This window comes from Lutra lutra, chromosome 3 (genome assembly GCF_902655055.1).
Source record: "Lutra lutra chromosome 3, mLutLut1.2, whole genome shotgun sequence".
NCBI lineage: Eukaryota > Metazoa > Chordata > Mammalia > Carnivora > Mustelidae > Lutra > Lutra lutra.
Genome location: NC_062280.1, coordinates 70,650,355 through 70,794,533, shown reverse-complemented (window position 1 = coordinate 70,794,533; position 144,179 = coordinate 70,650,355). Strand labels below are relative to the sequence as shown.

General features: G+C 40.2%; 1 protein-coding gene and 2 long non-coding RNA genes across 3 annotated transcripts; 2 read left to right on the top strand and 1 right to left on the bottom strand.

The window, feature by feature from the left end:
* Positions 1-25,844: 25,844 nt before the first annotated feature.
* On the top strand, positions 25,845-86,315 carry SP3 (Sp3 transcription factor). Its single transcript, XM_047722191.1, has 7 exons — positions 25,845-25,983; positions 26,616-26,764; positions 27,280-27,402; positions 34,719-36,081; positions 75,389-75,581; positions 81,003-81,199; positions 84,553-86,315. Exons 1-7 carry the CDS (start codon positions 25,977-25,979, stop codon positions 84,867-84,869), a joined length of 2,349 nt encoding a protein of 782 aa, XP_047578147.1. The 5' UTR covers positions 25,845-25,976; the 3' UTR covers positions 84,870-86,315.
* LOC125095742 (uncharacterized) lies at positions 54,489-82,681 on the bottom strand. Its single transcript, XR_007125935.1, has 3 exons — positions 82,570-82,681; positions 55,440-55,443; positions 54,489-54,533 (listed from the first exon to the last, which is right to left on the bottom strand). It is a non-coding gene; the product is annotated as an uncharacterized LOC125095742 (long non-coding RNA).
* A 20,553-nt stretch (positions 86,316-106,868) lies between the features above and the next one.
* LOC125096209 (uncharacterized) lies at positions 106,869-108,475 on the top strand. The gene is made up of 3 exons (XR_007126100.1): positions 106,869-106,954; positions 107,676-107,964; positions 108,063-108,475. It is a non-coding gene; the product is annotated as an uncharacterized LOC125096209 (long non-coding RNA).
* Positions 108,476-144,179: the final 35,704 nt, after the last annotated feature.

Here is a 144,179-nt window from a genome sequence, read left to right as displayed (position 1 = left end):
AGAGAGTGAGAGCATGAGAAGCGAGAGAGTTAGAGGGAGAAGCAGACTCCCGCTGAGCAGGGAGCCCGAGGTTTGGCGGGCTTGATCCCTGGATTCAGCCAAAGGCGAACGCTTAACCAACTGAGCCACCCAGGTGCCCCCACTACACAACCTTTGCAAGCCTTCTGGTTCCTCATCTATCTAGTGGGGATCTAGGGGGGATCATAGTTCGTGGTGGGCATGTTGAGAGAGTGGCAAGGGGGAGCAGTCTGCGGTGGGGTTGCCCTTATTATCTTTGTCTTCTCTCAAGCTTCTGCAACAAGTGGTCCTGGTTAAGAATGAGTGAATATCGCTGGCAGTGCTCTTGTGTGTTTCATGAAACCCCTTCCTCACTCAGCAGCACGCAACAAGTGTGTGTGAATGTATGGAGAGGCAGAGGACACTTGACTGTTCGTTTCTTCTGCTGGATCCCCAACTCCTCAGGGACATTGGCTTTCTGGCTGTCTTTCTATATGACTTCCCCCCCATGATGATGGACAGACTCCTGTGAACTGAAAGCCATCAGGAGAGAGGTGGAAGATTTCTCAGTTGATCTGAGGCTAATGGGAGAGGGAAACTTACAAAGCAGAGGGTGCCTGAAATTTCCAGCTAGTGTTAAGCGGCCATAACAAAGTATAACCCATGGCTTCAATTTGGTCTGTCAAAGATGAAATTAAAAGTGAATTTGAAGTTTCACAACATAGTTCTCTCTATTACGGGTGCCGCTGTGCATTAAAATCGTCTGTGTCAGGCTCATTGGGATGGGCAGAGATTCAATCACTGCTAATGGCTTAAGGAAATGGGGTGGTGAGAATTAGGGTCATCCATCCCAATTGGGGCAAGAAAGAGAATCAGGAAATGTGTTTTTCAATCTTGACATCTTGCCAGCTGGAGCTAGAAGGAAATGTTTTTCTGAACTCATTGAGCAGCCTACTCACAAATCATAGAGATAGCGGCATTCAATGAGAATAGAAACAATTTTTATGTGGTCTAGCTAAAGACTTGCACCACCCACTCAGAGTTGTACAGAGCACGCCTTAGGGACCCTTGAAACTGTACTGGCCCAAGAGGCAGAAGCCCACTTTAGCAAATGCTGTAACTGGCTTTATGCAATGGGGGTATTTACATGTTTCCCAGTAACATTAGTTTATTTTAAGAAATATACAGTATGCCTATTTAACCATCAATAGATGGCTAAGATTTCATTTACTTGGTATAATATTTAGGTGTGGTATCTGGTTTTGCATACCGATGTTAAATAGTCTTAAAAAGAATGAATATTCTGAACAGTTTACAAACCAACTTTGTCATCTTCAAAAAAATTTTTTTTACATGATCTCATCTGGTTCTTATGACAACCCTTGGGACAAGGTTCTGGGTAGATAATCGTCATCATGTAACAGGTGGAGAAAGAGAGAGATAAATTCTCAAGTCACCAAGCCTCTAAGTAGGAGAGCCAGGATTAAGAGTCCTAGTGGCCATTATGTATATTATTATTATCATCATGATCACCATCATCATGATTATTATGTTGACTTTCTGACATACTTCTCTGCTTTTTCTTCCCTTCTGTCCTGTACTCAGAGATTTCTGGAATGTGTGTGCCCCTGAGCTGCTTCTGTCTACCCTGGGCTAGGGAGTATAGGGTCCCTGACTGAGTCCTTGACTTTCATGGTGGCAGGTAGGGGCTGGAAGCCTGGCCTGGCTCTCCTGGCTTGTTTCCTTTGCCTGAGGCCAGGCCTGAGTGGGATGGTTAGAACTGGAACCCTTCCGTGTTTTTCTGGTTTCTAAAAATGAAACAAGGCAAGAAACCCCTGCAGCAGAGAGCCTTAGTTCCAGGAGGGGCATTCCCTGCTGGGCTCCTCCTGGAGAAGAGTCTGCCTTAAGGCATTCCCTGTCCCCAATCTTGGTATGTGATCATTCTGGCAAGTTTTAAAGATATATCACATTCAATGTCCAGATCTAACTATTGGCTTAAAATAAAAATGCAGTAGGTTACATGGTTTCATTTCATTAATAAATAAAAACAAAAAAACCTTTATCTTAAAGTTGGGAGCCACACATGTTTGCTAATTTATGATGAAGCTTTATGAAGGGCCCAGCCCTAGCCCCAGAGGCATCAGGCTGGGTGACTAGAGTCCTTCCGGGAAGGAGCACTGGAGACCAGCCCAGGTAGACATTTGTTGGTTTGGTGGTGGGGTGCCTTTCAGCAGGGGCCAGGACTCTGGCAGTTCATAATCTGAAAGAGAGATCATTCAGTTACTTCTGAACTTTGCCTGAATTTGCTTTCGGGGGGAGGGGGAGGGAAGAAACATACTGTAAATTCTAAGTAATGGAACTTTTTTATGTTGGAATTACCAAGGTTGCGTGAACGGGGGAGGGAGCAGAAAACAGAAAGCCCTCGCTCCCTGGTATCTGGAACTCATCCACATTGCACATCTGCATTAATCCTTCTGCCCGTGCTTTTCATGGTTGTTTCTCAGGGAGAGGACCTGAGTTCTAGATGTTCAGAAATCGGAACCATGGCAGGGGAAACCCAGAAACATTTAGGAGCTCAATCCGGAGCATGCAAAAGAGTCACCCTCTCCCATTCAGCCCACTTGACACACTGCCTGGATACAGGGGATACGCTGGACACCAGAGGCTGTGGGGAAGGCATGACTTAGAAGGTCTCTTTAATAGGCTGTGAGAGTATGCTTTCCCATGTAAACTCGGAGACGTCTGGGGAGAGAGAGAGAGCGATTGGAGGAAAGATGGGTGGAGGCAGGGAGAACCTTCTCTGTTTGGACTAAGCCAAGAGTGCAACATCAGCCATCAGTGTGCCAGAAGAAGGCAGGCGGAGAGCCAAGGAGCTCTGAGCAAAAGCTAAGCATGGGGCAGGCCCCTGGCCCAGCAGAGTCACTGGCCTAGAAGAGCTGGATGGTGCCTGCCAGTTGCCTCAGCAACAGGGGTAAGGGGGGTGGGGGGGGTGGGGGAGGTTGAAACCCCCTGGAGTTTGTGAGAACTCTGGGCTTCAAGGGAGGGACTCCTTATCCTTTCCTAACAGCCTGGTGAGCAGCTGGAGAGTCTGAAGGGACCGTGGTGGTTTGGGCTTCAGGAACCACATTCTTCCCAGCTTTTGTGTGACCAGGAGTGGACTGTGTCACCGCAGCAGCTGAGCGTCTGTCTCTCCAGCTGCAATCTGCATGTGAAATCATTCTTGTCCCTGCATCCTAACCCTTTCAAGATAGCTATGACTTCATTTTTAAGTTGTGTTTTTGCTGACTGGGATGTGCTCCTCTCCCGAGTCTCTGTATCATAGTTTCTGAGTCTCCAGTTGTCCTCCACGACTTTGCTTTTCCTCTCTCCCACGCAGGCAAGCAAGAAACTGAGCATCACGGTGCTTGAAGTGTCTCATCTGCCAAGTTCTAGGAGTTTCAGGCCCCAGGGAGAGGAGGTGGCCTCATGTACACCAGCTGTGTGCCGCTGCAGCCCGGGGGGTGAGGGGGAGGAGGGTGGGCATGGACAGGGGGACCTCCAGGACCAGCCTCCTCCAGTCCTGGCACCACCCTCTCTCTTCAGCCCTCTTATTTTCTAAAACTAAACTGCATTCCCGCGGCTGCCATACTCGATTTCCTGGCTCCCAGAAATCTCTGGTGTGAGAGCAGGCAGAGGAATCTCCTGGGGTGTATTTGGAAGGAAGGGAGAAAGCTCAGGCTTGGATAACTTCCACAAGCGGACTCTAAATCAGTGGTTTTTAATCCTGCTGCACAATAGAATCATCTGGGAGCTGTTAAAAAATTGCAACGCGCAGGCCCAGGCCAGAGATTCAGTTCAACGGGGCCTGGACAAAGGTTTTTTTTTTTTCTTTTTTTGACAAAGGTATTTTTGGGAACAATTCCCAGGCGCTTCTGAGATGCGACTAGGGTTGAGAACCACTGATGTAAAGGTCCCTGTGTGCTACATAACGAGTCCAAACCTTATTTGTCTGCAGGAAACCCCCAAGTCTGGGCCAGTCAGGCAGCTGGGCTTGGTGGTGGAGACCTCCTTCTTCTCTCAGTCTACCAGATACGCCCTCTACAGAGTTCTAAACTTAAGGGAGGCGGCGCTGGGTAAGAAGAACCCAGTAATGGCACCATTATAGTAAGGGAGCTTTTGGAAAATCAGCAGAGGAGAGATACAACCTCAGAGCACAGGGCAGGGGGCGGGGGTAGGCGGGGGGCAGGGAGAAGGAGAGATGAGTTGATTTTTTTCTTTACATCTAAAATAAAACCCAGAGAAGGGTGGGCGGCAGACAAGAGGAGGGAAGAAAGGGAAGTGAAACTGCAGACGGAGTCATGAACGAAAACGAGAGAATCCAGGAGACAGCACTCACCCCCCCATGTCACCCCCCCACCTCCCCCCCCCCCCCGCCACCACCCTGCCTCGCACACCTGTTCTTTGAGAATCTCAGAAGGTGGAGCTTTTGACTCAAGCAATTCAAGTTGCAAGAGGCCTTCCTTGGAAATCTGTCCCAAATCTCTGAATAGCTATGGCTCTGGTAGCTGCTTTGGGACAGTTATTTCAGTGTCCCAGAGGAAAGATATTTTGGGGTTTAGTCCTTGCCAGAAATAAGAAGCCAAGGGAAAAGGAGAAACATTACAGAATTTCCAAAAATATTTTGATAGCAATGCAAAACTTTGTGGAGGCTTAAGGAAAAATTAGAGTACACTCTTCATTTAAAAACCCCTAGTGGACTGGCTTTGTATCTTGGCTAGTTGATGAGTCCTGTTATCCTGTGTGGTCATCCACAGAAGGGCTGTAAGTTCAGTTGTAGACGTGGGAGTGTATGTGTGTACCTGTGTGTATGCGTGTGTACATTTATATATTTATAGTCAGTGTTGTGATTTGTATGTATGGAATAGATAGGGTCTATTTAAGTTTTAAAATAATATAGAGCTTTTCCTATTTGGGAAAATGAAGAAAATGACATCAGATCTAAGTCTAGCAGGAAAGCAAAGCACTGAAGTCTTCAGTTAGTTATTTAAAGTTGGACCATGCGTCTCGAGAAACCAAACCTGACTCTATGGGCATCAGGGCATCGTCAGCCCTTTACTGTAACTCAGGGACTTTTCATGGTCCAGTCAGGAAACCGTGCGCTCTGAATGAAGCTCGTGGCTTTCCTCTTCTAGTCCTTCTTCCCTCCACCAACTCCAGTTTCTCTTGCTTGAAGGAAGGAAAAGTCTTAAAGCATCTAATGGTCTTAGTGGTTAAAGGACTTGGTCCTCCCCTGTGGCCTGGCAATAGGACTATTTTAAGGGTTCTTATTTTTAATTCGCTGAAGCTATTATTCTATAATATTATATTTGTTATAATGTGCTCATTTTCTCTAGAAGCACCTGAGGGCTGTGTTGTACAGGGAGCAATTTTAAAAATAAAATAAAATAATGTTAATTATGCCCTGGAGGTTGGCAGATGTGGACTTAAGAATTATTGCATTGTAAGGGTATCCCTCAGTTATGTGCTTACTCATAAATATCTGACCATCAGTCAGCCTATCTGGGCAGCCAAATCTGTAGAATCGTTTGGGGTTCAAGGATACCGAAAGTGCCAAAGCTTTGCTTATCCCAGCAAAAAGGGTTTTATGCACTTTGGGACCAAGTAACCAATATTTCCATGGTGGAAAATCAAAGTAGAGGATCTGAGAGAACAAGATTTTCTTAACAGTCAAACATGGGAGCCCTTTGGAAGGATGGGCAGCAAATACTGATTCTTTTTTTTTTTTTTTTTAAGATTTCATTTATTTGACAGAGAGAGACACAGGAGAGAGGGAACACAAGCAGGGGAAGTGGGAAAAGGAGAAGCAGGCAACCCACCCAGCAGGGAGCCTGATGCGGGGCTCAATCCCAGGACCCTAGGATCATGACCTGAGCCAAATGCAGACACTTAATGACTGAGCCACCCAGGCACCCCAGCTAATACTGATTCTTATTTTGCTTTAGCACTTAGCAGTTCAGCAAATAATATCTGCTCCATAAAGGGTGTATTAAGAAATTGGCCCCAGTGGCTATTTTTTCTCTAATTTTTCCTCAGTAAGGGAAAGAAATGGTATTTTTTATTTAAAAAAAGAAAGCAAGAAGTAAAAAAGAAAGTAAAAATATTTTTATTCATAGGATTATACCTCTAGGAATTTGTTTCATTTCTTTGAATTTTAAAATAAACATGTAAGCCACCCCAAGCAGAGCTTTAAGTTCATCTTGTTACTAAATTTAAGATTGAGCTTAATTAAGAAAGTCTTCAAGTTGAATTGTTAATTGGTAATGATAATTAAAATTTTACACTTCTTTTCAGTTTATAAAAAGCATTCACATGCTTGCTCACTTAACTTTCACAATGTGGAGAGGAAGATGAGGCAGGTTTTATTATCTCTACTTTACAGATGGGGTGGCCAAGGCTTAGAAAAGTTAAGGATCTTTCCCCAAGTCGTAAACTGGTACATGAAGCGGGTGCCTGGGTGGCTCAGTCGGTTAAGCATCCAACTCTTGATCTGGGCGCAGGTCATAATCTCAGGCCCTGGGATGGAGCTCAGGGTATCCTTGGGCTCTATGCACAGCAAGGAGAGAATCACAGGATTCTCTCTCCCTCCTCTTCCTTCCCCTCCCCACTCAAGCATGTTCTCTCTCTCAAATATATAAATCAATCTTAAGGAAAAAAACTTGGTATGTGAAGAATGTAAGTTTTCTGATTCCAAATCCATGCTTTACATAAGCGCTAATTAATTAGCTGGTAAGGACTTAGAAGCCAAATAATTACGAACATATGTCTTGGATCGTATGGTTTCTTACTAAGTTTGACATTTTGCTGGGGCTCCTTAAGAGAAAATCTCAAATGCTAAGCAGGCTCACACTCCCCAGGGTTTGGACTCTCTCTGTCCCATATTCCTGAGCCTTGTTGGCTCAGACAGCTGTTGTTCCCAATTCTGATGCTGAATGAGATCTAGAAAAAATTCTCTTTTCCTGGTAGTGTAGTCTAGCCCAGCTGTGACAACACTGGACACTTTCAGAACTGGCTCATCCTAGTAAACTGAGGAAGTGATTATAAAAAACATATACATGGATTAGTTTATGGAACACAGATTTTTAAAAAAAATTCTAACTTAATGACACGCAAAGACCCTGCTCCTCCAAAGACTTAGCTGAAAACAAACTCATTTGGGGCTCAGAGGTGCAAATAATAGAAACAAGCAAAATAATGACCTCCAAGAGTTAAGATCTAGAGAAGATGCAAAATTACCACAAGGACTGACGGCTGATGCCAGGATCTTTGTTCTAGTTAATGGTGGATCCCATGCATAGGCACTTGGGGTGTGCTGTTGAATGATGAATACCTTAAACTTGAGATAAACTAAATCTGCAATGGGAAATTATGTAATTCACCCTAAAATTACTCTTATGACCTAGGACTGTCATCTGAACAGTAGAGGTTCATTTAGAATCACTAGCTCAACTGTTGTCCACGGAGCCACTCATTGGCCTGGTCTTTTTTTACTCTTACTTGTACTTTTTTGACTTTTGCCCATGGATTGGTCAACATTTATGACTCTGCCCACCATAAGTAGGCATCCCCAGAATAATCTTACTGTAGCAGTTCAGTCATTACGCTAAAATGGTCAGCAAGAATCATGGAGTCTTCAAGAGACGTTGATTGTATAGAGAATTAAGGCTGTATTAATGTGGGGGGTGGCTATGGAAGTAAGTAAACATTCAACTTAGAAGAAAAGGAGAAAAAGAGAATGCTGCCGTGTTTCTGTGTATCCCTCTCCCTGATAATCAGGGATGTGCTCAGATCCTTTTGAAAATACTCTGCTGGTGTTCTACTCTGAAAACAGACTTAGCACATGAAATGATTCACTGACATCATTTTATATGTGATGGCAGCCAGGGTTCTTGAAACACAAGAGAAGCCTGACACAAATAGGAAACAAATCAAATAGGGTAGCTAGAAAAAACCTGGCAGCCCTTCCAGAATGTGGGGGATTCCAATGCGGGCAGCTTGGAACTGCGGTCCAGCCACACCCCCTCTGCACTGGGGCAGGCATCTTGTCGGGGCTCTCCTTCTCGCAGGTCCAGGCTGCTCTCTCCCTGGTTTATCTCCTCTGTAGTTATTTTTTATTTTAAAGATTTTATTTATTTATTTGACAGAGAAAGACACAGCGAGAGAAGGAACACAAGGAAAGGGAGTGGGAGAGAGAGAAACAGGCTTCCCGCTGAGCAGGGAGCCTGATGTGGGGCTGGATCCCGGGACTCTAGAATCATGACCTGAGCCGAAGGCAAACATTTAACAACTGAGCCACCCAGGCGCCCTTCTCTCCTCTTTAGAATTCAGTTCCACAGCCTGATGATTTTGCGCTTTTGCTTAGTGCCTATCAGCATTTGCTTTTTTGCTTTTCTACCAAACCCTGTTCTGTCCAGGCCTGTGTCTTCTCCAGAAAGATGTCCTGGTGAGTGAGCTGTTCGGGACACTGAACACACAAATTAGCCCTGGGCATTCCTCTCCAGAGGCCCGTGGTTTTCCACAGTTTGGGTGACCCTTGCCCTCCAAGAAGTTTACAGCCAACCCAACAGATAAGGCATGGAATTCATGCATCATGCATAAAGAAGTAAACCAATTGGCTGGCAATATAAAGTATAAGGAATATATTTTAAATGCAGAATTTACAAGGAAATAAGACTAGTTGCTTTTAGTAAAGAGGATAAAAAGTTCTGGCAGAGAGGATGGATCTGCAAATTTGTTCATTCCTTCATCCAGTGGTAAGTAAGTCAACATGCTGTATGTTGGACACCATAAGAGAGAAAATGGGGAAGATGTGATTCTTACTCTCAAAGGTTATGGTTTGTAGAAGAAACGTGCTACATGGGCACAGAGCTAAAACACAAGGTAAAAAGTGTTAAGGGTCACGAGAGGTACACAAGTGGGAGACAAGGGAGCAGTGACTTTTGGCTGGGGAGGAGGTGGGGGCCTTTGAGGTGGGCTCAAAGCACAGGTGGGATTTCATGTTTCCATGTAAACCGACTTTCGCCAGGTCACGGATCCCTCAAGGTAAAAATAAGTCACAGTCACTGAAAAAATTGTGTTTTCCTGGCCTTGCCCACACCTGTCATTATTAGGCATTCTCAAAATCTTATAAAATCTGCTTGCTCGGGGTTTTCTTGGCAGCTGACAATTCTTAGCCTTTTGAGGATCCTACCCTCTTTCCAAAATCTGACAAACTTACAGAACATTTACCAGAAAAACACGTATGCCCAGGAAGTTGCACACCATTTTCGGAAGTTTGTGGGACCCCCTCTAGCCTATTCTAGGATTCCTAGGAAGCCATGGTCTCCAGTTTAAGAATGTCAGATGCAGGTGGTCACTGAAGTGCTGTTAGCCATGGGTGTTCAGAGCTCTGGGAACTCGCAAGTACAAAAGCTGCCCTGTGTTCTCTGGAGTCCTCGGTGCCCCAGGTGCAAGCTGATCTGCGTTTATCTCAGGGCCAGGTTTGGGGCCAAAGCAGTGCTCCTTGCTAGTGCGAACCCAAACGTGTACGTGGATAGACAGACACCCCCACACACCCACACATACACACACAACCAGAATGAGTGATGCATTTGTGCGGGGTATACATATTTTTTAGTTTCCCTGGTGACTCTGATACCTGTGATGTATTCCCCCATACCCACTGCCTTAGGATGTTGTTTTCTATGAGCTTCCTCCAACGCTCATGCTGAGAGACTCCTGGCAAGCCCGTCAGACATGCCCAGACGAATCTGAATCCTGGCTCAGAGCCCAGCTTGGGCTCAGGCTGGGACATCCCTCCACTCCCCTTCCATGCTGAATTAATATTGAATCTGGATAGCAAAATAAGGTCACTGACAAGGAAACTCTAGAAAGCAGGCAGTTTATAAGTCTTAAAGAAAATAATTCCTTTTTTTTTTTTAAAGATTTTATTTATTTATTTGAGAGAGAGAAGGGGAGAGAGAGAGAGAGCATGGATGGGGGCAGGGAGGTGAGGGAGAGAGAGCAGGAGAGGTAGACTCTCGGCTGAGCAGGGAGCCCGATTCAGGGCTCAATTCTAGGACCCTGGGATCGTGACCTGGGCCGAAGGCAGATGCTTAACCAGCTGAGCCACCCAGGTGCCCCAAGAAAATATTTCTATAATACAGCTTCACTGAGCAGGAGCTGGGCTGGAGCCTTTTACAATCAGGGATGTGAGCTGGGTTTGCTGGTTGAATATTGAGTTGTTCTGACCGTATGGCTTCAGAATTAGACAAGCTTCTGGGAGTAGTGTGTACATTGGGGGTGAACACCACATCCCATTTCCTGTTTTTTATACTATTTAACATCTTTGTTATCTCCCTCACGACGGATGACCTGATGGGCAGAGTAAGCACATGCTTACAGCACTGTCCTCCCAGTTCCTGCTTCCACCTTCATCAAGGCCATAAGGACTCTCATCTCTGTCAAGGGCTTCTCAGCTGGAATGGGCAAATCAGGCAGAACCATAAGCACCCCTCTATTTCTGGAGGGCAGTCTGCATCTCTGAAGCCTGGGGGCAAACACCTTCTTCATAGACCCCAGCACTTCCCGAGAAGGACCACATTTCTCACGTTATTCACACATACCTGCTCTCTCTGGGTATTGAATCAGGCACTTCGGAAAGGTACCATTTATGGTGAGTTTGTGGCAGGGAGACATTCTGGGGAATGTGTGAGGAGGAGGCCTTCCCCAGGCCCTTGGATTTGCGACATAAAAGTGACAATGTTTACTGTCTGTGAATCCTGCCTTAAGTTTTTCTTCTTTATTTATGTGTCTTTCCTTGGCTTAAATTTAATGTAAAACTTGAGCCATCTTACAAGTTTTCATTAAAAAAAGAGAGAGAGAGAGAAGACTTTTAAATCTTTCTGGTTCTTTTAAATAACTTTCAGACCTGGCATTTGCCTTAAAATTGCCATGACTTTAGATGTCCTAAAATGGAGGCAAGGAGAAGGGGAACTAGGAAGAGAACTCCTGGCCTCCCTATGCCAGGCTCTCATCCCTGTTCAGAGGGAGTAGGGACCCGCAGGGAAGAGCTTAGGACTTGAAGGACATGGTGTGCTGGGGATCCCCATGGTGTACAGCCCTAAAGCTATTAAAACAGACAAGTTTTGAGGTTTGGGAGCTGAAGTGTCTTAAAAGACTGTTTTTTTTTTTTTTTTTTTTTAAACTGAGTTTTTACTATCTTTGGAATTTATTTCCTAGGAAGCCAGTGGCAGCCCAATTTTGGCAGCATTCAGGGCTGTGGGCTTTTGAATTTGTTTTATTTCTTTTTTCTCTCCTAAAACTTGGTCCTGTGAGGACTCAGGTTATTGCCTCCATGCTGGAAGTGCCATGGGGCAGTATTCCTAGACTCACATGAGCTGCCCCGAACAGGAACAACCAGGATGCAGGACTGAGTGCATAAAAGCATAAAACGTAAAAACAAACCCAAACGAACAAAAAAACCCAAAAACACCTACCGTAGGCAGAAAACACATGAGAACACGTCCTACCTCTGAAAATCAAAGCATCATTAAAGGCAAGTGAAAAACAAGGGAAAATAAATATTTGAAGGTCATAGGAGAGAAGTTTGATTAATGCATACTTTAATTTATTTTTTTAAAGATTTTTATTTATTTATTTGACAGAAAGAGAGAGATCACAAGTAGGCAGAGAGGCAGGCAGGGGAAGGGAAGCAGGCTCCCTTCCGAGCAGAGAGTCCAATGCGGGGCTCAATGCCAGGACCCCGAGACCATGACCTGAGCCTAAGGCAGAGGTTTAACCCTCTGAGCCACCCAGGCGCCCCTAATGCACACTTTTAAATCAAGATAATGATGAATGCTTGAGAGGAAGTTGGATTTTAAAGAATACAAACAGGGACTCCTGGGTGGCTTAGTCAGTTAGGTGGCTGCCTTCAGCTCGGGTCATAATCCCAGGGTCCTGGGATTGAGTGCCTCCTCTTGTTCTTGCTCAGCGGGGAGCCTGCTTCTCCTTTTGCCTGCTGCTCCCCCTGCTTGTGTGCTCTCTCTTTCTCTCTCTCAATCTCTCTCTCTTTGACAAATAAATAATATAAAATCTTTAAAAAAAAAAGGATACAAACAAGTAGTGCACAGTATAAGAAGTATACAAATGGCACTAAGCACATAAAAATGTTCACCCTAGCAGAAACAGAGCTAGAAACACAGAACAAACTGGTGGTTGCCAGAGGGAAGGGAGGACAGTTGGGCAAAGTGGGCCACGGGAAGTGGGAGGTACAGCTACCAATTACAGGATGAATAAGTCATGGGGATGAGAGACACAGCATAAGGAATATAGTCAACGGTATTGTAATGGCCTTATAAGTTGACAGATGGTGGCTACTCTTGTGGTGAGCGTAGCAGAACTTCTAATAAAGATGTTGAATCACTATGGTGTACACCTGAAACTAATGTAATGTTGCACGTTCAACTACACTTAAGTAATAATATTAAAAGATGGTCATCCTCACTAGTAATCAAAAAAATGTAACTTTAAAAAATGCCCTATTTTTTTGTTATCAAATTAGCAAAGATGAAATATATAAATAAAAGCTGAGTTGGCGAGGGGCACCTGGAAGCTCAGTTGATTAAGCATCTGCCTTCAGCTGGGGTAATGATCTCAGGTCAGGGTCCTGGGATCAAGCCCCTTGTTGGGCTCCCTGCTTAGCGGGGAATTTGCTTCTCCCTCGCCCTCCCTTTCTCTCTCTCAAATAAATAAATAAAATCTTTTAAAAGATTGAGTTGGCAAGGGGCACCCAGCTGGTTCAGTCAGTAGGGTATGCAACTCTTAATCTTGGGGTCATGAGTTTGAGTCCCACTTGGGGGCTAGTGTTTACTTAAAAAAAATACTGAGTAAGTATGCAGAGAAATGGGTACTTAATTTGATGAGTTGCTAGTGTGTGCATAAATTGGTAAAATCATTCTGGAGGGCAGTTTGGCAGTGCATATAAGAAGCCTTTAAACTGGGGAGCCTGGGTGGCTCAGTAGGTTAAGCATCTGCCTTTTTGGCTCAGATCATGATCTCAGGGTCCTGGGGCCATGCCCTGAGTTGGGCTCAGCAGGAAGCCTGCTTCTCCCTCTTCCTCTGCCTGCCTCTCTGCCTACTTGTGATCTTTCTCTCTCTGTCAAATAAATAAATAAAATCTTTCAAAAAAAAAAAAAGAAGCCTTCAAATAGTGTATATCCTTTGGTGCAGCGAGTCTACATAAATAAATTTGATCTTAGGAAATGATTATGGCTCTGTGTAAATATTGCACCACAAGGACGTTAAGTAATATACCAATACTATATTTTGCAGGTATTAAAAATGATGTCATGGGTGTTTCATTGTATAAAAGAGTATTCATGATATCTCAAATTTTAAGTTAATTAAAATGAGCATGTAACGGTATAATCCAGTTTCTATAAAAGAAGATGCAGGGGATAGAAAAAAGACTAACAACATGTACAAAAAAGCTAATAGTCGTAACCAATGGTTTTCCTAGGGTGGTGGGATGATGGGAGATTTGATTTTCTTCCTTTCCATTTTTTCTCTTTTCTAAATTCTCTACAAAGATACATTTGCTTTTTATAACTAGGACAAATAAACCTTCCAAGCTTCGTTTAGTCAAATGGTGGTTTGTTACCCTCTGAGGACAGTATCAGTGGAGGAGCTTCATGACTTCGCAGGTAACTTAGGCGATGAGCTCAACTTCTCTGTCATTTTCAAAGTTTAAATAAGAATTTTTTGAATTTAAAGCAATTTGACTTTGTCCCTTGTGGAATAATAATGTGAGAACTGTATCTGGAATAGAAAAATTCACTCCAACTCTGGGACAAGTGATTTCATCTTCTTTTCAAAATTAAAATGATGTTCTGAGGAATTTAAAGTCCACCGTGGCTGATGTAACCAAGAAAAAGAGCACTGACATTTGCAGAATTTAAAAATAAATTAGGGCCCCAAAGCTCCCGACAGTCTAAACATGAAAAGAAACATCACACAAATCCAAATTGACATTCTACAAAATACTTTACCACTACTCGTCAAAAGACTTGCAGTCATGAGAAATGAGGAAAGAGAGAGAAACTGTCACAGGCCAGAGGACACCAAGACACGACAGCTGAACACAGCGTGGTATCCTGAATCAGATTCTGGAACAGGAAAGAAGGACATGAGTGGAAAAAACTGGTGAAATCCAAATAAAGTTTGGAGTTCGGTTAGTGGTAACTTCGCAGTGTTGTTTTCTTAGTGTTGATGGATATACCATGGTTAAAAGATGTTGACATAGTAGGGTAATGAACAATCCTGGTTTGCCTGGGAGAGTGATTTCCTGGGATATCAGACTTTCAGTGCTGGCACCAGGGCAGTCCCAAGAAAACTGGAATGATTGCTCAGTCGCAACCCCCATTAGGAGTAACTGGGTTAGAGGTAGATGGGAACTCTCTATTTTCTTTGTAACTTTTTTTTATAAGGCTGAAAGGATTCAATAAATAAAAAGTTTGCTTAAAAAGAACAAAAGAAATTAAAACCAAAACAGAAACAAACTAGGAACAACTGACTAATAATGGGGTAATAGGCTAAAGAAGTTAGGTAGCCATCTATTCAATGCATGTATTGAAGCCCTACTCTGTGCTAAGTTTTCTGCTTTTCCCTGCTTTCAAGTGGACAAAGCAGATATATCCAAATATAGACTGTTCTTCTTTTACTATCTTGCTGTGTTCGGAGATATGTGTTTGTGGGGAGATTCTGTGGGTCTATTCATTTGCATTTTTATGCATTTACTTTTAGTATACATTAAATAAGCTTTAAATAGTTTGTACTTCTTTCCATCCCACTGCTTCATCCATAGACTTTATTCGCTTTCAAAATATTCATTGCTTGGCCTTTATTCATATGTTCTCATCTCCTCCTCAAAAAAGTTTTCATGATGGCGGTGCCTAGGTGGCTCAGTTGGCTAAGAGTCTGCTTTCAGCTCAGGTTAAGATTCCAGAATCCTCAGATTCCGAAATCCTGGGATCCAGGTGCTTCTCCCTCTCCCTCTGCCCCTCCCCACTCACACTTTCTCTCTCGTACGAGCTTTCTCTCAGATACATAAAATAAAATAAAATAAAATAAAATAAAATAAAATAAAATATCTCCATGATGAGGTGCAGGAATGGGTCGTTATGCTCTTCTTATAGACTTTTATTTTCAGTATTCTACTAGATTTTTTAAAGTGAAGATTTTCTGTTTCCTTTTTTCCATTAAAAAATTAAGCTATAATTTATATTCACTAAAACTCACTCATTTTGGGCAGAATTCTATGAATTTTTGACTACTAGATTTTGACTATTATAACTCAAGTATTTTCTTCTTGATTCTTAATAGTTTCTTGAATTCACCAACAAAGGTGATTTGAAATACTTACAGACTATGTCTGTATCAGCTATAATAAATAAAACCCTCATCAAATTATTGATCATTCCCTAAACATCCCTTTTCTCCTGAATATAAAATTCAGAATTTTTGAATTTTAATAACTGTTTTATTTATCTTTTAAGTAATCTCTACACCCAACGTGGGGCTTAAACCCACAACCCCGAGATCAAGAGTCACCTGCTCTACCGACTGAGCCAGCCAGGTGCCCCTAAAATTCAGAATTAGTAAGTATAATTTACATGGAGGATAAGACCTCAGTAAACTTTGTAGAAAATCAATGGCTGGAAGTATCAGAAAGTTATGATTTAATTTAAAGAGTCAGCATGGATTCACATCTTACCTGCCTCAGTGATGTGAAATAACTTCTGGGTCTAAGGACAAACACCAGCTGAGGGAAGCCATGAACCAATTACTTGGGATAAAGCACCATGAAAAGAGTAGTGCACAAATAACTAATCTAGAAGTTAGAGAAGTATGGTGTAGGGATGAACTACTTAAGTAGATTAAGCATTGACTTTGATATCAACGTGTGGAAGGAAGAGTTTGGAGCAGATGGATTACAAAGCTCCGGGGATCAATATTAGGACCAATTTTATTCATTTTATATGTCAGTGACTTAGAAGAGGAAACATGCAGTAAGCTTGTTGCACAAAACCAGAGGGAGGGACAGTCAATACAAAGAAGGAACGAAATAAGTTGACTAGACTAGGAACATAAGCAGATAAGTGGCTTATTCAATTCAGTGTGGAGGAAATATGAAGTAGAAAGATCATCTCACAGTAATGTGAAATCAGAATGTTTAAAATAGAGTAAAAACTCTTGAGATGTGTAAATGAGCATGCTAGAACTAAATGAAAATCATTCAAATGCTATGAGTGAGATAGCAATATTGACTACAGAATTTCAATATTCATGTAAATGTTAGTACTTTAAATAAAGATATTAGGTATATTTTAAATATGCTAGACTAAGAAAATAACTCACTGGAATATATATAATTAGAGCAAAAATAATGACACTTGCCGACAATGTGATAGGACCCTTAAATTATGGCTGGTCTATCAGTACCAGAAACAAATTAGTTGACAGGGTCACCTAATTTATTATTTATTATGATTTATAATTTACATTTATGTTGCACTATATATATATATATATATATGAGGAAATCTTACATAGATATTCATATATATGTATATATATATAAAATGGTAGATAACAAAAATATTTGAAGATTTCCTTATAGGTTTTTTGATTATTTGTTCAACTGGCAAATATTAGCTTTGTGGCTCCTTTACAATCAGCAGGTTATTAGCAGTCTCTCCATTAAAATAAGAAGTCTGAAACCTTAATCCTAATAGAATACAAATCTGTGGCTTATTGAAATCAATGAATTCAACAGATTTTGTTGGTTATCTTCTATTTGTTCACCACTGTAGATGTGTTTCTTGATCTCTTTTATTAACAAGATATCTCTTTTGATAAAGCAAACAATTGAACGTTTTTCTTTAATATTTGAAATTCAAATAAGTTAATGTCGTAGCTTTTAAAAAAAGGTCCCAGTGGGACAAATGAAAAACTGCTTATACCTCTCTCCTTCCTTGAATAATCACTGCGGAGGAGCTGCGGAAGGTGAGACATCGTGCTTGTGCACAGAATGCGTATGATTTAAACAGAGCTGGTAACACGGTCTTGAGTGAAGGGTACATCCTCTAAGTGTAATGGAAAGTTGAAAGGGAGGGAATTTAGCATTAAATTAGGAAGGCAGTAGGTAAAAAAGCATTGGCTTTTGGGAAGTGGTTAAGACTTGAATGGAAACTTCAAGACCTGTTGGAATTTGCATGAGAACAGAGGAGGAGGAAGGACAGTCTTGGTACTAAGGGTGATTAAATATAGGGCAGTGGAGGGTTTTTTTTGTTTTTTTGTTTTTTTTTTTTAATGTAAGTACTTTTTTTTTTTTAAGATTTATTTATTTATTTATTTGTCAGAGACAGAGAGAGAGGGAGAAAGAGCACAAGCATGGAGAGCAGCAGGCAGAGGGAGAAGCCTGTTTCCCACGGAGTAGGGAGCCCATGTGGGACTCGATCCCAGGACTCCGGGATCACAACTAGAGCAGAAGGCAGACGCTTAATGACTGAGCCACTCAGGCCTCCCAGCAGTGAAGGGTTTTTGAGAGAGACTCTGTGTACGTTACATCTTGGGAATCACTAACGTGTTAAAGCAAGGTAGAGGAAGATGAATTTGGTGGCAGATACAGAACAGAAAGGAGCAGGAAAGTCTGGAGTACTGTCCAGTGCTTCAGAAGTCCAGCCAGACCCAGGTATGCTTGGATCTCTTTCAGAAGGAGCTGACCGCCCCTCCGTGATTCCTGAATTCAGAGGGCTCTCCTTTGGCAATGCATCTTTGTTATTTCTGTTCTTTTTATTATTATTTTTTATTTCTGTTGTGTTCTGTTCTGTTCTGTTTATTATCTGAATTTATGTATGTTTGTATCTTGTCTCTTAATTGTATTATCTACTTCTTGAGGGTAGGGCCCATGCAATATCTGGAAGGGTAGGGTTCAATTAATTTTGAGGGCTCGATGAATAGATAGATAGCTGAGAGAGATTCTGCAGGAAAGCTTGTTAGCGCCTGGTAGCCGGCTGCCAGTGGGAGAACAAGGAGATGTGTCAAAGGTAATTTCATGTATGGTTGTCTGAGAGGATGTTGAGGACATTGCTGTCACAGATAGGAATGTCGTAAGGGATCGGGTACTGATTTTGTAGAGAGAGTTATGGGTTCAGCTTTGAACATTCGGAGTTTGAGGTAAATTTTGAGACATTAAGAACATTTTTAGTGCTTGAGGCATTCAGGTAACCAGAGACAAAGATAAGATTTGGGATTGAATTTAGAGACAGGGTTGAAGTTCCAGGAATGGTGCTCCTTCCAGGGGATGAAAGGTAAGTTCAGGGAATCAAAAACTGAGTCTGAAGTAATGTTTGTATTTAGGACTGGAAGGAGGAAAAGAAACTGTCCAATATGGTAGTCACTAGCCACACACGACCATTTAAATTTAAATGAATGAATGTTAAAAAGAATGAAAAAATCCATTGTGTGGTCACATTAGCTATATTCCACGTGCTCAGTAGCCATATGTAGTTAGTAGCTACTGTAATGGACAGGATAAACAGAATGCTTCCATCATCACAGATAACATTATTGGACAGCACTGAGAAGATATAGAGAAATACTCATTTGAGAGAGAACCAGAGAGCAGATGATCTTTTTCAATGGAAGAGAGAGTTTTAAGGACTAAATGTTTACACCGTCAAATGCTGAAAAAGAATGAAAATTGGTGGTGGGGGGAATCAGTGGTTTTGCAATAAGGAGGTCATTACAACCTTTCAGACAGTAATTTTGAGTAGCATGGTAGGCACAGAAATTGAGTATAGCATTAAATTAGGAAGGCAGTGGGTAAAGAGCAGGTTGTTGATATCATGGACAAGGAAAGGCTAGAAAGAAAGAAGACAATAATTAGAACTTCAGAGTCACAATTTACAGATGGGGAGACTATTGCTGTTTGAAGTTACGAAGGCCTATGAAGATGCTAAGGGCTCCATTTAGGAAAAAAATTCTCTGTTTCTCTCTTTATTCTCCCATTTACAATACTCAGAACATTTCCCTTCCAGTCACCAAATATGTGTGTTTGTTCCCATACCAACCAATGCCAGCTGAGTGTCCTACAAATTCAATTCAGTTCTGGCACCATCTACCTGGAGTTAGCATCAGCTCTCAGAGGTTAAGGGCTCAATGTCGTAAGACTGTTCCCATTTTAGACACCAACTGCAAGTATTTCTGACTAACAGGCTATAAAACGGGGTTCCCACAACTCCCTCCTAGGGTTACATAATTTGCTGGACTGTCTCACAGAACGCAGGGAAAAACTTGCTTACCTTTACCAGTTTACCACAAAGAATACAGATAATCAGCTAAACTAAGAGTGGGGGTGTTTATCTTCTGTACCCACTCTGGGTATGCCACCTTTCTAGCACCTTCATGACTTCAGCAACCTGGAAGCTTTCAAACTCTGTACTTAAAGGATTTTTATGGAGCCTTCATCACCTAGGCATGTCTAATTATTAACTCATTTTCTAGTACCTTTCTGGAGGATGGGGGTGGGGCTGAAAGCTCCAAGCTTCTAGTTATGGCTTGGTCTTTCTAGGGACCAGCCCCCATCCAGGAGCCCACCCCACGTCACTTCATTAGAACAAAAGATGCTCCTATCATTTAGGACATTCCAAGGGATTTAGGAGCACTTGATTCAGGGTCAAGATTCAGGGTCAAAGACCAAGTATTTGAATGTGATGTACCTAGTGCTCTTACCCCATAGGAAATCATGAGAGTTTTAGGAGCTCTGTGCCAGGAGCAAGGGGCAGAGGTCAATGTATATATTTTCTATTATTTCATAGGCTTCCAAATCCATAGCTTGCACTTGCTTCTCTTTTTAGCTCTGGGTTCAGATTAACAAGAGTCTCTTGGATATCTCATGGATATCCTCCTAGGTCCTTGTACCCAACACATCTAAAACTAAACTCATGGTTGTCCATCCCATACACATTCCCATTTTTTATATTCCTTATTCCGGCTCGTCTTTCCAGTTACTAAAGCAGGAAAACTTAGTCATATGTGAATCATTCTGTCCTTCCCCTCCACTCCTTCAGTCAATCAGTTGCCTGGGCATGCTTATTTTACTACCTCTGCCATAGACTGATTTATTAATTTATTCTCCTTGTTAAGATAATGATTATGAAGTATTTCAGGCAAACAGTAATAATAGAGGACAGCATCACAATAGCAACATATTCAACATAACTCAAGTAAACTTGCAAATTCAAACAAAGCCCCCCTGAGAAACCCATTCAAATCTCATTCTCCTCTCCATGCCAAGGGTTATCGCCATTTAAAATTTAGCATTTGTCATTGCCATGCAAGATGTCATAGTTGTACTCCCCATCTAGAATATAAGTTGGTGGGTTTTTAAACTTTATGTAAGTGATATTATACTGTTTATCCTGCTGTAACTAGCTTTTTTCACTCAATATCATTGAGATTTATCTGTGATGAATCATCTTTTTTCATTTATTTTAAATGTGGCTTAATGACTACACCATAATTTATTAATCATTATGGACTATACTATATTATTACATATGTATAATACAAATATATGTATGTGTGGGTATAATTGCATTTATTTTTTACTCCACCTCTTGAGATGAGATGGAATGATGACATACATGGTGCGGCATTTCAACTACTTTAGTGGTAATTGGAAAAATTCTATTCCTTCAAGCAGGTAAAAACTATTTTCAATATTTTATACAGTTCTATCCAACTTTTTCCCTGCCACCTGATTCTTTATTTTTTCCCCTTTCTCTTACTTTCTCTAACTAGGCCTTGGGTATAGTTGGCTTTTTTGGGACTACAGTTCACCCTCGAACAACATGGAGTTTAGGGGTGCTGACCCCTCGCACGGTTGAAAAATCTTTATACAACTTTGAATCCTGTACAACCTAACTACTAATAGCCTCATGTTGACTGGGAGCCTTCCTGATAACATCTACAGTTGATTAATTCATGTCTTATATAGGTATTATATACAGTATCCTTACAATAGAGTACGCCAGAGAAAAGGAATGATATTGAGAAAATCATAAGGAAGAGAAAACACATTTACAGTACTGTTCTGTATTTACTGAAAAAAATAATCTGTGTAAAGTGGATCCACATAGTTCAAACCCGTGTTGTTCAAGGGTCAACTGTATGTAGTTGATGTATGTCTGGATTACAGGATTAAAGGGTAGAAAAAAATTCCATTATAAGATAGTGAATCATGAAATAATGTATGAATATACTTCATGCTGAAGGTTGTTGCTCATCATTTAATGACACCACACCTTAATGGAATCAGGTAATTAGTATCATTTGTCAAGTAAAGCTATCTCATAAGTTTGCTAATTTACAACCAAGCAATTTCTAGCATTCTACATTATTCTAAGAAAGGTAGTTAAGAAAACACTTTCTAGCACTCAATATTCTTTGTAGATTAACAAGGTAGAAATACATAAACCATCCTTTTTCAGAAAATTGTACTCAGAAATCTGTCAGTGCATACTAAGCTTCCTGGACTGACATGAAGATAGTTTCATAAGTGTCATGGATAATTAGAAAATGTAGAATACCCAGGGATGTCAATAACCTAGATCAAAAGAATGGGATTCCTTGAATTATGAAAAGATGAGTCCTTTTGTATCATGATCATATCATTGGTGTGGAGTCTGAATGAAAATGAGGGTCTAACTCATTTGGGAAAAGTGATCTCAAGAGAGGTGAACTATTATAAGTTTGAAGAAATTTTATCACATGGTATTTATTGGTTAATCATAGTTTTTTATTCATCATTTTCCCACAAGATAATAGTCTTGACAATCTGCTTAATATTAACCATCAACAATGTGTTACATATTGGTGAGAGCATTCAAACTATGATCCCTAACACAAGGAGCTCACATCCTAAGACTTGCTTTAAAAAATGATCTTCCTTATACATATGGACCTATTTTATCTACTTTATTGTGTGTGTGTGTGTGTGTTTAAATCACTACACCGAATGTGGGGCTCAAACTCACCACGCCGAAGTCAGGGGTCAGAATGTTCTACCGCCAGCCGGGCGCCCCTATTGTTTTTATCCTCTCTTTTTTCTTTTATAGCTATGTGCATCTCTTAAACTGGTCATTTAAGTAAACTTGGTATGTTGATGGTGAAACTGCCAACATATGAGTTTGAATCCTGACTTTGCCACTTACTTGAAAAATGACCCTGAACAAGTCCCATAATCTTGCTGAACCCGTTTCCTCATCTATAAAGTGATAAACCTATATTTATCTCCTAAGGCTGTGAGGATTAAAAATGTGAAGTAGATGGTACACAGTATAAGCCCCCAAATGTTCTTTTTGTACATTAAGAAAAAATAAATTGGTTTTTGAGGTGTATTTTTTTTACAAAGTAGGGAAGATGAAGTATGAATGGGGTTAAATATGCCATATGTCAATGTCAACCACAATGTTTCTGAAATATGATAGAGATTATGTAAATAGAACAAACTTGAAGATTTTGAAATCCAGTGTGAACAGGTTAAAGAGATCCGGGGGCTCGGTAAGAGGAGGGTCACAATCATAGCAACTAAGGTTATGTCAAAGAGACATTGATTTAGGTCTAACTATAAAAAATCACCACCTTTTTAGGTGAAAATGGCAGAGTACTGGCAATTTCATATGGTCCACTTAACAGATACTCAGAGGGGGTAAGAAAGGCAGAAAGGGCATGGCGCAGTTAACCAGGGCTGTCGCTATTTTTAATACAGAATGGCTAGGCTCTTGCAGATGTGAATCAAGCATTTAGTAGCATCTACTCTTTGAAGGGAAAAAGGGAATTGAAGAAGGGTCAAAATTCATGTCATTGGGTGTAGAACTGTTAGGCCCTTTGACATTCATGTTTCCAAAGGATTTAAGAAAACTTTACAAAAACACATTGAAGATTAAAAAAAAAAAAAAAAGTAAGTTAGGAAAACTGAGGATAAAGGAAAATACAGTAACACCCAGATCTCCTATTGTGATATAAACAGTGGCCAGCACAGAGCCTCCTTCGTGAAATCCTCTTTGGAAAGGAGAAAGTATACATGATACGAGCTTGGTGCTTCCCTTCCTGAGAGGCAGCTGCAGGTCTGGATTCTTAGGTAATGTGGCGGTAGTTGCCACTGAGTCTGCCTTGGACTGAGAAAATGGCTATCTTTTCACTAACACAAGCTGTACTTCAAGATTTGACTACAGTACTGGACTAACTAAAAAAGGTGTTCTGTCCAGAGACTATCTTCATTTTCAGCATTAATACTCTCTAGTGTGGTCTGAGAGGGTCTTCTGAATCTGATTCTGTAGTAGTAGTACTTTTGGTATATGTATCTCTTAACAGCATTGCATTAGAAGCAGGTTAGCGGTGGTAGATTCTTTTCTTTCTTTTTTTTTTTTTTTAAGATTTTATTTATTTATTTGACAGAGAGAGAGAGATCACAAGTATGCAGAGAGGCAGCAGAGAGAGGGGGGAAGCAGGCTCCCCACTGAGCAGAGAGCCCCATGTGGGGCTGGATCCCAGGACGCTGAGATCATGACCTGAGCCGAAGGCAGAGGCTTAACCCACTGAGACACCCAGGCTTCCTGGTAGATTATTTTCTTTTCAGAAAAATTAGATGAAGTGTTTTTGCATCTTGTCAGAATAGTTTATGGGACCAAAAAAGTTTGAAAAGGACTTCTTCATTCCATTTGTGAAGTGGTATCAATGAGGAAATAAATTCCTGTGGCCAAATACTTTGCTCTCTATGGGTGGCTGGACTAAGACTTTTTAAGAGAGGCATGGAGATAGTATTTTAAGGCCCATAAAACACATCGCCATTCCTGGAAAAACAGCTGATGAAAATGCCTGAAAGCTCTCTTGTAGGGACAGAGCGATCCTCCATCCAACATATCCATGCCAGAATAAGTGATAACACTGTGACTTCCCTTTCTCTCCCACTCATTTTCACTTCTGTCCTCTTCAAGCCTCCCATTCCTCAACTCTCCAAATCAGCTTTTTCTATGATGCTTTAATTTTCCTTTAAAATTTAATTGTAAAATTATACAGCATTTATGCTACTTACCTTTTATTCTATTTAAATATGAGATCAAAGTTCTTACTATTAGGCAAGATCAACCCCATTCTTGGAATCCAGAATTTCAAGCCTTGTTTGTTTGTTTGTTTGTTTTGCATGTTTACGGTTTTTATTTCCTGGGGGAAGTTCTGTCTTTTGTACAATTAAATGCCAAGTAACCACACAACATTTTTGATCCTATGTACATGGATCACAAGAACTGAGATGCAAATTTACTTAGTGTCTCACAAATGGGCTAAGAATTCTTTTTAGTTAGCACACACAAAATCTGGTTCAGTTGCTTGGACTTTACAACGCAATTCCCCAGCACAACTTTATCACACAAAATACAATAATCACAATAATTGAAACGCAAATTCTTGAGTCAGCTTTCTAATAAACAGGGTTATTGTGGACAATATTTTAGCTTCTTGAATTTAACCTCTCTTGGCAATTGAAAAGGATTGGGCAATTAGATCTAAAGGTAATAGGCAGAAATGTCTCAGTTAGCAAAACACACACACACATAAAGCCTGAGCATTCCTCCCGGACAACAGCAAGGTATCAAGGATGAAAAGGGCAAAGGAGTGTTAAAGTAATCCAATATGTGAAACGAGCTTTTAAAGAATAACTAAAATGTTCCAAGAAAAAAAATAACTTCTCTGAGAATCACTAATTTAAAAAACGTTGGCAATTGTTGATGGGCTTTCTCAGATGTCGACTTGTTACCAAGGCGATCAAGAAGCAGGGAATAATATATGTTTGGGCAGCAAAATGATTGTGAATGGATTTTAAAAAAAGGATTCTGCCTCTTTGAATATATATACTTGCCACGTATTAAGTGAAATGTAAGTGCCCGCTTTGGTGCCACTGGCCAGAATGAAAGCTCTCCTCCAGTAAGTGAGGTGAACTGAGATTTTTGTTTTAAATGCCTGCCTCCAGGGTACGTACAAGTGGGAGACGGGTTGGAAACCTAGGGCTAAGGGGGATGGGAACGAGATGGCTCTGCCTGTGAATCTAAGAGCTGTTATGTGTGAGAGAAAATCCTCCTCCAGCCTCGGAGGGGGTGTCTCCCCCAATACCAGCTCCCTCCCCCCGGGCTAGTGGGGCGGGTCTGGTCTGCTCAGTAGCTGCAGCGGCCGTAGCGGCAGCCCCGGGGCTGAGCGGCAGCGGCCTCCTGTTAGCTCAGGAAAGCGGCGGCTCCGAGAGTGCGAGGCCCTGGGGAGATCCGGCGGAGGCTGCCACCGGGATGGAGGAAGCGTCGAGTGGAACGGGAGCCGCCGGGGATGGATTTCCGCCCCAGCCCCGTTCCCTACAGCTTGGCTGGGCCTGCTCCAAGCACCTGCGAGGTGGAAGAGGCCTGCGTCTCGGGCCTGACAGCAGCAGCCGGCGAACGAGGCGGGCACAGCGGGGTAACAGTTGAGCCGTAGCCGCTCTCGGGAACCTACGCCGCCACGGCCGCTTATTGTCTCTCCCCTTCCACCCGGGGGCAAACAGGAAGCGCGCCGGCTGGCCGAGCGACGGACGGGTATCCGGGCCAATGAGCACTGGCGACCGAGAGCGTGGTGGCGAATGAGCGCGGAGAAGAGAGGCGGGACTTCCGGGCGGGCTGTCACCCTCTTCCCCCCTTTTGGGCTGGAGGCTCCACCTTTTGTGTTTCCCGCACAGTCAATCAAAATAGGAAAAAAAAATCCCCGGACCGCTCCGGCCGTGTCCGCCGCCGCTTCCCGCATCCTCTCCCGCCGCCGCCGCCTTCGCTCCTCACCATGTGTAAGGCGGCGGGGAGCCCCGCCTGAGGTGCCCTAAACACACTATGACCGGTACGTAAAGCCGAGAGAGAGCAACCCTTGCTGCTGCCGCCGCCGCTGCCGCCGCCGCCGACCACAGCCAGCCCGGGGCCGCCGCCACCGCTGCCGGCTCCCGGCCCCGTGTGTGCGACCGAGTGTCTGTGAGAGGCAGAAAGCCGCACTCCCCTCCGCCTTCCTCCCCTCCCGGCCAGCCACCATCCACCCCTTAAGCCCCAGCAACGCCGTGTCCCTGCCGGGCCCTGGGGCGGGCGGCCCGGTCCGCCGGGAGCGCATCCCCCCGTGTGCGGGCGCGGGCGGCGGGCGGGCGTGTGTGAGTGACTGACGGTGCGAGAGGAGCGAGCGCGAGTGAGAGCGAGCGGCGCGAAGGGAAAGGGGAGGAGAGGAGAGGAGAGGGGGCAGGGGCAGCGCGGGGAGGAGGAGGAGGAGGGAAAGAGGAGGAGGAGGAGGGTTACAGGCAGCGGCGGGCGGGGGCAGCAGCAGGAGGGGAGGAGGGATCCGCCGCCGCCGCCGCCGGGGGGCGGGTGGGGGAGGGGAAGGGGACTCGGTCCGGGCTTTCGGAGTAATTTCGCCTCGGCCCGCGGGCCCCCTCCCTCTCCTCCACCCGCCTTCCTCCCCACCCCCACCCCCCCGCGCTGTGCCTGCAGCTCCCGAAAAGCCCGTGAAACAAGAGGAAATGGCTGCCTTGGACGTGGACAGTGGCGGCGGCGGCGGCGGCAGCGGCGGCGGCCACGGCGAATATCTGCAGCAGCAGCAGCAGCACGGAAACGGCGCGGTGGCGGCGGCGGCGGCCCAGGTGAGGAGCGGCTGAGCCCCGGCCCGGCTCCCCCCTAGCGCCGCTTTCTCCTCCCCTCGCCTCTCCCCTCCCTCCGCGCCTCTCTCCTCCCCTCCCCCCGCCCCGGGAGCTGCCCGCCCGAGGCGCCAACGCTCCGACCCCGCCCGCGCTGCCCCTCCCGCCGCCTTTTTGTGAGGGTGTGTGTGTGTGTGTGTGTGTGTGTGTGAGAGTGAGTGTGTGTGAGTGTGAGCGAGCCAGCGTGTGCGCCCTCCCGGGGGTGGGTTCCGGGCGGAAGGTGGAGGCCCGGCGCTCAGCCCGCCGCCCGCCTTCCCGCGGACGGTGGAGTTGGTGTGCGTGCGAGCGGGAGGACGCGAGCCGGAGTCGAGAAGGAGGAGGAGGAGGAGGAGAGCGCGGGCTGGCGCTCGCTTGGGCTCAGCCTGCGGGGACCGAGGCGCACTTCCTGTGCGAGCGGCGGCCCGGCCCTAACCGCCACCCCTCCCCCTGTCTCCCTCTCTGAACCCGCCCATCGGGGGTAGGACACTCAGCCGTCACCGCTCGCCCTGCTGGCCGCTACCTGCAGCAAGATAGGGCCGCCATCGCCGGGCGACGACGAGGAGGAGGCGGCTGCCGCAGCCGGGGCCCCCGCCGCCGCCGGAGCGGTAAGTCTCGCGCGCTCGGCCCGCCCCCGCCAAGGCCCTGCGCCCGCCATCCCGGGCCTGCGGCGCGCCCGCCAGCCTGAAAGGCCACCCCGGCGCCCGCGCCTTCCGCGATCTGGACGGATCGCACTGCCGGGGCGCCCTTTTGGGCTCCTTCGCATGCCTGTGTGGATCAGAGACCAGCCCAGGCTTTCTCTAAATTGTCACTGCGGCGCCTCGATCCAAATGCACTACAAAATGAAGTCAGAGAGGGCGGGGGTAGAGGACTCCAAAATGGATGTTTGAGCAATTCATATCAGTGCTGAAAACTCCTTCGCTGAACACTACAAAATTTTCAAGCACAGCCTATCGGCCATAGATAGTATCAACTACAGAGGCAGTGTCTTTAGTTTCTAGTATCTTTGAACCTGGAGCTTTTTCTGCTGGAACTTACTAGGTCTTACTGATTTAAAGCGTAAATTGCTAAAAGAAACCAAAAAAGGAATGAAGGTTTACTCTTTGAATTACCCTTTTGTATGCAGGAGTGAACACTTTGTGAGTGCTTTTTTAGAGGCCATTCTAAATTGTTGTATTTTAGTTTTTGCAGACGACTTAAATTTGCAGGAGTTCTTCATAAGTGGAATAAGTGAAACATTCGATTAGCGATCGTTGAAATTGGCGAAGTTACTTAAATGATGCATTGGCTTTTGAAATTGAGTATTAAATGTCAGTGTTAGAAACAAAAGTACGTGTAAGGAATTGTATTTACATGCATGCTAACGTATACTGTACTTACAGTTCAGTTTGGTTGGCAGAGCTGTATTTTCATCTTATTGCGATTACTGGTCTGATAAGGTTTGGAGGGATTCTGTTTGTAGGGTTTTTAGTTTGGGGGCGAGGGGGGAGGAGCTGGTCAGTGTGTTGTATGAGGGCGTAACACAAATTGATAGACAAAATTTTTAAGACCGTTAATTGTGATTTGTATCTGTGTGAATCATCGGTGTTGTGTTAAATATGTAGATGTGTTTACTTATTAAAATACTAAAAAGCTCTCCCAGTCATTTTTGGTTTCTTTTGAGGTGGATTATAGGAATTGATTTGTGTAGTGGTATTTTGGTTGGTCACTATGGACAGAAAAGTATGATATTTGTTATACTTTGCAGGAAATTATAGGTATGTCTAGGCACTAAAAGTGAAGCTGATGTTTGGACTGTTAAATATTTGTAATTTTAGTGCTTCAAATTATACTGTAGAGGGATATGAATAGCTTTAATGTCTTAAAAGTATTCTTCAAAAGTATTGTGCTTTTGTAAGCTGATTAAGATGTAAAAGTGTAAAATCATGTTTGTGAGAGGCATTGTTACTTCTAAACAAAACTTACGGATTGGCAAGCCTTTTTTATGAATTATCCCTCTAGCCCCACAGTGCCAAAACAAATTGTTTATTTTAAAAACACTGCTCAAGTAAAAGTGCAAAGCAGATTGCTTCTACTTGTCTTTTACAATATTTTCAGTTAGGATGAAAAACTTCTTGTGACTGCAACTTACCAAGTTTATATAGCTCACTGATGGGGGCGGGGAGAAGTGAAGGAGGAAGTTATGGGTGAAAAATATGTATATGTACTTGTATATGTGAATCTCAGCCCTGGCAATAGAAAATACTGTCTCTGGTCTTATGCTACTGTGGTTATATACTTGTAGGGAGGTTGTTTCCATCCTCTTCAACTCCTCTCAGTTACCAAATCTCTACTGACATCACATTTCCCTCCAGATGAACATGAACTAGAGTCAGTAGGAGCACTTTTTTTCTTTGTACGTTTGGTATGCATGCATAAAATTTTTCACTGAGTAGAATTAGTAAGACTGGCTCGAATATGTTTGCCTTAGCCACTGGGAAAATTAGTTTTCCATTTTAATAGTGAATTTCAGACATGTACATCTTAAAAAATGAAAGAGAATCTAAGTGATTTTTATGGGCATTTTTTTCTATTTAAAAATGTGCTTAGATAATCTTACTGTAATCACTCAAAATTACTGGGAATCATGAGAGGTCTGGAGAGAAAGAGCTTTTTTGTAGTTGTGATTTATTTTATTTTACTTTGCAATTTTTATTTATAAAAAAGTTGAAGAGATAAAACTGAGTTACCTTCTGCCCTTCACCCAGCTTCCCCTAATGTCAGTGTAACTATAGTGCATTTGTCTAAACTAGGAAACTAACAGCAATACAGTATTATTAACTATGCTACAGACTTCATTCTTGTTTCACTTTTTTCCCCCACTAATGCCCATTTTCTGTTCCAGGATCTAATCCAGGGCACCGCACTGCATATAGTGTCGTTGTGTTTAAAATCAAATAGAAATATGCATATACATTCAACTTTGTGCTAGCTTAGTTTGGTATTTTAAGATTACAAGGGCATTGAAAAGCCAGTCAGCTGCACTGGAGATTTAAGTGTCTTGAATTTAGAATTAGCTATAATATGATACGGGTTCTTTCTGGATCCTGGCCAAGAATGGTTAGCTCCAGTACTGTGCTAAATAGGTCTAATCATAAACCATTCTCACCTATAATGTCCCACAGCATGGACTCCCAAAGTTGGTTTGATGGCAGGGCTCTTTTTTGTACTTTATTATTAAAAGTTGTATAGTTAATTTTAGTAATCAGGAAATATAAGATGTAGCGTTTCATGCAATATTAGTTTGCCTAATCTATATTGATGTGAATTTCTGAGTTATTAATTTGCTTATTTCATTTGTACCTTAAATTGTAATCAGTTAATTGGATAATTGTTTTTATTTGAAATTGGTTTTGAGTTCTTCATTGTTTCTTGAAGACTTTAAGAAACTTGAGTAATTGCCTGAGATTGGTTCTTAGTTTGTTTCCACCTTAGCTTCATACTTGTTTTTGTTTCCAGTAACACTCTGCCCTTGCCTTTTTCTGGCTTTCAAAAAGCCACTTGTGGGAACTGAGAAGTTAATAATCCTTTCTGAATGCTATGCAATAAATGGTATGAATTTTTATTTTTTCCTTTCCACAGGTATTATCTAAGAAGATAGCCTCTTTTTTTTGTTTTTGTTTTTTTTTTTTTTTCCATTCAACTGCCCCTCCCTCCCTCCATTTTTATGCCTGGTTGCACGGGAGAATGCCCTTGTAATGAATTGCTATAGCAACGTCCCAGGGCTACTCTTGGTTTTGGTCCTTTTTACCCTGTTATCATGTGTTTATGTACAGAGGGAGACTTAAGAGTACCTTCAGTTTCAGCTTTTTACAATAATGCCAACTTCCTTGTCAAATGGTGTTTTGTTAGTTGTCTGGTAAGAATATTAGAATTCCTGAAAGAAACACTGGTTGATTTTTCTTGAGGGTTATCTTGAACTGAACCAAATACTAGTTCTTGCCTGGGTTATATGTTTTTATGTCTCTCTTTTATTTCTATAGTGTTTCCATAGCCTAACATCAAACATTTTTATAAGTGTTCTTTGGTCTCAGATGATTTTCTGAGTCATCTCCTTTAGTTGTGTGCTGCTGATAAAATTTCTCTTACAAATGAAAGGGGATTGATCTGTCATTTTCTTTGCAATGATTTTAAAGTAAATACTTTTAAGTATTCATTCAATAAATATTTACTGGTCTTTATGCCAGAAGTTGTACTAGGCATTCAGATCATTCTCTATTCTCATAATCTTACTAATCATAATGTTATCTTAGGATTGTATAGTGCTTTATAGTTTGTAAAGCATAACGCTTTCTTTTGGTTCTTATGACGCCACTAGGTAATAATTTTCCCATTTTTAACATAAAAATGAGTCCTGCTCTAGATCACACACAATTCCACAGTTCTAGCTAGGACTAGAAGTCAGTTCTGAGTTTTTTCCTTTCTAGTGTAATGCATGCCCCTTCCCCAAGCATAATGGTAAAAATCATGAAGGTCTAGTAGTTTTCTGACTTGGTGTTTTCTCTCCAATTCCATTAAAAAATTTAATACTTAGTAAATTTTTTAAAACAGTAAATTTATTTCATTTAAAGATCCTTTTTGTTGCCTTTTTTGCTTTAAATTGTTTGTTGCTGTTTTTCCTCCCCTGGGTTTGTGCTTCATAAATATTTCTTGTATATGCATTTCACCTTAGGTTTATTCAAAGAAGTTCAAATACATCATGCTGTCTTAGGTTTGAGGATTTACCTTCAATTACTGGCCTGCATTGTTGGGAAAAGTGGTACCACAGTTTATTTTTATTTAACTTCTGGAGAGGGGTTCTTGGGTAGTACTTAGTCAGATTTGTCATTTGAGTAGCTATATTTTCACAGAATTTCTTGACTAAAAACCTGTTCACTGATGGTTCAATATCTGCCCTTACTACGATTTTGCAAGAAAGTATTACTTTAGATGCCACAAATTTGGCCTTTTTTTTTAAGGATGAAAAAGGACAAAATGCCAGTATTGTAAAATGATTTATACCTGAGATACTGTATCCTTTGGTATAAGTTGAGTAATTGTAAATTTTAGTGCTGGTCAAAAAAAAAAAGTTCAACAGTCAGTTCTTCAGAGGTAAACAGCAACCTTAGGAAAATTAAGATTGGATTTTTAGACATTATACTTTAGATTTCAGTATAAAGTATAGATATAAATATCTTTAAAATGCCAAGAGACTGAAGTGAAATATGAATTACTGTTCTGATATTGGGAAAGATGACTTAGGCTTGTAATTCCTGAACCAAATAGAAGTTGAAGAATGACATGGAACTTTAATGACTGGTCTTTTCTTTAGTAATTTAAGTTTGATAAGTTTAAATGTTTGTATTTAAAAGATGACTATTTTAGTTCAAGCCTACACATTTGTACAGAGTTCCACATTTTATCTGTCTTTAGTCTCTTCCGCCTTTCTTTCAGTCTCCTTCACAGGGCCTTAGTTTATAAAACACAGACCTGATTGCACCACTCACTTGCTTAAAAACCTTTTACAGCTTTCATTTACTATCTGTAGGATGAAGTCCAAACTCCTTAGCACAATCTTCAAAGCCATTAACTACAGGCGTTGATAAAATATCTAGTCTTGTTCCCCCTTACTTTATTCTATGAATATGAGTCTTTTCTGGATCTTCTCAAACTCCCAACTACACATTCTTTAGTTTCCTTTTGTCTGTGGCTATTGTTTTTATACCTTCATTAATGCCTCTCTCTCTCTCTTTCCTAGCTGTCTACGGTGAAGTCATAAATTTTATTCTAAGATTATTTTATCTCGTGTGAAACTTTTTTTTTTTTCCCATCTCTATGTTCCTAAAAAGCATTTTGATCATATGGCTAGTGCACACCACTATTCACATAGTCACAGCATGTATGTGTGTATCTGTTTGGATGAATTGGGAACCATTTGAAATAGAAATTGCTTATTTCGTGAGCTTGCTCATATGTTCATTTCTACTTGGCAGATATGCACAGATCTCTTGAATCATTAAACTGTGGTTCATCCATTGAAATACATGCTTTTCAACCATGCATCTGCATGAAAATTAGGTAGTTTCTTTAAGAAACTCTTCAAGTATTGTAGGACCAGAAGATTTTTATTGAATTTTGTGGAATGGTTCCTACGTAGAGAACAGTGTATGTCTTAGCCATTTTGTGTGGTGATACACCTACTTTGAGAATGTGATGAACTCCTAGATTATCCCTCTGTCCCCCAATTCCACTTTCTCAGAAAGTTGATACGTTTATTTAGAGGATTCAGAGGTCCTTTGAAGCCTAGATGTGGGTTCTAGGTTGAGAATGCTGGACTGGATATGCTTAAGTTTTCATTGTGTAGTGATACGCAGAATCACAGGAAGTTGCCTATAGATCTAGAAGGAAGTGGCATAGGAATGGCTTTACTTTGAGGGTGAGTAATTCATATAGGATCTCATTCCCTGTATCTTTACCCTTGGTCTTAGTGGGAGACAAGCTTAGTATAGAATTAAAAGCCTGGCTTCTGGAGTTAGACTTGGCCTAGTTTTAAATCCTGTCTTGGCCATTTGAGACCTGTGTGATTTTGTTTCTCAGTTATTTTGTTTGTGAAATGAAGATAGTAATAACACCTACCTTACGGGATTGTTGTAAGGAGTAAATGATATAAATCACTATCCTGGTTCTTGGCATTGAAAGAATGGCTCTGGTGTGAGACATTACTTTATTCCCTTAAAAAATTTCACTCTTTGACATTGTTGTATTAGATTTTATTGCTTTCTACTTTCCTTTGTTGGTATTTTTCCAGTGTTGCCTAATCCATAAAATATGGGCATGATAACTTAGAATTCTATCACATCACAGAATGCATAATGTATATGTCTATCATTGTACTGCAAATTTAAATAGAGTAGTAGGTAAAACCATCGTCTATATCCTCCAGCTTTTAGAGTCTAGAAAAACCTTTCAGATGGAGTGACTTTGCCATGTGGTCATAGCTCAATAATCTTGCCTCATTAAAATTTTTTAAGGTCTCTCTCTCTCTCTCTCTTTTTTTTTGTAGTTCATGGGAAAAGTAAAGAATTTGATGGCTTGCTAATGGAATAGACTTAGCCAGGAGTTTACTCTGGAGGACATTAATGCATGCCATAAAAGAGTAGCTTTTTTTTTTTTTTAAAGATTTTATTTATTTATTTGACAGACAGATATCACAAGTAGGCAGAGAGGCAGGCAGAGAGGAAGAGAGGAGGAAGCAGGCTCCCCACTGAGCAGAGAGCCCGATGTGGGGCTCAATCCCAGGACCCCGAGATCATGACCCGAGCCAAAGGCAGAGACTTGAACCCACTGAGCCACCCAGGCGCCCAAAGAGTAGCTTTTGACTTAAGGTTTACAGCAATAATACAAATACTGACTTTTCTAACTCAGATGACTTGATAACACTGTACTAGTCATGTTTCTTTTTTTATACAAATATAATGTACCTAATTAGTGATACGTATTTTAGTTGGTTGTATATATATATTTTTAACTCTTCAGTGTTTGAGATAATACTTGATTTGAGCTGTCCATATCTTTTCTAGCCACTTACACGTCTGTTGATTTAACCGTATGGATTAGAAATCATAGATGAGGAATTAGAAGACCAGTTGGTAAAACAAAGATTACTCTGAAATTTTTTTCCTGCTCAAATAGCATGGGTTATCTTTGCAGTAACTAACAAAATTGGAAATAATGATTATTGTAGTTCAGGTAGTACTGCTTCAGTATTTGAAGTCTGCTGTGTAATTAAGAGAATTTTTAACTTCAGGTAGTAGAATTTTTGTCAGTTTTTATATTTTTTTTGAGGACTGGTTTAAATATGCCACAAAAAATATATCATGTAACATTTTTTGTTTTCTTTATCCAGACAGGTGATTTGGCCTCTGCGCAGTTAGGAGGAGCACCAAACCGATGGGAGGTTTTGTCAGCCACACCTACAACTATAAAAGATGAAGCTGGTAATCTAGTACAGATTCCAGGTGCTGCTACTTCGAGTGGGCAGTATGTCCTTCCCCTTCAGAATTTGCAGAATCAACAAATATTTTCAGTTGCACCAGGATCAGATTCATCAAATGGTACAGTGTCCAATGTTCAATATCAAGTAATACCACAGATTCAGTCAACAGATGGTCAGCAGGTTCAAATTGGCTTCACAGGCTCTTCAGATAATGGGGGTATAAATCAAGAAAGTGGCCAAATTCAGATCATTCCTGGCTCTAATCAGACCTTGCTTGCCTCTGGAACACCTCCTGCTAATATCCAGAATCTCATACCACAGACTGGTCAAGTCCAGGTTCAGGGAGTTGCAATTGGTGGTTCATCTTTTCCTGGCCAAACCCAAGTAGTTGCTAATGTGCCTCTTGGTCTGCCAGGAAATATTACCTTTGTACCAATCAATAGTGTCGATCTAGATTCTTTGGGACTCTCGGGCAGTTCTCAGACAATGACTGCAGGCATTAATGCCGATGGACATTTGATAAACACAGGACAAGCTATGGATAGTTCAGACAATTCAGAAAGGACTGGTGAGCGGGTTTCTCCTGATATTAATGAAACTAATACTGATACAGATTTATTTGTGCCAACATCATCTTCATCACAGTTGCCTGTTACTATAGATAGTACAGGTATATTACAACAAAACACAAATAGCTTGACTACTTCTAGTGGGCAAGTCCATTCTTCAGATCTTCAGGGAAATTATATCCAGTCGCCTGTTTCTGAAGAGACACAGGCTCAGAATATTCAGGTTTCTACAGCACAGCCTGTTGTACAACATCTACAACTTCCAGAGTCTCAGCAGCCAACCAGTCAAGCCCAAATTGTGCAAGGTATTACACCACAGACAATCCATGGTGTGCAAGCCAGTGGTCAGAATATATCACAACAACAGGCTTTGCAAAATCTTCAGTTGCAGCTGAATCCTGGAACCTTTTTAATTCAGGCACAGACAGTGACCCCTTCTGGACAGATAACTTGGCAAACATTTCAAGTACAAGGGGTCCAGAACTTGCAGAATTTGCAAATACAGAATACTGCTGCCCAACAAATAACTTTGACGCCTGTTCAGACACTCACGCTTGGTCAAGTTGCAGCAGGTGGAGCCTTGACTTCAACTCCAGTTAGTCTAAGCACTGGTCAGTTGCCAAATCTACAGACAGTTACAGTAAACTCTATAGATTCTACTGGTATACAGCTCCACCCAGGAGAGAATGCTGACAGTCCTGCAGGTGAGTCTTAAGTCATGTCATGCCATAGATAAGTGATTTGTTGACATGTAGGGATAATTTTTGGTTTAAGGAATTTTCAGTACATCTGGCTATCTTTACAGGTGATGCTACATTTCCCCATGTTTGTATGAAAAGTAGACATTAAGATGTCTTCCAGATTGTTCTTGGAAGTTTTAAAGTCAAGGATTCATTTCTCCATTTTGCCATAAATTACGTTTGTAGTTTTTCCTTAATTTTATATGTTTTCATATCTGATTGGTATTGTCAAGCATTACGAAATTTTTATTTGGCAGGTTAAGTATCTTGGTTTTGCTTCTTGTGATGTCAATTAAGTACTTTTGCATTATATTTGGTTGGGGAGTCAGATTGGCATGGTGAAAACATGGCACTGGGAGCCAAGACTATGTTGTCTCACCCACTAGCTAGCTGTGTGATTGTGGCCAGATTCCTTTTTTCTTGCAAACTTGGTTTTCTCATTATATAAAATGGGATTATTGGACTAGGTAACTGTATCCTAGGGTACTTTCCAGACCTAAAATTCTTTGATTCTGTGAGAGTTTATTTTTGTAAGTATATAGTGAATATTAAATTTAACTGTGCTAGATATATTGTTACTGATAGTATGGGTAGAAATTTCAGAAGTCTACTCTTTGAATGTTGGCAGAAATTAAATAATATAGTTTAAAAGAGATGGTATCATCATTACCTTAATGTTCATTTAGATAACATGTTATGAATGTTTTGTTGTGCACTAAATTCTTAGTTTTATCCTTCTTTGTATTTGGGTTCTTGTGGTGACTGTGTTATTATTATAATCTTCCATTGAGTCCAAGATTCCAAGCTCTTATATTAGGACCCTCGAATTTGATTTATTGAAGTAATTCCTATCACAGTAGAGATTACGTTTTTCTTTGGAGAAATTTGTTACCTATCCTTAGAAAATTGGCATTGTTCTAAAGTCTCAGATCTGTACTTGGCAAGCCTTTAATTGAATTTGAGCCTTCTGAAGCAATGGTTTAGAGCACCCATTTTCAAAGCATGGTCTGTGGACTCCTCGTGGATCCCTGAGACCCTCTCAGAGATCCTTGATGTCAGATTACTTTTAATACTAAAGTTATTTGCCTTTTTCATTGTGTTGATGTTTACACAAAATGGCTTGTTCCTTAGCAAAAATGAGATTAGTGGCACCAAACTATTTTGCTAGTTGTTGTAGTCTTCATGATCATGTATTTGCAGTTAAAAAAGAAAAATATCGTTTTCACTTAAGAATGACTTTGATGAACTAGTCAAAATAGTTATTTTTACTAAATCTTGACCCTTGAGTGCTGCATTTCCTTTTCTAAAAATTAGCTTTACTGAAATATATTCACATACCATAAAATTCATGCTTTGAAGTACATAATTCAGTGGGTTTTTTTGTTTTGTTTTGTTTTTTTGCAGTGGGTTTTTTTTTATATAGTTATAGACTTGTACAGCCATCACCACTATCAAATTTTAGAGTTTTCTCACAAAAAAACTCAAGCCCACCAGCAGTCACTCCTCATTACCTCCTTCCCCTTAATCCCTGGTAACCACTAACCTGTTTTCTGTCTCTTTAGATTTGCCTATTCTGGACTTGCCTATTATTTCGTATCAGTGGAATAATACATTTTGTGGCTTTTTGTGTCTGACTTCCTTCATTTAGTATAATATTTTCAAGGTTTATCTGTATGGTAGCCCATGTCAGTATTTCATTCCTTTTTTTGTAGCTGAGTAATACTCCACAGTGAGGTAAATGAATAAAACGCAGTATATATATCCAGTTGAGGAACAGTGTTTCTACTTTTTGGCTATTACGAAGAATGCTGTGAACATTTGTGGACAGTTTTTGTGTGGGCATGATTTTGTTTCTTTTGAGTATATACTAAGGAGTGGAATTGCTGGGTTGTATGGTAACTGTTGACATTTTGAGGGACTGCCAGACTTTTTCAAAAGGGACTACACCATTGAGTGTTCCAATTTCTCTATATTCTTACCAACATTTACAATTGTCTTTCTTTTTGATTATAGCCATCCTCATGGGTATGAAGGGGTATCTCACTGTATTTTTGATATGCTGTTCTCGCTACTTGTCTTTGCAATATTCTTTGTGATAAAATGGGAAGTATGCTTTAACAAAGCATTTCTGCTGTATGCCAAAGTAAGATGATTGTCTTAAGAAAAAATTTTTTTGATTGTACAGTTGTAGGAGTTACAAGGTGAATTATATGCTGTTTTCATGAAAGGCTGTTTTTAACTTGAAAGAACAACTGACAAACTGGTTATTGAGAGATTTGTGTATTTAAGAGCAAATATTTTCTCAAAAAAAAAAATTAAGTGAGCTGGTTACTTAAAGGAAAAAGCCTTTTTAAATTTGCTACCAATGATAAGATTTCGGTTTTCCAGTAAAAATTAGAATTTTGGAAAACTCAAAACTACTACTATGAATTTGACAGCTTTTACTAATAAAATATTTTTCTGATGAGATGGATAGTGATATTAATAAATGGGATTTTTTGGGGGTGTACTGTATTATAAAGAAATGTACCAACATTTGGAAGATCTATATAACTCAGTGAACCAGTAGTTGTCAAATATCAATTCATATTACAAAATCATGCAGGGGTAAAAAGATCCATTCAGAGTTTGAGATAGATCAATAGCAAGCATGTGGAAAGTTTATCAATATGGTTTCAGGTTTTACGTTGCAACTGACCTATAAAGAAACTGCCACTTGTCAAGTTTGGTATATAATATCAAAGAATGCTGGAAGGCAATAAAATTACCTCTTTTCCAACCATGTATATTTGTAAGACTAGATATTCTTTCTCTGCTTTACCCCAAACCCCATGCTGCAAACAGAATGTAGAGGCAAAATATGAGACTCTAGTTGTGTTCTTTTAATCTAGACATTTTATGAGAGTTCTGCAAAAATGCAAAACATGGTCTTTCTTCTCATTAAGCTTTTGTTTTATATTTTTGGAAAATAGTAGTTTTTCATAAAACGTTAATTGATGTTAACATGCAATGGATTTATTATTCTTAAAACAGAAAATTATAATTTTTAATTAAAATTAAATTAAATTAATAAAATTAATTTAATTAAAAATTAAATTAAAAATCATAATTTTTAATATGGTAGATACTAAATATATAATCTATATGAACAAAAGCCTCTGGAGACCTCAGTAATATTTAAGAGTTTAGAAAGAGTTCTGAAACCAAAAAGTTGGAGAATACTGATAGAATGACATATTTCTGAAGATATAGCTGGTAGCTTTTTAAGCTTGGACAAAATTAATGTTATGGAGATCTATACATGTTAAAAAAAATCCTAGGAGATTTGTGATTTTTGTGGATTTATGAATTAGATTGTTATTAGCACCAAATCTTCACTACAGTGGTTTATTTCTAAAATACTATCAAAATAGCAACATTGTATGAATTAGATACAAAATGGACTTTAAATTTTTTTTGAATTTTACTTTACAAATTTAACATAGTTTTGTTTTGTGTTTTAGAGAGGGAGAGAGCAAGCGGGCTTGGGGCAGAGGGGGCGAGAGAGAATCTTAAGTAGGTGCCACATCCAGTGCAGAGCCAAGGTGGGGCTTGATCTCATGACCCTGAGATCATGACCTGAGTTGAAATCAAGAGTCAGATGCTTAACCAACTGAACCACCCAGGTGCCCTTAAGATGGACTTTTTAAAGTGGTAATTTAGTATTGAATGGTGATAAGGAAGGATAAAATAAGGATGTGCTCTGGGAGACCATTAAATGTGAATTTCGTCCCAGTTTTAAAGGACTAGGGAAAAAAATAGAGAAAAACAAAAGTTAAAGAGAATGAGAACAAATGCTGCAAAGTACACAACAGCATGTTTAATAATGAAACCCAGGAAATTTTAATTTTGGGAAGATTTGGTAATAGGAAGACAGCTCTTTGTGCACTGTCTTTTTAAATTGGCAAGAAGCAAGATAAATTACTTTAAGATGTATCTCACCTGAAAATAAGAATAAAAATTTTTTGTCTGTGTTAGAGCATAGTATGCCCAGAGAAAAGGCTTAACACTTTTACATCATTGGTTTGAATTTTATATTTGATAAGCATGGAAATAATGTAGTACTTTTCATAATAAATGAGAAGACACAGATTTTTTACTGGGACTCTGGAATTTCTTTGACTTTTTGTTTTTCTTAAGCTCCCCTTCAACAAAAATGACCTCTGCTTCAGCTTGTTTAAGGCAGTGAGTCTGACTCTGGACCCCTCCTCGTGTTGGGTATGTTTAGGGCCTCTGACCCCTTAGAAACCAGATCCCCATTTTCCTTGGGAGGTAGAGCAGCTCATCATGCCCCAAGCATGTCCCACTCACTGCTAATATTTGTTTTTTTTTGTTTTGTTTTGTTTGGTTTTGTTTTTTTTCACTGAGAAGATGCATGTAGATTTAGAGAATTTCTGTTTTTGAAGTTTTACTTTGTCTACCATTGCTGTGTGGTGGGAAGAGACAAAGTATGGATTTGTCTCTTTCCAAAGCTTTTTCTAGTCAGAAAATTTCCCCAAAGTTCAAACCAAGACTTATTCAGTCTTTCAGATTTTAGTCCTTTACAACTTTTTGTTTTATATGAGTACAAGTTTTAAGACTAGGAATATTTAAAATTGAGTCAGGTGTTTGAGGTAGGAAGAAAGATTTATGGAAATCATTACTTTTTTAGAGCAAAAAACCTGATGTTTGGTTGTGGACTAATTGGTAGCTGTGCTTTTTAAAATTAACAGTGAATGGAAGCATTTACAAAAAGTTGGATTTTGGGGGTGCCTGGGTGGCTCAGTCATTAAGCGTCTGCCTTCAGCTCAGGTCATGATCCTAGGGTCCTGGCATCCAGCCCAGCATCAGGTTCCCTGCTCAATGGGAAGCTTGCTTCTCCCTCTCTCACTCCCCCTGCTGGTGTTCCCTCTTGCTGTGTCTGTCAAATAAAATCTTTTTAAAAAAAGTTGGATTTTTAAAACTTTAATAGTTAATTTAAGTATTCAAGAGCAAAAGGGAGAGAGATATATGTCAGCTACTATATAGGTGTTTTTAGATATATCATCTGATGTAATTCTTTCTTGCAGTAATCCTGTTACCATTCTAACATTTGGGTAGGGAAGGAAACTGGCCCAGAGCTTTTCACAACAGTCTTTGGGGTTTTGGTTGGTTGGGTCTTTTTTTGTTATTGTTGTTTGTTTTTTGGTTTTTCTGGTTGTTGTTTTTCTATACTACACTGACTTGATATTCTGCAATTTAATTTATATCAGGTTTTTGGCTTTTTTTTTCCCTTCATTTTCTGGAGAAAGATACTAACTAGCCTTATGTATTTTTTTCATGGTAAGTGAAGAGAATGTCTTCTGGAACATCTTTATTGGCGATTCTAACAAAATAAATGTATTGGTTTTTGGTTTTGTCTAAGGAATCACATGTCAGAACTGGCCGATGATAGGAATGTACAAATACTGATAAAAGGCCAAACCTAATGGTTAAAAAGCAGAGTGTATGGTGAAAATGCAGTATTTTTAGAGCTAAAGAAAGAATGGGAAAAAATGAATGCCATCCATGATGATTTAAAGTGATTGGTAGATCTTTTAGCCTTCTTAGACAAATAGGGGACCAGTCTAGCTATTGTTTTATGTAGACCTCAATGTTTTATTATTAAATACAACCTGAGAACCTTTTAGTTAGGTATTGTATAGTATGTCCTGATTTGTTCTAATGCTTAGTTCTTTGTTTGGGAATCTGTATACTGTATATGCATGCCATGTTCTTTCACTAAATTAAAAAAAATTTTTTTCTAAAAAAATTTCTAAAATTGTTATTTCCGAGCTTGAGAAAATCATTCATATTCTGATTTTCTCAACAGTATTTTTTTGTTCATTGAATTTTAGTGTTATAATTGTGTATTTTCTGTACTTCATTAAAGTTTGCTTTATCTGGTTATAAAGTAAAAGATGTTTGTTATGGAAAATAAAAACATGAAAATTTTAATGTAGAAAGTTGGAAATCTCTATAATCTCTCAGGAATCAAACTTGGTGTCATATGTTTTTAATATTGTAATTAATTATATTGCCTCTGCAGTTCTTTTATCCTGTTACTTTTTACTTTTTACTTTTTTTTTAATAGGTGAACATACCTGCTAAGTATTTAGGTCAGGAATTATAGCCTATTTAATAATCTGTTAATATAGATAAAAGTAACCCAACATGAGGAAGAGCCAAGGATCAGTCAGGTTCACTGTTTAAAACCAAGCTGGAGTAGTGCTCCCTTGTGTTAAAGGGGAGCTTAAAAAAAAAAATGGTGCTGCTTTATGTTACTCAAAGGTATGGCTTAAATGAGGCTTACACTTACAGATGAGAGAGGACGCAAGGAAGTAGGACAGGAACACAACCTGTGATCGGCATGTGAATCGGTCTGAAGCATTGAATTGTTAGCTCAGTGTCTGGATTTGTGATATCTCCAGTATTTTCTCTAAAGCCAGTATAAAACCTGGGTCTGCACTGGGGCTAGAGAGACTTGATAGAAGAAGTACTTGTAAAAATTCCAGACATGGAGCTGTAATACAGAGGAAAATTTTACTCAAGATAAGTCTGAAAACCAAAATTCCAAAATACATGATAAACATAAAACCTATGAAAGATAGCCAATAAAATCAACAATTTGGAAATGAATTCATGTTGTATTAAAGAACAATGTATTGAAGGGTTTAATCATTATGTTTTTGATTGTCAATCAGATAAAGCTGTAGCATTTTTAGAAAAGAAGTTGTAAAGCAAGGGTAGATATGTAAAAGAAACAATCAGAAATCCTAGAAATGAGAAACATGTTTGGAAAACACACATCGGTGAACATATTGATATTTCTGAAATCGGGAGTACATGTTACAATCCATGGCATGTCAATGTTTAATTGACAGTGCTTTTTCTTTTTTTACTGGTAATTGTGTGTCTTGTTAGCATTGTTTTAGAGGAAATAGAGAAATTTGTGGAGGGGTGAGAGGAAGGAGGAAACAGGACAACTTTTAGGCTAGACCTAGAAAAAGAGTGAGTCAATAGTAATATACTAAGGAATTTGCCCAAAATACAGCATAGAGATAATGAATGAGTAGTTAAGAGACTTGAAAGATAGATTGAGAGCCACCAACGTAGAAATTTTAGAAAAAGAGACTAGAGTGAATGGCATGACAAGTAGTATTTGTTGAGATAATGTATGAGAATTTTGTGTTGAAGAAATATAGTTTGCTGATGAAAATCTTACTTCGAAGTATTAAGTAAGATGAGCGGAAATAAATTCACCCCTCAAATTATGGAGAAAGGTAATCTTAAATTTAGCAGAAAGAAAAGACAGATTATTTACAAAGAGATTACAGACCTACAAATCTGTCATCAGCCACACACGCAGATCCCAAAAGATGGTTTAGTAATATCTTCACAGTACCAGCAGAAAATAACCAGCAGCCAAGAATTCATTATGCAATTAAACTTCTACTCAAGGGTTAGGATGTAGTGAAGACATTTTAATTCAAGGCCTGAGAGTTTACTATTTCAAAGACCCTTACTAAACTAACTACTGAAGGATTAAGTGGAAAAATGTTTCCATGGGAAATGAGGAAATAATAATGATCACAGAAGTGGCTAAAAAATTAAGTTTATTTTTTAATTTTTAAAAAGATTTTATTTATTAGAGCGTGAGCAGGGCGGGGAGGGCAGAGGAAGAGGGAGAAACAGACTCCCTGCTCAGCAGGGAGCTGAATGGGAAAGGACCCTGAGATCCCGAGCTGAGCCAAAGGCAAGACACTTAACTGACTGAGCCACCCAGGCACTCAGAATTACCCATTTCACTGACAATAAAATACTTGTAACTTTAAAAGTTGTAGGAAATTTCAAAAATACATAAAAGTAGAAAAATGTATAATGAACCTTAATGTAACTACCTCCAGCTTCAACATTTATTAGTATTCTGTCATTCTTGTTTCCTCTGTTTCTGCCATTTAAAATTTTATTCTTGGTGGAGTATTTTATTTATTTATTTTTGATGATTGTATTTGTTAGAGGGTGTGTGTGCATGTGGGGAGAGAGGAGGCGGGTAGAGGGGAAGGGAAAAGGAGAAGGAAAGGGAGAGAATCTCGAGCAGACTCCTTGCCAAGCACTGCCCTCCATGGGGTTCAATCCCACGACCCTGAGATTGTGTGACTGAGCCACACAGGGGTCCCTCTTGCTGGAGCATTTTAAAGTAGAATTTCAGAATTGTATAATTTTACCCAGAAATACTGATGGAATGTTCAGTGTGTGGTTTGGGAGCCCCTGGGGCCCTTTTTTTGTGAGGTCAGAGCTGTTTTCATAATACTACTAAGGTATTATTTGCCTTTTTTACTGTTGTGTTTTCCTGAGGCTACACAAGGTGTGATAACACAACAGATTGAACAAAGCAGCTGATAGGAGGATCTAGTTGTTTATTAATAAGCTAGATATTAAAAGAGATTTGCAAAAACTTCCTATTGTTTTTACTTTTTGAAAATCTATTTTCCATTAAAATGTTACTTATGATACTATTTGAATTTGTTATCTTTTTTTAAATTTTTTTTTAAGATTTTATTTATTTATTTGACAGAGAGGGAAAGATCACAAGTAGGCAGAGCGGCAGGCAGAGAGAGAGAGAGAGAGAGAGAGAGGAGGAAGCAGGCTCCCTGCTGAGCAGAGAGCCCAATGATCCTGACCTGAGCTGAAGGTAGAGGCTTAACCCACTGAGCCACCCAGGCGCCCCTTGAATTTGTTATTTTAAATTTAGTAAATACATCTTTAAAATTTTCTGTTTTGATTCCTAATATGGTAATATGTATATATATATCTACTTACGTAAACAAATCCCTTTGAAGTGTTCAAATATTTAAACAAGTTTTCCCATTTTTTATAAAGACATAATTACATGCAATAAAATTCATCGTTTTTAATGCATAATTCTCTACATTTTTACAACCACGTGCAGTTATATAATCACCACCATACTCAGGATACAGTATCATTTCATCATTCCTTCCAGTTCCCATGAGCCACTTCATAGTTTGCCACTCTCCCTTACCCTGTCCTCTGGCAAATAGGTATAATCACGCAACAAAAATTACTTGACATCCTCAGCAATTTTTAAGTTAAAGTGATCATGAGTTTTGAAGAGTTAAATGTTTGAGACCTGCTCTGATGAATAAGGATTTTTAAAAATATAAACACAGTACCATTATTTACTATACCCTGTATTTCTAGTAATCTTTTAATACTACCCAATATCCTCTCAATGTTTAGTTTTCCCCAGTTGATTAAAAAAAGTCTTAATAGTTGAAGGGGATTAAGAGGTACAGACTTCCAGTTGCAAAATAAGTTAAGTCCTAGAGATGAAAGTACAGCATAGGGAGTAAAAAATAGTAATACTGTAATAACGTATGGTGTCAGATGGTACTAATTGTGGTGAGCATTGAGTAATGTATAGAATTGTCAGATCAATATGTTGTATACCTAAAACTAATATAACACTGTCAATTATACTTCAGTTACAAATTTTAAAAAACCTTAAAGGCCTTTTTAGAATTAGTTTGTTCAAATTAGGATTTAAAGGGACTGTGTATTTTATTGGTTGCTGTGCCTCTAGCTCTCTGCTTTTCAACTAATGTTTTACCAGCTTTTCATTGTCATTTGGATTCATTATTTCATTTAGGTTTGTAAAATGGTGGTTTTTCTAAATTCTGAATCCTTTTGTGTTACAGCTTTGAATCTTCCAGCAAAAACTTTACCTCATTAGCTATTTGGTTACCCAAAAGTACAGTTTGTACAAGAAAGGCAGGATAAACTATTAAATTCATTCCTTTTATTTATGTTTTTGGAATGAGTTGTTATCCTGGCTTCTATCAGAGAGTCTCCTTATTTTTTTGGAATATCATTATGAACTCATCAATTGTGTTTTAATATATAGCATTTATTCTTGGTAGTTAATGTTTATATTGTTGAAGAAGAAATGGAATGCTAAAGATGAAAACAGAGGAATCTAGGTGTGGGTTAAAGTCCTTGTCATTTTTAGTCTTTATAGTGAAACAGTTTGTATTTTGTTTTTTGTTTGTTTTTTTGGCAGAAATTTAAATTTTGATGTAAGTATCAAGAGAATAAAAATGCAATTTTTTTTTTAAATTTTTTATTTTTTTCAGCATAACAGTATTCATTATTTTTGCACCACACCCAGTGCTCCATGCAATCCGTGCCCTCCACAATACCCACCACCTGGTGCCCCCAACCTCCCACCCCCCACCCCTTCAAAATTCTCAGATCGTTTTTCAGAGTCCATAGTCTCTCATGGTTCACCTCCCCTTCCAATTTCCCTCAACTCCCTTCTCCTCTCCATCTCCCCTTGTCCTCCATGCTATTTGTTATGCTCCACAAATAAGTGAAACCATATGATAATTGACTCTCTCTGCTTGACTTATTTCACTCAGCATAATCTCTTCCAGTCCCGTCCATGTTGCTACAAAACTTGGGGATTCATCCTTTCTTTCTTTTTTTTTTTTTTTTTACAGCTTTATAAACATATATTTTTATCCCCAGGGGTACAGGTCTGCGAATCGCCAGGTTTACACACTTCACAACACTCACCATAGCACATACCCTCCCCAATATCCATAACCCCACCCCCTCTCCCAACCCCCTCCCCCGATCAACCCTCAGTTTGTTTTGTGAGATTAAGAGTCACTTATGGTTTGTCTCCCTCCCAATCCCATCTTGTTTCATTTACTCTTCTCCTACCCCCTCGACCCCCCATGTTGCATCTCCTCTCCCTCATATCAGGGAGATCATATGATAGTTGTCTTTCTCCGATTGACTTATTTCGCTAAGCATGATACCCTCTAGTTCCATCCACGTCGTCGCAAATGGCAAGATTTCATTTCTTTTGATGGCTGCATAGTATTCCATTGTGTATATACCACCTCTTCTTTATCCATTCGTCTGTAGATGGACATCTAGGTTCTTTCCATAGTTTGGCTATTGTAGACATTGCTGCTATAAACATTCGGGTGCACGTGCCCCTTCGGATCACTATGTTTGTATCTTTAGGGTAAATACCCAGCAGTGCAATTGCAGGGTCATAGGGTAGTTCTATTTTCAACATTTTGAGGAACCTCCATGCTGTTTTCCAGAGTGGTTGCACCAGCTTGCATTCCCACCAACAGTGTAGGAGGGTTCCCCTTTCTCCGCATCCTCGCCAGCATCTGTCATTTCCTGACTTGTTAATTTTAGCCATTCTGACTGGTGTGAGGTGATATCTCATGGTGGTTTTGATTTGTATTTCCCTGATGCCGAGTGATATGGAGCACTTTTTCATGTGTCTGTTGGCCATCTGGATGTCTTCTTTGCAGAAATGTCTGTTCATGTCCTCTGCCCATTTCTTGATTGGATTATTTGTTCTTTGGGTGTTGAGTTTGCTAAGTTCTTTATAGATTTTGGACACTAGCCCTTTATCTGATATGTCATTTGCAAATATCTTCTCCCATTCTTTCAGTTGTCTTTTGGTTTTTTTAACTGTTTCCTTTGCTGTGCAAAAGCTTTTGATCTTGATAAAATCCCAAAAGTTCATTTTTGCCCTTGCTTCCCTTGCCTTTGGTGATGTTCCTAGGAAGATGTTGCTGCGGCTGACGTCGAAGAGGTTGCTGCCTGTGTTCTCCTCGAGGATTTTGATGGATTCCTTTCTCACATTGCGATCCTTCATCCATTTTGAGTCTATTTTCGTGTGTGGTGTAAGGAAATGATCCAATTTCATTTTTCTGCATGTGGCTGTCCAATTTTCCCAACACCATTTATTGAAGAGGCTGTCTTTGTTCCATTGGACATTCTTTCCTGCTTTGTCGAAGATGAGTTGACCATAGAGTTGAGGGTCCATTTCTGGGCTCTCTATTCTGTTCCATTGATCTATGTGTCTGTTTTTGTGCCAGTACCATGCTGTCTTGATGATGACAGCTTTGTAATAGAGCTTGAAGTCCGGAATTGTGATGCCACCAACTTTGGCTTTCTTTTTCAATATTCCTTTGGCTATTCGAGGTCTTTTCTGGTTCCATATAAATTTTAGGATTATTTGTTCCATTTCTTTGAAAAAAATGGATGGTACTTTGATAGGAATTGCATTAAATGTGTAGATTGCTTTAGGTAGCATAGACATTTTCACAATATTTATTCTTCCAATCCAGGAGCATGGAACATTTTTCCATTTCTTTGTGTCTTCCTCAATTTCAAAAATGCAATTTTTAACTTGTAAATTGGGGGCAGGAGGTAGAAAATTATCAGTGCAATAGAAAATAGAAAAGGAGAAGAAATGTGGCAAGGAAAAAAAATCATAGATACAGAAATTCAGGACAGTTCTGAAAAGGAAACAGGAAAAAGGTACTAGTAATACCACAGCCAGTTAAATTGGTAAATTATTTGCTAGTATTCTGCTATATAATCTTCCAGTCTTTTTTCTCTGTATATTATATACTATTAAATGTCTTGATAAAATTGAGGTTATATACATAATAACTATGTAGCTTTTTTCCAAACAATGTATTGTGTGTATTTTCCCACAGTAATTTTCTACATGATTATTTGGTTTCATTACTAAGTATTTTTGTATGGATGTTTCATGATTTAACTAATCCTCTATTGTCAGGTGTTTAGGTTCTCATTTTTTCTGTTACATAGAAATCTTTGCTCACATTTCTAATTACTTCTTATGCAGAAACACTAGAAGTGGAATTGTTATTAGGTGAAAGAATGTTAACTGTTTAAGGCTTTTCTGTATTTTGCATAGATGCTCTTCCACCAGAGTTGTAGGAGTATCAGGTTTTCCATACTTTATTCATACTGGTATATCATTTTATCAAATGGGCAAAGTTTTGGAGAGTATAAATGGAATCTAATGCGTTCATTTATTATTGGTGAACTTGAACATTTTTGCCTTTTTATTGGCTGTTTCTGTTTTGTCATGTGATTTCATGGGTTTTTATATGTTTTGCCCCCACTAATTTGTAACTTTTTTTTTTTTAAGACATTTTTATATGTTAAGGACATTAATCTTTTGTTACCACAAATATTTTCTCCATTTGTTTGCCTTAAGTTTGGGCATGCTGAGTTTTGGGTACATGTAAGTTCTTACTAAATTTTTTTTTTTTTTTTAAGATTTATTTGTTTGAGAGCAAACAAGCTCAAGCACGGGAGGGAGATGGGGAGCGGGAGAGAGAATCTTTTTTTTTTTTTTTTTTTTTTTTTTTTGATAGAGATCACAAGTAGGCAGAGAGGCAGGCAGAGAGAGGGGGAAGAAGCAGGCTCCCTGCTGAGCAGAGAGCCCCATGCGGGGCTCCATCCCAGGACCCTGAGATCATGACCTGAGCCCAAGGCAGAGGCTTTAACCCACTGAGCCACCCAGGTGCCCTGGGAGAGAGAGAATCTTAAGCAGATTCCCTGTTGATCGGGCAGCTCAACACAGGGCTTGATCTCATGACCCTGAGATCATGACCCAAACTAAAACCAAGAGCCAGATGGTTAACTAACTGAGCCACCCAGGCCCCCCTTACTAGATTTTTTTTGAGCAAAAAATTTAGTTTTTGAGGTTGTCTGTATTGATATATGGTCATCTGATAGAATTCAAGAGTTTCTGCAAGACATTGGGAATTCAGATTTATAATTTTTGTATCTAGAAAAATACCTAGAATATATTGTATACCTTTCAAATAAAATCACCTTTAATGTATGTTTTTGGTAACACTTTTTATTTTCTTAGTATTCTATGGAAATACAGCGCTCACACATCCATGAGTAATTCTTTGAGGATGATACTTAAAGCAATCTCCTATATCTTTAACATTGATAAATATAATAGCAGTATTGTTCTGATGTAATTATACAGTTTAAATCATGTATTATAGAGGTCAACTAATTGAACTCATTAGATATATTTTGTTTTGTTTTTTTTTGAGAGCACACATGTACATGCACACAGACAGGGATAGGTTTCACACTTGGGGGGGCTGGATGTGGGGCTTGATCTCATAACACTGAGATTATGACCTGAGCCAAAATCAAAAGTCAGAAGCCTAATGGACTGAGCTACGCAGATGCTCCCCATGAGATGCATCTTTAACAAATGGCTGCTCATGTCTGTTTTTAAATATTTATTTTTTAAATAGTATAGCCAGTCTTAGTAACTGAAATTATTCCATAACATAGCCAGCAATAATAATGCAAGTTAGAATTCTGGATATAACAGAATGGAAATCACCTAATTTGTGTTTTTGTTAGTATGCTTTCATCGATACCTTGATCTATAGTGTCATATTTTAATCTAAGAGAATAACTTTATTAAAGCCAGCCTCTAAAATACTTGGTCATTTTAGTGGTTCTTGGAATGGTTGTTGTATTCAGCTTTATTTTATGAGGGTATTTGACTTGTGGTGCTTTTCATAAATCTCAGAAATTCTCATCTGATAAGTAGTAATGTTATCCTCCCAGCAACCTAGATAAGAGCAGTAGAGCAGTCTGTCATCATTCATTCAGTCAACAGATGCTTGAGGGTGTGCTGAAGTATTCCAAGTAATGTTTTTTAGGTTCTTGCAGTAGTAAAGAGATAGTCTTCACACTCTTGAATTTTGTATTTTAGTGGATGAAGACAAATAGCAAACAGTAATTTTAGATAATTAGTGTTGTGAAAAAAATGAAGTAGCATTACAGAGTTGTAGGGAACATGGAAGAACTATGGAGGATGGTGGTTATCTTAGGTAGGATGCTTAAGAAATAACTCCTTATAAGGAAATGGAATTGAAGTACAGATCTGAACATTAAAAAAGGAGTCTGTTACTGAGATCTAGTGGAAAGAGTATTCCTGGAAGAGGGAATGAGTTAAGGTAGTTGGAGCTTAGTGAATGAGAGGTGTTGGAAGATGAGATTGGAAGTAGGCAGGGGCCGGATGATATAGGCCATGGTAAGGTATTTGGATTTTTATTTATTTTAAGATATTCTTTATTTAGTTAAGATTATTTATTCCAGAGAGAGAGAGCTCTGTGGGGAGGGTTGGAGGGAGAGAGAGTCCCAAGCTGACTCCACGCTAAACATGGACCCCACAGATGTGGGTCTTGATCTCATGACCCTGAGATCATGACCTGAGCCAGAAGCAAGAGTCAGATGCTCAACCGACTATGCCACCGAGGTGTCCCTTAAAGATTTTATTTTTAAGTAATCTCAGGATGGTCTCAAACTCACTACTTCCAAGATCAAGAGTCCTATGCTCTATAAACTGAGCCAGCCAGACACCCCTATTTATCTTTTTAATAGGAAAACACTGGAGGATGTTGAGTATAGAAATGATGCCATTTTATTTATGTTTTAAAAGATCACTCTGGCGGATCCTTGTGGCAGGTGGGGTGGGTGGGAGTTGGAATGGCAGAAGTCAGCACAAGGTTCGTGTAATAATTAGGCAAAAGAGGATACTGAATTTGGCTAGGCTTGTAATAAGGAAAGTCTGGGAGAGGGTAGGGTAAAGGGAGAATTAGGACTTCTGTTTTGGCTTTGTTAAATATGAAATGCTTATTAGATATTCAAATGGATGGCCTAGGTAAACAGTTGGATACTCTATTAGGCTAGAGATGAAATTTTGGGAGTCGTTGATGTATAGATGTGACAGGATGAAATCTTATTTGGTGGCTGCATGATAAACTCTGAAGGGAGCTTTAAAAAAATGCCAACAACTTGTGTTCACCTTCCTCCCAGTTCTAATTTAATTGCCATGCATGAGGTTGAGGAAAGATCTATTTTAAAAGTCCCGAAGTGATTTTGAGGTGCAGCTGGCTTGGAAATTAATAATGTAGTAGAGAAAGAATATAGCTAGGGAAGGGATTGGAAAATAGTGTCATTCTGAACGTCCAATTATTTTCCTAGATTTTTCTAATGTAATGTTGAGCACAGAATCAAAGGTAACAGGGCATATGAGAAGATCAAACAGCATGAGTGAGAACTGGCAGACAACAGAAATAAGATTTTTTGAAACTCTAGATACTAGAATTCTCCATAGACCAAAACAAACTGTTTATTGTGGTCTAGGTCTATAGACAATCTTCAGCACTTTTTAACAGAGTTAGAGACTATAACAATAATGACATGGAAGGTTTGTAAAAGAACCAAATAAAAATTCAGTAACTGAAACTTAAAACAGCCAAAATTGAGGGAAATCCTTGGAGCTGAATCCCATATATTTTAGCATTTAGGGGGTGAGAATTAGAGGAGGTGCCAGCAAAGGAAATAGAATTAACTTCCAGGAGAGAGTGATACCCAGGAAGCCAAGAGAATAAACTGCTTAAGAATGGAGCAGAGAGTTCTTAACTTTTCAGATATTGTAGAGGGTATAGAAAGTGCAGAGAAATGGGATTCTGATTGTTGGTAACAGGTGGTTTCAATGGAGTGGTGGTGAGAAAGGCCTGAATAGAGTGGCTAAAAAGGAGATTAAGGGAAGAGGAAGTACCGATAGTAATTACAGACTAATATTTTAAGGTTTTTTTCTGTTAAGAGGAATTTTGAAATAGGAGATGGTAACTGGAGGTAGACTTGAGGTCGAGACATTCTTGAGAATGTCTTAATAAAGAGTGAACAATTGATGATGCAGAAAGAAGGTATAATAAAGGAAAAATTTTAAGAGGGCAAGTAAGATGAAATATAGGACCCAAGTATAGGGGCTGGCCACTGATGAAAGTAGGGATAATCATGTTTTAACACAAAGGGTGTAAGATAGAGCTTTGGAGATGAAGATGTGTTGGTAGGAAGATAAATTAATTTTTGTTATATTCTAGTTTCCTTTTGTAGTAAGAAACAAGCTTAGATGGGTGAGGAGGTCAGGTGATAGAAATTTAAGAAGTAAGAAGATATGAAATGATTATCTGAGAGAATTAGAAAGTGAAATTACTGATGAAATGAAGAATTGCAGGGTTTACTGGGTGCCCACTTGAGTAATTAGCACAATTGTATTTTTTTTCTCCAGTACTTTTAGCAGCTTGGTTGCTGGTGCAGGGTTAACTCTTCTCTGTTTCCCTATAGAAAGTTCTGAGTTCTTTTGGTTTTATCTCTGCCATATTTTTGTGATCTATTCTTCGCCATTCTCATATTGTTAGTCAGGCTTTTACTGTTCTAGGCTATGGTTTATAACATTTAATCCTTTTCCGTACCTCAGTCTTTCTCCAGTGCATTTAAAGTCCTTTTAAAAAAATGTGTTTCTTGAATAAGCAGTACCGGCATCAGGCACAAATTCAGAAAGTGTAAAAGGATAATTATTGAAAAGTTCTTTTCCTTCCCTCCTTATTTTAACCCCCTAGTTCCTACCTTAGAGGTAGCCATCATTACCAGGTTTTGTTTTGTTTTGTTTTAAGTTTATTATTGAAGTATTGATGATACCTTTTCTTCCCCGCAGTGTATGGAATATCTGTAGTGGAATGATACATGTACAAACATTAACATATATATATTCTCTACCATTCTTGGAATTATACCATGCTATCCCCATTCTTCTGCATTTGAAATTTTTATGTTGGATCTCCTCATACCACAAATATAAAGCTCTCACATTCTTAGCAATAGCAACAACAGTATTCTGTTGAACAAACATCCTTGTCATTCATTTAGTAAGATCCTTATTGATGGGTATTTATTTTCAGTCATACTTTAAGTAATATTTTGTGAATATCCATATATATATGTATTCTTTTTTCTCTTAGAGAAAGTATGTATATCTGAAAGATATATATCTAGAAGCAAAATTCTGGAGTAGAGATTATAGTATATGGATGTTAAGTTTTGGAAGATACTGAAAATGGTTCCAATATATTCTTTATTTACATAAGTTCTCTTCCCGAAACACAGGTCATGCTGTTGATTTTCTTAAAGTCTTCACTGTCTTCTCTATTACCTTTATTTTTTTATTTCAGCAGTATTGTGATATAATTGATAATGTAAAATTGTATTCCATTGCCTTTAAATTGAAGTCAGTTGAGTTCACAGATACTTAAGAGAGTTCGTGCTGGGCCAGATGTTGGGGATACAAAGATGCACTAAACTTTCGTAATCTAATAGGTTAGACGAGTTTCTCAGTATCCACATCACTGATATTTTGGGCCTGATGATTGATTGTTGTAGGGGTCTCCTGGGCATTTAATTTTTTTTTTTTTTTTTTTTAAAGATTTTATTTATTTGATAGAGATCACAAGTAGTCAGAGAGGCAGGCAGAGAGAGAGAGAGAGAGAGAGAGAGAGGAGGAGGAAGCAGGCTCCCCGCTGAGCAGAAAGCCCGATGCGGGGCTCGATCCCAGGACCCCGAGATCATGACCTGAGCTGAAGGCAGAGGCTTTAACCCACTGAGCCACCCAGGCGCCCCTGGGCATTTAATTTTTAATTTAAAAAATTTTTTTATATGTTGAAAAGATATTATTTATTTACTTGTCAGAGAGAGCACAAGCAGGGCGAGTGGAGAAGCAGGCTCCTCACTGAACAAGAATTCCCATGTGGGACTCATCCCCAGACCCTGGGATGATGACCTGAGCTGAAGGCAGACGCTTAACCAGCTGAGCCACCCAGGCACCCCTCTCTTGTGCATTTTAGGATGTTAAGTAGCATCCCTCACGTCTATTTACTAGATATCAGTTAGCACTCCCTTCCTTATAGTCATGACAATAAAAAATGGCTTCCGACATTGTCAAAGGTCCCCAGGAGGGCAAAACTCCTTCCTTTTCCCTTTGAGAACCATTGGGTTAGCAGACGTGTAGAAGACTGTAATACTACATGGTAATGGTATACTAATACTAAACTACAGTACTTTAGGAGCAGAGAGGAGTAAACCTGGTTAACATCTTTGAAGACTTTGCTTAGGTGCTACCTTGTCCCATAGCCTTTTGTGACTCCTGCCTCCTTTAAATTATTGCTTGTTTACTAGCATCTATAACATGTTTATCTTCTTTTGGAATTCAGCAGTCATTTCTTAATCATTTTTTTTCCCCCAGTGTAGAATGCATCTTTATTTTTTTTTTTTAATTTCGAATTCCTACTCATTTCTATCTGCTTTTATTGAGGATGAATAAATGAAGAAATATCAGTAGTAGATACAGAATAAACAGATTTCTGTGGTAATATATAAGGTAAATTTTACCTGTTTGCTTCTGAAATAATTTTTGTTCAGATATTTGGGATGCAAGATACTTGTTCATTTCATATACTCTGAGTTGTGTAATTTTGTTAAACTTGTAGCTTTTCAGAGATTCGACATTTAGAATACGTTTCAGAAACCAACCTATAAACCTGTGGCGGGGGCGGGGGCGGGAAGCCAAGAGAAGCAAGGAATTTTAGACTTAGTTGTGACTGAGTGTAAGGGAGTTTAGAAGAATTAAGTGACTGTCTGAAGCTGAAGTCCTTTTTTTTTTTTTTTAATAAACACTATAGGTTTTGTGTATTTTAAGAATAACACAATGAAAGATTTTAAAAATATAAGTTCTCTATCTTTGAGCAATACTTACTGAAGTATTTGTGGATGAAATGTTATACCTGGGATTTGTTTCAAAATAATATGGAGGCAGTGTAGATAGAGAAAAACCGAATTGTCCCAGAGTTGATTGTTGAAATTGGGTGATGGGTACATTGGGGTTTATTACCTTGTTCTAATTCTGTATATATGTGAGTATTCTTTACTAAAAAGCTTTGGGAAATGTAGGTCTTGTTTTCTCCTGTTTTTATTTAGGGAACGTTTTAGATGGCTAAGTTGTTTTTTGGTAGTTTGTTTTTGGATTGCTAAGTTTCTAAAAAAGAAATTTAATATGTAACATGGGACTTAATTTTGGTGTCAGAAATCCTGTGATGTTTGGATTACTGAACCTTGTTCATAGTAACAGCTTGGACAGGGTGTGAGAAATACTTAGTTGTTTCATAAGTGTCACATTATTTCAGTTATACAGGAATAAAATGCTAGACATTTCAAGAAGCATATCCACAAGATTTGGTGATTAGCTATTGGAAATAAAGGATTAGTCCTTTGTTTTAAAAAAAAGTCATGTTGTTGGCAAGAGTTGGGAAGGGAAACTGATCTGGGGGAAGCAAAGTTTTTGTTTTTTTGTTTTTTTGGTTTTTTTAAATTTTTGTTTTTTGAAGATTTTATTTGAGAGACAGAGAACAAGTCAGGGGGAGAGGCAGAAGAGAGGGAGGAGCAGACTCCCTGCTGAGCAAGGAGCTCTGTGGTGGGGGGGTCTCTAACCCAGCACTCCAGGATCATGACCTGAAAAGGCAGACACTGTTAAAACCAGCTGAGCCACCCAGGCACAGTGGGAAAGCAGTTTTAATGGATTGAATTTGTAATTCTAGGTTGAAATGACTCTTGCTAGTAGAGATGAAGGACTGGAATTCTGTAGAGGTGATGGACATGAAGTCATGAGAGTAGATAAAACTGACCAAGAGAGTTATTTAAAAAAAAAAAAAAAAGGTGTTTGGGAGATTTTTAGGGTGGGGAGTATAAATTAGCTGCTTGTTAGCATCAATAAAACATGTAGAAAACCATGTGTATTTTCTACCATTTCTAGGACATTCTTGTAGGATTATAAAATTTTAGTGGGTGAGGGGCGCCTGGGTGGCTCAGTGGGTTAAAAGTCTGCCTTTGGCTCAGATCATGATCCTGGGGTCCTGGGATTGAGCCCCCACGTTCTGCTTTCTGCTTGGCGGGGTGGGTGGGAGGGAGCCTGCTTCTCCCTCCCCCTCTGCCGCTTCTCTCTCTCTCTCAAATAAATTAAAAAAAAAAAAATTAGTGGGTGATAATTTCTTTGGTTAGCAGAAAGACAAACATTTATCTGTCTCCTGATTTCTGGAATCAGATAATTTAGTTTGGATTCCATAGACTTGATTTGAGATGTTTTGTTGGTTTGGGATTTAGCATTGTTTGATTATTTTCCCTCAGAAAAGCATCCATGTAGATTGCTTATCAGTTCTGTTATCCCCTTTGCTTTACTTTAAGAGAGTTTATTTTATTCTACACTCTTAATAAGAACACTAGACTTCAAAGATTTTTGTAAAGAGGAACTAAATTCTATATGAAATCAGTCCACATATATACGAGTACATTTATTTCCTAAGCAAAATTTGCTGTCTTACTTACATAAGCCCCTCCTTGTGATGGTTTTTTATAGCCTACCACATATAACTAACTCACTGTGATACTCTTTAGTTCCCACTATTTCATCTAATCCAGCCATTATCTTGGGTCCTCAAATACGCTAAAACTCCTTCTTTGGATGCTTATGTGAAGTTAGAATAGAATTTAGTAAGCGTTTATCTGTTGGAAGAAGAGGGTTTTAGCCTTAAACCTGTGAAAATAAAACGTTGGGCTTGAAATAGTAATACCTTATATTTTGGTTAAATAAATAGACACTTGATTTTTACGTTACAGTGTTAATGGCAGCAAGTTAACTCACAAAGATGATAAGGAAATCTTTTTGGAAAATGGTAAAAATATCCCGAGTTTCAAATAATATTATTTGTCTCCTTATTTTTCTTTCACCCCATTTTTGAGGAATTTAGCATTTCCTCTCCCATTTAATTTTTTTTCAGTCTGTACTTGTTTGAGCAGCCATAATCACTTAGGCTTGGTACAAGAAGTTAAAGAAGATTTGAAGTACTTGTTTGCCAAAATGAAGTAAAGGGAATAGTATTTGAGTTCTAGTCATATCTTTTCAGTTGCTTTTACCAGGTTCAGAAACCTTGTTGAAGAAAAAGTTATGTTCCATAACTATATGTATGATACATAACTATATATATCCTATTTAGGGTTCAAGTTTTAACTAGCTAGTAGTAGAAGTAGTTTACTACTTTATTTTTTTGCATTTTGAAGTAGGTCTATATTGGCAAAAAAGAAAAAATTAAAATTCTGATTCCTTACAGATGTAATTTGGAAATGTTTAAAATTTGATTTAAAAAAAAAATGGATATGGGGCCAAGGGGGTGGCCCAGTTGGTTGAACGACTGCCTTTGGCTCAGGTCACAATCCTGGAGTCCGGGGATTGAGTCCTGCATTGTGCTCCCTGCTCAGTGGGGAGTCTGCTTCTCCTTCTGACCTTTCCCCTCTCTTGTTCTCTCTTTCTTTTTCTCTCTCTCTGAAATAAATAAATAAAAATAAAAATAAATACAATAAAAAAAATGGATATGGTAGTCATTAGTGCTACCTACCTAATATTTCTGATTTTCTTTCTGGGTACACCCAAGTTGGGTATAGCCATTTGGCTTACTTTGGCTGATGAAATATACCAAAGTGACTACTCTACTAGACTTAAACCCAAAGTGAGGAAAGCATGCACTATAACCTCAGCTGACTTATGTTGGACGTGAATAAAAAGATAGACCACTGAAATTTCAGGGCTTGTTTGCTTGCTACTACAACTTAATTTTGCCCTGTATTTCTAATATAATATTTCTAGTTCCCTGATGCAGTTAAACACTTAAATTGTGGCTAGACTGAATTCATACGTGAATAAGTGTAAAATACAAAGTGGATTTGAAGATTTAATATGGAAGAAAACTAAGAATGTAAAATACCTCAATTTCTCTACTGCTTACAGGTTGAAATGTAATTTTGGGGGTATATTGAAATATTAAAATTAATTCCACTGTTGTAAGTATTTTATGTGGCTTTCAGAAAATTTAGAATTATATCTGTGATTTGTATTATGTTTCTGTTGGGCAGCACCTATGTAGCCTGTCCTGACTAAAATCAAAATTGAGAAGTAGGGTATGCAATAGCATGCCCTAACAGAAAATCCTCAAATATGGTTGTCTTGGTTTGGGGATCAGGCAGCAATTAGATATTAGAGACTGGAAAGATGCAATGCAGGGATGCATCTGGTAAAACTTGCCTGCAGTAACTTGCATTTAGGGGATAGAGTTGGACAATGATTGTATTTTAACTGCTCTTGGCTACATTTGACGAGATACACATGGATGAAGTGAGGTAGAAGATGTTTGGCTGGTTTGCAAATAGGAATGAGAATCTATATAGAGGCCAGAAATTTGGGGATTTGTAGGACTGGAAGAAGCAATTACTTTTCACCTTCAATCAGTAAGAGATGAACTGAGAAGCCTTTGAGAAGATAATTGAAACTGTCTAATGGCAAGGATCCAAACAAAGTTATGACCATCATTCGATTGTTAAAATATCCGAATGGATTAAGGTGACTCAGAGTGATGGTCTACTAATTCATTTTGTGCAGGGTAAAGAGACTTAAAGGTATGGATTCCTTACTAAAGCCAGGTAAAGGTAAGCCCAAGGTACTCACACTTAAGTAGAGAGAAGAGACGTAGACACAGTCTCATGTGACAGGAGAGCAAAGAAATCTAGTCAGTCTGAGAGATGTATTTAGGAAAAAAAGCTGTAGTCTCTATATTGGCACTTGGAAATGGCTAAAATCAAATAGATAAGAACTATCTTAAGTTTTTCAGGGAGTTGTGTAGCCAAAGAAACCACAAGAATGAAGGTGTGAAAAAAAATGGTAACTAATTGAGATGTAATGTTCTTGGTCCCTGCCCTCTAACCTGGCAGCAGGCTGAGAATTCTGCTTAGCTGAGGAGGCACACTCTGTCTACTTTACTTGTGAGGAGGATAGGATAACAGACAAGGGAAAACCTCCTGGAGGGCAGAGCTTAAGAAGCACAGAGAACACTGTCTGAGAAACTCCTCCCAGTGAGCAATCAGAGTGTACCTGGTCCTCTGTTCAGCAGGGTTTATGAATTACCATGAACCACTGTTGTGTGTCTTCTGTTCCTCTTTTGAACAGGAGTGTTTTTTAATATTTATACTCACCTCATTCTTACCTCATTTTTTATGGTTACTGTTACCATATATATATATATATATATATATATATATATATATATATATATATATCTCATTGTGTATTTTGTGTGTGGGCAGACATCTGGACGTGATAGAGAGGTTATTTCCCTATCATCTACAGATCCTGATCTTTGAGCTTGATGCTTACTACATGGGAGGTTTGGGTTATCTTCTGCAGGGAGGGTACAGGTGTATTCCACTTGCAGGAAGGAGAATAAATTGATTGACCAGCAAGGGATCTTGGGAGTCCGGATTCTTCATGAATAGTCCAATTCTTTTCTCTTGCCTTTGCCTGTCATTTTGTAGTCAGTCATGGCCATGTGATCTATTATGGCCAGTAAAATGTGAATGGAAGTTTAAAAGCAGGATGTGAGGGGCGCCTGGGTGGCTCAGTGGGTTAAGCCTCTGCCTTTGGCTCAGGTCATGATCCCAGGGTCCTGGGATTGAGCCCCACATTGCGCTCTCTGCTCAGCAGGGAGCCTGCTTCCTCCTCTCTCTCTGCCAGCCTCTCTGCCTACTTGTGATCTCTCTCTGTCAAATAAATAAATAAAATCTTTAAAAAAAAAAAAGCAGGATGTGATTTACTACATTCCCTTTTATACTTCCATGTCAAGGCAGTCTTGGAAGCATGTATTGGCTAGAGTTTAGGTTCCTAAAGGACTGATGAGCAGATCCCCCTCTGCCAACCTGAACTGGACATGTAAACTTAGTGAGAAATAAGTAATTTTGTTGTGTTAAGCCATTGAGATTTTGGGATTCTTTGTTACTATAGCACAGCCTTACTAGTCATGCTTGATGTGTTAGGTTATAATTTTAGTCACAGTAGGTGCTCATTAAATGTTTGAATTGAAGACATTGGAATTTGAGGGAATTACACAAAGGAAAGTGTACAAAGTATAAAACTGCTGAGATGTAGCTTTTTGGTTTTTATTTATTATAATAGCCAAGCCCACGCAGTTGACTAAGTGCCCTCTTACATAGGTGATATGGCAAAGAGATTATGTAGGTAGAAGACAAAGGAAAACATAGAAAAAAATGAAACTTGTAATATACAACTAAAAATAACTGTTCAAAGTTATGCATATGTGGTATGATTTCCTATTTCTGATGATAGCAACTCAAATTAAGATAGTTGAAAATACACAGAAAGTATTGTAAATAATCCTTGGGGGAAAATAGGCATTTCTTTCTTTCTTTCTTTCTGGTTTTTTTTTTTTTTTAATCCTTAAGGATTTATTTATTTTTAGCGAGAGTGCACGAATGGGTGGGTGCAGAGGGAGAGGATCCCCAAGCAGATTCCCCGCTAAGCATGGAGCTTGATCCCATGATACATGAGATCATGACCTAAGCTGAAACCAAGGTTGGATGCTTATCCAACTGAGCCACCCTGGTACCCCAAAACAAGGATTTCTAAAACAGTTGAGGGAAGGGAATCTTTTGTTTAAATGGAGTTTTTTTCTTTTTCTTTTGTTTTCTTTCTTTCTTTCTTTCTTTCTTTCTTTCTTTCTCTTTAATGAGTGGGGTGGGGGGAAAAAACCCTAAACCATTCGTTTTTCTGCCCATGTAGTGATAGCCACATTAGGTTTAGACCAGTGGTGAGAAGACATCCTTAAATGAAGTCTCAGTAGAACCCCAGTATATAAAATTGACTTTATGGGGCTGCTCTGATTTATATATCTTCAATGCCAATGAACTTAAAGTTTATAGTGTGCTTTAAGGATAGTTTGAAAGCCCCTGTGCTGTAGTAGGTATAGGCACTGTGGTGTATTTTGGGGGGTTTGGGTTTCTTAGGAGAAGCCTCAGATTCTTTAGGCTTAATTTTTCCAGTATTCATACACAATTTTTAACAATCCTGGCTGATTTCCAGGTTTCAAACTGGCTTAGAACATAAACACTAGAAAGGATGGTCAGTATGTGGCTTGGGAGACGGAGAGAGTTGATATAGCTAGAGTTGGGAAGGAGACAAAAAACCTGAATAGATACAAAAAAAACCCAAAATTGGAATTCTGGACTTACTTTAGTGCAGTGTTCCAGAGGTTGTCTAATACCATAAATTATTTTTAATAATGAATTGGAGTCATTAAACAAAGATTAAATTACATTTTCAGGTACCTGCTAAAGAAAGTAGGTAAGTGTGTAATTAATTCTGGAGAGATTTCCATTCAAAGTATGGTAGGTATCCTGTAGTTACCTCATAAACTACCATTCTAAACAGCTCATGCCCTGAAGGTTTTGAATTTTATAAGTTTTTGATGTTATTTTTAAAATGGTGTGCAAATAATTAAACATTGAAGTAATAATAATACTCTTTTCCAATGTTTAATTTAATTAAAACTTAATGAAAAGAGCCTCCAGGGTATTTAAATTTGAGAAAATGAATTTATATTATGCTATATGCCATTGCTGTTGTATTTAAAGAAGTTATGGTAATAATATGTAGTATTTAAAAAGCATAACTGAAATCTGTTCTGTGATGGCCTTTTTTTTTTTTTTTTTTTTTTTTTTGAGAGGAGAGGTGGGGGCAAAGGGAGAAGGAGAGAGAGAATCTTAAGCAGGCTCAGGGCTCAATGTCATGACCTGAGCTGAAATCAAGAGTCCAACACCAAACTGACTGATGCCCCCGTAATGATTGTTTTTTTAAGAAAAGGAATATTTTAAGAGATAATTGCAAACCATGTAATTTGGAAGAGTTTTCTTGCAACGTGAAATGAGATTGGGTTAGTAATAAAACCAATACAGAGCTTTTTTTTTTTTTTTTACATTCTTTTTAAGATTTTATTTATTTATTTGACAGAGAGAGCATGTGTGCACAAGCAGAGGGAGCAGTAGGGAGAGGGAGAGGGAGAAGCAGGCTCTCTGCTGAGCAGAGAGCCCGATGTGGGACTCAATCCCAGGATCCTGGAATCATGACCTGAGCCGAAGGCAGACACTTAACCATCTGAGCCGCCCAGTGCCCCTGTTTTTTTTGCATTCTTGATGAGTAATGTAAAAACAAAAAACAAAACAAAACAAAAATATTTGTGAGTGTGTGTGTGTGTGTGTGTGTGTGTATGAACATGGAAGAAGATACGTTTATTGGGTAGGTGGCATGAAAACTGAGAATAGGATTTGTTAGGTGAGCTTAAAAAATACATACATAACTTACTGTTCGCTGTTTTTATATATACCCCCCCTTTTACTAGACTGAAGAAAAAGATTAAAAAAAAAAGATTTATTTATTTAAGAGTGAGAGCACGAGTGGAGGAGGGGCAAAGGGAGGAATCTCAAGCAGGCTTCCCACTGGGCATTGGGCATGGAGCCCCATGGGGCTTAATCTTACCCCTCCCATCCCCGACAAGATAATGACTTGAGCTGAAATCACAAGTTGGATGCTTAACCGACTGAGCCACCCAGGTGCCCAGAAAAAGATATTTTTTAAAGTGTAATTTTGTCCTTAACTATTTAGACTAGGAAGGTGTTCCCTTATATCAGGGATAGAGTATTTAGATTAGGTGGTAAGGAGGTAAACTTCTGTAGGATCTAGTTTGTTATGGTCAGTTTGTTTTGAATGGAGAGCAGTGTTATATCTCCCAGTTTAATTAATATTATTCATAATATGTGATTTCAGTTCATCTTTAGTTGTATCCAAAAACCGAATCTACTTTTAGGATGAATGTTTTGGTACTCTTGAGATTTGAATAGTGAGAGTTGTGACAACTCCTCGTAACAAATCGCTTTCTTGTTGTTTCTTATTAGTCAAGGATTATTGGGAAGTATTATCCTTTTTGGTATTTTAACCTGGGGAAGTGGTGGAGAACAACTTTTTTTTAAACTTTGGAGTAACTTTAAAGTAGTCTTTTCTTAACCTGAAGGACAGAGGAAAACTAGTTCTTAAAACTTACAGGGGAAGGGATGAGCTTTAGGAAGGAATACTGTCTGCAGTAATATACGATTTGTTCCTTTATGGTCATTCTCAACTTCTTATCTGTGACATTGAAGATTTTATCTGTGAGGTTCTTAAAATGAAGTCCTCTATGGTGGGAAGCAACAGGGAGATTTTTCCAGATTTTTTTTTATTATGGTAAAAAGCACATAACATTAAATTTACCATCTTGACATATTTAAGGGTACAGTTCTCTAGTGTTTAAGTATACTCACACTGTTACGCAACAAATGTCTAGAACTTTTCATCTTACAAAACTGAAATTCTATATCCATTTCCCCTTTCCACTTCCCAGCTCTTACAACCACCTTTCTACTTTGTTTCTGTAATTTTGACTACTTTGGATACTTCATATTAGAAGAATCATACAACACTTGTTCTTTTGTGAATGACTTATTTAACTTAGCATATAATGTTTTCAAATTTCATCCATGTTGTAGCATGTAACGGGATTTCCTTCTTTTTTTAAGGCTGTACAATATTCCACAATGTTATATATACACAGCATTTTCTTTATCCTACCCAGATTTTAAGTCACATTAATTTGATTTAATCAAACTGCGGTTAAAGTTACATATTCATATGTTGGGAGGCTAACTTAAGCTGCTGTTCCTGGGAACTAACCCTGGTAGAGAACCGATTTTTAGCAGTATTTGCAGTATGTTTCGCATAATTCTTTGTCTTATGTCCTGGCTCTATCCATCTTTTAATTATGTGCCTTCTAACTTCTTCAAACTATTAACCTTGTTTTCTTATGTAGAAGGTAAGAATATATATTAAGTGCTTACAAGTAAATTTAAAAAAAATTTTTAAATTAACGTATAATGTATTATTTGCCCTAGGGGTACAGGACTGTGAATCGTCAGGCTTACACACTTCACAGCACTCACCATAGCACATACCCTCCCCAACATGCATAACCCAGCCACCCTCTCCATACCCCTTTCCCCCTGGCAACCCTCGGTTTGTTTTGTGAGATTAAGAGTCTCTTATGGTTTGTCTCCCTCCTGATCTCATCTTGTTTCATTTTTTCCTTCCCTACCCCCTAAGCCCCCGACTTTGCCTCTCAGATTCCTCATATCAGGGAGATCATATGATAATTGTCTTTCTCTTATTGACTTATTTTGTTCAGCATAGTATCCTCTAGTTCCATCCATGTCATTGCAAATTGCTAGATTTTAGCTGATGACTGCATAGTATTCCATTATATATATATATATATACCACATCTTCTTTATCCATTCGTCTGTTTTTTTTTTTTTTAAAGATTTTATTTATTTGACAGAGATCACAGATAGGCAGAGAAGCAGGCAGAGAGAGAGGGAGAGAGAGAGAGGAGGAAGCAGGCTTCCTGCTGAGCAGAGATGTGGGGCTCCATCCCAGGACCCTGGGATCATGACCTGAGCTGAAGGCAGAGGCTTTAACCCACTGGGCCACCCAGGCGCCCCTATCCATTCATGTGTTGATGGACATCTAAGTTCTTTCCATAGTTCTGACGAGTAAATCTTAAGTGCTGGTTGTTATCATTATCATCTGATAGAACACTACTCCCTTAACAGAGACTTAAAATTAATATTTTATTACAGAGTATTAATTTTAAGTCATGTGACCTTTTTCTTATAAATTTGTGGTATGGCTGTAAAATGAGGTCTTCTATAAGGTATATTAGAAAAATCAGTTATTTCTAGTTGTGTTTACATCCATGTGTGTATATTCTGTAAAAGGTTGTATTTTCTAGATTTACTAGGATGAATAATCCTGTTGTATAATCTCCAATTGGGTAGAAAAGCTTTGAAGATAATTTGGAAAACTGCTATAAAAAAGTAGAAGGGAGACTTTAAAAAAGATCAGTTGAGATGAAATTAAAGATTAATTTTAAATAGGGGGAAGGGAGCAGTCATAGAAGAATAACAATCCAAATCTGGGGAGATACGGTTTGTGGGAAAGAGATTGTTTCCTGTACATATACTTTGTTTAAAATAGGTAAAGGAATAAAATTTGGTTTTATAACTATCCCCTAAAGTGTTAACTTCTTTTGATTATGCTAACGAAGTTGTATTTATAAGAATGCATGTCTATAATTGAAAACTATCTCCTTGAAAGAAAAATAGGAAAAAAAAGGCTTGGTAGCTCTGACATGTCCTTAGGAATTTGAATAGTTATGAATGTGAAAATCTATTTAAAAGTAATATATGAGATCTTGTAGGATTATCCTGTAATTCTGTTTAGGTGATTTTTTTTTTAATGGCAGGTGAAACTGATTAAAGGGAAAATGTAAAATAAACTTTAGAATCAAATGAAGTAATTTCATCAGGGCTTAAAAAATTGAAGGCAGAGAATATGAAAGCCTTTGATAAGACCAACAAAATCCTAATGATATGCTATTGATAAAGGAGAATATCTCATTTTATCAACAGTACTATAATTCATATTTACCTAGTGTTAGTTATTTAAATTAAATATGCATATTCCAGACTTGATAAGCCAGTTAAGAATGTATTTTAAATATTCTATTAGCTCTATTGATAAAAAATTAGCCACTTAGTCTCAGGAGGAAGCATTTAGCGTTTTCTGGTAATATTTTTAATAGAAATCTAGGCATGCCCTGAGTTATTAATGCTTAACTAATATTGATTATACAGATTACTGTTGGTGCCTTCATTAATTCCACGTCAGCTGTGTTTGTGTTACATATGCTAAGCCTGCTCATTCCCTCACTTTTTACATGCTTTTAGCACGCTGCTGCATATTGCTGTTTATATATGCTTGAGTTAGATGGATTTAATATTCTGGTTTTAACTGAGTAACCTTCATAGTGGACTTTAATATCCATGTAAAGAAACCATGGATTGACTAGAAAAAAAAAATGGAAGTATCACCAAACAACAAGAAAATGGCAGAGTAATCACTTTCTGTCTGGTTTTGATAACATTGAATCTTGCCCTAAATACTTTGTTGTGGCATATTACCTAATATTCATCTATTGTAATTTATAATCAATTAAAATTGTTTATCTTCTATTGTATTTGTGTTTCACAATATTTTATAATCAGAGTGTACATGCTTAATTAATATTAGTGGGATACATGTTCACAGCTTTACTAATAGTGCTGTACAGTCAGAAAGATTTGGAGACCACTGGCTGGCTTTATCTTCCTAATACACAAAAGCAGCCAGACTCTTTAAAGTTAACAGTGTTATTTAGTGGTGGCTGTGGGAAGTTAGTTTCATCTAAACCCTTGTTATACTTCTGTACCCCAGGAGATTTTGCTTCTATCACATTCTTTCTCCTTTTTTGGTATTTCTGTACTTAAAGTGTATTAATAACATTTTCATCTGTATCATTCTTTCACTTTTGTGTTTGTCAATAGGGTATGCAAGAAAATTAGTCTGTGTAACCATATCACGTGTGTGTGTATCTGTGTTGTGTGTATTTCATCGTTTAAAGTCCCGTTTTCTCTCTTTTCCTTCAAGTCTTGCCCAGATACATAGGTAATTTTTTTTCATTTCTGTATCCCTTTGTTTTATTAGGGTAGGCCTTGAAAACAACCATAATCATGAGATAGTACTGTCATATACCAGGCCAGATGAAAAGGAAATTTAAACATTTTGAGGTAGAGAGTAAATATAATTAAAAAATACTGTTTATAAAAGTTCTTAAATGTGTATGCAAATCTATTCTATATGCATTGCTTAAATTTTTTTGCATTTAAACTTGGCTTTCCTTATGTACCCAAAGTCATATTTAAATAAGCATACTCATTTTTTGTATTGCTGGTGTACTTATACATGTATTGCCGCTAGACGTGTTAAATCTGCCTTTGTTGGCTAGCTTAGGAATTTCAGTGACATTTTTATAATGCTTGCTTTCCCAAAATAACTCTTAGGAAGTGTTGTATATACGTGTTTCCAATTCACCTTCCTTTTTTTTTTTTTTTTTTTTTTTAAAGATTTTATTTATTTGAGAGAGACAATGAGGGAGAGCATGAGAGGGGGAAGGGCAGAGGGAGAAGCAGACCCCCTGCTGAGCAGGGAGGCCCATTGCGGGGCTTGATCCTAGAACTCCAGGATCATGACCTGAGCTGAAGGCTCACTCAACCAACTGAGCGACCCAGGCGCCCCTCATCTTCCATTCTTTTGGATCTACTCTAGGCAGGGCTGTGTCCTAACTTCTTTGCTGCAACAGCTTTTGTCAAGGTCACTTGTGATTACTACATTTTTATACCCAAAGTCATTTCTTAGTCTTCATTTTACTTGACTTTTTCAAGCATTGACACCTCTGATTATGTTATTTCTTGAAATGATTGCATCCCTTGCTTTTGAACACTAATTTCCTCCTGTCTCACTGGCTGGTTCTTCTTAATCTCTTCTACTTCTTAACTTTGAAGTACCCTAGAGTTTCCTCCTATCTGTACTCTATTCCAGGTCACTCTCAATAACCAAGTATATATGCTGATGATGTCCAAATTTATAATTCTGGGCCATACTTTTACCTGAACTTCAGATCCATCAACTGCCTGAGTAGTATCATCATTTGGTTATGTCTTCGGCACCTCATAACTTTTGTATTAAAAAATGGGACCCTGATTGGCACTCCTCTCCCACAATCTTTTCTACTTCTAGTCTACCCTGTTTCAGTGAATGACACAGGAAAAAACCCTTAGAATCGTCTTTAATTCCTTTCTTGTTGTCACACCTCACAAAAAACCCTGTTACTAAACCTGTTAGCAATGTCTTTGGCTCTGCCTACAAAATACATACTTTCTCTGACCAGTCCTTACTACTTCCTCATTAATGCCTTAGTTTTAAGCCACTATCATTTTTTGCTTTGGTAATTATATAGTAGCTTCCTAATTTAATTAGTCTCTCTACTTCTGCCTTTGCCTCCCAAAAGTTTCTTCAGTGCAGTAGCTAGAGTGATCATGAATTTATTTTAATAAAAATATAATTTAAAATATATTACCTTTCAACTCTTAATCCCTTGGTGGCTTCCCTCACTCTAAATGAAATGTAAAGTCCTTATAACAGCCTGTGAGGTAATATACAATATGTAACATCATATATAATCTTATCTCCCCCGTATTTTTACCTTTGTGATCTTACCACTTAAATTGTACTTTATCCATAGTCATTTCATTCTAGGCACACAAGCTTCTTTGCTTTTCCCTGAATATACCAAGCATACATCCAGCTTGCTTTTCCTTCTACCCAGAATACTTTCCTCCACCTTGATCCTTTGCCTCTAGGCAGTTTTCTCTGACTACTCTAAAATAGCTAGTACCTCACTCCTTTTACTTCCTGCCTCTCTCTACCATTTTTTCCGTAACACTATCACCTAAAATACTGTGTCTTTGTTCTGTCTTCTTCCAGCTTAAAAAGGAAACTTGATAAAGGTATGAACATTCTTGGTAACTGTTTTATCCTTAGAACCTACAGTAGTAACTGGTACATTGTCATCATTCACATACTTACTGAGTGAATAACATTATATTCTAAATTTCAATTTATGGACTTTTTGGAGCACACTTTTTTTTTTTTTTAATTAAAAAAATTTTTTTTTCTCACCATTGCACATAACCTTTCCAAATGTCCATCACCCAGCCACTCCATCCCTCCCATCCCCCTCCCCTCCAGCAATCCTCGGTTTGTTTACTGAAATTAAAAGAGTCTCTTATGGTTTTTCTCCCTCTCTGGTTTCATCTTGTTTCATTTTTTCCCCTTCCTTCCACTATGATCCTCTCTTGTTTCTCAAGTTCCTCATATCGGTGAGATCATATGATAATTTTCCTTCTCTGATTGACTGATTTTGCTTAGCATAGTACCCTCTAGTTCCATCCACATCGTTGCAAATGGCAAGATTCCATTTTTTTTTGATGGCTGCATAGTACTCTTTTGTGTGTGTGTGTGTGTGTGTGTGTGTCTGTCTGTCTCTGCGTGCGCACATGCGCACGCACACGCGCACGCACACTCCATCATCTTTATCCATTCATCTGTTGATGGACATCTAGGCTCTTTCCATAATTTGGCTATTGTGGACATTGCTGCTATAAACATTTGGGTGCATGTGTCCCTTTGGATCACTATATTTGTGTCTTTAGGGTAAATACTCAGTATGGAGCACACTCATCTTAAGGGTTTTGTTTTGTTTTAAATTCCTATGTTGGGGGAAGGTGTTAAAATTGATTATATAGGAGCTAAAGATGAAGCCACAACAAAAGAAGTTGACTGATCCAGAATTCCTAAGTAATCTCTTATAGATCACGTTAAAAAATTATTTAGGGGGCGCCTGGGTGGCTCAGTGGGTTAAGCTGCTGCCTTCGGCTCGGGTCATGATCTCAGGGTCCTGGGATCGAGCCCTGCATTGGGCTCTCTGCTCAGCAGGGAGCCTGCTTCTTCCTCTCTGCTCAGCAGGGAGCCTGCTTCCTCCTCTCTCTCTGCCTGCCTCTCTGCCTGCTTGTGATCTCTCTGTCAAATAAATAAATAAAATCTTAAAAAAAAAATTATTTAGAATGGGGGCTCCTGGGTGGCTCAATGGGTTAAACTAAAGCCTCTGCCTTCAGCTCAGGTCATGATCCCAGGGTCCTGGGATCGAGCCCTGCATTGGGCTCTCTGCTCAGCAGGGAGCCTGCTTCTTCCTCTCTGCTCAGCAGGGAGCCTGCTTCCTCCTCCTCTCTCTCTCTCTCTGCCTGCCTCTCTGTCTACTTGTGATCTCTTTCTGTCAAATAAATAAATCTTTAAAAAAATATTTAGAAAGTACTTATTGATGTGTAATTGAATATGCGTATATTGAGTATGTAAAATCATATGTGTATAAGTTGATGAATTTCCATGAAATGAACACTTAGGAACAATTACCACCCAAATCAAGAGAATACGATACTACCAACAACCCAGCAGTCTCCCTGTACCCAGTCATTACCCCTTTTGAAAGGTAGGCAGTCACCATACAATAGTTTTACCTGTTGTTTTGAGCTTTATATAAATGGAATTTTGAGAGAGAAAGCATGTGCATGTGAGCCTTTTGTTTAAAATTATATTTGTGACATTCATTTCTGTTGCATATAGGTTATTAATTTTCATTGTTTTAACATTTTGTTGTATGAATGAATATATTATTTATTTTCCATTCCAATACTAGGGGATATTGGAATTGTTTCATTTTAGGGTGAATTTTACTTTTGGTGTCATGTGTACGTTTTTGTTGGAGTAAAATTGCTTGAGAATCAGAGTATAGATAGATTTAGAAAATATGGTCAAAAGATTTTCCAAAGTTATACTGATTTACACACCCACCACTAGTGTGGGAGAGTTTCAGTTCCACTGCTTTTCCAGCATTTGGCCTGGACTGTTTTGAATTTTAGGTGTCTTGGTGGTATGTAGGATATCTCATTGTGATATTTTTTATTTTCCTGATACCTAATAATAATAGGAACCATTTCATATTTGTGTGGGCCCTTTTAATGGATTATTATTTCCCCTTCCTCTGAGTCTTTATAAATTGTTGATTTCTAAGAAAAGTAGGTACCACATGTAGGACATTAGTAGAGCACAGTAAAAAATATATTCCTAACATTTACACTAAGATATTGAGGAAGATGTAACCTTGACCACCTAGTACTAGAGACTTATTTTTAAGGTGTCTGTAATTCACCTGGTATGCAGTTGGCAAAGGGGAATTATTTTGGATTTATCGGATTAATTAATATTATCATTAAGATTCTAAAATACCCCAGATTGTGTATGAGCAAGTGAAGTGATTAAAAATTGGTGTAACGGTTCTTGGGCAATTAATCTACTATTTTTAGTGAGCACTTTGTGGTCTTGTCCCCATGAAATGACTCTTAATCTTATAAAAATCTTCTCTTTATGTATTATTTGCAGATAGAAGGAACATAGAAAAGTAGAGGGCAAAGTCTTTCCAAGTAGATTATTACCTATATTGGAAGTTCCAGGTAGATTATTACCTATATTGGAAGTTCCTCCTTAGAGAAGATTTATTTATTTAGTTAGATTGTATTTTCTGAGCACCTTGGAGTGAAGCATTCATTATCTAAAGGGATGTATATATGAGCCAATAAATATAACTCTACATATATAAGGGAGATGGTATTTGAACTAGCCTTGAAGAATAAATGGAGGTTAGTTAGGGAAAAAAAAAGGAAAGAACTAGAAAACAGTCTAGGCAAGACACACACACTTAAGAGTGACATTGAGAAAGGGCATATATTTTGAAAATGATGAGAATTTTATTGTTTTTAATACTGAAGTTGGAAGAGCTGGTTGAAGCCAGATTGAGAACATTCTTAAATACCAAGTTAATGAGTTTGGTCTTTATACTGTAGAAAATAGAGAATTAGTATAAATATGGTTATTAGGGAAGTGATGCCATTAGATTTTTATTTAGGAAGAAAATTCTAGAAATTGTGGAGAAGATGAATTGACAAAAGAGGGAGACCAGAGGCTGGGAATGGACTGACAGGAGTCCCCTAGAGTTGACTGAGCAATTAGGTGGCTTGTAATGCTGTAAAACTAAGGGGATGCAAGGAGAAAGTTTGTTGGGTGCATCAGATGTGTTCAATTTGTATGTTAAGTTTTATGTGCCTAGGTTGTATTTGGAGTCAGTAGAAAGAAAACTAAACTGTGAATATTCATGTCCATGACACATTGTTTAAATATATTTTGTAGATTCTAGTAAGAGAATTAGCAAAAGGAAAGGAATCAGTCAAGTTGTATTTCATTCTTGCCCTCTCTTATCAGTTGCTTTTTTTGTTTTCTTTAGGTCTGTAAATCTTTTCTTCTCTCTAGACTCCTTTATCCCTTCTTGATATTAATATTTTATCCTCCTTTACCTGCTGTCTTGTCACAATAATGTCAGACAAGCAGCTTTAAAAACATCTGAAGGGCACCTGGGTGGCTCAGTGGGTTAAAGCCTCTGCCTTGGCTCAGGTCATGATCCCAGGGTCCTGGGATCAAGCCCCGAATCGGGCTCTCTGCTCAGCAGGAAGCCTGCTTCCCTCTTTCTCTCTGCCTGCCTCTCTGCCTACTTATGACCTCTCTTTGTCAAATAAATCTTTAAAAAAAAAAAAATCTGATAAAATTCCTCATTTTTATGGACTTCATACTTACGCAACTTTGGATATGTGATATCCGTATACTATGTCTTTTTATTTAACTCATAAAGCTAGTGTACTATGCAGTATTTATGCAAGTACTTAACTATTTTGTCATAGTGATGCAAATGGATACCTGATTTTAAAGGAACAGATGCCGGTACTCATTTATTTTGTGTATTTGGAGGAATTTTATACATAGTCAAATTCTTCATCCTTTCACTGAGGAAAGAGAAACCAGTTTTCCCCTAATTTCCAGTTGTCGAAATCTGTCTGGGTCTGGAGTCTAACACAGTTCATGGCACATAGTAGCTAATTATTTACTGGACGAATGAATGTGCTTGTATCTTACCTCATGTAATAGAGGAAATTGTGGCTGTGCTCCATCAGTTAAACCTGTAAGTGCTGTGGCTTATCATCCCCCTCCTCACATTTTAGGGACTTCAGTCCCGTATGTTCGACCTGTTTGTCGTCTGTAATGGATCTTTCTTATAAGCATTTAAACATGGTCAGGTTTTTCCTGTCTTTAAAAACAAAACACTCCTCCCCATAACTCTCCTTTTTGGTCCCATTAAGCTACTGCCATGTTTTTGTCTCTCAAATCAGACTTCTTGAAAAACTTATCTATACTTATTATTAAACACTTTCTCACTTCTTGCCCATGTTCTTAGTTTAGTTTCTTCATTTATCTGCAGTATTTTATGTTGACTACTTTCTTCCTTGAAATACATTCTTTCCTTTCTTTGATGTAGCACATTTTCCTGGATACTAATTTCCTTTTTGCAGGTTCTTCCTCTTCTACCTGTTCCTTAAATGTTTGTCTTCCTCATAAGCTACTTTCTTTTCTCATCCTATTAATAGTAGTGGAGTGATCTCACCTACTTCTTTGGATGGACTCCATCATAGTATCTATACTGAGAAATTTTTTTTTAAGATTTTTGTTTATTTTAGAGAGAGCAAGTGTGTACAAGTAGGGGAAGGGCAGAGAGAGAAGGGGAAAGAGAATCTCCAGCAGACTCCCCACTGAGCGGGGAATCTGATGCAGGACTGTCTCTTGATCCTAAGATCATGACCTGAGCCAGAACTATAAGGACTGAGCCACCCAGTGTCCCTATACTGATAATTTTTATATCTCTAGCCCTTGCCTCTTTTTTTGAGCTCCAGAGTTGTAGGTCCAACTTCTTTACTTGTATGTCTCATAAACAGTTCAGACTCCATGGACTTGAACCTTGAACTCATTAATTTTCCTTTACCTTTACTTGGACCTTCTCCAGTATTCCTGTCTTAGTGAATGGTACCACTATTTACCCTGTTGCCCAGGCCAGACTCCCCTTTCTTCCTACTTTTCTCCCTGATTCTTAGTTGTGGTTATTCTGATAAACTAGTTTTAAACTGTTTGAGGCATTTTCCTGATTGTTGAATATATATTCAGTTTTCATTAGTTTAAATTCAGAAATTTCTAGGCACATTTGGTTTTTTAAGGCTATTTTTGCCCCAATTATTAGTGACTGATACAGATCTAAAATAATAAGTTTTGTTAAGATTTTTAGTTTACAAAAATCAAGATAATCTATAAGAATTTTTTACCAAAGATGGTTATATTCAGTATTTGTTCTAAATCCTGTATTATTTCTTTAAAAAAGTTTTCTGAGATGAAAAAGCTCTAATGTTATCTATCATTATCAATATAAATAAGATGATTGGGTCTGCCGAGAAAATGACGTAACTTGATGCCATGTCCTCTCTTCCTTACCATTGCATCCTCATTTTGTTTCCCAGTCTGGTTTGTAATAAAACTTGAAAATGGAAACCATCTCTCATATTTCTGTCCCCTCTTCACAGTGATATTATGACCATTTTAGATATTTTAGTAATGATTGACTTAATTTAAACCGACTCAAATGAATGACCCCTGCTTTTGCATTCACATAGTATCTATATAGATAGGGATAATTAATTAATACAGGTTATGAAAAAGAGGTTTAAGGCATTAGAATCTGTTCTAATCTGAATTGACTGTTGGATTTATTGACTAGTTGATTTATTATTGAAGTTTCAGAATTGATTCAGCTTCCTCAAAAAAAAGTTACTCGTTTTTCTTACTCTTTTAAGAAGCAAGCTCACATGCTGGCTTTATTCCCTTTTTTGGCTGAATTATTTGATATTTAGAATAAAATAGAAATAGTTTTAAAAGAATAAGTCACAATAAGGACCAATGGTTATATTCCACAACGGGAGTTTTGACTTTTTACCTAGTATTCACTTTACCTTTGAGAAGCTCAGATCTCATGGTTTTTGGGCCAGTGGGCTGCTTCTCATCTGTATTTGCTTTTTTCTTTAGATATTAGGATCAAGGAAGAAGAACCTGATCCTGAAGAGTGGCAGCTCAGTGGCGATTCTACATTGAATACCAATGATCTAACACACTTAAGAGTACAGGTGGTAGATGAAGAAGGGGACCAACAACATCAAGAAGGAAAAAGACTTCGGAGGGTAGCTTGCACCTGTCCCAACTGTAAAGAAGGTGGTGGGAGGTATGCACACATGAAACATACCTTTTTTTTTTTTTTTTTTTTTTTAAGTCTGCTAATAACATCACCCTAATTTTTGAAATACTGCATGCTATATCACTTAATTATGGGAAATTACTCATTACACGATCATTTTGTGTGTATGTCTGTATGAGTGTGGCAGAGTTAGGACAAATATATGATAGAATTATCAGATCTAAATGCCTTTTTAAAAACTTAAGTTATTTAATTTGCCTTAAAAAAAAGTAGCAGATGCCATTTAATAGGCCCATATCAGAAATTAGCCAGTTTGCAAAACAGTAATGAGATTTGCCTAAATACAGATAAAGTTGATTTTTAGCTTGAGAATAGCAGTTATGTAAAAATAAGAAGTTCAGAAATAGTTGATAAGCATAAACATTTTCTATTTTCAACAGAAATGAATAATAAGCCTAATGATGGAATTTTTTTAAAAAGTGGCACTGTAGTATTTCAATTCAGTGCTTTAAAAAAAATGAACGTTAAGACAGAATAACATGATGGGAAAAACTAAAAATAGATCACTGATTATATTAAATGTAGATGGATTAAGCTTAATAATTAAGAACGTGAAACTCAGATCATATCTAAAAAAACAAAATCCAGCTTTAATGTTGATTATAAGGAACATCTCAAATAAATTGGCACAGGAATGTTGAAGATAAAGGGATGGAAAAAGCTATATTAGGCAAATGTTAACAAGAAAACTTGGATAGCACTGTTACTATTAGGCAATGAAGGATTAAGGTGAAAATAGTCAAATGAATAAATAAGGGTAGGCTTCTTAATAATAACAAAGTTTTCACCATAACTTTGAAATACATAAAGCAGAAACTTACAAACTGTTGTAAAGACATGGAGATCAAATCCCTAGTCATAGTGAAAAACCTTAATATCTCTCTCTCAGAAGCACTGCTTAAATAGACTATACTATTAATTCAGTTAATGAACTTGATCTATTAGAAATAGCCTTTCTATTTGTCTTTGAGTTGTTGCTATTTGTTGATTTGCACATTGGCCAGTCCATTCGCAGTGATGGTAATAATGACTAATAACTGCTAACATTGGGAGTATTAGAAAGTCTCATAATTGAGGCACAGAGAGATTAAATGACTTTTAAGAGCAACATGCAAGTGGGCTTTGGACCCAGTGTCTTACTCCAGAACCTTAACCACTATACTTATTGCCTCACAAGTGGATTTGCTTCTCTGCATCTGATCCTTAGGTATTTGTATGTACTGGTAATTATTTTAATTGTTTGAAATATTATTTATTCTTTGAAATGTTTTGGTCAGTTTAAATAAGTAAATGTGGAATTTTGGTTAGATGATAACTTTTCTGAAATTTACTCTCATATTTAGAATAATTTTCAAGATAAATAGTTCATGAAAGTCACATCTAATTGAGGGTCAAAGTCTGGCCGGTGTTTTACTTTATTCATTTTATTAAAAATGAAAATCCTTTAGATTGGTTTTTATTAAACTAAAACATGCTCATAAAACTTGAGAAACACAAAATTTTATATTAAAAGAATACCAGATTTCTATCCCACATCAAGAAAACCATTATAACATTTTTTTATATATCTTTCCACACTTTACATATCTTTTAAAGTAGAATCATCTTATTCTTTCTGTTTTACATGTCCGCTCTTGTTTTGAAAATCTTTGTGACCATATTTCCAAGACTGTATAGAGTCTACATCAATTTTTTAATGGCTGTTCTGTTACTGTATGGATGCATAAGAATTAAACATCTTTTTTGAGAGTTTGTTATTGTCATGCCAATCCTGACACGTACATTTTTGCACATTTGCCTGATTACTACATCATTGTAAGTTGGCAGAAATGAAATTGTTGGATCAGAGGGAATTGTCTGCTTTCTATCTGTATCAACTTACACTCCTGCCAGTGGTGTATGAAAGTATCTGCTTTCCCACACCCTTGCCAATAATGGATTTCACATTTTTTAAAACCTTTTAAAGTCTGACAGATGAAAAATAATTCCTCATTATTGTTTCATTTAGTATATTTTTTGTTGCATTGTGAGATTCATTTTTTGGTATGTTATTTTAACATTTTAAAATTTCTTTTGTGAATTATTTGTCTTTTGTTAGTCTGTTAACCAACTTGTGTGTTTAACTGTCATATATGCAGATATTTTTTTCCTAGTTTTACACTGTCTTTCAACTTTGTCAGTGGTTTGCATAATGCATTGTTAACACAAGTAAGAGAAGAGTTTCATCACTTAAATTTTGCAAACTTTGTTTTATGCACAAAATTTTTAGTTGGTCAGTTTTTATGAAATACCTTATAAGGAGACTTAACTTTTTTCTCCCCTAGAACTTTTGTGAGTTTGTTTTTTTTAAAAACTTACTTATTCTAAGCAATCAAAGATGAAGTTCTTAAGAAAAAACTATATTGTTTCTTAGAGCTCATTTGAACAGACTTCAGCTAGCATACATGACAGGCACAATTGTATCATTGGCAGTTGCTGCTTCAAATTAATAGGTGCATAGCATATAGTAAATCTAGCACATTCGAGAGTGTTCTGCAAAGGGGAAATAGGCAGTACTTTAAAAATTTTAGAATATTGGCCTTTTCCCCTCAGCCATATTCTTTATATGTATATATACACATATATATGTGTATGTCTAAATGTATATATGTGTATATATGTATCTGTATGTATGTATAAAGTGGCATCTCCAGAGGACAAAATTTTGTTTACCTTTTTGAGCAAGGTGTAAAATATAATTAGTATATTTTATATTTATGTTATAAAATATTTAAAAATTATATTCGTCTGGTCATTTAACCAATATTTATTAAGCAGAACCAGCCTTCAGAAACCTTTTACTCTAGTGGGAGAGACAATTTTAATAAAGTAAAGTCTAAAGGCATTATTGTTATGTGGGTTTTGTGTGGATTAAACATCAATCCATATTTTAAAAATTTTCTTCTTTGTCAGCATTTCAGTTGATGTCTCATTTCTCCCATCCCAAGCAAAAGAAAGTACTTGATGTACTTACCTTTTCTTAATTCCCATACTGAGAATTAGCTTTATTTATTCTGTGTCACTCTGTCTTGGCATTGTTAAATTACTGAGAACAAGTTTAGGCAGTCAGGAATAGAAACTTAAAATTGTTTTTTCTAGATTGTATGGTAGGTTTTAGTGGTCTGATTATGCAAATCAAGAAGAAAACTTAACAGCCAAATCTTTTATTATCTTTTTATTTGTTGAGAAAATCAGTTCTCTTCCTTTGTATCATATGGCATAAATCCATATCTAGCATACTTAGATTTTCTTGAATAAAATTTCCTTTTTAAATAGAAACTTGGACCTGGGTATTGGGCTTTTCCTTTACATTACATATATTTGTGTGCGTCCCTGTCCCCATTTTTTTTTTCCTTAGATGCCGATCCCATTTTCAAATAGTATTTCTGTTTTCTTATGATTCAATTGAAAATAACTTTCCTGGGAGTTTTGGTTCTTCGAGAACCCAGATTCATTACTGTAATTTGTTATAATCTTGTGCTTTATTAGTGCTCTTAAGCTAAATTTTGCTAAGTTAGTAAAATAGCACTTTTGAGTTTATAAAAGCACATCAATTCACTGAAGTGGTATGCTTAGCATTGAGGCAAGAAGCCATGGGTACAAGAGTGAAGTGAATTGGGTTCTCTGTGAAATTGCTATGGTGAACACAATATGTAAAATTGTTTTGTACACCAATAATCACAAACATTGCTCTTTTTCTTAGGGCTGTTTGAGAATAAAATAAATTTTAAAAGCTAAATTAAATGGAAATACTGGCTTTGGTTAATACTTTGGCAGGTGAGCCAGAAAAACCTGTTTCACTCAACTCAGCTCTTGGAAGAGAGTTGTAGAAATTGGGGGTGGACTGGAGCAGAAACTAGAATTGTGTTAGATTATGACATCCTTGCCCTTAAGACAACAGCATGACTCCTCCTTGTCTTTACTTATGCTATTCCTCTGCCTGGAATGCCTTCCCTCCTTTCTATCTAAATCCTACCCACCTCTTCCACGAAGCCTTCTCTAACTACTGGAGCCCACATTGATGTCTCCCTGTTCAGAACACCTATGGCATCTAACAGCCAGCACTGCACCGTTTAGCACTGTTTGTCCTATGGCAATTTCACATGCTACTGAGTGTGAGTACATTAAAATATAAATGTGGGGAAATATGCATTTTTCCAGTAAAATTTGAAAAACGATAGGTATAATATATAAAGGAGGATTTGCAGGCTTATGGAAAGTTTATAGGCTATACCTAGACTGTGAGGTTGGGGGAGGAGGGGAAGTCGGGGGTCTTAAATGAACCTTTTTTTAATCTCAGAGAAATATTGCAAAGTGTATATGATTTTGACAGTCAGTCTAAAATGCCGTGTTTTATAAACTCATTTATTTTTATTCGGTAAATAGCCTAATTTGTCTTGTTTCGTTTTAGAGCTTGAGTAACGACATTTTCTGTACTTTTTAATACTTACTTGAATATCAGTTCTGGACTCAAAAAAGTTTTCTTCTTGCTTAGGCCAAAATACTTGTGTTCATTCATCTAATAAGCACATATCCCCCAAACCTTGTTCTTGGTATCAAATACTAAAATGTAACAAATGTCAAATTTTGCACTGTGGAGAACTGTATTTTTATTATATCACTGATGTGGAATAAGGGGTATCTTTGCATGGTTAATATGGAGGGAATTTTAATTGTAAAGATAATTTTGATTTATATTTATTTCATACAGTGCTAAGGGAGTTGAGACAATAGCTTTGTCTAGATTTTTTCCTTTGATTTTCCCCCAAGTCAGTGTATACTCAGGGTGTGGCTATACAAATATATGAATAAATATGCTTAAGTCATGTTAAAGTCTGTTTAGGTGCCTATTGTTTTTTTAATTGTACCTGTGATTAGTTATGCAGTCATTTCTTGGTTTTAATTTAATTTAATTTTTTTTAATTTAATTTTGAATTAGCTGACATCATGACTTTGAATAGACCATTTAGTTTCTTCAATCCACATTAATTTAATGTGGATTGGGCCTATGCATCAAGTTTGTGAATGGTTCTGACAGAATAATAGCTTTATTTATAAATTCTTTATGAAATGTCCCTTTAAATTATGTAATTCTTGAGCATATTTACATTTGGACAGCAATCACATTAATTCTGAAGTAAAATTAATATGTAATACTTACATGTTTGAGACATATAAGTTTTTATTAAATTGATTTTTAATAGTCTTGGTTTCTGATTGACCTCATGGTGATGTCTTCTATTTGAAATTCAACACAGGAATATATGATATGGTAATGTTTGTTTGTTATGGTAATGTTTATTTGAATATTTTCATATAAAGATATATTATTCTTTGTGTGTTTTTTAGAGGTACCAATCTTGGGAAAAAGAAGCAACACATTTGTCATATACCAGGATGTGGTAAAGTCTATGGGAAGACCTCACATCTGAGAGCTCATCTGCGTTGGCATTCTGGGGAGCGCCCTTTTGTTTGTAACTGGATGTTCTGTGGTAAAAGATTTACTCGAAGTGATGAATTACAGAGGCACAGAAGAACACACACAGGTTACTAACATTTACTTTTAACAGACAAAAATGGCTATATGCTTATGGCTACATACTGCCTTGAAGGTTTTTTTTAAAAGAGCCTACCTTACTGATCTGGATTTTTTTTTTTTTTTTTTAATAAAGATTTTATATATTTATTTGACAGACTGAGATCACAGGCAGGCAGAGGGGGAAGCAGGCTCCCTGCTGAGCAGAGAGCCCGATGCGGGGCTTGATCCCAGGACCCTGGGATCATGACCTGAGCTGAAGGCAGAGGCTTTAACCCACTGATCCACCCAGGCACCCCATGATCTGGATCTTTTAAAATACGATGAGTTACATCCAGTTTTTATCTTCAGCAACACCAATTTAAAAACAATAATTCCCGGCTCCTGTGTGGCTAATTTGTTAAGCGTCTGCCTTTGTTTGGCTCAGGTCATGATCCCAGGGGTTCTGGCACCAAGCCCCACATCGGGCTCTCTGCTCAGTGTGGAGCCTTCTTTTCCCCCTTCCTCTGCCTGCCACTCCCCTTGCTTGTGCGCTTGCTCTCTCTCTGTATGTCAAATAAATAAAATCTTCTTAAAAAAAAAAAAGAAAGAAGAAAAGAAAAGAAAAAGAAACAGTAATTCCAAATAAGCCAACATGGGGCTTACCTTGTAAAATAACATTTTATTTTATGTGGACTCTGGCTAGCTTTTTCCCCCTTTCTTAGTTCACTTTTTTTGTTTTGCTTTAACATCGTTGAATGTCTTAAGCCACATTTATGTTATTCTTGTTTATTATGTTAACAATTTAAAGATTTATTTATTTCTTTTAGAGAGTAGGAAGGGATAGAGGGAGACAGAGAGAGGGTCTTAAGCAGACTCCTCACTGAGCACAGAGCCAGACTTGGGCTCAATGCAGAGTCAGCTCTAGGGCGGATCTCATGACCCTGAAGTCATGACCTGACCCGAAACCAAGAGTTGTCCACTTAACTGGCTGCACCACTCAGGCGCCCCTCTGCTTTTACTCAACCTTTCTTAAATTCTTCTTCAGCACTACAATAAAGAATAAATCTTTTTTTTTTCTGACAAACTCAGTCATTTCACCTTTTCTCATTTTAATATCTGTGAATTAAGCAAAAAATATTGCATTGAGGAATAACCAAGGTGTTACTGATGGAAAGACTCTCTTTGATTTGTTTTATAAGATATGTGTGTTTATATGAAATGAGCCTAGGGATGACCCAAACTAAACCCCGAGTTAATATATCTTAGAGATAGTTTTCTCCTTCTACCTTGTAATGGTGAAGGTGTTTATCAGTCTATGCTCAACACTGAAGGATTGAAAAATATATACTTACAGTCACTAGAGAGCTTAGAAGGAAGAAGCGTGGTAAAAAGGAAGACAGTATTGGTTTTGAAGTCACCTAGATCTGGATTCAAATCTAGATTCTCTGTTAGATTAGGCAAATACGCTGTCTCTGACTCAGCTTTCACACCTCCTATGTTGTCTTTAAATATATAAAACAACCTGTCAAGTATGTAGTAGTATATATATTACATGTTCTACTTGTTTTATTTTCTGTCTCACTTGTTAGGTAGGTAGATGAGTTTATTAAACTGTTTGAAACTGCAACAAATAATGTAAGAAAGTAGATAAAGTATGCTCAGAGGCAGAGATCATTATTGCTTGGGATAGTAAGGCATTGTTGGGCAGTGGGCTGGGATAGTAGACTTTAAGATGGCCTGATAACAGAATTTTCCTGTGTGGAATTTGATCAGCAGGTTATAGAAAGGAATAATGTAAAAGGAAAAAAAGTCTGATCAAATAAATGTGGGAAACACTTGGTTAAACAGGGTCACTACACGTACCTTCGAGGTAGCACCTCTTAGGACCTTTAATTGAACATTAACAAGACTGGATCTCTAAGTGGGGAGAGATGTAGTGTGCCTAGCATTTCCCAGCCTCCTCTGATTGTTGTGCCATTTTCCATGGAGCATCTTTCAGGATTGATTCCAAGAGAAACTTTGGGAAATACTTTCGCAGAAGAATAGAATAGTATGTGAATAGAAGAGGTAAAAGACCATTTGCCATAAGTGAAAATGAGATTCTATATAGCACATTTCTGTTAATAAGTGGATTGAGCCATATAGAGGGCCTTTTAAGTTAGGCAATAGAGAATTTAAACTATTTAGTTATCTGCAAATTATTGCCATACCACTTAGTATAATGGTGGAATTTTACACCGTAATACAAGTTGGCATTTAAAGATTTGTCTGGCATTGATTTATTGGATTGGAGAGGGAATGACTTAAGGTGTCGTCAGAGCATAGATCAGACATGAAGTCTGGTGAGGACCTACTTAGGGTGGAGGTGCTAGAGCAAGATAGGTAAGAATTTTGAAATAAATTAAGAAAATTTTAAGACTTGTTTATTGAATGATTTCTCTCTGGATTCCCTTTAGATTGGCCTTTTGGTTTCTGTCTTTCAGTAATTCTCTTATGCAGTAGGTCTTTGACTTTTTAATTTAACTTTCAGGCTGTCTTTTGTATTTAAAAAACCTATTTTATTCATGCTGGGGAGTAAATTTAGGCATCAGGGTCCTAAATTAACTTTACTGTCATGATATGTTAGGCTTGCTCTTGACTATTCCAGCTAAAGTCAAGTCATCTAGCCATCTCCATTATTCCTGGGATTACTCATTCTTAATGGACCTCAAGTTTGTGTTTTTGCTTTAATCTATAAGTACTCTGTGTAGTTACTTGAATTCACATTTAAGAGTTGAAGGTTTAGTATCATGGATTTGACATGTTAATATCTTAAATATAGCTTAAAACAGTATACCCTTGGAATGCCTGGGTGGCTGCCTTCACCTCAGGTCATGATCCCAGGTTCTGGGGATCGAGTACTGCAATCAGCCATCCTTGCTCATTAGGAAGCTTACTTCTCCGTCTGCCTGCTCTGCCTGCCCTGCCCCCTGCTTGCATTCTCTCTCTCTGATAAATAAATAAAATCTTAAAAACAAGAACAAAAACAAAAAAATAGTCTACTCTTTAAAGAAGTATGTTACAGATGGTCATTTTTTAGCTGTATGGTATCTTGTAACAGATGTTTCAAAACAAACTATTGGCATATTTGAAATATTAAAGTCTAATCTGAGTATCAGTTTATAATGTTTGAAGATTGCTTTTCATTGAAAAGACAGATTTATTTTGAGGAAAAATAATCTAGGAGAGAAATGTTGAAAAGGCAGCTAACGAAACTAATGCAGTTTTAATTACTCTTCTTCCTGTCCCTAGCTGTCAAGTTAGGTTGGCTTGCTTTCTCAGCAGATGATCAGTCTGTTACCTTTGAATTTAAAAAATTGAGTAACAATTTTTTTTTAACAGGTGAGAAGAAATTTGTTTGTCCAGAATGTTCAAAACGCTTTATGAGAAGTGACCACCTTGCCAAACATATTAAAACACATCAGAATAAAAAAGGTATTCACTCTAGCAGTACAGTGCTGGCATCTGTGGAAGCTGCACGGGATGATACTTTGATTACTGCAGGAGGAACAACACTTATCCTTGCAAATATTCAACAAGGTTCTGTTTCAGGGATAGGAACTGTTAATACTTCCACCACCAGCAATCAAGATATCCTTACCAACACTGAAATACCTTTACAGCTTGTCACAGTTTCTGGAAATGAGACAATGGAGTAAATATTACACAAATACTTATTCATTGTGGTTATTTTTATACAGTAGTGAGAAGAATATTGTTCCTAAGTTCTTAGATATCTTTTTATTGATGTGCAAAAATTTTTGGATTGACAGTAACTTGGTTATACATGACACTGAAATGCCTTACTTTGTATGATATTCCATAGTATATTAAAAATGGTAAAATTGCATGGGTTTTGTAGGTACTTTTGGAATCTAGAAGAAATGAAATTTTACCAAGTTATATAAAGAGAAAATTGAATTTAACAATGCGAATGGTAGTCTAACCAAATGCATCAATCCTGTGTGGTTTAGTGTAAAAATGAGAACATGTTGGTATTTATCTATTGTAAGATAAAAAAAGTTGGTGGGTGAAAGAAATCATGTTATGATAAAAAAAATTTTTGTAATTTTCTTGATGACTGGAATTTTTATTATGCATAACTGACAAATCAAGTTTCCAAGCAAATGTTACATAGTGTAGGCTTTACTTAGCTTATCAATTTGTCATTTTGAAGCTAATTATTTTAATTAGGTTAACTATGTACAATATTTTAAGCATTACTCTTGTAAGATTTTGAAAACTACATTTTAACATGGAACTCTAGGGATAGTCACCTTTTAAATCCTGTTGAAAAGCCATGTTTAAGATTTAATTTGCCAAAATAATGTCTTGTTAATATTCTTTCAATAACGAAGTTGGGCAATATAACCAATGTTTAAAAAAAAAAGTTTAAAATGTATAGGTTGAGGCATTTGGGTGGTAAGAAAATGTTACAGTGAATTATCCCTTTTCTTGAATATTGGAGGACCAAAAAAATAAGGTGTATTGCGTCTTAGCAGTGATTTTTTTATCCAATCTTGTTTCCAAAAACCATATGTCTGCCAGGGCCTTAAAAGCCATCATGTAAATTACCAGTAAAGTATAACATATGCAAACATAACAAAATCACTTCCATAGTGACGATACTCCAACCATATGGATATTAGTCATAGAAAACTAGAGGTTTATGATATTTTTTTAAGTCTCTCTCTCTGTCTCTTTTTTTTTTTTTTTTTTTTGTCTAGGTAGTCAGTCTGCACTTAAATATCAACCATTTTCCTTTTTTGCTTCTTCCCTTTAAATTTATATGTATCCAGTACATTTAATTGAGAAATGTATGTTTTTTATTATGCTGTATTTTCTTTTTATTTTTTAATTATTGTTTATATTTTCAATTATTAAAAAAATGTACAAAATAAAGTTTCATTGCTGGTCTTGTAAGAGCTATACAATTTTCCTAAATGTATACCTATAACTGCAGCAGTTCACCTATTTCAAAAATTTGGAATTCTGTTCATTTGTTATTCTTAAGACCACCTCAAATTTAAAGGCTACCTTATTGTACGTTTAAAGTGTATTATAACAGTGTGGTAGTTAATAAAACACTATTTTTTTTCTTTTGAGTTTGTTGTATTCCTATGCATTTAAAATATTTGCAGTGGTATGGGGTAAGAAAAATCTGGTTTATTTTCTTCATCTTAGCCTTTTGTTCACAGATTCTTGATTTCAAACACTAAAATTATTGTGAGCAGGTATATTTACTTGGAAAGGTAAGAGTAGAGGCACTAGCAAATCACTAATTTTTCACCTGAGAATGATTTAATTATTAAATAAAACTTTCAAAAAGCATCTTTTAACTCAAGTTCACATTGATTCATGTTAATTGTAATAGTGTCATTTTGCAAACCTTGATTTTTGTTTCCCCTTTTAAAGCAGTGCAGAATATTTTGATTTATTAAAAACTTGAATTTACATGACGATTCTTGAAAATGGTAACATGTTTTGGTAAACCATGGCAAGAGCTATTTGAAGGTTATGTTTTGGGTTTGTGTATGTCTAATGATAAAGCAGAGTAAGGGGAAGGGAGAAGTTAACAATAACTATATCTTAGATATTTTAAAATTAAAAGTCCAGTTACTTTGCACATGTGTACAGTGAGGGTAGAGATTAAGATTTCCATTGTCTGTTTTCCAAGCCCAATCTGACACTGTCAGTTATATCTTTGAATGCATGGGACAACTCTAGATACACATAAAAACACAGGCGAAGTTTTCCTAAATATGAGACTTTAGCTTGTGATGTGCAATAGGAAGTATTACTTGAATTATAGAAATTAATGGAATGTACAATTATTTTGAAGTTACAAGGATTCGAATTTGAATCTTTAAACTCCAGATAATATTTAGAACTTTTTCATTATTGAGGATGTGTGAAGAAGATTATGTGAAAGGGTTGCTCACTTGAGCAAAATATCCATTAAGTCAGGAGATTAAAAATCTTTTTAGAGTGTGATAGAAGAGATGTTTTAAAATAATATTGAAATTTTACAGTATATTTATAGAGTGTTTTTGATCCATGAGCTTCCATGCATATTTTATCAGCTCTTAGAGCATGAATACATTGAAGAAAGTAAGTAGTTCTGAAAATTATTTAAGTAAGTTTTTGGATTTTAGAGTGCCCACTAGAAATATGTCAGTGAACTTTGAATCTTTGCCTGAGCAAAAAAACAGTATTCAGCCTCAGCCTAGGTGATTTCAAATATTTCTATTTTTGTAAATAAAGATGCTGAATATATTGATACATTGATTTTTTTCTAGTTACAGAATCCTAGTATTGAGTATATTAATGCAAGGATACACTTTAGTAGGTGCTTCATCAGTTGCTTTGCTTTCATGAAGGCTAGAGTGCATATGCAGTGTACTCACATAAAATTCCTGTTTATCAGAACATACTCATCTAGTAAACTAGATGTCTATACTCTGAATACCTTAAAGAAAATATCACTTAAGATTTCTGTATCTTGAGACTTGATGACTTTGAGAAGTAATTCAGTTAACCAAAGAGCACATAAAACTTTAAAGGAATACACACACCTATTGCAAAAAGTCAGGTGCCCTGTAAGTGACTGGGCAAAACAGTGGAAAAAATGCTTAAGATATTTCAAAGTAGTGAAATGCTTAAATAGTAAAAATATGTGTATGCATAAATTGAAGGCATGTCAAACATAATTCATAGAAAATAATGCTTAGCCAATATTGTTCATGAGAAAATGCTGGGAGCATTGAAAAACATCCACAGGTCTCCCTGCATTCTTGACCTACTAAACTCTGCATTTCTGGGGATGGAGAATATATATGTGTTTTGTAATCACTCGTTAAGTGGTTCTGATAAACACTCCTGAATTAGAATCACTTAAAAAGAGCAAGCATCTTGGTATTTTAATAGTTCAAATCCTAATACTACTCTCATGATCCCAAAGTTTTTGTTTTATTAAATCTTGTATTCAATATTTTTTTTCAAAATTTGTGATTATTATTACTAATAACATTAGGTTTTAAAATATGTAAGTTGATGTGTTGGTTGTGCTACCCTATCAGAAAATGTGGTTTTTAGTTTTAATTAAGTTAAGAATTGTTTTCAGTGTAAAAGAACTATTTGTTTCACTAAATAGTATGTTTAAAACTTTTTGTCATAAATGAGTAGTAAGTCTTTTTGTTGTCTGATAATGAGCACAAAACAAGTTGGTTGATATCTTGGGAACAAGATTTGGTATTTTAGTGAAATCACCTCCCCTAGTGTTGGAGACACAAAGATACTGATTTGGTCCTTTGTTTGGACAGATTTGTATATAATCAAATACATTGTGGTAAATATATACTAGCAGCAGATGCAAAGTGCTCTAGAAATGTAGAGGAGGGAAATTCTGCATGGAGAAATCTGGGAAAGTCGGGCAGAGAAATGGCATCTGCAAAGGTACAGTGTGGTTTGTTATGGATGGTAGGGGAATTTGTGAGAGTTGGAGGAGGGTGGTCAAATTGCAAAGGAGTTCAGAATTTAATCTTTACCTAAAACTCTTCAGAATCCTAGGTCTTAGAAAAATGCACATTAACTCTCATTCAAATCCAGGTTGTTCAAACACTACATGGGGATGTTTGATCTAAAGTCTGAACCTTGGAACACGCTTGTCCTTACGGAACTGGGGGAGAAAGAGGAGTCATCAAGGAGGCTGTGAGAAACCATAGAAGGTGTCACGGCGGTGATGAACATTAGGTGCAATGGAGAGGTTAAGTCAGATGAAAAGCAAGAAAAGGCTATTGGTTTTGCCTGCTGATCTTTGTAAGCAGTTGATGAGAGTATTTGGGTAAAAGACTGGTTGAGGGCACAGGAGAAGAGGCTTTGGGGACAAGAAGTATAGCATATTCTGTTAACATTTGGTGGTAAAGACCAGAAGGGGGCAGATGCTGAGTCAGGAAAGAAAACTGTTCAAGTTTCTCATTATAAAAGTACATTTTTACATAGATAAATATTAAAATAAGAGTAAAAATTTAAGTGGCCTCAAAGCTGGAGTTGGAATTTTTGAACAGCTATATATGCTGTCATATATTCTTACCATTTTATCACTATATTCAAAGGCAGTTTTTTGGTGTTAAAACTGCTGAGTGGGAGGTCTGTTTCCTTCAGCCTTTCCCCACTCCCCAGCTTTTAAATCCCTTGCTTTCTCTTCTAAATCCATATTAAGCTGCATGTGAAAACAGATGGGTTTCTTACCTTCTTTTCATCCTCCATAAAAAGGGGATAACTAACCGTGGTATCCCTCATAGGATTGTTGAGAGGATTAAAATGTAAGTATTTAACATAGTGTCTCTGGCTTACAGAAGCAACTCATTTTTTTTTTTCCTCCTCCACATCTGTTACTAACTCTGAAGAATTCGTTTTTTTGTAGTAAGGGGGCCAGTGTTTGGGGGTTTCCATTGTTTGACTATAGCTCATGCATTGATTTCCTCCTTCAGAAGGGGGGGGGTTAAGTGAAAAAAAATGTGAAAAGAAAACTACAGAATCTAAATTGTTGGTAGACAATGCGTGATGTGATGCGGCAACAGAAAGGGTGGAAATAAGCAAAGAATGAAGCACAGAAAAGTGTCCTCTTAAACTACACCCTGATGTAGAATTCTATCCCTATTTTAACATTTCTTTGCCAAAGAATCTTTGGTTCATTTTGATAGAATTAAGCATTCAGTGGTTCCAACCTTAAGAAATGCCGCTTATTTCTCCAAGAAAAGTGTGAGCCTCCAGTAGACAACAGAAACAAAGGAAATGTTACAGTAGATAACCTTTGGGATATCTGCCCAACTTTTGTGCCATTTTCTGAGGATTACTTCCGCCACCTTCAGGAAGGAGCTATTCAGAGGATTGGACAAGGGTTGGACATCTGGTCAAATGTGAGCCAAATAAGTGATTTCTTCTGAGAATTTGGAATTGGAAAACAGATGTCCTGGGAAGCTGCATTTGGAACATGGAAAAAGCAAAGATGAGAGACCATACAACTAGAAGGAAAAGATGATGAGAATAGCTTCCTTGATTGCGGATCACTTACGTTTTTATTCCAATGTTTTGTGTCTGTCTGCATTGCCTGCTCCTGGGTTCCATGTTACCCTTAAAACCTTACAGGGAGACTCCCCCACTTCCACCTTTAGTCCTTAAGTTTGGGAGACAGTTACTTGCTACAAAATGCCAACTAAAACATCTGTGATACAATTCCTTCTTGCATAAAATACAGTGGTCTGAAATAGTTGATGACTTGGTCCTGTAAAAATACCACAAAAAATCACCTTAGTGCCAGATGAATCAGGTTTCGATGAGGGAGAACTTAGTTCAGAGCCTGAGTGAGTCAGAAAGGGTGAGCCTTGAAGGGCCAGTAAAATGGACCCAAGGGGACTGATGAAAGGGCCTGAAAGTCCACCTGCAGTCTGAGAACTCTTCCTGTGGAAGGGCTGTGTATTGGGGGCTAAGGGATACTGGTTTTCTTGCCAATGCCAGCTTTGTTGTTAATGTCCCACACTGTATGTTCTTCCCTGTATATTTGCATTATGCAGATTCAGATTCAGTCTGGGCCTCACTTTTAATTGTGTGTCCCCACCTACCGAGTCTTCCTTACACCTTGATCCCTTAAAAATCTTCAGTTAGTTGCATCTGTCCTATTTTTACTCTTGGTAAATTCCTGTGGCTTTTTCATCTTGAATCATTTAATAAAAGTGAAACTTTTCACATTGTAACACAGTGCACAGATTTTGGACTTAGACATTCCCGGGTTTATGTCCTGGCTCTGCTGCTTACTAGCTGTGTGATCTCGGACTCTAGCATTCCACTCGCAGCCTCGGCTTTCCAATCCATAAAATGATCGTAGCATTATCTTCATAAGGGTGATGGAGGAGATGAAACAAATGAGCGCATGTAAACCACTTTTCACTGTGCCTGACACATAGCTAAGTATTAAGTAAATGTAAGCCCTGGAGGAATCAATACTCTTCCTACACTTGGAAGTAATTATCGGCGTCTCGTATTAATGTGTTTATCCACTTTGATCCAGTTAGTTGCCTGTGAGTTGTCTGTCATTATTCGTATTGTGCCTTTTTATTATGAAGCATTTCAAACATACAGAAATATGGAAAACAATATAAATGAATCCCCGTGTATCCACCATCCTGCTTTTATAGTCTTAGTATTTTACACACTTTTGCTTGTTTCTTTTAAAAAGTTATAGCTACAGTGAAATCTAAAGAGCCTTATCTCATTCCATGTCTTTCCCTTTACCCACAAGGTAATCGCTGCTCTCAGTTTTTCTGTTTATCAGAATGATACCATGAATGGTTTTATATGCTTGTATATATGCATATCTAGGATTATCTTCATGTTTTTGAAGCTTTATATAAATGGTATTATACTGTAGATTATTATGAGATCTGTTTTTTTACTCATGTTGAGATGTACCCATGTGAACACCTGTTTCTCTATTCATTGAAAATGTTATAGTTCATTGAATAAGTGTATCACAGTTTCTCCTTTTTTGTGTTGATGCATGTTTCAGTTATTTAAGAATTTTCCCTATAAACAATGCTGCAATGAAATACTCGATATGTTTCCTTATGCACTTGTGTGAGTGTTTGAGGTATGTATCATGAACTTCAATCACTGGTCAATAGAATATTCTTCAAGTGATCAGTATTGCCAAATGATCCGTACAGTGTACCTACCAAATTGAGCCCCACCAGCAGTGTGTAGGAGTTCACGTTTTCCCGTGCCCTCTCTAACCGCTGGCCTAGGCAGGTATTTGTCCGATGAAGAACCACACAATTTTATTTTGAACTTTGGCAACATGATTTTTGGGAAAAAAGTAAGTGTAAGAAGTTAAAAAGGAACTGGAAAACTGAAGCCAGATATATATAAAGAAATTGATACCAGTAGGCATAAGCAGACATTTGTCAAGTGTAGCAGAAACAATGTGAGGTTTTCTTATGGGTTCCACCTTTTAAACTCTCATTCAGCTCCTGCCCTGTATGCTACTCCCCACAGCCTCTTACTGCAGAGGTCTCTACACAGTAGACCACCCTCTTGGATCGAATATTGTGAAGAATATTGTGGTGTTCCCGTCATCTGGGGCTGGGAGTATAAACTGTTACCGCACTGGGGCCTCCTGACTGCCCTGTTCTCTCCAGTTCTTCCCCTGCATCCTTACCCCCACTCCCGATAGAGTGGCCTTAGTTGATTGGCCTGTCAGCTGCATAAGCCAACTTCAAATTGGGGAAACCCTTTCTTGCAGACCCCCGGTATTGCCATATATTCCACATGATTGGTGTGAAGTAACTCATGATTTTGATTCTCATTTCCCTGTATTCTGATGAGGTTAAGCCTATTTTCACTAAGTTTACAATCCATGTTCCCTCTAAAGGGAATTACCTATTTGAGTCCTTTATCCTTTTGCCTTTCTGGTTATTTACATTTTTGCATTGATTTTTAAACATTTTTAGCGAATTCCTGGTATGTATTATTTTAGAGATACAGGGGCTAATAAGATCTTTTCCCAATATGGGGATTGTCTTTTAGCTTTATGGTGTTTTGTGTGTAAGTTGTTGCTTTGTAAGAGTTTTATTTACTAAAAATTTTAGGATTTTGTTTTTCAGTTTAGCTTATTAATCCAGTTTAAAGGTATTTCTCATTATGGTGTGACGTCGAATATTTTCCTACGAATGTCTTGGCACATTAGTGAATAGTCCAACCTTTCCCCCACTAATTGTAATGCTACTTCTGTCATTTATCAAGTTTCCATTTGTGTGTGGATCTACTCCTTCAGTCCTTTCTTCCCTGTACTGGGATCGTACCATCCGTACCGAGCCTTTCACATCTCCATATCTGGTAGGGCAAGTCTCTGCTCACCCCTAAGCTGTCCCTTCAGATAGTCTTGACTATTCATGAGCCCTGGCTTTTCGTGTGAGCTTAGGATTAAATTGTCAAGTCTTGTTGAAAAATCATGTTAGGATTTTTATTGGAATCATGTTTAATGTATATATTAATTTGGAGGAAGAATGTTATGTTCCTCTCCACGGAGAGTCTGTATCTTCACTTTAATGCTCTTTTTATGAATTTTTCTCTTTGAAAGGTCTTAAACATCTTTCTACATTTTTTTTTCTCAGCAGCTTCGTTTTTGTTTGTTGTTGTTGTTTTGTTTTTAGTTGTTGCTGTGGGGACAGGTTTTTTCTTTTTAAGTTTAATATGTGAATTGGTTAATACTGGTCCATATGCATGCTATTGAATTTTGTAAACTGATTCGAACAATCCTACATAATTCTCTGGCTAGTTCTAATAGTTGGCCTGTGGATTCTGTAAGAATTTTTTATGGTGATAGTCATATTGACCTCAAATAAGAAAAGTTTTGTCTCTTCATTTCCAATTCTGACACCTCCACTTTTTAAAAATATTGCATTGCATTGGTAGCTTAGTGTTAACTAGACATCTCTGCCCTGTTTCAGACTATCATTTACTTTTCTTTTCCACGTGTAATCTTATTTGATCCTTGTGCTATGTGCTTGGCACTTGGGATAAAAAGATGATAGTTTCTGTCCTAAAGGATAATAGAGAGGCTGATGACATTCTGACTGCAATGGCCTTTCTGACTTTTAAAAAAATTCTATCATTAATCTTATTTTCTGTACTTTTCCCATTATAACAACATATTCCCTTTATTTCAAAGTTAGGGGAAGACTTTTATTTTTCTCCTTAAACTTTATCCTCCAAGAGCTCCAGCATAACCCTGCTAAGTGTCCACAGATGTGACATCTGGAACATCATACCCCAAGTATGTAAGAGCCTGAGTATAGGCCCTCTGCCTGCTTGGCACAGAGTTATGTGCACGAGGGCACCTAATAAACCTTTTATGACATTCAAAGAAAGAATATAGGGGCTTATGTGCTCAGGCTCTAGCGTTAAGCTCAAGACTTGATTGATATGCCAAATTTGGGATGGAGGAAAAAAACAGAAGTTTGCTTTTGAGGGTCCGTCTTTCTGGCTCAAGTCTCCTCAAGTTGACCCTAATCCTGGAGACAATGAGTCAACCCTGAAACAGAAAAACTAGAAACCACGAGGCAGCAACATACACATGCAAACAACTTTCTAGTCACAGTTCTGGAGAAAGGAAAAACTAATATTCTGCCCCTAAAATCATTGTATGGCTGATGACATACACTGGAAGGAGCAGTAGGTATAAACAGCACCCAGAACCAGGGGGCTCGTATTATCTGGGCTCCTTTCTGCTGGACTATTCCTTCTTCGTTTGGCAAAGGATAAAGGGACGGTTGTTGGTATTTCTTGAGTCCCAGAATTTGAACTGAGGACATGGGGAGGAGAGGCTTGGAGGAAGGAGGTGAATAGTGAAGAGGAGTGTGCAGGAAAATTATGGGGTGGGGCTCAGCCTTCAGTGTTGACGCTGGGTGTCCTCTGCCATTGCTCACAGAAGCCATTGGCTTGCTGTTTCTCTAGAGTCTTAATCTTATTCGAAGATGGCATTCTGGATTCTGATCCATTGTGATCAGACCTTCTGTGTCCTTGAGGCTTTCCCCCACAACTTGAAAGCTGCTGGGAAGAAAGCTGCAAACTTAAGTTTCTCCTCGGTTTTGCTCTGCAAGGGTGGAGAACATTGTCCCTTTGCAAACAGTCATAAAATTAGCAGGGTTGTGCTGTGGCTCTTGTCAAGCTGCTGGACAGTCAGACCTCCAGCTGCAGAAGGACCTCAGCCTGCTCGTCCCTGATCCCTAAACATTAGCAGCACCATGTTGCTAATTTCCTTGTTTTTGCCAGATGGGCAGCGAGGGTGAGTGATGTCGGGGCATGGCTTATCTCATGATCACTGATCACCGGCTGCACACCTTCACGGTCAGCTTCTTGAAAAAGCTGTCCACATTTTCTCCACCTCCTCTTCTCCGTTCACTCTCATCTGCTTTCTGCCCCATCACTCCTCTGACAAGCTTTGGAAAAGGTTGATATTGACCTCCACGTCATAACCACGCAACACTGAAACATTCACGTCCCACTTGACCTCCAGAGTGTTGAGCATCTTTTTCCTTGAAATCCATGGCCCTCCTGAGTTTCCTTCTACCTCTTTCTACTTCTCTTCCCCTTTGCTAGCTTTTCTTCTTCTACCTGACTCTCAAATATTGGGTTTTCTCAAGGCCTGATCGAGCTGAATTCTCTCCCCATTTTGCACTCTTACTGGATGATCTTGTTCACGCTGGTGATCTCCTTCTGCTCCAGGCATGGACAGCAACCAAGTTTTCTATCCCTGCTCTGCTCCTCACTTGAATTGCAGCCAAGATATTGAACTCCCCATTTGCCGCCTCTGTTGGAAGTTTCACAGGTACCTCAAAATGTTTATGCTCAAAGCTCCTTTTCTGAATGTCTGTCCCTAATCGTGGACCGTCAGTGTCTGTCTTAATGAAGAGCGTCCTCCTATGTGCCCAGATGCTCATTCCAGAAAAGGGAAAGCTAGCCTTGACCGCCCCATCCTTCTCACCCCATATCCAGCCTGTAGACCTCCCGCGCGTTTCGGAACCACGCATCCCTCCACACGGCCTCTGCCCACATCCCAGCCAGCAGCCATCATTTTCTGCTTTATTCTACATTAGAGCAAACCCTCTGATTTGGGTTCCCCATAGCCACTCTTCTTGATCCCTCACTAGTCCACTCTCCAAAACCGCAGCCCAGAGTGACTTTTCAAAAAATGCCAGTCTCCTTAAGACTCTATACTGGCACTTCAGATGGCATCTTGAGTCTTTGCCGTGACTGCTGCCGACTTCACCGGCCTCCTCAGCAGGTCTGTCCCTCATCCGCCACCTTCCGGCCACTGTGCCTTCTCTACCTTCCCCAGGTATCTCAGGCTCCTTCTGGCCCGGCTCTGGCTTTGCGGAGTCCGTCAAGGCTGCATGACACCTCTGGGCCGCTCTAGGGGCTTTTTCCTCAGGGACCCCTTCATAAATTTTCTGAAGAATTATATCTCATAATAATACTGGAACACAGATAAATATAATCCAGGTTGGATTTGTTTCTTTTTTTCTCTCAAGATAAAATTCACATAAATTCACCATTTAAAAATGTGCAATTCAGTGACATTTAATATGGTCCCAAAGTTGTGCAGTCACCACCTCTATCTGGTTCCAAAACACTGTCTGAAAAAGTAACCCTGTACCTAGTGAGCACGTACTCTCCATAACACCCAGTCCTTCGAGAACCATCCATCTGCTTTCTGTCCCCATGGATCTCTCTCTTCTGGATACTTCAGGTAAGAGGAATCATACAGTAGGTGGCCTCTGGGTCTGGCTTCTTTCCCTTAAAACAACGTCTTGGAGGTTCACCGGGGAATATTATCAGGACTTCATTCCTTCTCACGACCGAATAATGTTACATTGTATGGACGTAACGCTTCTTGTTTATCCATTCGTCCACTGGTGAGCACTGGGTGGTTTCACCGTTTTGCTCTTGTGAACAGTACGGCTCTGAAGGGTCATGTGTAAGTACTGATTCGAATGCCTGATTCAGTTTTGGGGGTAGACACTGAAGAGCATAATCGCTGGGTTCCTTATTCACCTGATTTGAAAATGAATTAAAAACATTTGCATGGACCCCTAAATGTATTGTGAGCCTAGGCGCTGCACTGGGGGTCCTGTGCCTGATAAGACTAAGTGGACCTTGCCTTCTGTTCCTTCCATCGGAGATGCTTCTCTTGCGTCTTTGCTGCACCACGGGAGGGTACAAAATGTCCACTGGGAAGAACTAGTGTGCCTTGCAAAGGAGACGGGGCCCACTGAGTAAGATGGTGAGTGGATTATTCTCAATTTCCATCCCAGGGAGAAAGAAATTGATGGTGATAGTCATTCCGCACTCAGAGTGAAGAGCTGCTCTGCACATCTGTGTAATCAACTCACTCTCTGCCTCCCTCAGCTGGAGCCTGTCCCATCTCCCTGGCTCCTGGCACCAGGGTCCTCTTGCTTCTCACGCTCTCACCCCAGCTCCCAGTTTCCCCTTGGGAAGCCTGACTTGAACAGAAGAAAACTAACTGATGCCTCCAGTCTTGGCTATGGCTCTGGTGGTGTCACTATAGATAGTAACATACAACAAATTTACTCTGACCTAATTATTCTTTTCAAGACACTGGGCTACTGGGGGCGCCTGGGTGGCTCAGTCGGTTACGAGTCTGTCTTCGACTCAGGTCATGATTCCAGGGTCCTGGGATGGAGCCCTGCATTGGGCTCCCTGCTCAGCGGGAAGCCTGCATCTCCCCACCCACTCCCCTTGCTTGTGTTCCCTCTCTTGCTGTCTCTCTCTGTCAAATAAATCAATAAAAATCTTAAAAAAAAAGATATTGGGCTATTGGAAAGTCTCTAGTAAAATGTGAACTTTCTGAAGAAAGAAATTCCAAGAAGAATAAGGTGTAAATAAATAAAGTCTAATAGGGAGCGCGGTGAGCTCCCTCGCACTCTATCATAGATCCCCAGGCTACTTTTGCAGGAACCTGGTGGTGGTAGCAGGGGAGGACAGACATGTTTTGTTTGAGCATGGTTTTCTCTCTCTCTTTTTTTTTAATTTATTTGACAGATCACAAGCAGGCAGAGAGGCAGGTAGAGAGAGAGGAGGAGGCAGGCTCCCTGCTGAGCAGAGAGCCCCACGTGAGGCTCCATCCTAGGACCCCAGGACCATTACCTGAGCCGAAGACAGAGGCTTTAACCACTGAACCACCCAGGCACCCCTGGTTTTCTCTTTTTATATTAACCTCAAGTTTCTTTATTTTCCTCCTCTTTGCTTCTTTTCTCTTGCATGCTAATTCAGCTAAAGACTAAAGGGGACTAGTACAGGGTTTTAATCAAAGCGGATGAAGTATCTAAATCTACCAGCCTTCCCACCTAGACTCTCTTTGTCTTTCTCGCTGTCTGCATACCAGGTGGTTAAGAGGAAGAGCCAGGACAGATCTGCCATTGCTTCATCAATACTTCCTTATGCTGACATTTGTAACAAGAGAAGATTATAGTCAGAAAAAGTCCCTACCCAATTTTCTTAGGCAAACCCACAATATTTTCCATTCCCCCTTTTAATTACATCTGCTCTGTGGTTTGGGTAAGCAGACCACATTGCTTGCTGCCTAAATTATTTTCCAACTACCAAATCGCTCCGTCCCTGCACACATCCCCAAATCATCTCCTACATGTTTTCAGGCAAGCTGTCTTTTAGGACATTGAATTATATCCTCTGTTATGATATATAATCACAGTATCAATGTCTATACACCTTTTGTTACAAATATATGCTAATTATTTTTGCCTGTTTCAAGATTATTAAAGCAGTTCTTAGGCATTAAAGGATCCTGTCAAGAGAGTCAATATTGAACAGAAGATTGGTTGGGGAGAGAACAGAAGTTTCCATAGATTAGCCTTACAACTTTACACTTGCCATGATGCTTCTTAATATGTTTTTGACAGTTAGTAATTGGTGGATTCTCTCTACTTCCCTTTGAATTATTTTGTGAAGTCAAATGGGTCATTATGAAACCTAGATACTCAGTAATCTTATTTTATTTTATCATGTCAAAATTAACTCCATTTGGAGATGGGCAAATTGTATTTGTCAGTACTCAGCAAATGTTTCACTGTGATGGAAAATTGCCTCTACTTTTGTCAAGAGCTCAAGATTATAATAAACACCACGATACAGAATGGCTAATGGGTCTGGAAAACCTGAAGAAATGGGCCAAGACTATCATGGATTTAAGGGAAAAAAATGCAAAGAGGAGAAAGAGTAAAAAGGCTTCCTGAATCCAAAATTCTGTGAATTTCCCCAAGACTCCCTATTTTATGAGAGAAGCTAGGCATAAAAGGTTTTCTTAGCCTGTTTGAGATTTTTTCCTCTTCTTCTTTAGTTTTCCTTTGGTTCTCCATCTTTCGCTATGAATTATAGGTCTTGTTTCAATTTCAAATTTTGAACCTAGGATCTTAACAGTTTTAATTCTCAATTATAGGATCTATTTACCAAAATCATTCTGATGTCCCAGGAATGGGGAGGAAGACCTGAGAAGGTACCCTGTTCAACTAAAAAATAAAATCTAGGCTAGAAGTCTCCTGGCAGGAAGAGCTCTGGCCCTTTGCCTGGTGATTCTTGGAAACTTGGATGACTAAGGCACTTGTCCGTGGGAGCAGGTGTTCATGGGGGCACCTAATGAAGATAACAAAGCAGAGCCTCTCAGGCCTTTGCCAGGGTTAATCAGCATTCCCCATTGCCTGATGTTTTATTACCTTTTAAAGTTTCTTCTGGAAAGTCTCGCAAGAGGTGTTTTATGAACAAGTTGTAACTATTTTTATGGATTTTAGTGATTTAGACCAGATTCATGATCCACAACCACATTTGCCATTAGGAGCGATATAGACTTTATTTTTTCCAGATTTTGTGCCATGAATATCAATTTTTCCCTCCTTTGAGGAGCACTTAGGGATGACGTTTTAGGAGTTATTTTATGTGGTCCTTTACAACTGAAATGAAAATGAAAAGAGATGTTGAGATGTAAACTGACCTTTGGCCCTATTTGAAATCCTGGGAACTGGGAGTTCCCTTTGAGTGTTAAGTGCCGTAGGGGTGTGACAGAATGTTATGGGAGACTAGGAGAAGGTCATTGAGACTGGGATTGGGGCTTATGGAAGGAAGGCTTCCCAGCGGAGTGACAAAAGCTGGAGGTGGAAAGGGGCTGGAGAGGTAAGAAGGGCGAAGAGGACAGGACTCTGCCTGGGTCTGTCTTGGTCATCACTGTTTCCCCAGGGCTTAGCAGAAGACCTGATTAAGTATAAAAGGTAGTCAACAAAAAATTGATCTGTGATTGAGCAAAGGGATTTTAAGGTGCTGTCAGGCTTGCATGTAGGGAGAACTTAGCCCGATGCAAACATTCTGGGCAGCGGCGGACTCCTGGGAGGAAGAGCTCCCAGGCAGACGGTGCCTCCAATGGAAAGTTCTTAGGGGGCTGCCCCCTCTCCCTTCAGCATCTGCATAATGTCACTGATGAGGAATATGGAAAGGAAAAACGGAAGAAGTGGGCTCTCATTGGGGGTCTCCAAAGGGGAGTGGTGCTCCACAGAAGTGGCCCAGTCCTGGCGGGAGAGCAGATGAGCCTTGGCTGCAACTACTGGCCTGAGAAAAAGCGGCCGAGAGAGTTTGGGCAAAACGAAAATGAGCATTTGCGGATTGTCCTCATAAGCTAGGGTACTCTAAGGCCGGGGATACCTGGGGGTCTCAGTCGCTGAAGCATCTGACTCTTGGTTCCAACTCGGGTCATGATCTCAGGGTCGTGAGATCGGGCACTACGTCCGGCTCTGTGCTCCGTGCAGAGTCTACTTGGAGAGAATCTCTCTCTCTCTCTCTCTCTCTCCACCCATCTGTCCTCCTCCACCCCCATCTCACTCTCTCATATAAATAAAAGTCTTAAGAAAAGAAAGAAAGAAAGAAAGATAGATAGTCTAAGCCCAGGTGGGGTTTTCTCTGAGCCTCTCTGCTCTGCTCTAAAGGGATAATGGGCTAATTTGCCACTTTCTCCCTGTCAAAATATATTAGAAGCAGCCCTGCAGATTAACACTGTCCTGAAAGCAAGAGGGAGAAAGAATCCCCAGGACACAGTGGTTTCCCTAACTTGGGCGAGTGTTTTTTTCTTTGTTGTTGTTTTTTGTTTTGGTTTTTGTTTTGCTTTTTTTGCAGTCAATAATGTGGCAGGGAAAAAAACAAGGGGGATAAAGATGTTTCATTCTTGACTTTTGTTGAGGATACTAGTAGAAGAGAAGCTTTCTCCATTGTCCCTCTCCGGTGACCGCCCGGAAGGATAAATTGCATATAAAATGTTTCCAGCACAGTCTTTTCTCTGGTAGTTGTGTCACTGAAAATAATTTGATAACTGCTGCTTTCTTTCCAGAACTAGAGCCCCTGTTCTGCCCTCTGTCAGCTCCCAAACAATCCTGAGCATTAGGAGGGTAACTGGGTGACAGTGGCCTGGGAGCCTGGTTGATGTGGAAGCCAAGAGGATCTCTTGTCCCACTCCCCAAAGTGGAAGGAGATGGTGCCACCAGAGAGTCTTAACACGCTCTTGTCCCTCCAGAAAAAAGGCTTGAAAATTGTTTTGATGCAAGGCTGCCACTGCAAAATATTTGGATCAATTGTTGCAAGGTGTCCCCCTTGGCAGATGCAGCCCCCTCCTGGACTCACAGCTTGAGAAGAGCCACTTGGGCTGGATTTGTGCCCCTGTCTGGGAGCAACCAGCACAACTGTACATGGCGACCATGATCCAATGTACCCCTTAAACAATGCTTCTGTTCGTACTGTGAATGTGGCTGCAGACAGGAACCCCGGGCACGTTTGTTCTTGGCACTGAGCCGTTCTTCTTTCCCATTCCTTTTCTCTGTGCTCCTCTCCCTTCTCTCCACCTGGGACCTTCAGGCTGGACCCCCAACGTCTCAGCACATGATCCAAGTGTCCCCTCTTACACTTCCGATTCTTCCCCCGGCTTGGTTCCTTCATTTCAAATTACGGATCCTCTGCCTCATTCCTCTGAGATCGGCTGAGGGGGCGGAACTTAATCTGGTTCATAAATTGTGGCTAAATTGTTAATGATTGATAATGTATTACTCTTCCAGATAGAACCTGGATGAGTCTTTATAGACGCGCCACAGGATTTACATTTTAGTAGAGATCTTCAGGGCCTTAACCCCAAAGGAGATGGATGCTGTGAATTTCATGAACTAAGGCATGGCCAATGGGAAGATGCTTTAGGGTTGAGTTTTCTTGCCTTTCTCAGGCACACTACTAGGTAGTATCACTAAATAAAACATGAATTCAGCTGATATCCTGACGTGGTATTCAGAAGTGTGGGGCAAACTGGAGAAGCATACTTGCAAACATTTTTTTTTTTTTAAATACTAATGATACTATTTTAACATTTGGTAGAATGCAACTGTTATCTTCTTTCTTTGCTCTGGGTTTTTCTTCTTTCTTCTCAATGGCCTGGATATTCGCTGTACTTATTTAAATGTATTGTTTGGTAGAGTTCATTTATTTGCACCTTTGTCCAGGAACAACCAAAAAAGTCCCAGAGTAAATTAGCTTCAGTCATAGTTTTGTCCAGGAGCTCCTATCTCATGGCCCTGGCTGCTCTTGCCTCCTGCCCCATTGCCCTGTAATCTTCAACGACTCTTGACTCATTGTATTTAAACAACAACAACAACAAAATTTGTTAATTAAAAAAAAATTTAAAACTTTTAAAAACTTATTTTAATTTTTGAAAAATTTAACTGAGATATAATTGACATATAACATATTCATGTCAGGTGTACAATGTAATGATTTGATATTTGTATATATTGCACAATGACCATCACCTTAAGTCTAGTTAACTTTTGTCACTATTTATAGTTACAAATGTTTTTTTCTCATGATGAGATCTTTCAAGATCTACTCTCTTAGCGACATTCAAGTAGGCAATACAGTATCGTTAACTATAGTCCCCATGCTGTACAAAATAGCACAAAAACTCTTTTGAAATGATCTTAAATTTGTGGAGGAGTTTCAAAAACCATTCAGAAAGTTCTCAAATACCCTTTATCCAGCTTCCACTAATGCTAACTTCTTATGTGACAAAAGTACAGTGATCGAAACTAAGAACTGAACACTGATCCAACATAAAGACTTTGAGTTTTGCTAGTTTTTCCTGGAAAATCTGCTTCAGCATCCAACTGGGGATCTCACATCTTATTTCCATGTCCCATCTCCTTAGGCTCCTCCATTCTGGGACATCTCCTCAACCATTTTTGTGTCTCAGGACCTTGATACTTTTAAAGAGTACTGACTGGTTATTTTGTAAAACATCACTCCGCTTGAGTCTGTGTGATGTTTTCCTCTGATTAGACTGAGATGATGCATTTGTGTTAAGAATATCTCAGAAATGAGAGGCTCTTCTCAGTCTGTTGCATTGTGGGTACACGAGGTCAGGGTGTCATAATTCTGGCGATGTTAATCTAACATGGTGTGATTTACATTTCTTCAGTGAAAAATTCACAATATCTCCCTTCGTATTTAATAAAAATCTTGGGGGAGATACTTTGAGGCTATATGAATACCTTATTTTTCCTCAAACCTTTGCCTACTAATTTTAGAAATCATCAGTTGATCTTGCCTGCAACGAGTATGATTATATTATTCTAATAGTAATTTCCTAGTTGCTTCATTCCATTTATATTTATTCGTTGAAATTTTTCTGTAAAAAGAGCTGTCCTTCTCCATCGACTTACTCAATTATGTATTGGTATCATTTTGGACTCACGGATACTCATTACAATCCAATACTCTCATTATTTATTTTGTCATTCAAATTGTTCCTCTTTCGATATTGGAAGCCCTTTCAAGTCCTTTGATAGGCCTCCCTCATTATTTTGGAGCACTTCCCTATTTTCTGGCACCTTGAGATGTTACAGACTCATATTTTGTTTTCTCTATCGTAGTCCTGGGATTGGTCATATCTCCTGGAAGCCCTGGTTCCTTTTACTGGAGAATGGTATTTGCAACCCGAGATCTGGGTGCTTAGGTGTACGTATCACCCCGGGGATGTCGTCTCAGAAGACCAAGCTAGGAAATAGGCCAATGCACGCATACACACTCCTATATTTATCTCCTACTATATCAGAAATCCATCCACCTTTTTGGGTACATATTTAAAAACCACGAATTTTTACCAGTACCTCCAATTCAACCCAAAATCTTGGGGTTCATTTAGACTCTCTTCTTTCCTGATACTTTTAACATTTTTCTCTGACAGCGAGAAAACTGGCTCTCATTTATCTACAATATATTTGCCTATTTCCTCAAGCCTGGCATAAAAATAGGAAGTTGTCACCAAACTGCTTCTTTCTCTTTCCTAGGAGTTTCCAGAAGTTCTAGGACGGGTTCTTACTAGGCTGGTAATATGCTCAGCCTTGACCCATTTACCGTGGCGCAAGGAATGGAATGACCTGACGAGTCTGGCCTGAGCTACATGGCCACTCCTGAGCGTGGGCGGGGGTGACTGTCCATCTAAACCATGAGGGTGAGTGTGGATGAGGGGTGGTTCTCAGAAAATTAGAGTCCAGTTATCAGAAGTTATCCGTTATCCACATTGGTTAAAACCACCAATGTCTGCTGCTTCCTCAAGTGGGACAACAGTGCAGTGATGTCAATACTGCGGGGTATCAGGGGCGGGGGGGTGAAGTGTAGGCACCCTGCAGACATGCAAATGCCTGTCAAAAGGTGAGGGGTTTTTGTTTTTGTTTTTAATTATGTACAGTTGATATGAACAGGAATATTGCTCTAGTTTAGTAAGAATTATTACCAGGCTTGTTGGTTTGACCTAATTTAAGAAGAAACGAGAGAAACTTGATTAACATGATGCTTTTTGTCCAATTTCATGCAGAAATTCCATGACATGGCCTCGAGATTCTGCTTGCTTCCAACAGGCTGCTCTACCCAGGACCTGAGAGGCTGCCACAAGGACGCCCCATGAGATAGGAGGGGCCAGTCGAGCCCTCTGGATCTGCTGCCTGCAGATTTCGAGATCACTTTTTTATGTTCCTGTTCAACAGCTGTAACTTAAAGCTTCTAGACAGTAGAAAAACTTCAAAATTCGATCTGTTTTTGCAAAATTGGAAAGCCACAGGAAACTTATAAGTAAGATGGAGAGTTCTTTTGTTTCGTTTTGTTTTGTTTTAAAGGTACAGGGTTAATGACTGCCCTTTAATCTTGGGCTGTGAATTTGTTCTAAGTCTTTCCTTCAGGCCGGGCCTCTTCGGGTGTTACTTGCTCTGGTATCCAGCTCTGAAAAGAAACCAGTGGTTGTCCTGAGTTTGAGAGAGAGCCAGTGTTCCAGGGTCAAACGTGGGGCTGTTAGCCTCGTTCTAGGCAGCGCTGACATTTTCCTCGGTGAGCTTGGTAGCCAGGCTGCTCCCTCTTTTACTGCCTTTTGTCTTATTTATACTTCATTTGCGTAGAAACTTCTTTAATGAAACATTGCACTTCATTAATGGAACATGCTGTTAAAAATCACATTTTAACAAGCCTATCTTCCAGCCTCTCTCTGAAAGTCAACTGTCTCTTTAAAGGAGCTTGGCCCTTTTTCTCTTCTGAGTTGTTAGACTGTTCTTACCCTAGAATACAAGTTTTTATGCAGCTACCCCGTGGCTTAGTCACAGTGCAAAAACAACATTGCTAATCTGAACAATCTACATGGATGACAACTCATTGAAATAACTATCAATTAACAGCGTAATTGTCATTTGTATGCTGCCAACATTAAAATAGGCAATTGTTACTTCTATGGGGCTTTTGTGTTTTTTCCCCCCTTCTCTTCACAGGGTGTGGATATAGGGCAGGGAGCTGGGTTGAAAACTTCAAACGGGGCGGCTGGGTGGCTCAGTCATTAAGTGTCTGCCTTCGGCTCAGGTCATGATCCCAGGGTGCTGGGATTGAGACCCGCATAGGGCTCCCTGCTTGGTGGGGAGCCTGCTTCTTCCTCTCTTACGCCCCCTGCTTGTGTTCCTGCTCTTGCTATGTCTCTGTCAAATAAATGAATAAAATCTTCAAAAAAAAAAAAAAAGGAAAAAAGAAAACTTTAAACTGATGTCCAAGTTGCTTGTTGTTTGAATCATTGGATCATCTATCATTTTTTTAAAAAGATTTTATTTATTTATATGACGAGAGAGAGAGAGAGAGAGATCACAAGTAGGCAGAGAGGCAGGCAGAGAGAGAGATGGGGAAGCAGGCTCCCTGCTGAGCAGAGAGCCCAGTGCCGGGCTTGCCGGGCTTGATCCCAGGACACTGGGATCATGACCTGAGCCGAAGGCAGAGGCTCAACTCTCTGAGCCACCCAGACACCCCTGGATCATCTTTCTTACAGTTGTTCTGAAGTAAAACAGTGGTGCTAGTCATAAAATTTTATGCCAAGCTTGACAGGTCTACCTTGCTTTGGTTCTGAAATCTCTATGGCATCCAATGTGTTGCCAGGGCTATATTCCCTCTAATCAGGGGCGACTGTAGACAGGGCATGACATGTGAGTTTTCTCCCATTTTGTTCCAACAAGTTCATGCCCAAGAAAACCCGGCCTCTGTATGAAGACAGAGTCTGCTCTTGCTAATGCAGCTGATAAGAATTTAGCCGAGCATCCTCAGGATAATGACCTCCGTGTTTTCCTATCTACGCTATTGCCACCTAGAGACCCGAGCCTCTATAAGTGAGTGGGCAAAAGTAGCAGAAGGAAAAGAATCAGGATGTGGTGGAGGCAGGACACTGTGTGCATCAAAAGTGCCACGACCACCTTCCATGGGTGACTTCTGTCTCTTGTCAGAAAACTGGTGTCAGGGTGCAACCAGGTTCCCGGTCACGCAGAAACACCGTCAGGAAGGACTGCCCAAAAGTAAGACTCCAGCTTGTGTTTGGGCGCAAATTGCCCAAACGTTTGGGAAGCGTTTTCTAGCAAAGCCCTGCAACTAGCTGAAATTGAAATTAGGAACATCCATCCAACGGCTCTTTTGCACTGGGCCGATTGATCTGCACTTCATCACCTGGTACGTCTCTATTTGCAGACCAAAGTTTGACTGGAACTTGCAACAAGTACTCAGTCCCTCTGTGGGAGCACCATAGAAGGGCAGAGACCTCGGCTTCCAAGCCAGATCCCAGGTATTGGAACAGCAGAACTTTCAGCTCCTGCTAGGGGATAACCAGGTTCCTTTCTTGGGTCGCTAACTTCTTACCACTGACTCGCTGAGACTCCTTCTACTTTGCAGGGTTGTTTCCTCGCTTAGGGACACTGATGGTGCTTATAACGGCCGGTTGCCATTAAAGAGACGGTGACAGAGACGCTTTTACTGACCTAAAAATAATTTAAGTTAACGAAGTAGCTTTGCTACTTTGATCTTAATGGAAGGGAATTTAAATTCTTAAATTTCTAAAAAGAATCATCAATGAGTGTTTGCATTGTAGCACCCACTTCTGAAATTCAGTGGGGTCTTACTGTTACTACTATGCATAATCACTTCATTAGTCATCCACTTCTGAACTAAGCCTTTCTGCGCAGCTGGATAGGTGCTGTTTTAAGGGAGCCAATTCTGCAAATCGGCTGTGCAGGGTACAGATGGCATTGAGTAACGTTATAGCAAATATCCTTTGTCTTTCCCTCCTGGTTACATCATTTGATTGTTTGTAGTATATTTAGCATTCCAAAGACAGCAAGAACTCTTTATCACCCTAATTTAACAATCACATCTTGGAGAAGACAGAGCTCTGCTTTTTCTGCCCATTGGCTTACGATGGGGGTGGGGGGGGGCGGGGAGGGCACTTTCTAGGTGCCAAAGAACAAGGTTTCCATTTATTTAATAGTTTGTGTATTTTTCTTCTCTAGATGCTTCCCCTGCCCCAGCTGGTTGTTGTGCTTGTCACTGACTACTTGGGTGATTCCTGCCGCTTGTATGCTTCTCCGGCTGTGTGGGAGACACACTTCACCTTATGGCTCCGCCCTACAAAGGTTACGTTTGCCGTCTGGAAGAGCAGTCGACTGTGCCGATCGGGAACGTCTCATCGCACCCCTTTTCCACGCCATCTGTCTGACCTGGACCCATTCCAAACACTATGGCTTTGCTGGCAGAATGGTCTTCCTGCTACAGAAGTTTTGTAATCTGCTAATTGACAGGGTAAGGAAAATTTGTATTTGGGTTACAGCTGAAAAGTTGAATGTTTCTTTGATGGGGCATTAAATACTGACATATGCTGCATTGGTTTTTGATTTTAGGCATCCCGTTTGTGCGCGATCACGCACTCTCCCCTGTGTTCTCTGCCTCATTGAGAATATGGCATCCTTTGGAGAAGAACACCGATATGATCTACCAGAGAATTATCCTCTACTTAGTTTACTCATTAAGCAATGATTTTATTATTATTATCTCTTTGTAGCATGAGACAGATGGCAAAGAAGGAGTTTGCTTTTCTGAGCAAGACGCAGTGTTGGGCATAGCAAATCTCCCGAATGGTTAGTATCTTGGGTCATTATTCTGCCTAATGAATGTCTTTGCTTTTGTACAAGGAGTGGTCCTACATTTCCCTTTTAATTTAAGTGCAAAGTTGTTATCAATCCTTCTTTTGCGCACAGAGGCTAAGGGGAGAAGAAGCTGAGAGAAGGCAATACCATTAAAATCGTGCTGTTCAAGTTCACGTTTGTGGTTGTACTGATCTTGAAATCTTGGTGTGAGCAAACCCTGCGTCGACAAAGGTTCGTGCGCAGTGATCAGACCCATGTCCCTAAAGCACTATCCTCTCTACGCAAGAGCTAAAGGCCCATGTTAGGGGCAGTGCACGAATGTGGGATGATCCTGAGACTCTGGCCTCCCCAAGCTTCTCTCTCATATACCCCTCCACCTGCACTAAGCAACTCTCGACTTGGGGAAAGATGAGAACGAAAGAGGATTTCTTCCCTACCTTTGAAAACTTCAAAGAAATTGTTCCCAGTCTGGTTCTGATGATCCCCGTCTCAGTGCAAAGCATGCAGGAAGATCTGAAATCTGCGGACTGATCAGAAATTGTTTTTTGGAAATTCGGATTTAATCCCATGAGCCAAATGATCACTACCAACAGCGATCCAGGAAAACCCAAGTCCACAGCAAATTTTAATTTGGCAAATGCATAAAATGTTCAAAAGAGCAGAGGTCTCATTTACATTCCTCCTGCTCATATGGGATTTTCTTCCCTATTAGTAATTAAAGGGTGCATGTTCTAGAGTGCAACTATATCACATAATAGCCACCAGGGACACACTAACAACTTCCTTGAAGTAACGCACACTAGGGTGTTTATGGTTCAATGTCACATAGACTCTCTTTGATCTAAATTAGGATTCATTGGCAAACTCGCAATAGGCTCCACATGTACCCCTCTCAACCTCTTTCTTTTAATCATGGAAATTAGAGATGGAAAATACCCATTAAGTCACTTAGTCCACTTTCCTGCCAGGGTGAAATTGTTGCCTGGGTAGGGCTTGGTGCAGCTTCAATTTAAAGGTCTCAGGGGATAGGCAGGCTCCTGATTTTATATTTTTCCCTTTTCACTTAAAATTCAGAGAGAGGCAAAAACATAAAACAGAGGAAGGGATTTCCTCCCCTCCCCCACCCCACGCACTTGGAGGTAATGTTGGTGTGTGAGTGAAGGCTCTCATGGGGTGTCCAGCTTTCTGGAAACCACACCTTTTGCTGTGGCAATTTCATTACTCATAAGCTACAGTTAAATTCAGTCGCCGTCCCCAACATGTTTTACTCCAGCTCGATGGAGCTATGCAGATTCCTGGACTTTTTCTGTCAACTCGAGCAAACAAGCACCCCTGGTTCGGTGGGGGCGGTGAGGCCCCGGGAAGGAGAACCTACCTGTTTTCGGGTTTCTGGTGGATTCGTTACAAAGCGCCCGGGCCCTCCTGGTTAGAGTGTGATGTCACTGGCGCAGCGTGAGCTCATGAATGGAACACTGCCTGTGTTATTCTGGTGAGTGACCCGTGGAGGTATTTTTATACTTTGAGCATTTGGCATCCGAAAGATGAGAAATGTGCGCTGTTGCACAATGAATTCTGTCCCTGCCTTGTGGTCAGCAACAGAAGACGGGTGCTCGGCGTCTGCTCCCAGCTCTGGCTGTTGAAGTCAATTCCATGGGAAAGCAGCAAAATCGTGGGGACCACCGCTCCCAGCATCTCTCTCTGAGTCACAGGGAGGTGGCTGAAACTTCCAGAAGGAGCCGAGGCCCATGAGGATGTTAGCATTTGGGGTTTGTTTCAAAGACCCGTCGTAATCCGCCACCATCACCAGCGAGCTTGCGTTAAACTCGGGAAAGTCTGATAAGTGAATCTTTCAAATCTGGAGGCAGAATATTCACATAAGGTGGAAGTCTCTCCCATCCAAATTCACTGCAAGTTTCATGAAGTACTTAACTCTCCTAATGCGTTTGAAGGAGGATCAGGTTTGTAAAACCCGATGTACAACCGTGTCTTAGGAAGACCCCTATTGTGGTTTCTATTAGGCAGAAAATGTTTGCCTTTTGGGAGGACTGTATTAACTACACATTCACAGAGATATTTTCCAGGGCTTCTACGAAGGACAATGTATTCCTGGGATGATTCTTACCTCTGAGGGGTAATTGATAATGAGTCTTTGAATGGGGAAAAAAAAAAAAAAAAAAGAACAGAATTAGTTACAAGTTGATGGTCTAGAATGACAATTCTCCTAAATGCAGTGCTAATTCTGAATCCTGCTTTGCTAATGAAATTTGCAAATTTTAAAGCGGATTGTGGCAAAGGCTGCTTGCTGTACTCCCAAACTCCATATTCCCAGACATTTAATGCCCCCAGGAAAGGTGGTGAGAGGGGGGAATGACATGGAGCCCTCTGCTGTGTGTGCCTAAGGGACGCCACCCCTCCACAGTGTCCTGTACCATCAGCCTGGAGAATGGACATGGTGCTGCAGATCACAGAGACGAAGACCCCTCCTGGGAGTGACTGAAGGTGGCCGAGTCCCAGAGAATTTCGTGGAGCTGCCTCTGGACTTCCAGACTCTAGAACCTCCCTCTAGACTTCTTTTAGAGGAAAGAATCAAACGTGGTGTTTGTTTGTTTGTTTGTTTTAAAAGATTAGTCTTTTTTTTTTAAGATTTTATTTATTTATTTGAGAGAGAGAGAGTGTGAGAGAGTGCATGAGAGGGAGAGATCAAAGGGAGAGTGCACTCCCCGCAGAGCTGGGACCCCCCCCCCCCCCAATGCAGGGCTCAATCCCAGGACTCTGGGATCATGACCTGAGCAGAAGGCAATCGTTCAACCAAATGAACCACCCAGGCACCCAAAAACCTAGTGTTTAAAGTTACTGTTTTCTGGGGCTCCTGGGTGGCTCAGTTGGCTGCCTTTGGCTCAGGTCATGATCCCAGGGTACTAGGATCGAGCCCCGAATCAGGCTCCCTGCTCAGAGAGGAGTCTGCTTCTCTTTCTTCCTCTGTCCCTCCTCCTGCTTGTGCAAGCATTCTCTCTCTCTCAAATAAATAAATAAACTCTTTTTTTTTAAATATAAAGTCACTGTTTTCTGAGGATTTCTGTCACCAAACATAATTCTGATTGGTAAATACTTAATGTCTTGTCAAAGTCTAAGTATTTCAATTTTAATTGATAGTGAATGCCAGCAGACCATGACCTTGAAATGTCTGGAGACATAGGTATATGGAAGAATCCAAAGGTTATTTCCAAATCTATAGATCCCCCAAGGCATGATTAGCTAAAGTAACAGAATGGACATTGAGAAATGTTCTCGCACCATTCCTTGTAGCCATCTTGTTCATGACATGTAGGAAGGCACACTCTAGTTCCATAAAGAATTTAAGGGACCAGAAATAACGGTTAGTAGAAATAAAAATAGAGTGACTGAGAGGAAAACACATGAGTCAGGACCAGGATAAGAGAAAATGGGATGGAGGGGAGAGATAGACCCGATTCCAGAGGGATGCATCAGATCAATTGTGGAACTGAAAGAGCACACATTAGAATGTTCGGTTAGAGACACTTTTCATCTTAAAATGAGAAGCTTTAAGGTTTAGTAATAGCTAACATGCGCGCATCATGTGGGTCCCTCGGCCGACCCATGGCACTTCTGGAAAGTGTCCTGAGGCACGTTATGGGCACACGTCCCACCCCCAGAGGCCACAGAGCCCCCTCACTGGCCGGGTTGCTTCTGGAAGACTGTGGCATCGTGCCGTGCATATGGATTCTGGTTTAAATTACCCGTGTTTAAGTTAAGTCACTGAAGGAGGAGAGTAACTTAAAAATATTCCTGCAAAGAAACTGCTGGGTTGGCCTGTCCTGCTAGTATAACCTTCAAGCCAAGAAGAAAATAGCCCAGCTGATGCTTCTCCTAGTGGCTGGCCAAGCTCTTTGTCGACCTTGTTAACTATCAATATAATGACAGTCCAGTCTCGTCAGGGCTCGAGTTAGCCTCCTCTTCCAGAAGAGGCTAAGGCAATTTCAAAATCATTAGAAGACACTTTGAAATATGGATTTATATCCTCAGGCATTAACAATGTACTTTGGCCCCTGTATGTATTGTGCTTTAAAATATCAGGTCATATAAAACATTTTTAAAAAAATCAGATAATACTATATAATCAGATACATGCATATAATTTATAAATAAGGAAATAAATATACATCTACCAAGGGATTGTCCTTAAAATTTTCCCTAAGGTGATTGTGAGATGACAAAAGTTTTACAGCCCCTTGTGTAAAATAAAAAGGCCCATACCTTCAATTTCAAGTTTGACTCTGAGCTTCCTAGAAGCTTTAAAAAGTGAGAGGGAGGGTGCCTGGGTGGCTCAGTTGGTTAAAGCCTCTGCTTTCGGCTCAGGTCATGATCTCAGGGTCCTGGGATCGAGGCCCACATCAGGCTCTCTGCTCAGCAGGGAGTCTGCTTCCCTCTCTCTCTCTCTGCCTGCCTCTCTGCCTACTTGTGATCTCTCTCTCTGTCAAATAAATAAATAAAATCTTAAAAAAAAAGTGAGAGGGAGATAGGAAAACAGATGGAGGGATAGAACATAAATTTTATGCTCAGAAATGACAAAACATACTATTTCCTCAAGATAAGTAAAATTTATTTGAGCTTAAAAAAAAAAGGAAGTTTTTTATGGGTTTTTTCCTATGGGGGCTAGGTGATCCAGTGGACAATATCATCCGATTTTTTTTCCTACAGCAGAGGCTGTAAGAGTTTCATTTAACTGCTTCACAAAAGATTTTTGCTAAATGTCGGCAGCAAAATATCTAAATGCAACTTAATGGAAGGAATTCTGCGAGGGAGGAGAATGACATAGCACGGGTATTTGGCTTTCTAGTGGTCCGTCTAAATGCAAGAATGGAACCTAGCATAAGTCTATCTTTCCACAAATGTGACTCCATCCCTTGGGAGTTTGGGTTGGAGCAGGCTGGCAGTCAGGCTGACCTTGGGTTCACTGATGAAGGCTGGAGTGCCAGTTACGCATGGGACTAGTTGGGGAGGATAAGCACACTTGGGAAATTATGTAGATAGGGCTATCTTTTTGAGAAAACAGAGTTCACGGGGGTGCCTGACTTGCTGGAGAACCAGCCTACCTGTGCCAAGAGGGTGGTACCAAGGGCAAAGCCATGTTTGTTAAACTGGGCCCTAGCTCGCACGGCATTAACACCCACGGGTATGTTTTTCATCTGTTCCCATGATTCTTGAGTCCCCTGTGTGGGCAGCCAGATGGAAAATTTCCCCACCCATGACCTTGATCAGATTTCAGGCAGCGGGACTCTTTAACGCTTTTAAGATCTCAGTGAATGCTTTCCCTCCCCTCTGACCTGGGTGTTTCTTAAACAATTATCAGCAGGCCAGAAGCAGGAGTCCCAGGACCAGGCTACAGAATTCTGAACTCCTGGCTTTACCCCATACTCTGAGATCTGGGGCAATTTAGATCAGTTCTATGTGCCTCAGGTTTTTCATTTCAAAAACAAACAAACCAGCAAACAAAGGATGAGAAGACCATCTCATCACAATGAGAATTGAGTGAATACATGTAAACCACTTAGGACAGTGCCTTGGACATACCAAGGGCCCAGTAAACATTAGTGCTCACTATGATGAGCAAAGCGGACATAAATACAAAGAAATGATGGGTCCTGGAGTCAGGCTGCCTGGAGTCAAGCCTGGACTCTTGCACGTACTGGTGTAACTTAGCTCCCCCTTAGCTCCTCCTTTGTGGCCCCCTGCACTTGGGGTTGCTGTATGGGGCACAGCCACCAGCAAGAGGACAGGTGCCCGCCCACGGTAGGCACTCCTTGAGTGTCACCACTGTGAATGCTGAGCCCACAGGTGGGATCTTTGCAGTGCAAATATTTAACTTTTAGGTGAATTTTGCATCCAAATAGCCCAGTTCTCACTGTTACCCTGTCACTACTGACTAAGGGTTTGATGTTTTGGCTTAAAATTCAAACCGGGGTCCCTTACACTTTTGCTTGGCGTCTGTACGGGTGATGGAGCCCCCTCTCGTTGGGCTACGATTTCTTCACATCTGTGCCAGGGTACGGCATAAATGACATGTACATATCAGTCCGTGTTTTCCTTGACAATATCCCATAATTCGGTTGTCTCCGAAGCAGCAAAATTGTGATTTGTTTTCACCGTATTCTCCTGAGACTCCCAGCTCCGTTGCAATCCTCAGAGCTTCCTGTGGACCTCCTCCTCCCTCCCCCTCCCTCCTTTCTCCTCCCTTTCCCCTTCTCCCTCCTCACCTCCCTCCCCTCTCCCTCGCTCCCTGGAGGAAGACATTTTCTCCGAAGTTGCCCAAACTGTGAGGCTCTCCCCTGGCCGAAGGAAAACTTGGAACACTGAAAGAATGAGCTACTCCCCTTGGTTATGTTTTGGGTGTGTTTTTCCCAGCACAAATGTGAAAGTTGAGATACATTCAGGCAATGTTTTAGGAATCTCTCCTCCTCTCTCTCTACCACTCTACCCACTGTGTTCAAGCGCAACAATTACTTGCCTCAGCTTCCCAAGGGAGCTCCCAGGATGGCCTTCCCCTCGGTGGAAGGGAAGGTGGAGGGGAAGCCTCCATGTCCTCCCAGATGCAGTTAGATTGCTTGTGCTGGTGGCCCAGTTGAGACATCTGGGAACTCATTAAAGATGGGTTAAAAAGGATGCCAAAGGGCTTTAAAATCTTTTTAAATCTCCTACACTGCAAAAAACCTTATGCTCTGTATCGGCATGGGATTAAACTAGGACTCATCCTTTGCTGGTACACACTGATGTGTGCACTGGTTGTTTGAATGTGGAAATCCTTCTGTGCCCGTTGGTAGACTGCCCCTGCCCCATGCTCCTGTGTGGCACTCTCACCCTTCCATGGCTGCTCTGGGCCCCACCGGAACACGCTCCTCACCCCCCATGCTTCCCAGGGACGCAGAAAGTCACACCCGGATTAGACCAAATGGTGAACTTGGCGTTTGAAGAGTCTTGCGTGCTGGAGGTGTGGCCCCGGCAAGCCTCGGGCATCTTCCATCTGCCCTCTCAGAGTCTCTTTTCTGTCCCCTGACACCCCTGATTCCTCTTAGCCTGTGCGTTTTAACTGGCGAATGCATCTGACACACAGCGATGTGACCATGGGCAAATTCATAGCCTGTCCTTGACCTCAGGTGGCCCACAGCAACAGAGAGACACTGTGCGAGGTTAGGGAAAGGAACAACTGGGGCCCTGTGGGGACCTCTCAAGGACGTTAGCTCTCCTCCTCCTCCTCCCCTTCTTCCTTTCCTTCCCGTCATTGTCACCATCATTCAGTGCCCAGGGACCCAGGCCTGCTATTTACCAAGTGGCTAGGGGGTCAATGTTCGTTAAAATGCTAGTAGTGCTCAACTATGTTCAGAAAGGGTCAAGGGGCCTTTATCCTTTCTCTTCTGACCTATCTACTTCTTGCTGTGTCTTCAGCAACATTTGAGAGGATGAGAGTGTGCTTCCAATCATCCAGTGACTTCTGGGAAGCAGCCTCTAGTCATTTTATCCCATAAAGGATAGTCTCCTAAACACCCATGGTCCTGAACACATCTTCTGAAGTAGTAGACAAATAAAGAAAGCTCTTTGCTGGGCCTGCTCTCCTTCAAATGCATGTTTCTTGAACCCTGCAATAATGTGTTCCGCTAACGAAGGGACATTCTGTGTACGCACTGGTAGATGTCTATGAACGTTCTTGGGTTCAGGAGGATTTAATGACTTGCCCAATATCACAGAACCAGCTTTTCAGTGATTGGCTGGGATGGAGTGCAGGTTACTCGGTTCCTGACCCAGGACTCAGGATAAGTGCCCACCTCTGTGCTTGCCCACAGCTCCATGCCATCCCTAACAGCACCCTGTTCATTCTGTCTCTGAATGCTGATCCTAGGGTCTCCCAGATATAACTTAGGATAAGAACACCTGACGGGGTTGAGCCCAAACCTGTTGTCTTTAGACTTAAGTCTGACATAGACCTTGATTCCCGAAGACTAAAGATGCCAAGCCATGTAGAAAAGCATTCCATCAACCCATTCACTCATTTATTCATTCAGACACAAATCTACGGAGCCTCTTCTATGTGTCAGCACTGTGCTTGGTCCCAGGGAAAAAGTACAGAGCAAAGTCCCAGACCTAGGCGTGTACACATTAAATTGCAGCACGAGGCTACCTTTGCTTAAAGTGCTGAGCCAAGTACTGAGACTCTAAGTCAGAGCTTAGAGGAGAGCACGCACATGTGCTGGGAGAGCGGAGAAGCCTTCATGGAGGGAGTGGGTCTTAGAGCCGGAATCTGGGCTGAGTCAGAGCTCCAGGGGGTGGGATGAACCTGGCTGGTGTGAAAATTCAGCAGCACAAGACTCCACAAACCACAGGTGATGGAGGGTGTGGCCACTGCCTTCAATCACCCATGTGTGTCTGGGGAAATTGAAACTGGGGGCAGGTGAACTCCAGGCAGTCATCAACACATCACGGTCATTTACAAGCTGGGGGTGCAGATGATGTGGGGAATATGGAAGAGAGAGATGAGGACAAGGAGAAGGGGTAGAGTTTGATTCTGTTCTCCCATGAAAACATTAAGCTTCATCTTATTTTATCAAGAACAGATGTTGGTGTGAGTCAAATTGATTCAAATGCTGGGAATGCCAAATCTTAGATGTATGAAAGTCTTTTGGGAAAGCCTCGGGAAAACTGGAAATTTTACAATCTATTGATTTCAGCGTTGCGTTGGTGTGGAAGTCTTACCGAAGAAATGTGGAATTTGAAGTCTATTTTTCCTCTCATAAAACTTAAGGATGAAGTGTATGAGGGAAGACAACATAGGGAACATTTTTGTAGAACGAGTAGTAAATTCAAGTTATCCTACTGCACAGCTGGGTATGTTCATTGGCCTGACTCCAAAAAGTTATAAAGGGAATAGGAGCAAATGCAGCTTTTGCTCCTCAGAGTTCATCAAAATCCAAATCTTTTACAATTCTTTTTATGTTGGCCCTAAAATGTTATTTGACTGAAATAATCTTCCCCTCGATAGCAAAGACTGTCTCACAAGCTACAGATTAATTGGTCAACTTGACATTCCAGGCTCCCAAAAGCTAATACTACCTCCCCTTTTCCAGAACATGGATCTTGTGGGTGATTTATGGGTGGGAATGATTTAAGGCTCAATTACCCTCCTTTTAACAACTCCTATAATGCCTTTTACTTTGAATTGTATAGCATTTCTCATCTGGTTCCCTGTGCTCCAAAAAAATTTCCACTCCATTTTAATGTGCTCACTTCTTCCTTGACTTTAAGACTCACCTTGAAAGAAAAATGAACATTTATTGATGCTTCGTATGGACTAGGCGCTGCATCAGCCATTAACATCGCTTATCTATGTAAAATCAACAGCTCTTTGAACAAGGTGTTATTTTTACCCCCTCCCTGAACTTTTCATTCTATGACAAAGAAACCAAGGCATCGTGGTAAATGTGAATTTGGGTGACCCAAGAGCCCTCTATTGATGTCCTCTTTTCTGAGAAAAACCCCCAATATCCAGGGATGGGGGTAAGCCCCCTTCTCTTGTCAGAGCAACCGAATCATTCCTTGGGCTTTTTGCAACTGGAACTGGGGAGAGGGAGCTAATCTCTCCCTGATGGTTACGCTGAAGTTGAGGAAGAGTTCAGGGTTTCCCAACAGGGACAACACCAGCATGGGAGAAATCATGCTGCCTCAGAGGGAGATGGAGAGGGAAGAGAGCTTGTTGGGGGCTTGCGAGTCCCTGGTCCCAGCTGTCTCTGAGGTCCAGTGGCATTCCCGCTCTTCCCCAGATGGGGATGTGAGCCTTCAAATAAGTTGGCCTTTTTGCTTAAGTTAGCTTGGGTTTCTGTCATTTACAATCTAATTTTCCTAGTGAGCTAGACAGAGATTCCAGAACGCAGGCCTCTTGTCTGCTAAATGACATGGTTAGAAATTGTCCTTATCAGGCCTTCCAAGGTTTTGTCTCGTGGATAACCTGTAAGTGATTTCAACTGGTCACTCCCACTCCATGGCCTTCTTCTCTGGGAAACAAGGAAGAAATTTAAGAGTTTGATAAGGCAAAACTAAATTCTCTGCTATGATCTGAACAAGTTTCTGTTCCCATGTAAGTTACCTGAACCCAGAGACCAGGACTTCTGAACTATTATATATGGTAATAGAACATTTTACCTGTAAACACATTGAATAATGTGACTTTGAGACTGAATCTAAATGAAGCCTTACAAGAAAATCTGGAATTAAACTGTCTTTGAGTTAAAAAACAGATAAGCAAACAAATGTCCAAGTTCATAGAATACACACAAGGTTACATTTGGTTGAGAAACAGGAAAAAAACAGTCATTGGAAAGGAGCTAAACAACGAGAGCGCTTGGGAGAACACGGGAAAACCCAGTGCCTCGCCCTGAATGTGCATCTGTCTGTCTATGCAGCTCCCTGAGAAGCAGGAACAGAGTACGTAAGGTGGTCCCACTTGTAGGAGCTCTCAGTCCACGTTTGGACAATGAGGGTGGCTGAGAAACATGGATTGAGCAGGCCGGCTCAGGGTTCAGAAGCTGGGGATGGAGAGACCTGGAGAGGCTGGACCTTCTCCGTCAACTCCCCCTTAACCTCTCTTGGCCCTGGGCTCCTCTCGGGGAACACGGAGGTAGTCATAGAAGCTGGCTTCCAGCTCCAAAATGCAATTGTTCTGTGAGCAGCAGTGGAAAGGCAGAAAAGCCCAAGTAGCTCTCGAATGGAATCCCAGTGGACATCTGCTTAGATAATGCGTATATCTGCCAGAAGAGGCAGGGGAGACTCAATGAGCATTGCCGCAGCTCTGCTGCATCGAGGCTGATGGCAGAAATGCACGAATGGGAGCCAGAGAGACAGTGTGACTCCTATTATTTTCCATGACTGAGTTGTCTTTCTCATCTGCTTTTAATTAAAAAGAAAAAAAAAAATTGCTCCCCTCCCCACCCCTAGCCCTTTGTAAGGAGTAAAATCACATCTAAAAATAACAGGAGGGGGCAGGCTTAACTGACAGGCAGGGAAACCCTGGAAATGAGAAGGGGAGCGGCGCAGAGTTGAAGCCAGAACATCGCATGGGAATGGCCTGAGTTGGGATGGATGGAGCAGCACATGCGCTCATCCCCGTGACCGCGGGGCTGCATTCAGATTTCAGCTTCTGGCTCTCAGTCAAAAGTGGCTGCTTCCTTCTATGGTGGAGGAGAGAGAGCATGCAGAAATCCTGGTGTTCTCTTATGGGGAGACAGCAAAGTAGCATCTCCAAGTCCTGAGGCGGTTCTTGGTCTGCTTTTGAGAAAAAAATGAGCTGAGCATTGAATTCACTGAGTGGACTGGAAAGGAGCCAGGAGGCCAGCTAAACCAGGAGAGTAGCCTGAGGGAGCTGGCTGGTGAGTGGATGTGAACTTCCTGGGAGGAGGATCTTGGCTACCATAGCGGGTCACCATTAGTTATCTTCCTGGAATGCCCAGGAATGTGAGTGGGAAGACCATGGTGGGGGATGTGCGGAGCTGGGCCAGAAGAAGGGGTGTTGCAGGAGGTTGAAGTCGCCTCCTGGAGGAGTTCTGGGTTTGTGCTGCTAAATCTATGTGTCTTTCCCCAGGGTCAGAAAGTAGAGCTTGCTGGAGAATGGGCCGAATGTTTATGGCTGGTCCAGATGGCTCAGAAGCAATGCCAGCTCAAGTCGTTAGATCCATCAGGATGCTGTTGAAACAAGCAATGCCAAAGTCAGTGGTTTAACACAACCTTCATTTCTGGCTCTTGTTACATGTCTCCCTCAAGTTGGTTGGGGGGGTCTGCTCCACGCACACAAAACCATGATAATGGAACCCCCCACCCCTCATGTAGATGCTACCATCTGGAATATGCTGCTTTCTCTTTGCCCTGGAAGATCCCAGAAATGACACTCCCTTCTTCTCATACCCCTTGATCAGGACCATCACGTGGCCATGCCCAGCATCAAGGGGGCTGAGACTTGAGAGCTGTTCTGGGCACTGGAGTCAAAAAGCACTGAGGCTTCACAAGTCATGCCCAGCTTTGGTCGCTGGGCAGTGCTGGAAGTGTGACAGTTTAGCATCATCTCTGACGATATAGAAGAGATGGCAGGGATGGGTAAGTGGTAGGAATGTGCACTTATAAAGATAGAATATTTGAGAGGGTCACTGACAGGCATCAGACTGGCTGTTTGGCAGGTGGCATACATTGGTTGTGTGTTTGTGAGTTAAAAGGGCAGGAATCCAGGCTAGAATAATTCCTATGGTATTGTTTCAATGGATACTCCTGGAAAATCACATATGTAATTTGTAAGGCGTTCAAGTGTTTGTTTTTTGTGTTTGTGTGTGTGAATGCTTGTTTGGAGTATGGAGAGTAACAGGGGCCTATTTTTATGAAGAACACATTATTTAAGTTATTTTGGGTTAATATTGAATGCGTATTCACATAACAGGGCACTCTGTGGCACTCACGTTTTTGCTCCCCACCAAAATAAGAAGTAGAGGAGACACTTGAATATAAGAGCAGAGATTAAATCTACAACTAAATAACTCTTCAAAGAAATCAGGTGTTCAGTGTACAATCGAGATCCCGAGAGAGAGCATAGTAGTACGAAGGGTGAAGTTCATCTAATTTACCGTTGCATGTTCCTAGCTAGTCTTTGCCAATTTTCCAAATGCTCTAGTAATTTCAATGTAGTTTGCATTATTCTCGGATTAAAAAAAAAGAAAGCAGTGATTGAGACATTCTACCATTTGGTTGTTTTGGTTGGTGGATTATTAAGCAAATATTTTCTATATCTCATCATACTATTTTGATGGTAATGCATTGGGGGTACCTGGTGAATTTAGTGTCAGTGAGTCTACTTTTTTTTAAAATATTTTATTTATTTATTTGATAGACAGAGATCACAAGTAGGCAGAGAGGCAGGCAGAGAGAAGGGGGAAGCAGGCTCCCTGCTGAGCAGAGATCCCGATGTGGGGCTCGATCCCAGGACCCTGAGATCATGACCTGAGCCGAAGGCAGACGCTTAACCATCTGAGGCAATCAGGTGCCCGCTATTTCTTTTTTTTTTTTTTTTTTAAGATTTTATGTATTTATTTGGCAGAGAGAAAGAGCACAAGCAGGGGGAGAGGCAGAGACAGAGGAAGAAGTGGGATCCCTGCTGAGCAAGGAGCCTGACACAGGACTCTGGAATCGGGCCCTGAGCTGAAGGCAGACGCTTAACTAAGGGAGCCCCAAACAACTTCGTAAACTTTAGCTACAATAATTCTTTCCTCACATATTTATTAAATACACCCTTCATGCCAGCCTTACGGACACCTTATTCTTAAGATTTAAAAAAAAAAATAAGATATAGGAGCCTTTAAAAAGTGGACATGAAGCAAGGAAAGAAAGACTTAGAGAAACAATACAAGTGTTTCAGAGCAACTTTAAACATTCTCCATGAGGGACTCCATTATGGTCGAAAGGGTGTCAAGTCGCTGCTTTCCTTACGAAGCCTAAGTGTTCCTGTTCCCACATCACTGTGAGGCTGATGCCCATGAGGGGATGTTCTCTTTCTTCCTGCAGCATGCCTCACTGAGCATCTCTCCTCGGCCATCAGCGTGCAGGCTGGCTCTAAGATGACCCTCAGTCAAACTCTCTTCTTTCTAAGAAAACTGAAAGATCGTCAAAGGGCTGGTGGGCTGGAAAGTAGAGGTCACCAACACGGATATATTTTAAGGTTGCTATAAAAGCAAGATATAAAATATAATGGGAAACTTCTCGACCCTTCTCACTTCGTGGCACTGACAAAGGCCACAGAATGTTGAGCAGCGCAGCTGGAGAAGATGCTGCATGGTATGGCTACTCTAGATTGTGCTCCAGAGGGCGAAGCTTTGCTAAAATCTCACAGGTTGAAATTATAATCAGGAATTTGGGATGTTCCCAGAGAAAGATACATAGTGCCTGTCAAATATAATTTCAATTCTATGTATAAGAAACAAGTACAAAAGTTCTTTTTCTGCAAGAACTAGTGGACCCCTGCCATCCCTAGGCCTACCTGGAGCTCGCTCCCCGCCATGCCGTCAGCTGTACCGCAAGGCACGGGGTGCCAGAAGCGGGGGAGTCTTTGTTTCAGCTCTGCCCCTAACGAGCAGTGTAACTCCAGCTGATCTGTTGACTCTTCTTTATCTTCTCTAAAGTCATTCGGTTGATGATTTTTAAGGATTCCCAGTGCTGAAATGGCATGACAGCCAAATGTTCTTCAGAAGGCTGTGTATAAAGTCACTGAATTTTTTTTTTCCAAGAGGACAACCAGATTGGACATGTCAGGTGGTCTTGGCATGTTCCTTGCTGATTTTCATAAAGGTTTAAAACAGAGATCTCCAACTGCCAAGAATCCTCAATGGGGAAGAGAGAGTCTCTTCGGTTTTCCTAGCAGTGGAAAAACTGGATATCTACATGCAAAAGAATGAAATTTGGACCCCTCTTGGTGCCACTCACAAAAATTAACTCAAAACGAATTATAGACTTAGCCAAAAGAAAGGAAGCTGTAAAACTCCTAGAAGGAACATAAGGAAAAAGATTGTTGACATCAGTCTTGGCAATGATTATTTTTGGAGCATGAAAGCAAAAACCAGAAGCACAAGTACTAAAGCAAATATCAACAAGTGGGACTCCATCAAACTGAAAAGCTTCTGTGCAGCAAAAGAAATAATCAAAATGATGAAAAGGCAACCAATGGAATGGGATCAAATATTTGCAAATTTTGTATCTGATAAGGAATTAATAACCAAAATATATAAAGAACTTACATAGTGCAATAGCAAGAAACCACCCCCCCCAAAACCAAAAACCAAAACAAAACAGAACTCAGTTAATTAAAAATGAGCAAAGGACTTGAATAGACATTTCTCCAAAGAAGACATCCAGGTGGCCAACAGACCCATGAAGAGGTGCTCAACATCACTCATTCTTGGGGCAATGCAAGTCGAAATCATAATGAGACGTCACCTCACACCTGCTAGAAAGGCCATTACCACAACAAAACAAAACAAAACAAAACAAAACAAAAAAACCAGGAGCTGACAAATGCTGGCGAGGATGTGGAGGACTGGGAACCCTTTTGCACTGTGGGTGGGAAGGCAAACTGGTTCAGTTGCTGTGGAAAACAGTATGTTTTCACCTGTGATCCAGCAAATCCAATTCTGGTGTATATCTAAAGGAAATGAAATGGCTATCCTGAGGCGATCTCTGTACCCCCTGCTCGTTGAGTGTTACTCACAGTAGCAAAGACATGAAACAACCCAAGCGTTAACTGATGGCCAATCGATAAAGAAAGTGTGGTGTATGTATACCAAGGAATATTATTCAGCCATAGAAAAGAAGGAAATTCTACCATTTGTGACCACGTTGGTGGATCTTGAGGCTAAGTGATGTAAATCGGACAGAGAAAAGAAAGACAAATGCCATTTGACCTCATGTACACGTGTAATCTAAAAACATCGAACTACAGGAAGGGTGGAATGGTGGTGGCCAGGACCCAGGGGGAATGGGGAGATGTTCATCAAAGGGAACAAACTTTCAGTTACAAGATGACTAAGTTCCAGGGACATATAATGTAGAACATGGTGACAATACCATATTGTCTACTTGAAAGTTGCTATGAGAGTAGAGCTTTCTTACAGTAAAAACAACCACAACAAAATGGTAACCATGTGAGGTGAAGGACGCCTTGACTAAGCTTATTGTGGTAAACATCTCACAGTGGATATGTCTATCAAATTATCCCATTGTACACCTGAAGCTTATACAATGTTGTAGGTCAGTTGGCTCTCAATGAAGCCAGAAGAAAAAGAGAGGTCTCCAACTGCCAGTCAAGCCTGGCCACATTGTGCCCTTGACAGGTCTTCTCTCCCGGTCCCATCAGTGCCCCTGGAGGCAGAGAAAGGCGCTTCTCAGGGGTGACTGAAGACGCCGAGCACCAAGTGGCATGAACTGAAGTTTGCTTCTGAGAGAATCAAGATGGGAGCCGGGGGAGTGCCGGGAAGCGTGACTGGTAGCGCTAACCAGAGCTCGGGGGGTAAGCCCAGCCCTCGGTTTCTACCGCATTGAGCGGGATCGTCACTGTTTGTGCTCAGGGCAGTGTTCGTGCCCAGAGGCATTTGGGGCCAGCTCACTGTTGACATCTGGCAAGGTCTGGGTAATCTGATATTTTCGTTTATCCTTTTAAGTGGGGGTGGAGGGAACACCTAACTGCTTTTTCCAACTAAAACTAAAAACCATTCATCCCAGAACACATGAAATGAAAACATGACACATGTTTTTCGTTGAGCACTTTGCGCCCTGCGCTGTTGCTCCGGATTCTTTTGTTTGGCCAGCTCGGCCTGCGGTCTTCGCCATCGCAGATGATGGCAGCTCCAGCTTTCCAGTTACTTGGGCCAAACCCCTTGGAGTCCTCCCACAGGAAATCCTCTTGGCTTTACTTTCACTGGGTATCCAGAATCCAGCCTCTCCTCATCATTGCCACCTTTGCCCCCCAGCTCCGGGTTCCCATCATCTCTCGGCTGGACTCTCGTGGACACCTCCTATCTGCTCTCCCTCCTCCTGCCTACACTTGGCATGGCAGCCAGAGCGAACCTGTGACAACACAAGGCAGACCACACCACACCTTTGCTCATGGTAAAAGCAAAAATTCTGTGTTCTGTAAGGCTTTGCAGGATCTGCTGCTGTGCTGAGTCTCTGACCAACTGTCCTACTCCACTTGTTTATTCCTCTCAGGTGGTAGGTGGCTCCTTGTCTCTCAAGCCAGCCAAGCACACTCCTGCCCCAGGGTCCTTGCACTGGCTGTTTATTCTGTCTGCAACGCTCTCCCCCTAGATAACTGTCTAGCTTGCACACTCACTTTCTTTGGGTCTTGATTTAATGTCATTCTCTGAAAGGCCTTCCTGGCCCCCTGATCTAACAGAGCAAACTACCACTGATATAACCTGTATCTCTTTCTGCTTTACCTTCCTCCATAGCTCTCATACCATCTAGCATCTAGTGTATTTTCGTTTCATTCATTTATTCTCTTTCCTCATTAGAATGACAGCTTCTTGGAAGCAGTGATTTTTGCCTGTTTTGTTTGCTGCTTTCCCAGCAGCAAGGAAGTGCCTGGACACAGGAGCTGCTCAGTAATGACTGGGTGGTGGTGGTGGTGGTGGGTGGGGGTGGATGGTGAACACGGCCCCCAGGCCACAGAATATGTGACCATAGCACTCTCCTGCCCAAAGGCGATGCATTCGGCTCTGCCTTTTGCTCCTTTCAGGAAACACAGGGGAAGTGTCCCATTCCATCTCTCTCTGTACTTTGATACCCAGACCATGCCCAGAATTGCTGACCCAGACCCCAACACCTCTCTTTCTCGAGAGATCTCTGTCTTGATAGAATCATGGTAATGAGACAGTAGACCCTTGACTTTGAGCTCAAACTGCAGCTCTGGGGCTGACTGGTTTGCCTTCTGGAGCAGTGCCGCTCACACTCAAGGGTGCACATGAATCCCCTGGGGGTCCTCTTCACCTGCAGATTCAGACTCAGTTCATCTGAGGGGGCGCCAGTCCGCTCCCAGATGCTGCTGCTGCTGAACTGGGGCCACATGATAAACAGCAGGTTCTAGTACACGTCTTCTCCACAGGCAAACATTTCAACGGGGCCCCATGATACTGCATTGGAGCCCCAAATCAGCATCGAAAGAGACCTGAGCACGGGGGCTGGGTCTTGTTAAATAAAGGGCTCTGGGGCTTCCTGACTTTATAAGCAGCCCCCGTTCTGGGAAGGCCCAGACTTTATTAAGGCAGCACCCACTGCTACCCCTTCTCCCAGGGTTTTGGGGCCCTGGGCTCCTTCCGGGAGGCCTCATGCTTCCCCACCATCACCTAGCTGCCAATATTTTCACACAAACCAGGGTGGCTTTTCAGAGAAAATATGGACTGTTAATTTCTTGAGTGCCCCTGCTCTCCCCTCCCCGCAAGTTCTTTAAACTTGCTCACATTCCCTCCAGTCTCAGAGGAAGAGACCTAGGCTTCGCTTCCTCTATTTTTACCACCCCCCCACCCTGCACCTCTGCCTCACCAGGTGTCTTGCTCCAGCGGCTGCGTAGAGCAGGTGGTTCGGGGCTGGGTGCGCTCCTACATCACATAGCCAGGATCTTTCAGGCTAGATGACCTCACCCAGGTTACTCACCAACTATAAGCCTCATCTTGCTCATCTGTAAAATGGGGATGACAACAGGGTGCACCTCATGGAGTTGTGGAGTGAAAGGATTAATACTGGAAAAACATTTAGAATAAGGAACCAGCTAAAAATTCCAGTTCTTATTTTGCTCAATGATCTCTTCCCTCATAGCTTCAGGGTTGGATGGAAAGAACAACGAGGACTGAATATTGTCCCTTTACCTGGAAGGCTTGGGGAGAAGGCTCAAACTTCTTTTTCTTCAGAGTGGAGAGAATTCTTCCCAAGAAGGTTCTTCAGTCTTTTGTTGGGAGGTGTCCTCAAGGTCACTAGTGGGAGGGGGTCAAGGGTGTCTACTCCCATCCATCCTGTCTTTTAAACCAAGTTGACTTGTTGGGTTTCCCCACACCTTTGGGCTCCTCAGCCCTGCCCACAGAAGCAGTAGTTTTGGACCTTCTCTCCTTTCTTGAAATCTTGCTTCCTACTCAGTCTCCATATCTTCTTACCCTCCTTGAGTTTGATTCTCAATGCTGCTCCCCACTAGTGCCTTAACCTAGATGACAGATTTTGGCTTTTGTAGCTTTGACCCTTGGTACCCAGAGGTTACTTATTCCCTCATTGTCTGACTTGTTTTACCTTTGATCCCTCTGGGTTCCCTTATCCACTGAGCCCCAGCCTGTCCTGACCTCACAGCAAGTCTGGGTAGACCAGTCAGCCCTGCCCTGTGCCTTCAGGGAGAGCTAGATATCGGTGTGTGATGACAAAACTGATGGGGCTTTATGTGTGCTGAACACTTAATATTGTCTGGAATGGTTTAGAGGGACTGTGTCATTTTATTTATGAGATGCAAATCTGCCAAGTTTTATCCTCATTTTGGAGGTGAGGAAAGTGAGAATACGGAGCCCCACATGTGCTGATTTGGTATAAGGATTGTTTTGAGCAGAAGGCAATTGAGAATCAATAGATGTGTTAAAGAGTTCTCTGCCCTTCCTTTATCTGCCTCAAAGTGGGGAATAAATTTCCCTTTTTGGAGGTACCTTCTCCTCCCACCTGGAAGGGAAGAGCAGGGTAGGGAGCTGACATTGGGTTAGGCTCTCATAGACAGACCTTAGGAAAATCTTGTCTTCCATGAGTCTCCCTATATCTTTTCTGGTTACTTCCTCATGGTTTAAACCCTGGGAAGCTCCAAGCCCTTTGCCTTCATTAAAATGGTACATGAGCCCCTGGGTCTAACTGCTCTTTTGAGGTTCAGTTCTTTTCTCCTATGCAGGTAAATATTAACAGAAGTTGTGTACCTTTTCTCCTGTTAATCTGTCCTTTGTTAGTTCAATTCAGGGGTCCCTAGATCCTAAAATGAAGAGGGTCCCCAACACGGTAAAAATGATGTAGTTCATGGGCCCTGGGAAAACCTTGTTCTGTCAGTAGCACCTGCCCTGTCTCTCCCCTGTCCTCGCCTTAGCCCAGACCCTCTCAGCTGGCTCGACTATTAATGCAGGATCTTCCCAATGGCTCAGTGTCCTCAGGCTCCTTTTCCTTAACCCACACTCCACACTGTTCCCAGGAAGCTTCTGTAAGGCAGGTCTGAGCGTGCCTAACTCTTGTGTGAAGCCCTTCAGATGCTCTCTCCTCCAAGGGAAGTCCCCATACCTGTCCACTCTCCAGACTTCCTCTCTCAGAACATTCTGGGCTCCTCTGGCACTTGCTCTCTCCCCTGCCCAGATTTTTCTTCCCTCAGACATGGCCATCTGCACAGATGATCTGTTGAACTCACCTTTCCAAGCTCATCTGGAACAGCACCTCGTCTGTGAGGCATCTCCCAGGGCGGTTAGTCACTTCCTCCCCTGCTCCTCGCTGCTCCCCTCCCTGAGCCCTTGCGACACTGCGTTCTCATGATCTGTTTCCACACCAGGCTCCCCTCTACATCCCAAGTCTGCGTCCTCCTTGAGGACAAGGACCACAATGTACTCCCTGGACGCCTAGCCCAGAGGGTGGCAAGGGGCGGGGAAGCATTTCAGAAAGGAGAGGCTGACCACTGGCTTTACTCCAAGTGATTCAACAAACGGCTCTTTCACATCCCATTTATGCCAACTTATTTTGTTAGAATTATAATATCTTAGAGCTTTAAAGCCTCTTAAAGTGTTTCTCCCCCCATCCTATCCATCTGATGGCCTGGGAGAGGACGGCCCCGAGGGGTGGAGTCGCTGGTCTGGGTAAAGGCTGGTCACAGTCCTGTATGTTGGTTGGTCGTGGTGCCCAACACTGAGTGGAAAAATCGCCCTCACACTGGTTCCCACTACTGTTCTATTATGTCTGTGTGACGAAGGAAATAGCCTCTCACACCAAGAACACATGTTTATGGTACTCTCATTTAGTGTCCTGGGCACTGCTGACATTTGCTGAATTAGAACAATTTGGGAACATTTATTTTTATGTGGAAAGATTGTTAATGGCACTCTAAAATTATTAATGTAGCCTATTATAAATGATGAGAAAAAGAACCCTTACATGTTTTGTTTTACCTTTCGAAAGACCCACTTGAATATCAGAGAATGCTAGAAATTAAAAAAAATCTTCACCTAATGTCACTATAAAATTATTCCTGTGTGTGTGTAAAAACCTAAGAATGAGCTCTATTAAATTATTTTTTTCTAGATTTCTTGAAGTACGATTGATAAATAAAAACGGAATATATTTAGGGTATACAACATGGTGTTTTGATATAGGCATATGTTGTAAAATGAGCATCATAATAAAGCTAATTAACATATCCATCACCTCACATAGTTACCTTGTGTGTGTGTGTGGTGAGATCTACCCTCTTAGTACATTTCAAGCACACAGTACAGTATTATAAACTAGTCACTAGGCTGTAGATAAGCTTTCCAGTACTTACTCAAAACTGGAATGGTATAAAGAAAATTTGTACTCTCTGACCAGCAGAGAATTATTCTTTTCCACAGTGCATCGTTATTAACCATTCACACAACTATAATTTCATTTTGCAGAAATAAGGCCTTTGATGTAAAATAACTTCTGTTGATCCCTGGCATCTTGGGGGTCATACCAGGGTGAAACCTTCCCTGGTAGAGACGGAGGGTCATGAGGGCTGCATAAATGGACTGAGCATTTATTATTCTGTTTACACAGCACTTTCCTTGCCTTCTGAGACTGTATTTCAGGAAGTTCCTGGCCTAATACATGATTTAAAAGGGAGTCGCTTTTTTTTAAAATTTGGCCTTGCATCCCTGGCATTGCGCTTGTCACCAGACAGGAAGCTGGCGGGAGCTGGGCCAATCACAAGACTGTATCCCCTGAGAACAATGGCTGGTCTGAGGAGGGGGCAAGTGTCTTGAACTAGACTGATCCGTGTCATTCAGTGGCATTTATGAAAACAGAAGCCGGTCAGAGGGAAGAAGAGATTCTTTACTCTCTTGCCTTGATGCTGGGAATTTGCAAATATACGAAGGGTAGGTCGCTCTGGATCTAGCCAGGTAGGTAAGGGTGACTTGTGAGAATGAAGTCAGCCAGCGGAGAGAAGCAGAGAAGGGGAGGAGAAAGAGATCTTTGATAGCGTTGGGGGGCCTGGTCCAATTGTTCGAGAGACACTCCTCTTTTGGGGTTCTGGTATCAGTGAGATACACCTTTTCTTTTTTTGCTGGTTTGTGTTTTGAGGCTTTGCAGTGAACTGTTCAAAGAGTTCTAACACATGCAGATTTTGTTTTGCTTTCTTAGATAAACAAGCTAAGCAAATATGCCTTCTCTGCCCTAGAATGTAGATCACATTCTCTGTGTGAGACAGATATTTACAAGCATGCCACATTATTTATTTCTAACTTCTCCCTTACTGCAACGTTTACTTTATATCATTTAGTGCAAATAGGAAATTAGAAAAAGAACGTTTGAGAAAGGTGGCTAGCCACCTGGCTAAGCACATCTTACTGCCGGGAAGCCCGGTCTTCCAAGCAGACTTTAATTTGGAATTTTCTTTGAAAGCTAACCAGTTTTTGTCGAAATGCTTGCTCCTATGGAGAACTGGCTCTCTCAGGAAGCAGCCTAAAATAGCAGGTAATGCCTTTGAAAACATTTTTTTTTTTTTTTTTTTTTTGGTCTTGAGACCCTGATCAGATGTAATAGTAGAACAGTGAACAGGTGCATTAATCAAATAAAATATTTACCTTTTGTATTAAGTTCTGGAAATTTGAAGGCAGGACAACAGATGGATTTCATGCAGCATAGTGTAAATCGTAGTTTGCTTGATAGGGAAGGTTTTGATTTCTTTTGAGATTTTTTTCTGCAGGAAAGGGCTGTAGCCTGGTGCATGGGTAAAAGAAAAGGAAAAGAAAAACATCATTGCAGGAGTCTAATGCTGGCACAACGTGCATGCTCACCTGAGAAGGACAGGCACAAGGAAAACACAGTTCTCCAACACTGTCTACTGAATTTGGAATTGATTCTTGTCTGACATGTTCTTTCCACAGGCAGAAGGGAAAACAGTAGAAAATGAGGACATTTCTATCAAGTTCTGCAGAGCTGAGGGCAAACCATGCTTAGATCCTCTGACTTTCCTATTTAAAACTTCATTCTGAATGCATTTGTATTGAGAAGGTTTATACAATTTTGAAGGTAAACAGGAATGGAGAGAGCCAGTGAATCTAAACTTGTCTTGCAACCCTCCCCTTGCCCAGAATTCAACAGATGTCCGATGGGATAGCTGGCAGGAGGCTTGGATGAAGTCATCAGGGAACTGTCTGGCTAGTGACTCATGATTTAAGTTTGTTTAATTGTTTTGGCAAAGTCAATATGTTGCTCTTGTGTAGCAATAGAAATAATGAGGATATTTGGTTTGATGCTGTTTCTGTTTTTTGAAGGAGCTGCAATAGAATTTTTGGTCTTAATAGAATAGAGATATGGACCCAGAGAAAGAAGACGCTGGGTGACGACATCCATTGCCTAACTACAGTTTTTAATGAAAGCTGTTCTCCAGGAATAGAAACTCGATCCTCTGAAAAACAGTCTTAAGATATAGAGGAAATGGCAGATTTTTTAATAACTGTTTTGTCTGTGACTATTAAAAATACTTTGTAGCTGGAAATTGTTTTGTGAATAGAAAATTGTAATTTTAAAAAAGATTTTATTGATTTATTTGAGAGAGAGAGATAGCATAAAAGGGGAGAGGGGCAGAGGGAGAAGGAGAAACAGATTCTCTTGTGGAGCAGGAAGCTGGATGTAGGACTCAATCCCAGGACCTGGAGTCATGAACTGAGCTGAAGGCCGCCACCAACCTACTGAGCCACCCAGGTGCCCCAGAAGTTGTAATTTTCTTGGTAAGTATTCCTATTTATATTTTTGTGTGTGTCTGTTTTTTTTTTTTTTTTAGAGATTTTTATTTATTTATTTATTTGACAGACAGAGATCACAAGTAGGCAGAGAGGCAGGCAGAGAGAGAGGAAGGGAAGCAGGCTCTCCACTGAGCAGAGACCCCGATGTGGGGATTGATCCCAAGACCCTGGGATCATAACCTGAGCCAAAGGCAATGACTTTAACCCACTGAGCCACCCAGGCACCCCATTTTTTGTGTATGTCTGTTTATGGTGACACTTAATTTACCAATATTTCTCAGTTAGCTGCAACTTTCTGGAGACCCAAAAAGTGAGAAAAAAGTGGCCAAATGCCATGCCCCCAAGTCCATTAACAAAATCCCTCGCTATTTATCCATAGATGTTCTTGTGATCGTCTAGTATTTTCTGTCTTGAGTAAAACACTAGAGCTTCCCTGTCCACCCTCTTGCATGAACCAGACCCCTAGGAACAATCAGGCACCTTCCATCATCCCAGCTCATCTGTTCCAGGTCATTCCACACTGACCTCCTAAATAGCTCGCAAACTCTCTACCCCACCTCATCCATGGGAGTCCTCCACTTATTTTGTGCAGTAGAAACCTTTAGCAGTCTGACAAAACCTACGGGCTCTTTTTTAGAATAAGACTTAAATTCAGGGTGCCTGGGTGGCTCAGTCATTAAGTGTGTGCCTTGGGCTCAGGCCATGATCTCAGGGTCCTGGGATCGAGCCCCACATCGGTCTCTCTGCTCGGCGGGGAGTCTTTCTTCCTCTCCTACCCCCCTGCTTCTTTTCCATTTCTCTCTGTCTCTCTCATTCAGTCAAAAAAATAAATAAATAAAATATTTTTAAAAGACTTAAATTCATTAAAAAATACATATGATTGCAAAGGAAACTGATTTTGCTGAAAATACAGTTATCAGCATATTTAAAAAATTGAGTTATGGTAACATATGTGTTCCTTTATTAATACCTTGTGTAACACAGTACCATGGCCGGCCTAACACCTGCAGTATTTTCCAGGAGTGACGAGCTTAACGGATATCTTGATATGTCCGGGGCAACTGTGATGTGACCAGCAAACACCTGAGATTCCTCTTGGTTGCGGTCCCAGGTTCTGTTGATACTGCTGTGCTGTGCGGTCTATGCTCATCACGTAAGGAAATACTAAGTTTCATTCCAGAGTTGGTGGAAATAAAGAAGAGCTTGTTCACAAGTTCACAGATGTCTGCAGAGCCCACACTGAGAACCCCTACGTCAGTCCAAGCCACCATTGCGGGATGGTGCTGTGCTCTTCTATTGGCTGTTCGGCACACACTTGCCCACATCCAAATCGCCTTCCCCTCGGCAGCGCAGGTAGTGTTTTCAAAATGCAGAATTGAATGTCACCTGTCCCCCATCCACTTACACCTCCATTACTCTGAGAATGGATACCAAAAGGTCTGGGTCTCTGCCATGGGGGTCCCGTGTCATGGGTTCCCTTCATCCTTTTCGACCACAGGGCTTTTGCTTGCGTTGTCCTCTGCAGGGAATTCTTCCCCTGCCCTTTCTCATGGGTTAACCCTTTAAGGCAGCTCAAGCATCAATTACTCAAGGGAGGTGTCTCTGGGCTCCTGGATATTTCCAGGGTCTCTTATACCATAGCTCCCTCATTCTTAAGAGAAGATGTTGCATTTATTTCTGTGATCCTTTGACTGATGTCTTTGCACACTCTCCTGCTGTGGGTGTTACAAGAATCAGGCTCTATGCTGTGTCTAGGACAGTACCCGGCACAGAGTAGAGCCTCATTAAATACTTGCAGAATGGAAAAATGAGTGAATGAACCATTCTAGCAAGCATTTCAGGATCAGAAAGTGAAAGGGTTGAGGGTGAGGAGGAAAGACACCTGGGGTTGGGGGTTAGAGGCAGACACCTGACATCAGGGAGAAGTGATGAAACTCTCATTCTCTGGGTTGGGGAGACAGAGACCCTGCAGCAGGCAAAGAAGTAACCCCAAACAGACACTCCTCCCCCCACGTCAAAGCCTTTCAGTGTAACAAAAAAAGGGTGTTCTGAGTACACTAATAGGCCCCGAGAGCCTCACTGTGTTACAGGAGAGTACATTAACTTGTGTTTCTAAAGTCAACCCTAAATATTAAGAAAAGATTAAATTACATTATTGTAGCCACACATTAAAAAGGAATGTCATAAAAATGACAAAAATTACAACTTGCTCTTGAAAAGAAAAGATTATTTGGAAAATAATATATAAGGTCAGATGACTATGCTATGTGTAGAAAAAAGATACATATATATGTATGTGAATGTTGTGTATGTGTATGCATATGTATATTTATTTTCTGGAACTATATTCTTTGATGCAACACTTAGATATTTAATTTCCTTATTAGACCTAAAACATATTCCTTCAACAATATGAGTGAGAAATAGACTATTCAGTGGGTTGTTGATAGGAGTGAGAATGATATCCATGAGGCCAGCTGTGGGTAATTTTCTCACAAACTGAGTGATGATATTGTGTTCTATGACATAGATTTCACTCCCACTGCTACCTAGACAGGATACAAAAGCAGGCCTATGGGACTGGGTTAAAATTTGTGGGTGAAGACTAAATATTCATCCTTGATAATTAAGAAATAACCCAAGGTTGACTTGAGTAATGGAATGTTGAGTACCTACCATGTTCAAGGCTTGGCAGTAGGTACTGGGATGTACAGTGATCCCATGAGAGCATCTATTTTCCTATAGGAATGTTGGGTTATTACCAGAGTTGGACTGTTGTATGGGGATTTCCCCATCTTTTTTAATGGGGAAAAATGTACAGTATAGATATTAATCCTTGGTCATCAAAAGGCAGCACGTTTTCATTCTGAACACTCACAGCAAAAGATGATCACTAGGCATTCACCCTGCACACCTTCAGCCTCTGTGGCAAAGCTTAGGGCAGCGACTCCCCTTCCGAGGGACTACTCCCCCTGAGCTGTTCCAGGCAACACTTCTTAATTTTTTGGAGAGCACCTCACAACACTGCCCATTTTGGATTCAAACAAAAAGTTAACTGATTGGTTTATTTCCACATCAACTGCTCGTTATTCACTTAAAGCAAAACCACACAAAATCCTCCTTCCTGTGGACCAAGTTGGGGAGCCCAATCTGGAAAACTGATGGACTGTGTTGGCTGGGGCAGAGGGCCAGGGTCCAGCCATCAGTGACTCGTTGGGCCTATTTTAGTCCCTCTTTTTCACCAAGTTTGGATTCAGCAGCCTGAAACAATGCCTATGAAGCTGTCACACTGTTGTGTCAAAGCGACTCGACCACCTTTGGGCTGGGACCATTGAAATGATGGACTGTTATGGTCTTCCCTCTTAATGCTCATTTAATGCCCATTCAGAGAGTACTTCATTTACACATCATTTATATGCTAGGCTGGTGCAATTTGGGGTGAAAATTCAGGATTGCTCTTGTAGGAGCACCATGTTTTCATTTAAATAAGATGAGTCCCTGGTACCCTAAGAGCAGGCCTGCACATGTATTTCTAAACTATTTGCAGTAAGACATATCATGGATTACATGACAATTTTTGATGAAAACAAAGCTCAGGAGGAGGAAAGGAGGAAAAATAGGCTGCAACAAGAAAACATTCATATTTTGTGTATGGTAATTTTTTTATTAAAGATTTTATTCATTTATTTGACACAGCAGGAGAGTTCAGACAGGGGGAGCAGCAGAGGGAGAGGGAGAAGCAGGCTTCCCGCTGATCAGGGAGCCCGATGTGGGGCTCGATCCCAGGACTCTGAGATCATGACCTGAACCAAAGACAGATGCTTAACGACTGAGCCACCCAAGCGCCCCAAGAATTACAATCTTGTGTAATATGCTTTAGCTAGAGGTTTACACTTTATCTGCGTTTTAGGTTTTATAGTAGGAATACAAACTGCCTGTAATAATGCAAATCTTGGAGTAGTTGTTCAAACCATAATGTAGTGTATTCACCAGACACTTTGACAGATTATCAAGATCGTTTCTGATTTCTATGTCATAGAATTAAAAGACATAAAAGGTGACTTTGTGCATATACAGAAATAATCCAGATTAAAGGTTAACAATACAGAAAAGACTATCAAAGACTATCATGGCCCACGGGCAACCATCATACCCAGGTATTGAAACAGAAGAAAATTCTTTTTCAAGTCCAAGTTCTATTATGTTGAAGAAATGACTGAGTAACCAACAAGGTCTCTTCCCTTAGAGTTTAGATAAATAAGGATGCAGATTTCACTTCCTTCAGGTGATTACAAGTAATCAGGATGAGCGTTTTAAAGTCCTCGCCACAAGGATAGTCATCAATCGCTTGCAGTCTATTTCTGTGTTTTAATGGGTGTGTAAAGCAATGGAACATGCAATGTCTTAGGCTGTTCTTTTAATTAAAATTGGAAATGAAAGAGTTATTTGGGAGATGTTTCTCTGGATGAAAAATATTGATATTTTTAATTGGACTCTGAATTAGATTTCCCAGAAATTGGACTTTGGGGCTTTCGTTGGGACCACATGGAGTATTTTTGGAGATTAATGACTGATCATTTGAAGAATCAAAAGGACTGGTGCTGTTTGTGATGTGAGAACATGAACTGCCGTATTACCATTTTACCAGTTTATTTGGCTGTGGTTTGAGACCCAATAACAACAAGTAGATTGCAAAGGCAGAGTGTTGCTCTTCCTCATTTACCATGGATGGCATGGCTGGCAGTGATTTACCCCTGGTAACTGCACCTGTCCTAGCCCCCCTGCATTTCACACCTACGGTTTAGAAATGCCGCTTCCTCTCACTGATCATGGAAGCTGGAGATAGATGACTGTGTACCTGACTCACAACTCTTTTTACCGTTCACGGCCTTCTGCGCCTATAAAACTTTGGGGTTTGGACGATTTGGGGGAGTGTTTTATTTCTAGCCTTCACGCGTCTGTTATACAGACGACCGAGGTCTACGAGGAATCTGCAGAAAAGGCATGAGAAGATGGCAGAAGACAAGTGGGAAAACAAACAAACAAACAAAAAACATTGAGAGGCAAGTCCCCGGACCGGCATGACGAAAGATTTCTGGTAGCCAGTGAGAGCCCTCCAGCACCCCACGTCCCGCTGCACGGTGGGGTTCACACACCTGCACCCCACGAGTAGCAAGTGCAGAGCTGGCTTGTCTTTTGCTTGCTGGACCTCCCAGGTCTGCACCGGCCTGCCTGCCTGCCTGCCTTCCTCTTTCTTTCTTTTCCTCCCAGGAGCTTCACTTCCCCTCTTTCCCCGCTTCAGGGGCAGCAGCCCCTTTGCTCTTTTTATCCACCTGTAGCGGGCAAGGGGGCCTCTCAGGACCAGGAGCCCCAGGGCCAGGGCTGCGGCTGCCCAGCCCGCGCCAGTCTGCAGAATGGGTGCGACCTCCACGGGCTCTCCAAGGCTGCCCACCCACCTGTGTTCTCCGCTCCTAGAGGCTCGGATTTCAAATACATCCTTCCAGCACTGGAAGAGTACCAGACAGAAGGGCTGTAGGTTAGCGGGGTGGGCCCCGAGACCGGGAAGAAGCTGAGATGCGATTTTGTGTCTTCTCACTTTCCCCTATTTTTACAAACCTTTCTTTCACAGAGGCTTTTTTTTTTTTTTTTTTTAAATCTTATCCTAGAATCAACACTGGGCTTTGTGCATCTCTGTTTTTTTTTGTTTTCTATTTCACTCATAACTGCATTTATATTTTTATCTTTTTTAAAAAAATGTCCTCAGTTGCTTAGCTCGTTAATTCTTGGTCTTTAAATTGTCTAACTTATGCATTTAAGGATTTACAGTTCTCTCTATGTACTATCTTTGCTGCATCTGTAAGGTTTCATGCGTAGTATTTTGACTATCATGAATTTCTGAGTATATCTAATGCCATGATTTTTTTCTTGCCTGATTAGAAGTTTCTTCTTACAATGTCCAAATATGTGGTTTCCCCCTTCATCTTTTTGTTAACGACTTCTCATCCCTCACAAGTGAATTGTTTTATGGTTACAGGACAAGGTTCCAGTTGACATGGATTTTTTGAAATTTCCTGAGACCTGCTTGTTGGCCTGGAACTGTGGCCTGTTTCTGTCAGTGTGCCACGTGGTGTGCTTCGGAAGAATGCATGTTCTCCAGTGGTCGCAGCCAGGGTTCTACCTCCCTTGGCCCATTCGCCTGTAAATGATGTTCAGATCAGCAATGTCTGTGTTGAATCTTCTCCTTTGGCCCCCTCAGGTTTACGTTCTTGGTTTCCTCACCCTGCTATGTGCTGCAGGAGGCTGACCTGTGTGAACTTCCTAGCCCTGTGTCTCTGGGCTCTACCGGTGGAGTTTTGAGGAGGTGGGTGGAAAGAGGTGGAGAGAGCGATCAGAGCATTAGCTCTCGAAGCTCCCTCCTGTGGGGCCATCTTGGCAAAGATGGTGCCCCTCTGTCAGAGGTGGCAGAACTTGTCAGCCTTCGCCTTTAACTATAGCTCTCACTGGTGTCGGTGACCAAGTCCTCTTCTGGGCCATTTAGCTCCCATTGTCGTGTCACTAGCCCTGCACCTGCTGCTTCATCCATATTCGGTTGGGTAACTTAACCTGACCCGTACCGTGTGAATATTTCACTAAAGTCTCTTCACTTCCTATTGGTGTGGCATCATCTTGCCACTGGGACCCAACTGATATAAACTCTGAACTCATTTTTGCCTACTTGACCCAACAATAATTGAGAGAGATGGGATTAGATCTTCCTTTATGATAGTGGATTTGCCAATTTCTATGCTTTATATAACTTGAGGCTATTTTTTTTAAGTGTATGCAAGTTTAGGATTGTTGTATCTTCCTGGTGAAGTGAATCTTTTGTCATCATATAGTGGTCTCCTTAATAGTTTTTGGTCTCAGGAGCCTTTTATTTTCCTAAAAAATATTGAGAACCCCAGAGAGATTTTGCTTGTATGGGTTCTATCTATTTAAATTCACCATGTTAGAAATTAAAACTGATAAAAGATTGAAATGTTTATTTAATAATTTGTGGAAAAATAATAGTAATAGGCTCATTACATGTTAATACAAATAACACTCTAAAAATCTTTTAAAGTTTTATTTGCTGAAACAAAAAAATAGAAGAGTGGCATTGCTTTATATTTTGGTAAACTTCCTTAATGTCTGATTTATTAGAAGACAACTGGATTCTCATATCTGATTCTGCATCTACTCTGTTGAGATGTGTTGTTTTGGTTAAAGTTCAAGGATACCAAAAAGAAAAATGATAGTCCAGCTTCACACAGATAGGTAGTTGGAAAAGGAATCAGCCCTATAACAGCTTTTTCAGAGAGTTATGGAAATTCATCGTTGATACTACTCTCAAACTCAACAAGTGTGGTTCCTAGATGGTTAATTACAATATGAAATTTGAAAACAGATCAATGAACTTCTCATAATCTGTTATGTTATAACCCATTGATCTGTTTTGTATTTGAGTGGATCATTTACCCATGCATGATTTTATGTTATTCAGTGTTCATTCGGAACATAATGGTTCACTGAGCTATGTAGATCTTCTAAATCTTGACACATTTTGTTATATAGTATAAAAAAAATCACATCTGTCCTGTGCATTTTATATAATGAACTAACTCTAGCTTCAACTCTGCTCCCAATACTGTCCTCGGGAAGTTATTTCTAGCCTCAGTTTTACCATGTGTAAAATGGGAGTGATAATTATGCTTTCCTCTCATAGTGTCTTAGAGGGAGAGATGAGATAATGGCTGTGAATGTATTGTGCAAATGTTGGGATGCAATTTTGATGCAAGGATTAAAAGATTAGCAAATGTGTCTTTATTGTCTCTTCTTTAAAAATGTCCAGATATCAACCTTTTCAATAAAGGCATGACTATATTATCATTCATATTCTTTTATTCATAGAGTAATTGATAAAACTTTTTTTGCCCTGGGGATCAATAATTTGTATTTTGAATAAAATTGAATAAAAGAATATAAAAGATTTTTGAGTGAACAAAGGGACACATTTGGCTTATTGACATGTTTGTTTTTCTTGAATTGGCACTCACTAAGGATGAGGTTCAACCTTTTCACTGTATGGAAAAAGTAGCTGAGAACCAGAGAAGTTCAATGACTTGCCCAGGGCTATGGGCCATGTGAAAGGCAGACTTGGTTTCAAAGCCTTCCTTTTCTGATGCCAAAGTTTGCTCCTTTACACTGTTTCTCAAATTTCTCATGGTGAAATTTTGGATATCTTCAGAGGGAGCAAGAGAGTGCATATGACTTATTTTTATTTCTTTAATTTATACGTTTCTAAAATCATCTCATCCTTTCTGCCGATTCTTTCTGAATCCGTGGCAACCTTCTGAATACTTGGAGGTTTTGGCAGCACATTTGAAGGTCAACACCTCTTCAAAGGAAAAAAAGGAGAAAATTGAGAAAAGTTTTCAATAGTCTTCACATTATTTATTTGCTGACTCAGCACCAAGTGCTGAACTTGCTAACTGGCTGGGCTACACTCCTATACGTTCGTAACGGGAAAGGTCTGGTGAGCGGCATTGAATGTGGGGTCCCTTTTCCAGGCTGGCTTGACATTATGCTCTGTTGCCTTCCACTGGCAGGAACTTGTACCAGACCCCAGGCTGCACACTGTGACCCATTCCGCTCAAGATTTTATCTGGCGGACTTTGCCAGTATGTATTCTCATTACAGCAAAAATACAGTTTACACATCGATCAAACTTTGATGGCATCCCCGGCAGGGTTCGAAGTTCACCAGGGTCCCATGCACAGAGGGGAATGAGGCAGATGCAGGAATTTGCCATAAGAAAAGCCCTGAGGATGTTACGCCCTTCCTCTCTGCCTCTGCTTCCCCCAAATCCTTCCCAGGGGATCTTCACACAACTGCTCTAAGAATCTGTCCTGCCCTATCTCCTGACCCATCCAGGGAACACAGCCCAGGTTCAGTGTTAGCCCTCCTCCACTGCCTTGCTAATTTGGCGGGGTTTGGGATGAATCTTTTCTTCCCTTGTCTCAATAGATACAATCAGTCAGTCTTACTTGGGCCTCAGGGAATAAATAAAGGGCCAAAAGAAAAGACCCCCAGGTATCTGAGTTGTTTTGGGATTCTCTTCTCTTGCATTATCTCCTGCCTCATCCCCAGCCACTTTCCATGATGCTACTGGCTTTTTCTGAACCCCAGAGTGGTGTCTAAGAGTCTGTAAGGGATTCTTGCCTTAATTTTGCTGGTATTCTTCCCAGAACTAGGACCCTCACCTTGAAAGTGGGGCAGAGCAAGGGACTGGGGCTGGGCAGGGTTGGCAGGGGCAGTGCAAGTGAGAAATTATTTCCAAGAGTCAATCTATTTACGGAGAAGATGTTGGAACCCATATCTCAACTCCAGGGAAATACTTGCTAGAATCATTCCCAGAAGACACACACAGACACACACAGACACACACACACAGACACACACACACACACACACACACACACACACACACACACACACACTGAGTTTTACCTAAGTGGCAAACTTTAAAGATACAAAGGATATAAACTTGAAACAAAAGAACACATTCTAAACTACAGCCCTAAGACTGGACCCCCAATGAATATCCCTTTCCCACAAAAGAGTAAACAAACCAACAAACCAACAAACTTCCCCTCCACCCCCAACAAGGAATCAGTCCAACAGACTCAGTCAGCACAGGAACGGGCAGGGTCACAGGCTCATTCTACAGCTCATGATATGAACATTGTCCAAACGTGCCGGAATCTGGACCATCCATTCGGATGCAGGAGATGGGCTCCGGTGTGAGAGAAGCCAAAGGTAAAAAGCCACCAAATTATTTGGGGAGAAAAATGAGCCCAAATACCCCACCTGCCGAACAAACAAAAATACGGATGAAAAGAAATGGCTGAATATACTGAGTTATGTAAGAGTCTGAGAAAGAATTCATAGGGTTTCTGGAAACGCAATTTCATCAAGAGCTGGAGGAAAATGAAAAGGAAGACAGCAGGCGTAATTGCCATGAGCAATCGTTTCCTGCTGTGACAGAAGAGTCTTACTATCAGCTCCGTAAGAATACATCCAGGCAAATACAGAAAACATGGAAATAAATACTTCCCATAAAATCAGGATGGGAGGACAAAAGGGCACCCAGAGACATGCCACGGGTAGCAGAAAGGAGAGTGGGCAAAGGCCAGCTAAGGTGATAATAGAAACAGAGAAGTGAGGAAATTACATCTCTGCGGGCATTGTTAGGGTGAAGGAAAGCAGGCAAAAGGAAGGTGCTTAAAATGTAACAGAGCAAAGCATCTGGAACAGCGCAGGTCAAATCCTGTTAGAGCAAAGGGTGTCACAAAGGAAATTTCTTTATAACAAAAAAAGGAGGACAGTAAATGCTGGAGGAGAAGCGGCCGCTAGAAGTCAGGAGAATCAGGTCGGGATGCAGGCCCCTTTACCAACCCGTGTTCCACGTCCTCGGGTGTGTTCGCTGACCTTTCCGGGTCAGAGCTCTCTGGTCTGGAACATCAAGGTCTTGGACACAGAGGAGTGATCTGTAACTTTTTGGCAGCATGACCCCTTGAGGACTCTGATGAAATATATTGATCTTCCTCTGGGAAGAGCTTCTGTGGCCTTACACTAGATTTTTCATTATAAAAAAAAAAAATGAGGCAGTCTGTGCTCTCAAGGAATGTATAGTGTAGTTGGGAAGGTAAGATAGGAACTTGTGAAAAGTGAAGTCATGATAGGGGATCAGCGGAAGAGAGAAGATGGCCGGATGCCGGATGGCATCTGTCGTGTGGGTGAGCCTCATAGGTCCCTATGTGAGGCAGTGGGCTTGGGAAGGCCCTGTCGGCGGGAGCCGCCTAGGTACTCGGCGCTCCCCGGCAGGGAAGGGAAGGGTGGTGCGGCTGGCTGGGCAGGCTCCAGGGAGAAGGACGTGAGAGGGCATTTGTCTTAGTCCGCTTGGGCTGCTGTAACAAAATACCGGAGATGGGTGGTTTATAATCCACTGAAACGTAGTTCTCGAAGTTGTGGAGGCTGGGCAGTTCCAGGTGCATTTGCCAGTAGATTCAATGCCCAGTGAGATTATGCTTCCTTGATTAGCCTGCTGTCTCCTCACTGTGTCCCCCCAGGATGGAAGGGGCCAGAGAGCTCTCAGCTGTCTTTCTAAGGCCTCTCTTCCCATTCACGGGAGCCCCAGGCTTATGACCTAATTACCTCTCAAAGTTTCCACCTCCAAATATCCTCACACTGGGGACCAGGTTTCAACATGAATTTTGAAACGATACAAACTTTTAGTTTGAAGCAACATTTTTTTAAAAGGGATTTTATTTATTTATTTGTCAGAGAGAGCAAGCGTGTGCCTAAGCAGGGGTAGTGGCGGAGGGAGATGTGGGGCTCGAGCCCAGGACCCTGGGATCATGGAATGAGCTGAAGGCAGACACTGAATTCACTGAGCCACCCAGGCATCCCGGAAAGCAACATTCTTATTCTAATTCATCTTGGTTCTCTCCTTTCCCTTCGAGGGGCCTCCCAATTTCTAATTCAGATTCCAATTTAGGAGACAATCAACATGGCGGGCCACATCAGATGGAGCGAACCTTTGGACCATGGAGAAGACCACTTCGGCATCTACCTGGAAATGAAAGAAAAGCCAGAGGGGGCACTTTTCAGGAAAACCCATTCATTTATTCATTGAGGAAACATTCACGGAACACCCGCTATGTGTCAGGCATCGTGCTGAAGTGTGGGGACACAGCGGTAAACAAGACAGAGGTGGCCCTGGCCTCTTGGTGCTCAGTGAAGGAAAGCCAGACAGCTTCCTCACACTGTGACTGCGAGCTCTGTACTCAGAGGACACCTGACGGTAGTGTTGTTGACTTTCTGGATTTCAGATCAGTTTAGAAGTCTGGGACACCCCACCACTACAGCAACACCAGTACTATTACTCTGTGGATGGTTGGTTGGTGGGGCCCACTGTGAGCAGCCACTTACCCAGCAGCAGAATGTCTGATTCGGGAAAATGACAAACATGCCGAGAGAACATATAAATCAAAACGGTACATGAAATTCCCAGATTCAGTTCCAGATTAATGAAACTGGCAGTGTGGCAAGAACACAGTGCAGAAATCCTCCTGACCGTTGGGAGAGGCACATTATAGCGATTGGTGGTTTTACCAAGAACACAAATAGCAGGTAGGAAGAAGTGGAGCTTTTGAAAAAAACACCAAAAACTAGGCAGCACAACAGAGATAAATAAAATACACAGTAAAGAGGCAAAATAATAAAA

What these genes read in the sequence shown, in the direction of transcription:
- SP3 (XM_047722191.1), top strand. An exon ending in TGGCGGCGGCGGCGGCCCAG is followed by an intron (nt 26,765 to 27,279) that starts GTGAGGAGCGGC and finishes CATCGGGGGTAG; the next exon opens with GACACTCAGCCGTCACCGCT. An exon ending in GCACAGAAGAACACACACAG is followed by an intron (nt 81,200 to 84,552) that starts GTTACTAACATT and finishes TTTTTTTAACAG; the next exon opens with GTGAGAAGAAATTTGTTTGT.